The sequence below is a fragment of the Lolium perenne genome, chromosome 6 (genome assembly GCF_019359855.2).
Source record: "Lolium perenne isolate Kyuss_39 chromosome 6, Kyuss_2.0, whole genome shotgun sequence".
Taxonomy (NCBI): Eukaryota; Viridiplantae; Streptophyta; class Magnoliopsida; order Poales; family Poaceae; genus Lolium; species Lolium perenne.
In genome coordinates this window covers 149,968,772-150,112,950 of record NC_067249.2, presented here as the reverse complement: position 1 = coordinate 150,112,950, position 144,179 = coordinate 149,968,772, and the positions used below count along the sequence as shown (strand labels likewise).

The 144,179-nt window shown below is 44.8% G+C and overlaps 2 protein-coding genes and 4 long non-coding RNA genes across 20 annotated transcripts; 3 read left to right on the top strand and 3 right to left on the bottom strand.

The window, feature by feature from the left end:
* Positions 1-53,399: 53,399 nt before the first annotated feature.
* LOC127310305 (protein FAR1-RELATED SEQUENCE 5-like) lies at positions 53,400-57,252 on the bottom strand. The gene is made up of 3 exons (XM_051340988.2): positions 57,187-57,252; positions 55,153-55,960; positions 53,400-54,718 (listed from the first exon to the last, which is right to left on the bottom strand). Exons 1-3 carry the CDS (start codon positions 57,250-57,252, stop codon positions 53,400-53,402), a joined length of 2,193 nt encoding a protein of 730 aa, XP_051196948.2.
* Positions 57,253-69,569: 12,317 nt separating this feature from the next.
* On the bottom strand, positions 69,570-104,023 carry LOC127307214 (uncharacterized). 15 transcript variants are annotated; one of them, XR_011747333.1, is made up of 18 exons: positions 103,384-104,023; positions 82,316-82,494; positions 82,141-82,217; positions 81,988-82,056; positions 81,708-81,823; positions 80,524-80,621; positions 80,170-80,260; positions 76,474-76,573; positions 76,309-76,398; positions 75,875-76,228; positions 75,712-75,783; positions 75,276-75,625; positions 75,082-75,185; positions 74,552-74,692; positions 72,282-72,407; positions 71,378-71,468; positions 70,613-70,672; positions 69,570-70,040 (listed from the first exon to the last, which is right to left on the bottom strand). XR_011747333.1 is itself a non-coding variant. In XM_071822747.1 (15 exons), exons 8-12 carry the CDS (start codon positions 79,598-79,600, stop codon positions 72,477-72,479), a joined length of 444 nt encoding a protein of 147 aa, XP_071678848.1. In that variant the 5' UTR covers positions 79,601-79,617; positions 80,170-80,260; positions 80,524-80,621; positions 81,708-81,823; positions 81,988-82,056; positions 82,141-82,217; positions 82,316-82,494; positions 103,384-103,958; the 3' UTR covers positions 69,570-70,040; positions 70,613-70,672; positions 71,378-71,468; positions 72,282-72,476. The 15 variants fall into 15 exon arrangements, 1 of the variants encoding a protein (XP_071678848.1); XR_011747324.1 differs by lacking the exon at positions 74,552-74,692 and having other exon boundaries at positions 72,282-72,667; positions 75,158-75,185; positions 75,276-75,428; positions 75,551-75,625; positions 103,384-104,010; XR_011747334.1 differs by lacking the exon at positions 74,552-74,692 and having other exon boundaries at positions 72,282-72,667; positions 75,158-75,185; positions 81,973-82,056.
* LOC139832808 (uncharacterized) lies at positions 83,991-87,634 on the top strand. The gene is made up of 3 exons (XR_011747319.1): positions 83,991-84,593; positions 86,268-86,329; positions 87,423-87,634. It is a non-coding gene; the product is annotated as an uncharacterized lncRNA (long non-coding RNA).
* LOC127307217 (uncharacterized) lies at positions 89,767-91,995 on the bottom strand. The gene is made up of 2 exons (XR_007855292.2): positions 90,991-91,995; positions 89,767-90,866 (listed from the first exon to the last, which is right to left on the bottom strand). It is a non-coding gene; the product is annotated as an uncharacterized lncRNA (long non-coding RNA).
* LOC139832809 (uncharacterized) lies at positions 95,099-98,754 on the top strand. The gene is made up of 3 exons (XR_011747320.1): positions 95,099-95,713; positions 97,388-97,449; positions 98,543-98,754. It is a non-coding gene; the product is annotated as an uncharacterized lncRNA (long non-coding RNA).
* Positions 98,847-100,798, top strand: LOC127307216 (uncharacterized). The gene is made up of 3 exons (XR_007855289.2): positions 98,847-100,055; positions 100,174-100,371; positions 100,501-100,798. It is a non-coding gene; the product is annotated as an uncharacterized lncRNA (long non-coding RNA).
* Positions 104,024-144,179: the final 40,156 nt, after the last annotated feature.

The following is a 144,179-nucleotide window of genomic DNA, read 5'->3' as shown; positions in this document are numbered from 1 at the left end:
TTAGACAGAGCCGGTGATAATATCAGACATAAATCATGGCATGTATATGTGGCTTAAGAAAATATACCCGAACCCTTGGATGGTTACGGCCCGGCTGGTCCTTGGACTTGAGCTTATATAAGCATCCGTGAAGGTGGGGCTGATAAGAACTTGGTGGCAGCCTCTGCAGATGCCTCATCACAGCAGTTTGCAATCCTTTTGACCAATGAAGGGTTAGCGGTTTCAGCCGCATATGAAAATTGAAGAGCAACAGACATCAGCAGTGATATATAAAATGAATCTATGAGACACTGATGCATATAGTGCTGGATGTAAGTGTAAGAATAGGTGTGTGTGTGTTTCTGAACTATTGGTAAGCATTAGACAAAGCCGGCAATAAACAGACAAAAATCAAATCATGTATGAGGATTAAGAAAATATACCGCTTCTTTGAAAAGGGTACCACCCAGCTGGCCCGTGGCCTTGTGCTTGAGGAGGTTTTCAGAAGATGGTGGCGGCACCATCGTCTTCACGGCAGCCTCATCAGGATCATTTTTTATCCATTTGAGTAGAGGCACAGAAGTTTCATCCTGCATATGAATAGCAACAGAACTCATCATTGATATTTAATAAATCTATGAGATAGACTGATGCAAATAGTGCGGGTGTAAGTGGAAGAATAGGGTTGTGCATAGAGAACAGTTGACAACAATGCAAATGATTACAAAAGAAGCCAATGGAAATCAACAGTTTATATACTGGATGAGACAGACTGAAAAGTGAAAAATTAGTGTATGATGATTGTAAGCAAACGCAGTGTTTCGAACTTTGGTAAGCATGAGACAAAGCCGGAAATAAACAGACAAAAATCAAATCATGTATGAGGATTAAGAAAATATACCTGCTTACTGAAAAGGGTACCACCCAGCTGGCCCATGGCCTCGTGCTTGTAGAGGTTTTCGGAAGATGGTGCCGGCACCATCGTCCTCACAGCAGCCTCATTAGCCTCATTTTGCATCCACTTGAGTAAAGGCGCATCAGTTTTAGCCTGCATAAGAATGGGAACAGATCTCAACAGTGATATTGAATGACTCTGAGACAGACTGATGCATATAGTGCTGGATGTAAGTGGAAGGGTATGGCCGTGTATGGACAACAGTTCACAACAATGCAAGGGTGTGTTCGGTTCTGAAACAGCGTGGAATGGAATGGAATGGTTCCATTTCAGAGGAATGGAATGGTTAAATTTTTGTTCGGTTGGGATAAATGGAGAGCAGAAGAGATCGAGGTTAAACTAACCATTTGTCTCAAAATTGTAATTAACAATTGCAAATGACATTTTAATCTCAAAGTCGTAATTAACAGCGCCTAATGGTGCTCTTTTAATCTAAAAATCGTAATTAACATCATTTTTTGTTGGGTTAGGGGAACTGGAGTAGATGAACATTACTGTATGATGATTGTAAGCAAACGAATTTGGTGTTTCTAAACTTTTGGCTTCGAGATCTTATGGGTTTCAACTCTAGCCTACCCCAACTTGTTTGGGACTGAAAGGCTTGGTTGTTGTTGTTGTTGTTGTAAACTTTTGGCAAGCATAGAAAAAACCGACAATAAACAGAGAAAAATCAAGGCATGTTTTGTGGATTAAGAAAATATACCATATTCATTAAAAGATCACCACCCAGCTGGCGCGTGGCCTTGTGCTTGTAGAGGCATTTAGAAGATGGGGGCGGCATCAACATACTGGCAGCCTGATCAGCCGCAGTTTTGATCTTCCTTTTGAGTAAAGGCCCTAAAGTTTCAGTCTGCATATGAATAGCAAAACAAAAGGCAGACCTCAGCAGTGATATTGAATTACTGTATGAGATAGACTGATGCATATAGTGGATGCTCTTAGCCTTTTGCAGCGTGAACACTAGCTATGGACAGACAAAAAACTAGTTAACTCAGCTTTGTCTGGATATGAATGTACTACCACCATCCAAAAGCTTAAGCCTTATTTATTTTTGAGAATCAAAACAAGCAAAGTTTGACCAAAATTTTAGAACATTCTATCAACAAATATAATACTGTGTAGATACCATAGGAAAATATATTTTATTATCTATTTAATGATATTAATTTTGTATTTTGCATGTTACTGATTTTTGGTAAAAGCTTAGTCAAACATGGTATAGTTTGACTTTCTAAAAATAATATAAGCCCAAAGCTTTGGGATGGAGGCAGTAGTATCTAGAGCTAAAACACATCTAGATACATCCGTATCTACAGATAGTTGAGTCAATTAATTTGGATCTGAGGGAGTATCAGATTCAGACTACATCATGGTAAGTTGGTTAAAAAAAATTACCCCTGGGCGGTCCCTGCCCAGCTCGGCAGTGGCATTTCGCTTCTTGTGCTGCAGATCGGGCCATGCTCCTGCAGCAGGTGGGGCGCTATTCTCGTTCCCCATAGCCTCAGCACGGAACCTGGAGGTACCAACCTGATACAGAGAATATAGAGCATGGTGTCACAGAGGCTTTACGCACAAACAGCTGAAGACATGTGCTACTTTAAGCATATTCCAGAACAGGAACAGATTGAGGATGCAGAGAGACACTTAAAAGGTAAAGAGTGGATAAGCAAACGGAGTACCTGCTTCGCGGGGCTGGGGACGCAGCTCAGGCTCAGCCAACTGCCCACATGCGTGGTGGCCTTACGCTCCATTGCCCCCACCGCCGAGGTCTTACCTTTCCTGTACAAGCTGACAAAAGATACAGTGAGGATCAGCAGAAACTACAAAGGTTGCAAATGTCGACAAATAAAGGAAGAACACCCCAATCCAAGCAAAGGTAGCCCCCGCCCCCCACCCCCATCAATCACTCCCAGCTCGAGGGTGACCAGAAAGACGCCCCTTCGCCCAGAATAGAAAAGAGATGCGCAAGATATCGAGGAGAGGAAAAAAGAACCGATCTCGAGAAAGGAAAGAACATTACTAGTCCTACCTAATCCGCTTGGTCTAGATGCAGCTTGCCCCTCCAAGCTGGATGCCTGGACGGTGGAGGCGAAAGGAGGGGATCGAGCTAGCGGCTTGCATCCGTCGGCAATCGGCACTCGATTTGGAGAGAAGGGGTGCTACATAAAGGGGAGGGGTAACATATTTTATTACACAGTGAACTTACTGTTGTGACTAGTCATTACATGTCTCACTGAAACTAGGGCCCATAGCGTGGCACCCCAAATTCACTTGAAGCTGCCCGGCAGGACGCATTGGCGCGTCAAGAATCCCCCGAATTGTAGCGGGGAAATGAAACATTTCACAAAAATTCGAAATTCAAGCACACCGCCACGCGCCAAGCACGCGGCTGTTCCTTCCTCTTCCTCGGTTCCTCCTCCCCTATCCGAAAAAACCCCAAATCCCAAGCTCAAACCAAAAAAAAAAAAATCCCCTGGCCGCCATGCATGTCCTCGTTAACCCGCTGGAGATCGTTCCCGGACGATGCGGACCCCCCGCCCTGAGATCCAGAATTCCGTCCACCTCGAGGCACTGCGTGCTGTCTCGCAGCAGCGGCTTGAGGGCGCTGAAGAGGAAGTTCCGCCGGAAAGTGCTCATGGCAACCGTGCAAGCTCACCGGCGTGCTGCATCCCGAGAGGAACTGGTCAAAGCTTTGCTATTCGCCACACACAAAAAATTGCGGGCCAAGATCTGGTCAAAGCTTCGTCGATGGCTTGCCGCGAGAGGCTTGGAGTCCAGAGTCAATAAACTAGCTGCTCGAGGACTGGGCGGTTTACACGGATTCATATTAACTGACTCAAGTTTGTTAGTCTAGTTAACAAATGCATCTAGATACGTCCATATCTAGACAGAATTGAGTCAATTAATATGAATCAGAGGGGAGTACCTGAAAGTGTTTCATGCTACCAACTAATGCGCTGGCAGGAATCGCTGTAGAAGTAATTATGCTACTACTCATACGATGAACTGATTGTGTGGGTGTCGAATTTTGCAACACGATCATCCACTGAATGCTTAATCTAGCGCCAAAGGCGTACAAATCATAACGTACTACAGCACCAGAACATAAGAGTACGAATCATAAAGTAGCTCAACATTTTGCATCAGGGCTGGGTGGTCCTGAGACTACCGGGACGCCCCTGATGATCTCCGGGTGTGCATCCTCTTCAACGCAAAGCTGTGTACTCGGTCCACGGCCTCCTTCTGTAGGCTGGATAATCTCAGGTGCAGGACCTTCGTCTATGAGAGGCTCGTCATCAGTACCATCCACAGGTGCATCAGGGCTGGCTGGTCTTGAGACTACCCGGACGCACCTGATGATCTCCGGGCGTGCATCCACTTCAACGCAAAGCTGTGTACTCGGTCCACGGCCTCCTTCTGTAGGCTGGATAATCTCAGGTGCAGGACCTTCGTCTATGAAAGGCTCGTCATCAGTACCATCCACAGGTGCATCAAACTGAGATTCATCTTCAAATCTCCCATCAAACTGAGAGACCTCTTCAACTCTATGCTTCTGCAATTAGTACATCAACCGATTAGACAAACATCTAAGGGATGCAACCTGAACAAATGCCGTTTTACATATTTACCTTCTCATCTGGCACAGCACATGTCCCAGAGCTGAAACCCGTTCCTGAAGCAAGCGCTTTTTCTCTCCTTCCCGTCCATCCATCTGCAACAAGTTAAATTTGAGTACAGAACCTTGCACAGCAATGCAAACTATTGATTGAAACAGCGGCAGCATCAATATAAATAATTAACTACATATGCCAGCACACATACAGTGTGAGCAAGATCTGCTTCTCCTGCTAAAGGATCATTATATGGTTCACCATGCTAAACCCGCCTAACATATGTGCGGTCCATCCCAAAAATGTGTAAATGATCTGCCACTACAGGGTGAGGCCTCTTCTCACCATTCATACATGTGCAGCGCGGGCAATACACGTCCAGGTTGTGACCTTCATGAGCTCTAATAAACCCCATAAAGGGTTGAACACCATTTATATATGAAGGGGAACATAAGTGTCCATGCAGTATCCAAGTTCTGTCCATCTGTTTAATTATGAGATACAGTGGTTGGTGATTAATTTAAGGCGAAGTAGGAAATGTATATCAATCGAGTACAAAACTATACTACATGATTATGCATTTCAGCAATCATGTCTAGGACAAAACAAAAAATGCCCATCGACATTTTAGCAAACAGATCGTGTACAAAACTACGCCATGGCATTTCAGCAAATTAACGGATCGAAAAGTGCAGAATCCCACTCTATATGCCCACGCAAATGAACAAATTGATCGATGACAAATCGAGCGGAAAACTATAAAGTGCCAATTAGTTCGAGCATACTGACGAATTTTTTAGCAGCATCAAGAAAATATAAATCGTTAGGCCGTCTTGCCCGATACATGATTGAGCTAGAGATAGCAGCCCTACCGTGGATCAACTTGACCGCTGGTGCGTCTCGAGAAGAACGACGGGGAGGGGAAGCTTCTTCTTCGCACGGACGGGACGGGGAGGGGAAGCTCTTCGCACGGACGGGGATAAGTTGTGTAGGGGTGGGTGGGGGGTCATGCGGCCGGGCCGCCGGGGTGATAATTAAATGGCGTTTAATGGAGTTGCGTGTGTAATTTGCCGTGCACAAGGTTGAGGAATAGGCGGTTCCCTTTGCCGCGCGCACAATTCAAACTATCCCGCCCATGTAGTTGAAATTCGCCATATTTTCGTTAAATCGACATAAAGTCATGTGAGTGGGGGAAAATTAGCAAAGTTGCTTGAAAAATAGTAAAACTCTGGAATTATCCTTTAAATATGTTCTACTTCGTGTGGAAATCGGGGTGTGGAAGCATGTTGAGCTGTTTTATTTGTACTTTCTTCATTAAAACTCCCATTTTATGCACTTTGGATGGAAAGAAATCATTTGTACATAAATTTTGACAACGCCATTTGCAAACACTAATTGTTTTACATGCCAAGATGCACCCATCCACCAAATATATATGGGGCAAAAGTTTATCACAATCTAGCAGATATATATGCACAATTAGTGAGGGACGTACCCCTTTTGATTTTGTGCAATTTCCACTAATTAGGTAGAGAGAAGGGGTTAATTAATTAGGCCATGTTAGGGGTTATGTGTTTTAGATTAGGTTGTGTGGATTCAAATACAACTTCTTTATTTGTGTGCTATGATTAATCAAAACTAGATTGATCGACTGCGCGCACATTATTAGAGGCGCATGCCTTTGCGCACAAAGTGCATGTGTGTGTTGTTGGCCACCAATTAACGAGAGAGAGAGAGAGAGAGAGAGAGAGAGAGACAGAGAGAGAGAGAGGTAGAGAGAGATCTACATACGAGAGAGCGATTGAAATCGATATAGGCCATGTCGTATATATTAATTGGTGTTAATCTACCGTTTAATTTGCTAGCTAGCTGCTATATATATAGATCGAGCATATGTTTTTATTAGATCGGGTTATAGCTAGCTAGTATAGTTTAGGGTTATGTGTTTTAATGAACTAGGGTTTGATTAGCTAGGGGTTAGTTATATATATGGTTTAGGGTTAATGCATGGCACATTTAATTTAACTAGAGGACCACGAGCTAGGCACCCCTGGCCTGCTTGATGCACAATTAAGTGTCGTTGGCCTATATATAGGGTTTAATTAGGGTTTAGGGTTAGCTAGGGTTTAGGGTTTAGTGTTTAGGGTGTTTAGCTAGCTAGGGTCTAGGGTTTAGTTTAGGGTGTTTAGGGTCTAGGGTTTAGGGTTTAATTAATTAGTGTTTAGCTAGGGTGTTTAGGGTTTAGGGTTTAGGGTTTAGTGTTTACGGTGTTTAGGGTCTAGCTAGGATTTAGGGTTTAGTGTTTAGGGTGTTTAGGGTCTAGGGTTTAGTGTTTAAGGGTGTTTAGGGTTTAGGGGAGTTTTAGGGTTGTTTAAGGTTATTTAGGGATCATCGATCGAGTGCGCACACACATTATTAGAGGCACCCCGCGCCTTTGCGCATAAAGTGCATGCGTATATATGTATGTGTGTGTTTTTTGCCACCAACAACGATATATAGATGATCGAGAGAGAGAGAGAGAGATTGAAATCCCCTAGAATATGTTCAAATATATATTAAAATTGATATAGGCCATGTATATTTTAATTGGTGTTAATCTACGGTTTGCTAGCTAGCTAGAGCTGCTATATATAGAGCATGTTTTTATTAGATCGGGTTATAGCTAGCTAGTACAGTTTAGGGTTATGTGTTTTAATTAAGTAGGGTTGATTATCTAGGGTTAGTTACATATATATGGTTTAGGGTTAATGCGCGCATGCATGGCACAGTTAATTTAACTAGAGGACCGCGAGGCACCCCCCTGGCCTGCTCGATGCACAATTAAGTGTCGTTGGCCTATACATAGGGTTTAATTAGGGTTTTAGGGTTAGCTAGGGTTTAGGGTTAGGGTTAGGGTTTAGGCTGGGTCTAGGGTTTAGGGTTTAGGGTTAGCTAGGGTTTAGGGTTAGGGTTAGGGTTAGGGTTAGGGTAAGGGCTAGGGTTTAGGGTTTAGGGTTTAGTGTGTTTAGAGTGTTTAGGGTTTAGGGATTATGGATTAGGGATTATTAGGGATTAGGGATTTAAGGTTTTAGGGGTTGTTTAAGGTTTAGGGATCATCGATCGAGTGCGCACACACATTATTAGAGGCACCGCAACGCCTTTAATTACGCATAAAGTGCATGCGTATATATGTGTGTTTTTTGGGCCACCAATAACGATATATAGATGATCGAGAGAGAGAGATCGAGATTGAAATCCCCAAGAGAATATATATGTTCAAATATACATTTAAATATATGCACGAATGCATTGTAGGCCATGCATGCACACTAATTATATATATATAATTATGAGGCAACTTAATCAAATGTGTTTTCATTCGAGAGAACTGCTTGTCAAAATTCAAGTTAATTAATTTATCACGATAATTATATAATTAATTAATGAATCTCAGGGATATGTTATACGTACAACATGATCGATATAGGCCATGTATATTTTAATTGGTGTTAATCTACGGTTTGCTAGCTAGCTGCTACATATAGAGCATGTGTTTTTATTAGATCGGGTTATAGCTAGCTAGTATAGTTTAGGGTTATGTGTTTTAATTAAGTAGGGTTGATTAGCTAGCTAGGGTTAGTTACATATATATGGTTTAGGGTTAATGCATGGCACATTTAATTTAATTAGAGGACCGCGAGGCACCCCCTGGCCTGCTCGATGCACAATTAAGTGTCGTTGGCCTATACATAGGGTTTAATTAGGGTTTTAGGGTTAGCTAGGGTTTAGGGTTAGGGTTAGGGTTAGGGTTTAGGGTCTAGGGTTTAGGGTTTAGGGTTAGCTAAGGTTTAGGGTTAGGGTTAGGGTTAGGGTTAGGGGTTAGGGTTGGGGTTAGGGTTAGGGTTAGGGTTAGGGTTAGGGTTTAGGGTTTAGTGTTTAGGGTGTTTAGGGTTTAGGGATTAGGGATTTAAGGTTTTAGGGGTTGTTTAAGGTTTAGGGATCATCGATCGAGTGCGCACACACATTATTAGAGGCACCCGCGCGCGCCTTTACGCATAAAGTGCATGCGTATATATGTGTGTTTTTTGGGCCACCAACGATATATATATAGATGATCGAGAGAGAGAGATCGAGATTGAAATCCCCAAGAATATATATGTTCATATATACATTAAAATATATGCACGAATGCATTGTAGGCCATGCATGCACACTAATTATATATATATTATGAGGCAACTTAATCGATCAAATGTGTTTTCATTCGAGAGAACTTGTCAAAATTCAAGTTAAATAATTTATCACGATAATTATATAATTAATTAATGAATCTCAGGGATATGTTATACAACATGATCGATATAGGCCATGTATATTTTAATTGGTGTTAATCTACGGTTTGCTAGCTATCTTTTATATATAGAGCATGTTTTTATTAGATCGGGTTATATCTAGTATAGTTTAGGGTTATGTGTTTTAATTAAGTAGGGTTGATTAGCTAGGGTTAATTAGTTACACATATATGGTTTAGGGTTAATGCATGGCGCATTTAATTAATTTAATTAGAGGACCGCGAGGCACCCCTGGGCTGCTCGATGCACAATTAAGTGTCGTTGGCCTATACATAGGGTTTAATTAGGGTTTAGGGTTAGCTAGGGCAGAGGGTTAGGGTTAGGGTTAGGGTTTAGGGTATAGGGTATAGGGTATAGGGTTTAGTGTTTAGGGTGTTTAGGGTTTAGGGTTTAGGGATTAGGGATTTAGGGTTTTAGGGTTGTTTAAGGTTTTAGGGATCATCGATCGAGTGCGCACACACATTATTAGATCGAGGCACCCGCGCCTTTACGCATAAAGTGCATGCGTATATATGTGTGTTTTTTGGGCCACCAACGATATATAGATGATCGAGAGAGAGATTGAAATCCCCAAGAATATGTTCAAATATACAATAAAATATATGCACGAATGCATTGTAGGCCATGCATGCACACTAATTATATATATATTATGAGGCAACTTAATCAAATGTGTTTTCATTCGAGAGAACTTGTCAAAATTCAAGTTAATTAATTTATCACGATAATTATATAATTAATTAATGAATCTCAGGGATATGTTATACAACATGATCGATATAGGCCATGTATATTTTAATTGGTGTTAATCTACGGTTTGCTAGCTAGCTGCAATATATAGAGCATGTTTTTATTAGATCGGGTTATAGCTAGCTAGTATAGTTTAGGGTTATGTGTTTTAATTAAGTAGGGTTGATTAGCTAGCTAGGGTTAGTTACATATATATGGTTTAGGGTTAATGCATGGCACATTTAATTTAATTAGAGGACCGCGAGGCACCCCCTGGCCTGCTCGATGCACAATTAAGTGTCGTTGGCCTATACATAGGGTTTAATTAGGGTTTTAGGGTTAGCTATAGGGTTTAGGGTTAGGGTTAGGGTTAGGGTTTAGGGTCTAGGGTTTAGGGTCTAGGGTTTAGGGTTAGCTAGGGTTTAGGGTTAGGGTTAGGGGTAGGGTTAGGGTTAGGGTTAGGCCGGGTTAGGGTTAGGGTTGGGGTTTTAGGGTTAGGGTTAGGGGTTTAGGGTTTAGGGTTTAGCATTTAGGGTGTTTAGGGTTTAGGGATTAGGGATTAGGGACTATTAGGGATTAGGGATTTAAGGTTTAAGTTAGGGGTTGTTTAAGGTTAATTTAGGGATCATCGATCGAGTGCGCACACACATTATTAGAGGCACTCGCGCGCGCCTTTACGCATAAATTAAGTGCATGCGTATATATATATGTGTGTTTTTTGGGCCACCAACGATATATAGATGATCGAGAGAGAGAGATCGAGATTGAAATCCCCAAGAATATATATGTTCATATATACATTAAAATATATGCACGAATGCATTGTAGGCCATGCATGCACACTAATTATATATATTATGAGGCAACTTAATCAAATGTGTTTTCATTCGAGAGAACTTGTCAAAATTCAAGTTAAATAATTTATCACGATAATTATATAATTAATTAATGAATCTCAGGGATATGTTATACAACATGATCGATATAGGCCATGTATATTTTAATTGGTGTTAATCTACGGTTTGCTAGCTAGCTGTTATATATAGAGCATGTTTTTATTAGATCGGGTTATATCTAGTATAGTTTAGGGTTATGTGTTTTAATTAAGTAGGGTTGATTAGCTAGGGTTAGTTACATATATATATATGGTTTAGGGTTAATGCATGGCGCATTTAATTAATTTAATTAGAGGACCGCGAGGCACCCCTGGGCTGCTCGGTGCACAATTAAGTGTCGTTGGCCTATACATAGGGTTTAATTAGGGTTTAGGGTTAGCTAGGGCAGAGGGTTAGGGTTAGGGTTAGGGTTTAGGGTCTAGGGTATAGGGTTTAGTGTTTAGGGTGTTTAGGGTTTAGGGTTTAGGGATTAGGGATTTAGGGTTTTAGGGTTGTTTAAGGTTTTAGGGATCATCGATCGAGTGCGCACACACATTATTAGATCGAGGCACCCGCGCCTTTACGCATAAAGTGCATGCGTATATATGTGTGTTTTTTGGGCCACCAACGATATATAGATGATCGAGAGAGAGATTGAAATCCCCAAGAATATGTTCAAATATACAATAAAATATATGCACGAATGCATTGTAGGCCATGCATGCACACTAATTATATATATATATTATGAGGCAACTTAATCAAATGTGTTTTCATTCGAGAGAACTTGTCAAAATTCAAGTTAATTAATTTATCACGATAATTATATAATTAATTAATGAATCTCAGGGATATGTTATACAACATGATCGATATAGGCCATGTATATTTTAATTGGTGTTAATCTACGGTTTGCTAGCTAGCTGCAATATATAGAGCATGTTTTTATTAGATCGGGTTATAGCTAGCTAGTATAGTTTAGGGTTATGTGTTTTAATTAAGTAGGGTTGATTAGCTAGCTAGGGTTAGTTACATATATATGGTTTAGGGTTAATGCATGGCACATTTAATTTAATTAGAGGACCGCGAGGCACCCCCTGGCCTGCTCGATGCACAATTAAGTGTCGTTGGCCTATACATAGGGTTTAATTAGGGTTTTAGGGTTAGCTATAGGGTTTAGGGTTAGGGTTAGGGTTAGGGTTTAGGGTCTAGGGTTTAGGGTCTAGGGTTTAGGGTTAGCTAGGGTTTAGGGTTAGGGTTAGGGGTAGGGTTAGGGTTAGGCCAGGTTAGGGTTAGGGTTGGGGTTTTAGGGTTAGGGTTAGGGGTTTAGGGTTTAGGGTTTAGCATTTAGGGTGTTTAGGGTTTAGGGATTAGGGATTAGGGACTATTAGGGATTAGGGATTTAAGGTTTAAGTTAGGGGTTGTTTAAGGTTAATTTAGGGATCATCGATCGAGTGCGCACACACATTATTAGAGGCACTCGCGCGCGCCTTTACGCATAAATTAAGTGCATGCGTATATATATATGTGTGTTTTTTGGGCCACCAATGATATATAGATGATCGAGAGAGAGAGATCGAGATTGAAATCCCCAAGAATATATATGTTCATATATACATTAAAATATATGCACGAATGCATTGTAGGCCATGCATGCACACTAATTATATATATATATTATGAGGCAACTTAATCAAATGTGTTTTCATTCGAGAGAACTTGTCAAAATTAGAGTTAATTAATTTATCACGATAATTATATAATTAATTAATGAATCTCAGGGATATGTTATACAACATGATCGATATAGGCCATGTATATATTAATTGGTGTTAATCTAAGGTTTGCTAGCTAGCTGCTATATATAGAGCATGTTTTTATTAGATCGGGTTATAGCTAGTATACTTTAGGGTTATGTGTTTTCATTAAGTAGGGTTGATTAGCTATGGTTAGTTACATATATATGGTTTAGGGTTAATGCATGGCACATTTAATTTAATTAGAGGACCGCGAGGCACCCCTGGCCTGCTTGATGCACAATTAAGTGTCGTTGGCCTATATATAGGGTTTAATTAGGGTTTAGGGTTAGGGTTAGGGTTTAGGGTATAGGGTTTAGTGTTTAGGGTGTTTAGGGTTTAGGGATTAGGGATTAGGGTTTCAGGGTTGTATAAGGTTTAGGGATCATCGATCGAGTGCGCACACACATTATTAGAGGCACCCGCGCCTTTGCGCATAAAGTGCATGCGTATAGTTTAGGGTTATTTGTTTTAATTAAGTAGGGTTTGATCAGCTAGGGTTAGTTACATATATATGGTTTAGGGTTAATGCATGGCACATTACATATAGTTTAAATCTCAAGAATGTTTATACATGATAGGCCATACGTGCAAAGGATTTTTTTTCCCTGTGAACTTGTCAAAATTCAAGTTTATCAGTGCCAATGGAAACTAGTCCAAAAAATTACATAGAGGACCAAAAGTACTAGACAATAACTAATAGAACCTGCAACTTTACAAAAAGGACCCCAAAACATATAGAAGAAAATCAATCGAGTCCTTCTCGACCGCACATCAGATCTCTGCTCCGCATCCTTTCCAGCAACTCCGTCGAGGGACGCACCACTTGGGATGGTGTCGCCGGTAGTCGCCAGACGAAGGAGAAGAAGGGCCTCAAAGAACGGCATATTGGCTCTGAGAAGGGCCGCTGAAAGGCCAAGATGTGCACGGGCAAGACGGATGACGCCGTCGTATGCCCCGAGCTTGTGAACTTTAGCAGCTTGACTTCCCCATTGGCCAGATCTGAAGCACTGACCAAAGCAAGCCTCACCGTTAGCGCCATCACATTGATGGCACCAGATCGGGGTTTGGCCGGCAAGATCCGCCAGATTCACCACAGGCCAGATCTGAAGCCGATGACGAGATCCCCGACTCCATTGCGCCATTCTGCTCATGGGAAACACTGGATCTAAGCTTACAACAACACTAACTCCCTCGGATCCAAATTAGCTGACTCAACTTTGCTTATCTAAATATGGATGTATCCACACATGTTTTTACTCTAGATACATAGACGTCTAAGGAAAGTTGAATCAATTAATTTAGTTCGGAGGGTGTACAATATACAGAGAGAAGTCGGCCTCGTCTCCCGCTGCGGCGAGGCCGCCGGAGAGAAGGGGGAGAGGAGCCGGGGGAGTGGGAAAGACTCGAGGGAGAAAGAGAAGAGGAAGAAATGAGAGCTCCCTGGGGAAGAACATTATTTTTGTCGTTCTGCTCGTAGCTTGAAACTGAAAATTTCGGCCGCGCGCCAAATCATCCCGCCGCATCCATTCGAAAATCCCGTGACCAGTTTTACCCTTTTAACCCTGGTCCTAAGCTACAACCCACCGACCATGGAGGGCTCATTCGGTAACAATGAAATATCTTGCCTAGATCCCGAACCCTCCCCACAGGCCCACACCCACCCACCAACCATTCGCCCCATTAGCTCAAAAATACTCTCACACGCCAAAGCTCTGACTCTCTACAGTACTAGATCTGCTTCGCCGCCGGCATACTCCTCCACAGCGTAGCCTTGATCGTGTTGGCTGTCCACCCACCTGATCCGCTCCCCCGCCGCCCTCGTCACCGACGGATCTGCTTCACCGCCGACCTCGCCACCGACGGATCTGCTTCACCGCCGACTTCGCCACCGACGGATCTACTTCACCGCCGACCTCGCCACCGACTACCTCGGCGCAGCAGCTATATCAACTTCACCGAATCCCTTGCCAGCCAACCAGATCCAGCTTCACTAACGCCCGCTTCTATCGAAACAGGGTCGATTCATCGTCTCCCGCGTTCGCCGCCGGAATGCAAGTTGCCGCCCCCGTCCACCCCGCCGCAGCTTGGTTAGTACGCTGGCCCGTTAGATCGCGGTGTTTCTTTAGCCATGTTTTGTGTAGTTATTTGCAGATCTCATATGCCGTTAACTTTCTTGATGTGTTGCTTCGCATGAAGTTTGTTTAAATATTGTACAGTACAAAAGCATTATCCGGTCGCTACCATCCTGTTCATTCTATCGACACTGTGTGCATCCACATATTTATAGCCTTATACCCATTCATTTGTTGCCAACTGTTTTTGTACTGCATGCTATTGTCGCAGTGCTTTTATAGTCATGCTATGGGCATTTCCAATCTGCTTGTTCTTATACCACGTCATTAGCTCACCGCTAGCCGCTAGCTATTTTCTCGTGTCTGCTATTCTCACACTGCTTTTATAATCATGCTATGTGCATTTCCAATCTGCATTCTATTATACCTCGTCTTTAGCTTATATAGTTATTCTTTGCGTGCATGTCTGGTCTTTGTATTATCATAGACTGACTTGTCAATGTTATTTTTCCTAGGGATTGATCATGCGAACCACTTATTAGAACATCCAACATTAACAGCGGGGACGCTAGGGAAGGTTGGAATCTGAGTTCTTGGTTGGTAATTTTGGCAGTTTACTTCTGGTATTATCTATAACCTATATGCATTGTTCCTTATGCAAGAGATTAACACTTGGAACCCTGCCGTAGCAATGCCATTCATGCTTTACTATGTTTCTGCCTATTTGATATGCTTGTCTTGGAGAAATTGCGAAGGTGATTTGAACCTGACATTTGGTCATTCTTAATGCCAGTTTACTTTATGTGGAAAACCTTGGCATTACCCTACTCTAAATCTGAATGTCTGAAATTCGTATCTCATGCAAAGCAACATCTAGTTGGTTTTAATCTGATATCTGGTAAATATTGGCTTATTCATTTGGCAGCTCAAGTTTTTTGTTATTTGAAACCAGCTGACTTGGTCTTAAATGTGATATCTAAACACAGATTAAGGACAATGGAGCAGGAGGATTAGCATTTCACTTGATGGCTGAACCTAAAATGACAGGCATGTTGACAACGACTAGTGCACGCAAGAGAAGGACCTGCAGCGAGCCAGTATGTGCTTAGTACATGCATCTTATCTTATCTTGTGCTTATTTCTGCTACATGTCGTTATCTGATCTCTACATTGCGTAATACATGTTTGAATAGTTAATTGTTGTAACTATGTTTGCAATGTTACGAATGCGATTTTAATGAAGCGAGTCATCATTAGAAGATAGTCGCCAAAAAGGATCTGTAGCGACCTGTGCAACATTATGATGTAAGTTTGTGCTTAGTACAAGTTCCATACATTGTCTTATTTATGCAACTTGTTATTATCTTATATCTACATTGCATAATAAATGTTTGCATAGTTCATCGTTTAACTCTTTTTGCATTATTATCAGAATGCAGTTTTGATGAAGCAATCTTCATTAGAAGTGAGGCCCACAAAAACTTCTGATATTTCTTCTGATGCATCTTCTCATAGCCGTCAACCTAAACCATTGCTTTCATCAAACAGTAAATATCTCAAGGCTGTACTTTATAAAAGACATGGTATTGCTGCTTTAAGATCTCAGAGTCGATATGTTGACAAAGAGTACACAAGATTCAATCAAGGCGATTGCCAAATGTCAACGTGTTATTGATGATGCTAATAGAAGTCCTCAATGATTCTATGTAATTTTTTTATTTGGGCACATGAATTGCCTTGTAATTTTCCTACTTTTTTTATTTGTGTATGTAATTGTGTGTATCATTGATATCAGATTTTAGGCTCATGAAATTTAATGCATGTTGACTAGTCAAACAAGTAGGGCACTACAACAGATTGGGCCGGCCCACTTACAGTAGTGTGGGACCCACTTTCATTTTGGGCCGGCCCACTTCTTTAGTAGGCCGGCCCGGTTACACGATAGTGGGATCCACATGCTTATTGGGCCGGCCCACTATCTTGTTGGGCCAGCCCATTTGGTATATGGTGGTCCCACATGGTAAATGGGCCGGCCCTTTAACAGGAAGGTGGGACCCACATGTGCTTTTGGCCCGGCCCACTATCTTGTTGGGCCGGCCCACTTGCTATATGGTGGACCCCACATACTAAATGGGCCGGCCCTTTAACATGAAGGTGGGACCCACATGGGTTTTTGGCCCGGCCCACTATCTTGTTGGGCCGGCCCACTTGCTATATGGTGGACCCCACATACTAAATGGGTCGGCCTTTTAACAGGAAGGTGGGACCCACCTGTGCTTTTGGCCCGGCCCACTATCTTGTTGGGCCGGCCCACTTGCTATATGGTGGACCCCACACACCAAATGGGCCGGCCCTTTAACAGGAAAGTGGGACCCACCTGTGTTTTTGGCCCGGCCCACTATCTTGTTGGGCCGGCCCACTTGCTATATGGTGGACCCCACATACTAAATGGGCCGACCCTTTAACTGGAAAGTGGGACCCACCTGTGTTTTTGGGCCGGCCCACTTGCTACACGGTGGACCCCACACACAAAATGGGCCGGCCCTTTAACAGGAAAGTGGGACCCACCTGTGTTTCGGCCCGGCCCACTTGCTTCTTGGGCCGGCCCAGTAGCTGTAAGGTGGACCCCACATGTTAAATGGGCCGGCCCATTTAAGTTTTGACCAGTCAACCTTAGAGGTTAGGCCCGGCCCACGTAACTAATGGGCCAGCCCAGCTATATAGTTGACCGGTCAAACTATGTCAGCTGGCCCGGCCCGCTTAAGACGTGGCAGGCCTCGTGTGGGCCTACCATCTACCACGGGGTTTCAGCCGGTTAACGCCGTTAACTGCCAGTTAACGGCGTCTGCCACGTGTCAGTTTGCATGACGTCAGCAGTCAACGGGCTCCCGGAAACACTTGCGCAACGGTCCGATTTTCCGTGGCGGAAGGGCGCCCAAGCGCGACGGACCGAAAAAATCGTCGTAGGACTTTGCCTGACGCAGTTTCCACAACAGAACCCATATCGTCGGGTTAGGCCCATGGGCGACGAAAAATACCCCTTAGCGGACGATTTTGAGACGTTGTCTATCAGAACTTTTCTTGTAGTGATTGCCATACTCGAAATTTTACTTTTTGTCGAAGTAGCCCCCGAGCATTTGGGCAAAAACTTGTATTTGATCAAAGGCTCCCGAAGTATTCAAATAACTCCTCCTGTCGCCAATCTTCTTTTATTTTTTTGTCGGCATGCTTCCCTTAATCAAATTTACTTCATCTCTGTTTAATAGTCGTGATTTTTCTGCCCTGTGGGTCCATTGCTTCTACCACGTTGACACGTCGTGCAAGTGGGGGACACACGTCCTCCGCTTTTCCTGGCGCACGTACGGTAACGCTTATCTCAGTAAAAATACCTTTTTACCCTTGTATCTAGAAGATCTTTTTTTCACCACACGATTTCTTCATCCAACGGTGCACTGCTTCACCCGATTCTTATATAAACCTTTCTTCAACCTCCGTTCACTTCCTCGCTTGCGCCGCTCATCTGTTCCTCTTCGCAAAAGCTTCCCCTGCGCCCAACTCTCTCTGATCTTCCGCACTCACGAACATTGCTTTGCCCATTGCCGTTGATGCCACCGCGCACGCGACTCACTCGCCACAGCACTCCAGAATCCAAGATGGCCGCCGAAGATCTTGAGTGGGAGAGATCTAAAATCTCCAACCAGGACGTCAACACGCTGAAGAGGCTTGGCCTCATGAAGAAGGAGGACGCCATCCGCTTTCCCAGCGAAGAAAGCTACCCCAACCCTCCAATGGAGTACCGGGTTAGTTTCGTTGATCACCTCATCCGCGGCCTTTCGGCCCCAATTCACGATTTCCTCCGCGGCCTCCTTTTTGTTTACGGGATTCAACTGCACCAGTTGACCCCCAATTCCATCCTTCACATTTCCATTTTTATCACACTTTGCGAATGCTTCCTTGGAATCCCTCCTAATTGGGCTCTGTGGAAACGCATTTTCTGCCTCCGCCGCAATGGCTCCCACAACGCCACCTATAACATAGGCGGTGTTGTTATCTGTGTCCGAACCGACGTTGATTATTTCGACGTCAAGTTTCCTGATTCTGTCCAAGGATGGCGCAAAAGATGGCTCTACATTCACGAAGAAAGTGCCAACTCTGTAGAACACAACATAACCCCTTTCGACGGGAGTGCCAAAATTCAGCGCCGCCGTTCCTGGGACGCTGAAGCTTCCGAAGAAGAGAAAAAGGCGACAGAGGCACTCATGTCTCGTATTCATCAGCTTCAAAACACTCGAGGCAAAGAGCTGTCTGGTGTTCAAATCACTGCCTACTTCCTTAGGATTAGAGTGCAGCCTCTTCAGGCTCGCAAAAATCCCCTTTGGACGTATTCTGGTGAAAACGACGCCAATAGAATCTCCAGTGATCTTTCTGCAAAGGACTTGGAGAAGTTGATTCGAAGAGTTTCCCGCTTGGCGAAGAAGGATCGTATTCCCTCCTCTTGTCGCGTGGAACCATACAGCTCCGCCAATCCTCTCCCCGAGGTATTTTGTCTTCTCGAGTTTCTGTCTTGTTCCGAACTTTCTCTGCATCTCATTGTATTGGTATCTCTTTAATTTTTCTTTTGTCGCTATTTTCTTGCAGAACCATCCTACTATGACTTCCCTTCCTCCTCTTCCTGAGGATGGAGAAGTCGAAGAACTGGCTATCGTTGCCGAAGATACCCAAGGTTCTTCTATTCCTGAAAGTGAAGTCGCGGGTTCTCACAAATCTGCGGCTTCCCATGAAAAGGAAATTGAATCTGAAGCCAGTGAGTCGACGCAATCCCTTCCTCCCGCTGTTTCCCCAAGGAACAAAAGGAAAAGGAATGATGCCGAGGATTCTGGCACTTCTAAGGCTGAAGAAGTTGTTCCTTCTCATCCGAAGGCAGCTTATGATCCTTATATTGAATCCCTCGTCAGCTCGTAAGTTATCTTTATTTCTCCCTATTTTTGTACTCGAAATGTTTGTCTTGTCTTGCTTTTTATCTTGCCGATTTTTTGATCACCAGTGATGACGAGGAAGAAATACCAACTGTTGACGTGGCTCCTCGGACAAGCACGTCACATACTGTACTTGCCTCAGACACACCAGTTGAAGGAGAAGAATCTTCGCCTCCTCAACAAAATGTCGTCACCACTACTCCACCATCAAGCCCCCTTGCTCCTTCACCAAAAAGGACAAGGATTGACACAAGTCTTGAACCTGCCCCTCAATTGGGCAGCTCGTCGACTCTGCTCTTAGATGATGTAAGTTTGTCGATATCTATATTTCCTTGATTTTGCTTCTTCACGCCTTCACTCTCTTTTTCATGCCGATGTTTCTCTTACTGTGTTCTTCTTTAACAGCCCATGATCAAAGAGCTTCTCCGCATCGGATCCCTTTCTCTTCTTTTTTTGTATATCTCGACAGAGAAACTTGCAGAGGCCAACAAACGTGTCGACACACTTGCTCAAAAACTTGAGCAAAATGAGGCGGCTCGTAAGAAAGCCGAACTTGTTGCTAGCGAAGCCAAAGCCGAAGCTGATGAAGCCAAAGCAAAAGCTGCTAGTGTCGAGGAAGTGCAGAAAAGACTTGAAGACTCTGAATCTGCTTTAAACGAGCATAAAGCTGCACAAGCTGCTCGTGAACAAGTGATCCTCAAGCGCTTGAAATCACAGAGTCGACGCACTTTCAGTAATACCCTTGATCCCTTTTATTTTTATGAAAACCACTGTTTTATTTTTGTTGACCAACATTTTGTTTCCTGTGGCAGACCAGACAAACCAAGAATTTGATCTGGCGAATCCCGTCGACGACCCTCTCCTTGACGCACTTTCTTATCTGGAGCTTCATGGGTCCGAGATTCGTGAAGGCGTGGCAAATGCAAATGCAGGATTGTCGGCGTTGTTCCCCTACTTCTTCCCGAAGAAAGAGGAGCCCTCCACTTTCCTTAACCTTGCCAAGATGTTCAGTTCACCAGAAGACCTTGGACTGAAGATGCGCCAAGAAAATATGAAGATTACCGTCGAAAGCACTGTCGCTTTGGTTGCTGACAGTCAACAGGCTGTTGATTGGGCGAAAGTTGGCGACACCGAGCAGATAGAGCAATCAAGATGGAGGTCGCTGATTAAGGCAGCCAAGCCCAATACGAAGAAGATCTTGGCCTATCTCGGGATCAAACCAGCGTCGACTCCTAGCTCATCAAGGCCGGAGGTCTAGTTGCATGCCTCTTTATTTTTCTTTCTATGTTTCTTTTGTTCTTGTCGCCAAAGTAGTCATTTGGCGACACGTACTTCCTTAGCTCCACTGTAATGCCCTTGTAATTATTCCGAGAGATTAACGAAAACTCCATCTTTGCTTGTTGTTTGATGTTGTCTTGCTTAAATTTCAGTTGATATTTGATAACTATACTCCATCTTCCGCTCCTTCCAATATTTCGCCTTCTTCTTCTCGCTCGAGGAGAGCTTTTGCTGATACTGCACCTGTCGAAGATACCTTGTCGCAAGAGCTGGATGAACTTCGACAGCAACTTCAGTATGCGAAGAAGCAGACACTTGTGATGATGGAAAAGTCTCGTAAATCATCTGAAGCCGAAAAAATTGCACTTCAACAAGCTCGCGAGGCCGTGGCTGCTAAGGAAGTTGCTGCTTCCGAAGCTGAGAAAGCGACTACCCGAGAAAATTTCATGCTCGAGATAATGACTGAAGCCAGTGCGGATATGTCGGGTATGCTTGTTTCATCCTCCGATATCTTCCATCTTCATACTGCGTCTCTTAAAGTTTTCTGCTCTGTTGTTTTTAATAGGTTCCTTTACTGACGCTGTTGCCGAAGAAGAGAGGGTAAATACTAGGACAAACCTCCTTGTTAACCTTTCCCTTGATCATGGTTCTCTGTTTTGGGCTACCCCAGAGAGGACTCGCCAGATTGTCAGATTTCAGGATCGCGCCATTCAAACTCGCGACTTCCTTGACTTTTGTACCAAGACCCTGTCCATGGTTTATAACTCCATGTTTCCTCGGAACGTTCAACCCAAAACTCTTCCCGAGTTGATGGAGAAATTTAAAGATGCCCACAGGATCCATGACTTTGTCAGAGCTCAACTAGTAGCTGGCGCCAGATTTGCCCTTATCATGCTTCAGATCTGCCATTCAAAGCTTGACCTGACCCAAGTTGTTGCAAGAGTGCACGAGAAGGTACGGCGCCGAAGAGTTGGTATCGATCGTATTAACACGAAGGTTTCGCCTATAGCCGAAGAAATGATTGAAGACCTTCTTCGGATGGATGCCGACTTTTTTGCAGATGGTCATTATGCTGATTTTCTTGGCGCTGCTCCTGAAGAAAACAGAGTTACCCTTGATGACATATTGAATCAAGGCTAGTTATTTTCCTTTTGTAGATAATTCTTCTTTGTGACCCATGACTATGATTATATTGTGAAGCAATCATTATATTTCTACGTTTGTCTAGCCCCCGAGTGTTTCGGTGACTCTTTACTGTATTTGTATATTGCGAGGTTTTTGAACCAAGGCATTTATGTATTTATGGCGAATATGAGCCCCCGAGCTTCTTTATTGAGTACTATTTTGTATTTTTATTGACTCACGAGGTATTTTAATACCAAGGCAAGGCTTTTCTTTGTCGATGAACTATATTGAATTTCGTCGGAGCAGAAACTTTGAGCATGTCGATAAAGAAAAAGCTATATTGACACTATCTTTATTATATTGCAGCACCGCGAGCCCGCCTCATTAAAAACCTTTCCCGGCCCCACTCGGTGCCCCGAAAAAGGAAAAGAGTGCGTCTGAAAACTCGCGGGCGTTTCAGTACATTGAAGTTTTACAAGGACTATATTTCAACTCTAGGCGTAGAACCGCCTGAGTTGCGCCACGTTCCAGGGGTTTGGCTCCTCCACCCCTGTCTTCTTGTCCTTTATCCTGTATGCTCCTCCTCCAATTACTTCCGTAACAATGTAAGGGCCAAGCCATGGTGACTCGAGTTTTTCATGACTTTTTTGCGTGAGCCGAAGAACTAGGTCTCCTACCTGAAAAGATCTTGGCCGCAAACGTCGACTGTGGTAATTCTTCAAGTCCTGTTGGTATTTGGTTACCCGAGACAGTACTTCATCTCGAGCTTCATCAAGTGCGTCGACGTCATCTTCTAGCGCTTTTCTCGACATTTCTTCGTCATATTCGACGACGCGTGGAGAGTTGTGCTCTATCTCGATTGGTAATACTGCTTCTGCTCCATGAACCAAGAAAAACAGAGTTTCCTGTGTTGCTGTGTTTGGCGTTGTTCGGATGCTCCACAACACACTTGGTAGTTCTTCTGGCCAGGTATGTCGAGCTTTTTCCAGTGGTCCTAACAAGCGTTTCTTGATGCCGTTGCAGATGATGCCATTGGCTTTCTCGACTTGCCCATTGGTTTGAGGATGTGCAACTGACGCAAAGTGCAACTTGATACCCACCTCTTCGCAATAATCTTTGAATTCGTGGGATGTGAAGTTACTGCCGTTGTCTGTGACGATGCTGTGGGGCACTCCAAATCTGAAGACGAGGCCTTTTATGAATTTTACTGCGGATGCCCCGTCTGGTGAATTTATCGGCTTCGCTTCTATCCACTTTGTAAATTTGTCGACGGCTACTAGCATGTACTCCTTTCCTCCTGGCCAGGATTTGTGTAACTTGCCCACCATATCAAGTCCCCATTGGGCAAAGGGCCATGACAATGGTATTGGTGCTAGCTCGCTCTTTGGAGAGTGAGGTTTTGCGGCAAACCTTTGACACGCGTCGCAAGTTCTTACTATGTCCTTGGCGTCCTCGATTGCTGTTAACCAGTAGAATCCTGCCCGAAAAACCTTGGCTGCAATAGCTCGACTACTTGCGTGGTGGCCACATATTCCTTCGTGTACATCCTTTAGAATTATTCTTCCTTCTTCGGGTGTGACACATCTTTGCAGTACGCCTGAAATACTCCGTTTGTACAATTCCCCTTTGACCACCGTGAAAGCTTTGGAGCGTCGAATTACTCGCCTTGCCTCAACTGGATCATCGGGTATTTCTTTCCTGAGGATGTACGATATGTACGTCTGCATCCATGGTATCTGTATCACCATGACCAGGTCCTGATCTTCTTCTTCTTCCTTTTCCTTGTTAGCCCCCGAGGGTTTCTTCTCCTTCTTTTTTGATTTTGTCGATTTGGTGGATCTCTCTGTTATCTCTTCCCAGAATACACCTGGCGGGACTGCAAGGCATTGCGACCCGATGTTTGCAAGGACGTCGGCTTCGTCGTTGCTCAATCTACTGATATGATTTACTTCGCATCCATCGAACAACTTCTCGAGCTCATTGTACACCTCCTTGTATGCCATCATGCTATCATTGACTGCGTCACATTGGTTCATAACTTGCTGAGCCACCAATTGTGAGTCGCCAAAGATTTTTAGTCGAGTTGCACCGCAGGCTTTCGCCATCTTCATCCCGTGTATCAGAGCCTCATATTCTGCTTCATTGTTAGATGCATTAGGGAACGTCATCCGAAGGATGTACTTCAACTTGTCGCCTTCAGGTGATATGAGTACTACTCCTGCGCCAGCCCCTTCTAGTCTTTTGGACCCGTCAAAGTTCATGGTCCAGGTTCTCGACAAGTCTGGAGGTCCTGTGTTTTGCAACTCCATCCACTCTGCGATGAAGTCCGGCAGAACTTGCGACTTGATTGCTTTTCTTTTTTCATACGTGATGTCCCGAGGGGAAAGTTCTATTCCCCAAAGGGAGACACGACCCGTAGCTTCTGGGTTGTTTAGTATATTTGACAAGGGAGCTTCATTGACCACTATGATCGGGTGTGCCGAAAAATAGTGGCGCAATTTTCGTGCCGTTGTGAACACTCCGTATGCTAGCTTTTGGTACTGAGGGTACCTTTGTTTTGAGGGCGACAAAACTTCGCTCACGAAGTATACTGGTCGCTGCACTCCATGGATTTTCCCTTCTTCTTCTCTTTCGACAACTAACACCGTGCTAACCACTTGGGGTGTTGCTGCAATATACAGCAGGAGAGGTTCCTTTTCCTTTGGTGCCACCAAAATTGGTGGTGTCGAAATTGTGCGCTTCAGATCCTCGAAAGCTCTGTCGGCTTCTTCGTTCCATTGGAATTTATCTCCTTGCTTTATCAGAGCGTAAAATGGTAACGCTTTTTCTCCCAGTCTGGCGACGAACCTGCTCAAAGCTGCGACTCGCCCAGTTAGCTGCTGTATCTCTTTCAACTTTGTTGGCTTTCTCATTGTTACCATGGCTTGTATTTTGTCGGGATTTGCTTCAATCCCTCTTGCTGAAACTAGAAACCCCAGAAGTTCTCCTGCTGGGACGCCGAAAGAACACTTCGTCGGGTTCAGCTTGAGGCAGAATTTGTCGAGGTTGTCAAAAGTTTCTTTGAGATCCTCGATCAGCGTTGCCCCCTTTTTTGACGTTATGACGACATCATCGATGTATACTTGCACGTTTTTCCCGATCTGTGTTGCTAAACACTTCTGCATCATCCTCTGATATGTTGCTCCCGCATTTTTTAGACCAAAGGGCATTGTCTTGTAGCAGAACACGCCGTAAGGTGTAATAAACGCTGTTTTGGCTTCATCATCTTCTTTTAATCTGATCTGGTTATAACCAGAGTATGCATCCAAAAAGGAAAGACGTTCACAACCTGCCGTGGAGTCGATGATTTGATCGATCCTTGGGAGGGGAAAGTGATCCTTAGGACAATGTTTATTGAGACACGTAAAGTCGACGCACATGCGAAGGACTGTCGTGTGTTTCTTCGGCACCATCACTGGGTTAGCTACCCATGTGGCTTCTGTAGATATCTCTCTGATAAAACCAGCCTCCTCAAGTCGATTTATTTCTGATAGCATGGCTTTGCGGTTTGGTTCCGAAAAACGCCGCAAAGGTTGTTTGATTGGTCTCGCTACTGGATCCAAGTTTAGGTGGTGCTCGGCAAGTTCCCTGGGTACTCCTGGCATGTCAGCTGGACACCATGCGAAGATTTTCCAGTTCTCACGGAGGAACTTGACGAGCGCGCTTTCCTATGCGATATCCATGTCGTTTGCAATAGATGTCGTCTTTTTTGGGTCTGTCGGGTGAATCTGCACCTCTTTTGAATTTTTCTCGGTATTGAAAGTTGATTCTTTGTTTGGCCTTCCAACGTCTGGCAGTATGTCGTAATCAGTCATGCTTTTTGACGCCAAGTACTCAGCTTGCATCCCGAAAGTTTCTGACAGCCGGTGAAAATCCTTGTCGCACTTATCGGCTAAGGCAAAGCTTCCTTTGACTGTGATTGGTCCCTTTGGTCCAGGCAACCTCCACAACAGGTATGTATAGTGTGGCACCGCCATAAATCTAGCATATGCTGGTCGTCCCAACAGAGCGTGGTATTGCGACGGAAAATCCACGACTTCAAATTCGAGCTTCTCGATTCTATAATTTTCTCGGGTCCCAAACTGAACGTCGAGGTTGATCTTCCCCAATGGATAACTTGGTTTCTCCGGTGTGATGCCGTGGAACCTTGTGTCTGTTGGTTTCAAGTTTGCTAAAGATATGTTCATCTTCCTTAATGTATCAGCATACATAAGGTTTAAGCTGCTGCCGCCATCTATGAACACTCGAGAGACATCAAATCCCGCGATAACTGCTGGCAGAATAAGTGCTGACTGCCCTGGTCGAGGAACTTGCTGCGGATGATCTGCTATTGTGAAGCCAATATCTTGTCCTGACCAATTAAGGTACTCAACTGTTGGTGGAGGCATTTTCTCTGCCATAAACACCTGTCGTGAGATTACTTTCTGAGCTCTATTGGACGGCCTTCCCTTCTGAATCATCAACACTGCTCCGTTGGAGTTAGGATCAACATAAGGTGGAGGTGGAGGTGTTGCCGCTATTCTGAGCTGATGCCGATTGTCCTCTGTAATCGCGGGAGGGGGCGGCAAGTGAATCTCGCTTCTGGGTTCTCGAGGATTTCTCTGTGTTGCCCGCGCGTTAGCGTTCTCTGCATATCGCAACATTGCCTGAAAATTTCGACAGTCTTTCTGCAAGTGCCCTGACTGTCTTTTACCGTTGCTATCGAGGAAAAAATGCATCTGGCATGGTCTGTTCATCATTTCTTCGGGGGACACGAAAGGCCTTGGGAACCTAGGCCCGCTATTTTGCCTGTTGCGTGAATCATCCCTGTTATCACCTCGCTGCTCACTGCTTCTCTGATAATCATCTCTGTTGTTTCCTCCTGTATTTGTCCGAAAACCTACCGAAATTTGTCCTGGAGCGTCATAGTTCTGGTACTGCCGAGGAAATCTTCGCCTCGGTTGATAGTTTCGAACACGGTCCTCCTCTGGCGACCTGTGCCGTTTGTTGTGGACAGCGTCTTCTCCATCTGCCCATTTATTTGCTATCTCCATTAACGCGGATACTGTCTTTGGATTGGTCCTTCCCAAGTCCTCGACAAAATCTCCACGCCTTACTCCTGCGACAAACGCATCTATTGCTCTCTCGTCAGATATATTTTCTGCCGAGTTTTTGATGATATTCCACCTTTGGATGTACTTTCTCATTGGCTCGTCTGGCTTTTGTCGACATGCTCTCAACTCCTCTAACGACGCAGGTTTTTTGCACGTGGATCTGAAGTTCTTGACGAACACATCCTCGAAACTTTCCCAGCTATCGATGGATCCTGGAGTGAGTTTCTTTATCCAAGATCGTGCGGCTCCACTCAAATGCACCTGGATGCTTTGCATAGCTGTTGCCCTGGTTCCTCCTGTGAGCTTCACCGTCTCCAGATAGTCGACTAGCCAATCCTCTGGATCTTGAAGGCCGTCGAACTTCTTGAAATTATCGGGTAACTTGAATCCTGAGGGGACTCGAGTTTTTCGGACTCTCCTCGTGAAGCATGGTAAGCCGCACATATCTTCGTCATTAAGCTCCGGAGATTGCCGATGACCCCTTCTGCTTTGCCGCGCTCTGTCGACCCTTGCTTGTGCTGCTGTGTCTCTTGCTCCACTTGGTCCTTCAGGTGCTGCCGCTGTTGCTGCTGCAGGTCGTGGACTATTTTGCCTTGCCGTTCCTTCGGGAGGCGTTGATACAAACGCTGTCCCCATAGCTCCAACTCCTGCTACCGCCATATTGTACAGTGTTTCCCTTGGGTCACCCGGAGGTGGTTTAGATGCAAGGATAAAAGCATGTGTTGCCATATACCCAGCTTCTGGTGTCTTAGGGATGATGTTTCCTCTTGTATCTATCGACATGAAGGACATGTCGAGGTTTTGGACCAAGTGTTCTCTTTCTGCTTCGGGTATGTGTTGCAGCCTTGATCTTGCTCTGTTCCGCGCCTCCCTGTGGCTATCACCCGAAGTTCTAGATTGTCGACTTAGATCTGCCCTCCTCCTGCTAGATGCAGAAGCTGCCTCCTTTCTCCTGTTCAACTCAGCTGTCTGTTTTTCCAATTCTCTGGCAGCTCGTGCGAGCCTATATTGATATGCTTGTAATTCCTCTGGTGTGGCCGTGGTAGCCATTGGTTCTGTACCGTTCATAGCTCTCGCGGCTCTGTCCCACGCTGCCTGTGAAAGTTGAACTCTATCTCGTGGCTCTGGCCCGATGTATTTGTTGCCCAGGCCTTGTCGCAGATTGGAGGGATCGACGTATGGATTTCCCAGATCGTCGAAAGCCTCAGATGTTTCCTCTTGATCTTCAATGGCATAAATCTGATGATACTTTGTACTCAGATCTATATTGGGTTTGGTGACATCATCGTTGAGATTGATGAAGACCTTGCCCACTGTGATAGATTTGTCGATGAAGTCATAACTGTCGACATCGCTTGAGCCATCGCTTATATATGAGTCCGCAGATGACTCAAACGACATGTCGTTGAAGATCTTGGCGAGTTTCTCTCTTGCTCTGCTGCTGACGTAGCGTGTCGCCGAAGTTTCTTCTTCTCCTGACTCGGTTGACGATGTATAGCTTGAAAAATCGGAATCGACCGCCGACGATCCCGACGAAATCGGAATTTCGACACGATATGATCCTTCTTTCTCGACGCGAAAGTGAAACCTTCCGAACGTCATCTCCATGGGCTCCGCCAGATACGCATATGCATCCAAACGGGAGGGTGGGTGAGGAACACAATCGACAAGACCAGCAGCGATCTGTTTACCTCGATCCATTGTGTTGCTTGCGGTTGACGATGTCGAAGATCTTGAGCGTGCCATCGAGATCAGATCCTTACGCCTCTAATCCCCACAGACGGCGCCAATTGACAAGGTATCGACTTGTCAATGCCTATGGATTGTAGGCTAGGGTTTAGTTAGAAGTAGAGGGCAAGTAGATCTCGAAGGTTTCAGCCGAAAAGTACTCGACGATTATGAAAACTAGGGTTTGCAGACAATGATTCGATTGATTCTTCGTCCCTCGACTCCCCCTTTATATAGGAGGTGGAGCCGAGGGATTCGTGCTATACAAGTTACAGAGTCCGGGACGGTTTCTAGCTCATCCCGCCAGATTACAAACAACACTTCCTATTACAACTCTTAACTTTCCTTGATATATCTTGGGCTCCCGAATCTTCTTATTCTTCGGGTAGTGGGCCTTCAGTAAACCCCGGGTACTATCTTCGGCAGGCCCATTTGGGATGCCTATGTCACATGGATCAGCTGCACTTTCTGCTCGTACTGTTCGGCCGTTGGCTCGGCGGAAGTAGCGGTAGGTTGCTCAGGCGGAGGAGCAGATGAGGAGGCACCCTTGCCGGAATCGCCTTGCGTAGTCTCGACGGCCGGATCTTCAGGGATGTCATCAACGTTGATGATGTCCTTAGGATCCGGCTTGGCGGTTGAAGCAGCCTTGGGTGGAACTCCGACTTCTGGTGTGACTGGGATGGAAGCCGGAGATGGCTTAGTCTTCTTCTTGGGGGCTTTAGGGGCCTTGGGGGGCTGGTTTTCGGAACTTCTGTTGCGAAAATAAAAGAGCATTACGATTAAGTATGTGCTGATTCACGATAGCGGAAGAATTTTCCTTCGAAGACTTTGCACTTACCCGGAAGGTCTGAAGAACTGCTGGATGTCCGTTTGGGATCGGTTGCTGGTATCGATGAGCTTGAGGCGCTTTTTCTCCGCCTCCGCCTTGCGAGTTGTCACGATGCTGAGCACGTCGCGGGCACGTTTGGCCGAAGGGCTGGAGGGGGCAGCCCTTTTCCTCTTAGAAGGGCGCGGAGCCTCGTGAGCTTCCGCCTCTGATGCAGCTTCCGGATCTGTGTTGCCGGTGGAAGGAACCCGGAGAAGAGTTCCGAGTTCACTTTCTTCAAGCGCCTCGAGCTAATGCATAGAGTTAAACACTTAGACAAAAAGTTTTGATGCGAAGAAACACAATGGGCTAAAGTCAAGGCGACGTACCGCGGTTCCGGAGCCATTCATGTAAATGTCTTTGTTACACACGTGAACGTGAAGTTCACGCGGAATCTTGATGAGGACCCGGATCCTCTTGTCGATGGCGTCGGCGGAAAGATTGTCTTTTGTGGCGCGCATTGGGTCGTCACGCCCTGTGTACTGGAACATCAGTTGGTCCCTGTGTTGGAGCGGCTGGATCCGCTTGGTGAACCAGGAAAGGGTCAAGTCCTTCCCTGTCAGCCCCTCTTCCGTCAGCTTGCAGATCCGCCTGACGGCGCGTGTGAGCTGGGGCGAGTCGTAGAGGTGGGGGCAGTGTGACCATGCCGGAAGCTCGGTGGCGGGGTAGTTCTTGAACGGCGACAACTTCTTTGCGCTCGCCGGGTCGGAGATGTCCTTCAAGTAGAAGAAGCCCCCTGACCAGTACCGCGCGGCTTCGTGGCGGTCGGTGTGGGGGTAGATGCGGCCTGGGCGGATCATGAAGGTGATGGATCCGCATGTTGCTAGCTCGGTGGACTGCCGGATCCTCTCCTTCTTGACAGTGAAGTAATATTGGAACAGGGAGAGCTCGGGAGTTACCCGGAGATGGCCTTCGCAGAGGGTGACATGATTGCTGATTGCAAGCACGCTGTTCGGGGAGATGTTGTGGGGCTGGAGCCCATAAACCTTCAGGATCTCTAGGAAGAAGTCCGAAGGCGGAAATGAGAAGCCCCGCTCCACTAGTGCTTTCGTCAACACCATCTCGTTGTCTTGGGGGGCTGGAGCTATGGCATTTGGCACTGTCCTCCAGCTTCCGGGTTGCAGGAAGCCTTCCCCCTCCAAGATCTTCAGCTCAGTCTCTGTGGTGGTGCAAGGCCACCATTTCCCTTTGGATTCCGAATCCCGCTGGCGGGCTTTGGATTTCTTGGCAGCGATCTCTTCTGTTTTCTTCTCCGTTTGATCCGCCTCGGAGGTTTTCTCCGGGATAGCTGAGGTGCCCTCGGTGTCTTTGCCGAAATCCTTAGTAGGATCTAGCTGGACTGGGATGAAGGGAGGCGGAGTAGAGGAGATGGGCGTTGCCATGATCGGCTCAGCAGTTGGAGGCGGAGTCACGGAAGACATCTGAAGACAGAAAAGATTGCGGAGAGGTAAAATTTAGTCGGATCCACGTCTTCGTCCTAAAGATCATCCCTACCAGCTACGGCGAAGAATCGAAGTTCGGAGAACTTACCGTAATGGGTTCCGCGGTGGTCGGAGTCGCCGGCGACGAGGTTTTCGTACGGTGGCTCGCCGGAGTTAAGAACACGATGAACACCACGGTGGAGAAATCGCTCCGGTGATGCTCCGGCGAGTTTTCCGGCGAGTTCCGGCACGGCGGAGGAGGAGCTCGCGAGCGGCGCTGCGTAGAGAGGTGAGAAGGGGGGGGGGGGGTGAATGAGAAATCAGGGTTGACGGTGGATATTTATAGGCCGGGGGGACGAGATTCGTGCTCCGCATCCTGTGGTCGGAACGCAAGCGTCGCGCCGTTGGATGCGAGACACGTGTCCCAAACCCTAACAGTAAAAATGGCTAGAGATAAGTTACCGCACAAATCGCGCGAAAATGGCACCAGAATTGGCGGAACCGTCTGAGTCTTTTAAGATTTCGGGTAATTGCGTGAAGATAAGTTGGTTCTCATTCGCAAGCAGGGAAGTAACCCGGAAACGTATTTCGAATCGTCGATGGATGAAGTTCCGCAGAATGGGAGCATTTTCCGACTGAAAGTTGGGAAAAGAAGAAAATGTGAAGTTGGAGTTCTTCAAGCTTCTCCGCGTTACCCATATTGTCGGAGACCATGGTGGACTAGCGAGGCGGAAACAGCAGGTGAAACTCGGAGAACTCTGGGGGCTACTGTTGTGGGTATACTTCATGGGTGTACCATCGACAGTGCCTAGATCCAGCAAGCCCGGGTGGCCCACAGATGGTGATGAGGCATGTGGCCCATCGGGCGGCCCAGTTGCTGTTGATCCTGACGGAAGATGTCCGGCCCAGGAGCAGGGAGCCGGATCCGACCGACCTTGTGGAGGAACCCGGATCTATGAAGGCCCAGTAAGGATCCGGATCCGGGTTACATAGATGGAAGGGTGGATCCTTGACGTACACGGCAAGACATTGTACCGTAGTTAGGCAAACCTGTAATCCGGCTAGGACTCTCCATGTAAACCCTAGATCCGTGCGTCTTTATAAGCCGGATCCTGGGAGCCCTAGAGGCACGATCACAACTCATTGTAACAACGTGAAAGCGCCCAGATAATTCCAGACAAGCAGCAGTAGGCCCTGTCCTCGTGCAGGTGTTCCGAAGCTGGGTAAATCGCGTACCACCGTCCCGAGAGCACTCCGCCCTATGGCCCCTACTTCTTCTCCCCCTCGTGAGGATCCCTCCTCCGAGGTACCGTCGAATAGGCAACGACAGGCAGAACCGGAGAGAAAGAAGGATGAACAAGTTCAGGGAGGTAACTTACTTGGAATTGGGAAAATTCTGTAGTTCCAGGTAGGATACTGAACTTTCTATAATCTGTACCATGAAGGGTGTCAGATCAAGGTATTAGCAGATACAAACTAGTGTAGCCAGATGTAATGATATCTTTACATGACGATAAACAATCCTATAGAACATCATCATCAAATCCACCCTCCTTCTGGAAACAAATAAATTGTTCCATCCAATTCTAAAACTTAACCTCCATCATAGCAAGTGTAGTACTCATTTTCCATTTTATTTCTCTGATGCATTGACAAAATGAAGAAACACTGAGTGAGAAAAATGGTGGTAGAAAAATGTTCTAAAAGACAACTACATAGTAAAAGATAAAATCAAAAAGTGGCCCCTCCTCCTTTTCCCAGGCTTGAAACCGATTATCAAACTTAAGCATAGCTTAAGTGTATCATGGGCGGAGTTACCCATCCCGACCCCCCCAAAAAATATTGCAGAGACTAAAGTCACAAAGAAAAATAAAAGAGAAAAAAAGTTCAAAGATGACAAGCTGAAAACAGAGAAAATGAATGGATATCTGAATAAATGAAGAAACATAAAAAGAGGAAATGATGAAAGTAAATTCTTGAATATGGTTAAGATTTAATGGAAGGCTAACATACTAAGCAAATAAGATGGACTAAGAGAATGCAAGACTGAGAAAATGAAGATTGACTGAAAAGATTACAAGACTGAACTAATAAGATAGACTAAGAGATTGCATGACTCAGGTAAGTAAGATGGACTGAACGAATAATTGACTGAGCTGGTAAGATAGACTGAGAGAAGCCTGATCAAATAAATATTTAATGAACTAATTAAGATGGACCGAAATACTAAAAATTGAGCACCGATGGAATGAAAGATTGCAATACTGTAATACTGAAGAAATGACAAACTAACTAACGAAAGAAAGAGGGACTAATAGCTGAAAAATAGAGGCTAACTAAGAAACTAAGGCACTGCAAAAGTTAAAGACCGAGGGACTGAACTAACAAATGAAAGAATGAACATAACGGACAGGAAAATAGAGAAAATGAAAAAGATAACATCAATGAGCAGACTAGCAGGCAACTAAGAGAACTGATAAAACTGAAAAACAAAACCTGAAGAATTCAGATACTAAATAAATTAACTGAGAAACAAGATAAGGAAGGACTGAAGAAATAATCTGAAAGGCCGGAGATGGAATGATAAAATGAAAAAGCTAAACTATTGAAATGAACACCGATAAATACAAAGTGACAGTGAAAAAATAAAGAATGGGATAATGAGAAAAACTGTTTGGACTGAGCAAAACAAACTGATGGGGACTGAGCAGAACTCAAAAGTAACTTAAATACTTAAATGGTGATGCATATAAGAGAATATAATAAGCAAAAAATGAAGTAAGGAAAGCAAGTAATCAATATATGAAAGACTAAAGTAATGAATGCAATCAAGCAAGATACAAATGAGAATACCTTATACACTAAAATACTGAGAAAAGAAGAAGCAAATAATGAAGTAATGAAAGAAGATGATCAAGATCTGAAAGCACTAAAGTAATGAAGCAAAAGACAAACATAATATGCCGCCAACAGAATATCATTCGGATTAGTGAAGTCCATGTCATCACAAAATATCACAAGATTCCAATAGGCAGTACCAACATCTGAATGAGACCTTGACGTAATACCGAAGTAAAAAACAACAGCGACATGCATGCTGCACTAGAAAGAACCTTCAAACAGACCACTCAAAGGCATGTCTCTACAACCTTAAGTATTTTCCAAACCAAACTACTACTCCTAGAAGGCAAACAGAACAAATGTTTTTTTCGATTTTCTTAGTTTAAATCTCAAAGTCAAACTGGTCAAAAGAATAGCTATCATGAGCATGTCCATATGTTTCAACAACAAAAATCCAAGCTACACCCTCATCACCTCTTCGTAACATGGCCCACAATAGAGTGAATTCCACTTTTTACCCTCTATTTATGCATTTGTGACACTAATTACCCCATTGAGTACAAAATTGTCTAGATTGCGCATTTTAGAATATTTGGATCCTCATTTTCCAGTGTGTATGCATTGGGCAAGGTGTGGGGTGATAACCGGCACTCAAAAATATTGGTACTAGGACGAAGAGTGTAACAATTGGAAAAGAGAAGTCTAGATATAATTGTCGACGACGCCGTCCGATCTTTACAAATTCTAGCGCACCACATCGATGAAACACACCTATCCTATCTATCAAAAACAAGGAAAATGCTAAACTCGGGTAAAACCATATTTAGAGTGTCCTAGATGAGCTATTTTTGTAAAAGTTCCACGAAATGGGGTAATTAGTGTCACAAATGCATAAGTAGAGGGTAAAAAGCGGAATTCACTCCCCACAATATTAGCACAACCAACTTCACATAATCTCACATATATAGCTTGTTGGGTGAAAGCAAATGATTCCAGATAAAAGTAGCAAAAATTTCCCAACTATTTATAATTCTGATTGTGCCTGACTAAGTCACAAAGGAACAGGGTCGTACCCAAAAGGCAGAATCACCATTGTCCAGTTATCGAGATAGTTGTTTTGTCAACACAACTAGCATTTGTAAGCAGAACATTAGTGAATCGACAACTTTGAATGGAACATACCAACCCAAAACACAACCTTAAATTTATCATTCCGATCATGTCAAATATCTCCATGGAATCAACTACCGACCTTGCCAATCTAACATAACGAACAAAAATGTAGAGACAAGTGAGATGTAGAACAAGAAAACAAGTTCATGTTCTTATCTAGAACATGACACTCAGACACACAAACCAGCAGAAGCCAAAACTATCGCCTACCCATGAAGCGAATCCCCACGCGAACTATGAAATCTGTTCCAACAGTTAGAACATCATAACCTGAAATCAACTAAACCCTACTATAATCAAGCATCTTTACGCACCAAATTGAAACTAAAGCATAGAGGAAGCTCACAGAACAGGATCAGAACTAAAAAAAATACAACCAGTGAGCACACAAACATGAAATATATGGTCTGATGGTTAGAATAACATACCCTGAAATCAATATAATCCTAATATAATTAAACAATCTTGCACACAAAAACTTAGAGGAAAGTCACACAACAAACATAATGAAGACTAAACCAAAATAAGAACAAAAACCCCTAAATCGAACATTAGAGCTCCCAATTCCCAAACAACAACCACTGCGCTCCCTTGAACAAAGAGGTATTCCACCGTGGAAAACAAGGCCCTGATTTCTAGCAACGACAGCGCCGCCGGGCACCGGCGATACCGTCCAAATCAACCCCCAGTCCCTCATGCAGATCAGCTAAATGGTAAATGAAATCAGAGCACACAGGAACCGAGGGAGAAGGCAGAGGAGTACCAGTCTAGCAAGAGGTGGACCCTCCACGCTCGCGAATGGCTATTCTCTCCACCGCAGGTCGAGCAAGCTCGCGATGCACGACGCTCATCGACGCCGGCCGCGCCGGCAGCGGGGTCACCACTCTCTTTGTCGACGGTGGTGCCGGCCCGCCAAGCACTGCTCCATCTGTCGCCGGTTGCGCCGGCTGCGAGGTCGGTGGCGACCAATCCGCCATGGCAGCCTCTGCTAGCTCCCCCCTGCTCTCCCGATGCAGAGTGAAAACGACAGAGCGGCTTCAGAGATTAAAAAAAAAGACCCAAAAATGCTGCGTTGACGCAGTCCTACGAGCACAAAAGTAAAATCCTAAAATCTTGTTGGCGTGCGGCCGCCGAAACGACGCGCCGAGCGGGCGGTGTCGTGGCCACCTGATCCTTTTTCAGGTGTCGTATTGTCCGGTGGGTGCAACCGTTGCTCTCGTCATGGGTCCCACATGTCGGTGACTGGGTTGGTGGTTTCGTCGTGAGAAAAATAACTACACCGCTGTTTCGAATTTGGGGGATCGTGCCCACTTCTCCATTCCGCATCCCGCAGTTCCCCTATCTCCTCTCTCGGCAGCGGCGGACCTCGCCGGCGATTGCGCGGCGATTTGGTGGTTGCCGGAGGCTGTAGGGGTCGGCGGGGTGGCGCTCCGCAACGGGGGCGACTGGATCGGAGACGCCGACCTCGGGAGCTACTGCCGCGGCGAGGAGGCGGGTCGCGCTCCGCAACGGGGGCGACTGGATCTCAGCGGCGAGTCAATCAGCGCCGAGGACGTGTTCCGCCGCCGCGCCGTCGTGCTTTTCCGTGTCGCGGTAATCACCTCCTTCTCCCCTGCAGCACTCTAACCGCATTTTTGGTAGTAGTTGGTGTCTACCCGCGGCGAGGTGGCGCGGAACTCTAGATTGAGGTCGACCGCGCCGAGGTGAGGTCGACCGCTGCGAGGTGGCGCGGCGAGGTGGCGCGGAGAGGGTGGGGGTGCTCGCCTCCCCGTTGATTTTTGAGATGACGGTGGGCGTGATGGCGATGACGGGCCTGGGCGGGCCGTTCCCGCGGGGGCTGCTGCTGCGCTGCGCGGTCTGGACGGCGGCGAGGATGTGGTGGGCCTTGAGAAGCTCGCTGGGGTCGGGGTGGGGCCACTTGCGGACGCCGATGGTGTGGTGGCCGACGAAGACGGGGCCGTGGTGGACCTGGTGGTGCGCGAAGGCTTTTGGTCTAGGCGACTGTGGTGGTGGTGGTGACGGTGGTGGATGTGGTGGTGGTGATGGTGGTGGTGGCGTTGGAGCTGGCGAGCGTGAGCGGCGGGGTGACGAGCGAGACGAGGTGTGCGGCGGGGTTGAGTGGCGGGGTGGGGAGGAAGAGGAGGAAGACGACGAGGCGGGAGAAGCGGAAGCCCACGGTCATGGATGTGGCGGGGTTGAGTTGCTTTTTTGTACTCCTGTTATTGCTAATCCAGGTGTGTTTGTTGCCTGTAGTGGTAGGAAACTTGCTTATGCACTGGTAGAAAACATGCTTATGCAGTTATGCAGTTTTGCAGTGGTAGAAAATTTGCTTATGTACTTGTTTTTTGTTCCATTTTTTGTTTTGTTGCTAATCCAGATCTGTTTGTTGGCTGTAGTGGTAGAAAACTTGCTACAATAGTTTGAGATAGTTATCTACAGGTTCATATTGTTGTTTTTGGTTGACTATGTTGATACAATAGTTGCTTGTCACACCTACGCAGGTTCATAGTTTGAGATGATTAGGTGGATTTAACTTTTTTGAGCCAGCATTTTGATTTTCATACTTATCTTTATTTTCTGTTGCTCTGGGTTGAAGACCACCATCTAGGTTGTTTATGCATATTGAAAACATGAGGCTATGTCTTCTTCAGGTCACCATCTAGTGCTATGTTTTGTTGCCTCTTGTGCTATTAAAGTTGATATGCAGAATGAATCTTTTTTGTTTTGCATAGTTTGCTTTTAGTTGGGTTGTTATTGCTCAACTTTGCTATGTTTGTTGTCTGTAGTGCTAGTAAAGTTGCTATGTAGATTCAGTTCTTCCTCCTGTAATTTTCATGTTGATAAGGTTACCTACTTATCATTTGTTTTTCAGCAAATAGGTGTGCTAAAATGGTAGGAACTGATCCGTCTGAAGTAGCTGGGTCTTCTTCAGGTCACCAGCAAGTTCAGGTTAGTTTTCCTTTTAATCTCTTGTTTTTTTGCTTTTCTGCATTTGTATTCACTTAAATGGTTGGGTCCTTTTTTCTCCTACAAACTTTTATATGTGTTTATATGTGTGTTGACTCCCCAATGCAGCCTACCAGTCATATTGCAATGAAACAGAAGGCTGCAGCCTGTCGAGGGCATCCTCCAAAAAGGAAGAAGAACAAGGAGGTACCACAAAAGACTGGGGATGCTGGAGTTCAGAAGAAGACAGCATCGAAACAGAAAGAAAAGGAAGTTAAGAAAAAAAAGGATAGCGCAGATGTAAGTTTACTGTACTCACGATGCATCATTTCTTACACAGAGCATTTTTGTATAATTGTCTGTTCTGGGTAGGTTCTTTTTGTAACATGCAGTAAATTTAAGAGTTGATTGGACTTTTAGGAGTAACTTTTTTTCTTTTTCTATTTTTTGTGCAACTTGGCTATGCAGGAAATAAGAAACTGTTGACTGCCAAAACCCACCGGCGGGCAGCGACTGTCAACACGGTAGAGCCGGGAAGAGCCTAGAGCTGCGGCTGGCTGAGACCCCTCCGAGCGACGGCCCGCAAAGCTCTTCTGGTCACACGTCCGATGCGAAGTGCAAGGGCGTGCCACCTGACCTATACCTGGTCAGGAAGGTGATGGAGATGCCTCGCTTAGTTTCCTGCATGGCATACACGTAAACATTAAATACGAGCCTCGATCGGCTCTTAGGTTATCCTGTGAATCGGCTCAAGGAGCCGATCCACCCATGATTCGTACTAGGTGCACGAATATATGGTGGTCCTGCTTGATCAAGATAAAGCTAATGAGATCTACGACGATTTAGGGTTTTCACCGCATAATCGGATCATCCTACTCCAGGTTGGGCCTCGCGGCCACGCACGGTGACCGTAAGCCGATCCTAAACAAGGCCTAAAAACCAACACGAAGTTGATCCTCGGAACATCCTGTTTAGGACTTGCGAACGACACCCTACGTGCCGCTGGATCCTCCCCCCCTTTGTAAGGCCTAACTATTGCAGATATTAAACTAATCCTTGTAGAACAAGGAGCAATCGTAACGGATCAGATCTACTAAATAATGATCAAGCGGGGTGCCGCCCCCACACCTGAGATAGGTGTGAGGGCGGCTAGACATGCAAGGGTTGCACTACGTTAGCATGTCTAAACGAAGAACAATGCTAACCCTAACACATCTATGATAACTACGTTGCTCGCCATCAAAAACGCTTCAGTACGAGCAACGCATGAACAACGTGGAGCTTGTGCTGCCTAGATCGCAAGATGCGATCTAGGCAGCATGTCGCTTACCGGATAGAAACCCTCGAGACGAAGGAGTTGGCGATGCGCCGAGATTGGTTTGTTTGGTTGAACGTGAGTTGTTGTTTATTCCATAAACCCTAGATACATATTTATAGTCCAGCGGACTTTCTAATTCAGACGTGCACCTAACCGTGCACGAGTAAAACTCTAACTTTTAATCTAAGATGCGATCTACTATATTACAGATACATGGGCAATTTAGCCCAACTTCGCATATAAGGCCGATTCTTGTTCTTCCTTCCATATATATATCTTCAAGTCCATCGTAATCGTGGCCCACCTCTGACTCGGTCAAATTCTGGTGACAACACATGCCCCCCTGGTTTTGGAATTGGTAATTCCAAAATCACTCTGTTTTCCTTCGTCGGGTCATGTCGTGGCAGAACCGTTGCAGTATCCTTCATCATGATGCCTTGCCTCCTCAACTTCTCCGCGTGACCTGGCAGCTTTTTTTTTCTTTAGGCACCACTTCCTCGGAAACTGCTGTGGCATTGAATTTCCACTATATCCCCTTTTATTTAACCACTATGAACAGTTCTCCTCTACATCTCCTTCGCATTAGCACTCCAAAAGCCCTCCTGCGCCACCATGTCTTCTTCCTCCTCTGCTCCATCGGATCCTTCCAGCCAGTCCTCCACGTCCCGTGAGCCGACGCCGGAGTACAACCCGGCGGAGGTCCACGCGGCCAACACCCGCCGCGCCATTGCGGCCGGGGAGGAGCCAGACCATGACTTCTCCATCTGGTCCGAGGACGACAAGTCCTCGACGGACGGGGAGAGCGACCTCCGCTTCCTCGCCGACGGGGAATCGGAGGAGGAGAGCGATGACGATCGCTTCTCCTGGGATGACTTCACCTCCTCCGAGGGGGTGGAGGAGGAGGAAGAGGAGGAGGAGGACGACGACGACAGCCCCTCCGACGAGCCGCCGGCCAAGCGGTTCTGCCCTTGGCCGAGCAACCTTAGCGACTTCGACAGCGACGAGGACGACGCTGACGAAGAAGACGAGGACAACGAGGGCCCGGTCGGCGGCCATTGGAGCGATGACGAGCCCGCCGGGAGCAGCGCCGACAGCGGCGACGACGGCGACGACGAGGGCAGTGATGGCCCGTAGATAGGACCTCTAGTATAGGGCCAATAGTAGTAGATGGGGCAATGTATCCCCTAGTATTTCCTTTTGAGAGCAATCAGCTCTTCGATGTAAGAAATCCCGCCTATCAATGAAGAACTTTTCCCCAATTCGATTTTGCCGATTTCCTTTGAGCTTAATTTAGCCGATTCCCTCTCATACTGACCCTGCCGATTCGCCCCCTTTGCCAATGCGTAATGAGCCGATAGCAATGCATCGGTCCTTCGAAATTCACCCTTTCCTTCTTCAACTGATGATTTTTTAAATCTGGTGGATAATGTAAAATCTTCAGGAAAACCTTTGAATTCTTCCAACCAAAACCAATGGTCCTCATCATTTGTGAAGAAGGTTGCAATGAAAGATCAGCCGATGGTATCTCAATCGGCTCCTTAAACTGCACAACAGAGTATCCACCAGGCCTGTTGCCCCCCGAGCCTTACTCGAGGCGAGAATGTCAGAGAGAATGCGCCAAAGCCGATCCCCTTTCTTCCTTAGACAGCCGATAACCCCTTCTGTTTCAGCTGAACTAGCACCAAAGATTGGAAATCCTCGACAAAAAGGTTCAGGAACCCGGATCGGCTCGAAGCAGCTGAAGAAATTTCCATTGTTTTACTCCCTCGAAGAAACAGAAGGCACCACCGCTGGCCTGGATTTGGTGGAGATTCGATAAACCTCTCATAATTCCACTAGAGTCGATGGCTGCGCATCGGCTGCTTCTCAATTCTAAAGTCGATGCCCTTGCATCGGCTGTCTAAATTTTTTTTTTGTTTTACTGGCCGATTTTCTCCTATCGGCCCCCAATATTTCATTGCACACATGTCCCCCTGCATCTGTTCCCATGTTTAGGTGCCCCCCGAGCCGAATCTGTTAAGGAATGGCAGATATCGGCTCTGTAATTCGCACGTCGGCTCCTGACAGGGTCAAGGGCGAACACAAGCAGAACATGTGGTGAGGATAATTTTGGCCGATTGCTGGGATCGGCCTCCACAATGATTGAAGCGCTGACTGAAGGTTCTGTAACGTCCCTTCGTAGACCTTTGGGGCCGATCACAAGGATCAGCCTCGCCAAGTTGCACATCGCTTTGCTTCAACTACACGGTCAGGCCAGTGGATAAAACCAGCTTAACCCTTCCCTTTGTCACGTCGATGCGCTCGCAGTCGTCCAAATTGATACCTGAGAGGGGTTCTTGGCCTGCTGCTTCCCATGCGTTCATGCCAGCCGTTGAAATTTCAGCTGAGTCATCAGCCTGGACGACCTCTACCTCATCTCCATCCCACTGTATTATGCATTGGTGCATCGTGGAGGGAATGCAGCAGTTGGCGTGGATCCAATCTCTTCCCAGCAGAACAGCATAAGTGCTCGTGCTATCGACGATGAAGAACGTTGTAGGGATAGTTTTCCTTCCTACGGTCAGATCCACGTTCAGGATACCCTGTGCCTCAGATGCTTGGCCGTTGAAATCGCTCAATGTCACGTTGGTCTTGATTAGATCTGAGCTAGAGCGTCCCAGCCGACGTAGCATAGAGTACGGCATGATGTTAACTGCCGCTCCGGTGTCCACCAGCATCTTATTTACAGGCCTCCCATCGATATAACCTCGCAAGTACAGGGCCTTCAGATGTCTGTAGCTCTTTTCTCGCGGCTTTTCAAAGATAACCGGCCGTGGGCCGCAGTCAAGTTGTGCCACGGGTACCTCGTCAAATCCTGGAGCACTGAACTCCGAAGGGAGGATGAACACCATATTTGTGCCAGCCGATGTTTCATCATCGGCTTTCCTTTGTTTGGGGCGCCACTCCATTTTCCGTGGACGACCCTCTTCATCCAGGGTTCGCTGAACTTTCGCAGCCAGATCAGGTCGTGCCTTCCTTAGCGTATGCAAGTATAACCTTTCAGCTTCCTCCAGGCCGCGCAATCGCTGAACCCTGCGCTTTTGGGAACGGCTGAGTCCGTCAGGGCACCACCTTGGCCGGTGGCACCTGTCTTCTTCTTCTTCTTGTCCCTCGTCTTCAGAATCCTCGAGATCTGCCCAACGAGGTGACTCAGCGCGTTTGCTTTGTGGCGGGAGAGGCCCTAGGCGCCTGAACACAGACACGTTGGCTGCCTCCTTCTTCTTCTGGTTGCATTCTGGGCAATTGCCGATTGTGGGCAATCGGCTCATTCCTGAATCCCAGCAGTGTCTGAAGAAGGGGCAGTCCCAATGCCTGGCGTTGTCATCTTGCTCCCTTGATTCTTCCGTGGCACGGCGCTCGTGCTCCTCCTCATCGCGATCATGCCGACGATGTCTTCTGGCTTCTCTAGCCAGACGATCTTTCTCATCATCATAGCTGGACTGTCGGCGTTGGTCATACTGCCTTACATACTTGTTGAGGAGGTGATCAGAGAGAGGTCGCTGATATCTTATGTTCTTCACCTCTCCCTCTGTGACGTAGCGCTTGCCATCATGATGGAGCCGATCGCGTGGAGCGGCCTCCTCTGTGTCCTTGCTATGAGAGCAGCTGCCCTCATCTCCATCTTTGCCAGGGTGATTCCCAGGTCCTACCATGTTGATGCTGAACGAGGATCCTGGCTGGCAACCTTTAGGGTAGGTGAACTCTACCATGTTAACGGCGGGGAAGGGCTGGGTATCGACCTTCATGGCGTACTGGTTGAAAATTAGACGCCCTTTCTCTATCGCCGCTTGGATGTGCTGACGCCACACCCTGCAGTCGTTGGTAGCATGGGAGAGCGAGTTGTGCCATTTGCAGTATGGCTTTCCATTCAGCTCTTTCGCCGTGGGGAATTTGAGACCTTCAGGTATCTTCAACTGCTTTTCCTTGAGTAGGAGGTCGAAGATTTGTTCAGTCTTGGTCACGTCAAAATCAAATCCCCTAGGCGGGCCTGGTGGCTTTACCCATTTGCAAGACACGGGGGTTCCTCCCCGAGTCCATTCAGCCGCTGCTACTTCTTGGTCTCCCGCAGGAACTTCGTCTTCCTCTGCATCGACCAGGACTACTGCACGCTTGAACTTGTCTTGGTACAGGTCCGGGTGGCGCTGTTCATATGTCGATAGCTTACGAACCATGTGCGCCAGCGAGGGATAATCTGCTTGGGAGGCCATGTCCTTGAGCCGTGTTGCAAGGCCTGCTACTGCCAACTCGACTGCTTCTTTTTCAGTTATACAAACCGAATAACATCGGTTCCTAAGATTCCTGAAGCGCTGGATGTATTCTGTCACAGTTTCTCCGCGCTTCTGACGTAGTTGTGCTAGATCGGCAATGCCAGACTCGGAAGCTTCTGAATGGTATTGCATATGGAACTGCTCTTCCAACTGCTTCCAAGTCCGGATGGAGTCTGCTGGCAAAGAGGTGTACCAACAAAAAGCCGATCCCGTGAGGGACTGTGAGAAGAGCCTCACGCGTAGCTGATCCGACACTGAAGCCGGTCCTAGTTGTGCCAAATATCGGCCGACGTGCTCGATGGAGCTGGAGCCATCTGATCCACTGAATTTAGAGAAATCAGGGAGCCGATATTTAGGTGGCAGCGGGATCATCTCGTACTCGTCGGGGTACGGCTTGGAATAGCCGATTGCCCTCCTTTTCGGCACCATGCCGAACTGGTCTCTCAGTATGGTACTGATCTGATCCACTGTGCTGGCTGCAGGAGTTGCACTCTGAAGATTCGCCGGTGTGGCGTACTTAGCCAGCCACGTTTGCTTTTCCAGCTCTGAGCCAACTGCAGGAGCTGAGCTCTGGAGGTTCGTCGGGGTGGCGTACTTAGCTAGCCACGTCTGCTTCTCAAGCTCTGTCGCTGACGTTCCTCCTTTTTTCCCAGAAGTCCCTGATGTTGTGGCCTGGTTTGTGAGTGCCCAGTTGCCACAATCTGGCACATACGTGCACGCGTATCCGTGAGGGATCTCCTTAGGCGCCTCGGGCAAGAACTGGTAGTCACTAGGGTCACCACCAATCTTGTAGACGACGTATGCCGGTGTAGCCGGCACTTCCGGTGCTGCCAACGCATATGGCAGCGGTGGACGGGACTGGAGTGGCAACTCTCCTTGATGCGTCCCGAGAGCCGGTCCTGACGGCGAGTACTGGTGCCTCATGATCTCCTGGATCACGCGAAGAGCGACACGCTCCAACGTGTTGACCAGGTTCTCGGAGTGGCGGTGTAGCGAATGAGCCACCAAGTAGTTGATCTCCTGCCGCAGGGACCTGGTGCGTTCCTCCGATGGGGCAGAGAGGTCTATCCCATCGAGTGCACCTTCCGGTGAGAACCCCTTCCATCTGATGCCATGGGAACGGGTTCTCTGAAAAGAGCCGATGAGGTCGGCTTCGAGGGTGACTTTGATCTCGTCATACCTCTTCTTGAGCTCGTCGGGCAGCTCCTCGTAGGTGACTGGCGTGCCGTCCGCCATCTCAGATGTAGATGGCGATGTGGTTGATGTAGACGATCGTCCCACCGGGCGTGCCAGAATGTGTTGACTGCCAAAACCCACCGGCGGGCAGCGACTGTCAACACGGTAGAGCCGGGAAGAGCCTAGAGCTGCGGCTGGCTGAGACCCCTCCGAGCGACGGCCCGCAAAGCTCTTCTGGTCACACGTCCGATGCGAAGTGCAAGGGCGTGCCACCTGACCTATACCTGGTCAGGAAGGTGATGGAGATGCCTCGCTTAGTTTCCTGCATGGCATACACGTAAACATTAAATACGAGCCTCGATCGGCTCTCAGGTTATCCTGTGAATCGGCTCAAGGAGCCGATCCACCCATGATTCGTACTAGGTGCACGAATATATGGTGGTCCTGCTTGATCAAGATAAAGCTAATGAGATCTACGACGATTTAGGGTTTTCACCGCATAATCGGATCATCCTACTCCAGGTTGGGCCTCGCGGCCACGCACGGTGACCGTAGTTTCCATCCTAAACAAGGCCTAAAAACCAACACGAAGTTGATCCTCGGAACATCCTGTTTAGGACTTGCGAACGACACCCTACGTGCCGCTGGATCCTCCCCCCCTTTGTAAGGCCTAACTATTGCAGATATTAAACTAATCCTTGTAGAACAAGGAGCAATCGTAACGGATCAGATCTACTAAATAATGATCAAGCGGGGTGCCGCCCCCACACCTGAGATAGGTGTGAGGGCGGCTAGACATGCAAGGGTTGCACTACGTTAGCATGTCTAAACGAAGAACAATGCTAACCCTAACACATCTATGATAACTACGTTGCTCGCCATCAAAAACGCTTCAGTACGAGCAACGCATGAACAACGTGGAGCTTGTGCTGCCTAGATCGCAAGATGCGATCTAGGCAGCATGTCGCTTACCGGATAGAAACCCTCGAGACGAAGGAGTTGGCGATGCGCCGAGATTGGTTTGTTTGGTTGAACGTGAGTTGTTGTTTATTCCATAAACCCTAGATACATATTTATAGTCCAGCGGACTTTCTAATTCAGACGTGCACCTAACCGTGCACGAGTAAAACTCTAACTTTTAATCTAAGATGCGATCTACTATATTACAGATACATGGGCAATTTAGCCCAACTTCGCATATAAGGCCGATTCTTGTTCTTCCTTCCATATATATATCTTCAAGTCCATCGTAATCGTGGCCCACCTCTGACTCGGTCAAATTCTGGTGACAGCAGAAATAGGGCATCACCATCCCGTTTCTTTGCTCTAAATGGTGATCTTAATGCTGATCAAAGGATTGCCATACTAAAGATGGACTTAGGTGGTCTTCTCAACATCGGTGCATGCACTATGCCTATTGATCTCAGCCAATGGGTTATGAAGTGTTACAATCATAAGAATTCAGAGTTAGTGATACCCAACAGGGGGAAGATGCCAGTTGACGCTGAAAGTGTTTCAAGAGTTTGGGGGCTACCAAATTCTGGGCTGAAAGTTTGTTACGAGATGAAGACGGACATCATCAAAGCAATCAATGACAACTACGGTTTTCCTGGAACGAATGCTCCTGAAAAGACTGCATGGTGTAAGATGATAAGAGATATGAAAGGTGCTGCTGACGACCGATTTCTCCGAGCTTGGGCTATTGTTGCTTTTGATTGCTTCCTTGCGCCTACTACCGGCCTTAAAGTTAGCCCACGCTGCTACCCTGCTGTATATGATACCAAGCTTCTTCCTCAGACAAATATATGCCAGTTTGTTGCTGATCAGATTAGGGTTGCTTTCAGCGCCTTGGGAAATAAGAAGTCTGTCTGTTGCTGCGTATTTCATTTGGTGGTACGTGTATTTTTTTCCTATGATGAACACAATACAGAGAATAGCATATGTGAGGGAAATTATTGTTTACATTCAAACATTTTTAGTTGCTAGTTTTTGAGATATGACCAGCCTGTGTGTTAATTCATGGTTCCACTGTATTTAATCTCTGCAGTTGCTTTTTGGTACATACTTTTTGCACATGTACTGCTGTTAGTTGCCTTGTTCAAGTCATAAATTGCCTCCCAACTATGTATTGCATAATCCACCAAGAGCTCTTTTTCTGGTTTTTTATCAATGAATTTGTTGCCTTCAATCCATATTTAGTTGCTTAGAAATACAGTTTTTTAAGTTGCCTCACATGAAGTTTTTTGATTTTTCTATTTTATGATGTTTTTGTGAGCCAACAAGATTTTTCGACAGATTTCATATATGTTTTTGTTGCCTATATTAGTTGTGAAGTTGCATGAATAGGAGCTGTAGTTGCCTATATTGGTTACAAAGTTGCTATTCATTTCAGATATCGATTATGAATTTTGCATGAAAATAGTTACTGTATTTGCCTTGAATTTTGCAGTCACTTTATAACCTCATGAAAATAGCTACTGTTTTCTTGTTTCTCCAATGCTTCCTTTGCCCCCTCACACATCCCTTTTTTTTGATGAGCAGATGCTGTACCTTGATTCACTAGAAGTTGATGAGGTTATAAGTGACTGCAATCCTCGTGTTGATGCCTGGGACAGCTCATTAATCAGCAAGGTGAAGAAGAAGGATAGGATTAGCCCTGGAGTTTTCGGCAAATTACAAGTATGCAATAGACCATAAACTTCTTTTTAATTTTGCTAAGATAACTTTTTCATTTCTTAGAAAGTTCATAGTCTTCTTTTTTATTGCCCTTACACTGATACATTTTTTCCAATTTTCTTTTATGAATTTAAAAACCAGCTGAAGGAGAAATACGGGGACACTCAACAGGGTGGTCTTTTTGGAGGATTGCTAAAGGCTGAACAGTTTACTGCGTCTAATCTTCCACGAGACTACGACCAAAGTGTGAGCACCTAAAACAATACTTATTTCTTAGTTATAGCATAGTTTTTATATCATTCTTTTTCCACAGCTTATAATTGTTAAGAATTTTGTTTCCTGATTTCAATTGTTACAGAAGAAAAGGAAAATTTCTGCGTTGCTTTATGGTCTGTGCTCTGAATTTGAAGAGTCGATGGCAAAGTTTGTCCAGGGGATTGGCAATCTTGAGCAACGTACTGCTGCTGGAAGCACTACCCGTGCCAATGTAGTACCGAAGGAAAAACCACAGAGGCCAAGGAAGAGGCAGCGTATGAGTCACGAAGAAGAGGCAGCACTTCAAGATGATACTGATGACTCCGCAAATTCTGATGACGATGAAGCTGACAACCTGGTATTGAATGATGATGATAGCGACGATGACAGAAGGCAAGTAATTATCAAAACTCAAATGCAAAACATGAAACATTATAACAGGCAACTTCATGATCATTTAGATGCAATTTTAATTACTATTACAGGCAACTAAAAGTATAAAGCAGGCAACTTCATTACCATTTGTAGCAATTAATTTACCAGTACATGCAACTAGAACTGCATTTATCTGCAACTTTCCCAAATTTATTTTCCACTGCAATTATATTGTCTGCAAGTAAACTAATAAACACAGGCAACTTCATGACCATTTTCCAGCTATTTTTTTAATAGCCATTACATGCAACTACAACTGTTCAAACTGCAACTTTACCAAAATAAATAATCTATGCATAGTTTTTTGATTCCCCTTTTTCGTGTTAACAGGGAAGAAGATACCGAGGATGACAGTGAGAATGATAACAACGATGACAACCGAGCTGACGCTGAGGATGATGGGGAACAACGTGATGACGCTGATGAGGAGGAGGTTGAAGGGAATGGGGACGATGACGAAGAGGAAGAGGAAGATGAAGAGGAAGAGGAAGAGGAACAGGGAGATGATGATGAATTTGATGGTAAAGGAGGTGATGACGGAGATGATGACAGTGATGGTGATGGAGGCAACAATGCTGCAACTGGCGGTCAGGGGGGACAAAACGACGATATGTATGATGATGAAGCTAGTGACGATTCTTTGACCACTGCGCAGTACTATCTTAATACCAGGAGTAAAAGGGGCAGTACAGGTACGGGTGACAAGAGGAAAAAGAAGGATGATGCCGATGTTTTGCCAACAGCAACAATGGAGGATGCATTAGTGCCTGACTTGTGCAGATTTGAGAAAAAGAGTAAGCTTGCAGACATCCCTCCAACTGAAAAACATGTTGTTCTTGAGGAAAGGTCACATAATATCAAAGAAAATGTGTCCAAAGAACATTCAACCCCCAATGCTGCACATGAGGATGGATTGGCTTTCATCAATGATATGCAAGGTAGCCCGGGGGCATACATGGAGTTTCTTGGTCGAACTCCTAGTCACATGACAGAAGATGTGCAACATGATGAGCCCACATTGGGTAAACATGCAAGTGCCATGAAAAACATCAACAAACAGTCAGCTACTGAAGCTGTTCATGCAGGTTTGCAGGGAACACATTCAAATGCCGGACTGAAGGCAACATCAGTCACAGTTGTTGCAACTTCCAGTAGTATACAGGCAACTAATGCTGGAACTGAGGCAACTACAGCTAGCCCAGAGACAACTGCAAATCCAAGAGCCTTTCAAAGATGTTCGTCAGTCCAGCTGGATCATCCACCACAGCAGGCAACTCATACCACCATGCAGGGGAATACACTGAGATGCCGCGCAACTCATGCTGCCAGGGAGGCAACAACACCTGGACCTGTTTGTACCTCACCAACTGATCATGCAACAAGTGTTGCAAACAAGGCAACTACCAGTTCACTTGCAGCAACAAGCCCTTTGGAACATGCAACTCCAGCCCTACAGGTGCCAGTTGTGCCCAGCAATAGGGTGCAGTTTAGTCCTCCTACACGTCAAACATGCCCACCGCCATCTCCACACACAGCTCCTCGAGGGTCTTTGTCGCAGGATGAGGTATACAGTTTGATCAACAAGAGCTTCGCGTCACCGGACATGCCCCAGCATATGCAGCGCAGCAAATCTGCTGATACAAAGTGGAAGGAACAAGGCAATTATAAGATGAAACTCCCGAGGTCCAGGTCTGGAAGTGAGCTTCTGGAAGGGTATTGCAACGCGCCAACATTCAATCTTGGCCCGGAATTCGATTTGACTGAAAATCAAAAGGCTGCAACATGTGCATCCGCAGATGAAGAGTATGATGCTTTGGAAGGAATTGATCCTGCAGAGATTGAGAGGGTTTGTATTGCTGCCGAGCAAGCACGCAGACCTGTGCACGAGGAACAAAGAACTGAACAGAATTCAATATCTCCAAACAGCTTTCGAACACCTATGAAAGAAGCAGAGAATGTTGCAACTGAATCAATATCGGGTGGTACAGGAAGCTCAACAGTTCCTCATCAATTCCAGAGGAGGATAATCAAGCTTCCACCGTGCAAAAAATCTCCATTTGTCAATGTTGATAGCACCAAACAGTTCCAGTGCTCAGCTGAAGTGAACAAACTGTATGCTATGGTAATCCAGTATGCAGTAAGAAGCACTAGGCAACAGAATTCAGATGACAAAAGGTTTCTACTACCTACAACATGCACTAGTTTTCTTCCATGAACCAATGATGCATGCTTAGATGCAAACACTTTTTTATTGCAACTTATCTAATTTGGGGTTGTCTTTCTCCCTTCAATTTCTTACAACCCTCATATCGTGGACTTTGGTGGATACCATATTACGGCCAAGGAACTCGCAAACTCAATGAAGCCAGGTGGTTGGCTACATAGTGCAGTTATGGAAGTGGGAATTCAGGCAATCACAAAGAACATGACACCATCATCTAACAAAGTCATCATGCCACTGAGGATAGGAGTAAGTACAAGTCATGTACAGTATGAGAAACTTTCTTTTGTGTTGGACATGAAAATGCTGATTACTATTTTTGTTTTTTTTGTTTCGTTTGCAAAGACTTGGTTGCAGAACCTCGACTTTAACCGCCATGAAATGAAGGAGCTGTTCAGTTATGAAAGACGTTTAGATAAGAAAGACATGGTATAACTTCCTTTCTTTTTCTCTGTTTTTTTTTTAAAAATCTATTGTTTGCATTTTTTCATGGTTGCTGCTAACCATGCAATTCATGCTAAAAACATGCCATTCTGTACTTCAGAAGCAACTTTCTTTACATACAAAGTAATTTCAATCCCATTCCAGGCAACACTCTACTGTTTAAGAAGCAACTACTTTTAGTGACTCCAGTATTATTTATCACCAACAAAAACATTTACAGGCAACATTCTTTCTTTTGTATAGCAAATACTTCCAAACAATAAGTAATTTCAAACCATACCCATCCAACATCCTTATTACTACTATGTGTAATTTAGAACCAATTCAAGGCAAATACAGTAGCTATTTTCCATGCAAACTCATAATCAATATGTGCAACTAATAATTTTTTTTAAAACATGTTTGTACTTCTGGTGTTAAGATAGAATGAATAGAACTTTGTACTAAATTTCATGCAACTTCAAGGCAAATACAGGCAACTACAGCTCCTATTCATAGCAACTTCACAACTAATACAGGCAACAAAGCACATGTCTTCTCATGAATAACCTTTTTTTTTACTAAATTTTTGCTCTGTTTTATTTTAAGCTCTGACCAAACAGTAATTATATATGTCAAACTACCAGGTCATGATACCTGTCTGCAAACCACTAAACAAGAAGACAAAAAATGAACCTCTCGTTAACCACTATTGGTTGTTAACTGTGAACATGAGGGACAAGAGGTATCAAGTGCTCGATTCATGGAGGTCATTCAATGACAAAGCTCTAAGGGAAACTTACAAGAAGATCCGCACTACTCTGTCCATTCTATGGGAGGAGAACTACAACAAGTCTAAAATCAAAATAGATGATTTCATCTTGCAAGAAATAGCAGTGCCAAAGCAAACCAATAAGTAAGCAATACCACTTGTTTTATAAACTATGTTTTTATGCTTTCTTTTCCACTTTGTGTTTAACATTCCATGGTCTTTTACTCACTGCCTTTTTATTTACTTGTTCTTTCTTTTGGTGGTAAGTGTATTTTTTTTCCTATGATGAACACAATACAGAGAATAGCATATATGAGGGAAATTATTGTTTACATTCAAACATTTTTAGTTGCTAGTTTTTGAGATTTGACCAGCCTGTGTGTTAATTCATGGTTCCACTGTATTTAATCTATGCAGTTGCTTTTTGGTACATACTTTTTGCACATGTACTGCTGTTAGTTGCCTTGTTCAAGTCATAAATTGCCTCCCAACTATGTATTGCATAATCCACCAAGAGCTCTTTTTCTGGTTTTTTATCAATGAATTTGTTGCCTTCAATCCATATTTAGTTGCTTAGAAATACAGTTTTTTAAGTTGCCTCACATGAAGTTTTTTGCTTTTTCTATTTTATGATGTTTTTGTGAGCCAATAAGATTTTTCAGGTAATTCAATTCTGTTTTGTGAGCCAACAAGATTTTTTCAGATTTCATATATGTTTTTGTTGCCTATATTAGTTGTGAAGTTGCATGAATAGGAGCTGTAGTTGCCTATATTGGTTACAAAGTTGCTATTCATTTCATATATCGATTATGAATTTTGCATGAAAATAGCTACTGTATTTGCCTTGAATTTTGCCTTGAAATAGCAGTGCCAAAGCAAACCAATAAGTAAGCAATACCACTTGTTTTATAAACTATGTTTTTATGCTTTTTTTTCCACTTTGTGTTTAACATTCCATGGTCTTTTACTCACTGCCTTTTTATTTACTTGTTCTTTCTTTTCTGTCGCGTCTTATGGTGTTGCAGCCATGATTGTGGGGTTTGCACGCTCATGAATGCGGACGGCTGGGGAGGGAGATTGCCACCAGAATATAAAGCCGAGGATATCCCAAAGATAAGAAAGTTGCTGACGCACAGTTGGGTTACTTCAGAAGATAACAAAGGAAACTGGAGGCAAATTCTAAACATTTGAAGAACAAGTATGCAGACATCAATTCCTTTTTTTTGGTTTCTACTTTTTAATAAATGTTATCAGTGCATCATTTTTTCTACTTACATGTTATAATTCATCTCCTAATTCAGTTTTTCATACTCGCCAGTACATGTCTGATATCAATGTTCTCATAGTTGCTTCATTGTCATCACAATTTGCTTGCACTAGTACTGCATTTTGCATCGTTTTAACCTAAAAGTTGCCACAACACATAACAGCAAGGAAATTTTGTCATATTTTTAGAGTTGCACACTAGACTACAATAAGGGAGGCAAAGACTTTTCTTTGATTTTTCAATAAGTCACAACTAATGTAGACAACTAAAAGAGAAAAAAAAATAAAGCTCGCGGAGAACTACAAAGGACTTGTGTTTCTGCAAAGACTACGTAAAACCTAAGCTTGCAAGTTGCAGAATTGTGCTCGAACGAACCACAAGTGTGACACTGAACTTTTTTCTTTGGATGCAACTCAAGAGCTGAAACTGTACGGTGCTCCTTAGTCCTCCCTTTAGTCGTTGTTTTTGCCGGGTCCCTAGGTTTCGTAGGCTGATCAGGTGCACTAGTGGACGGGACTGCTGAGACAGGCTTCTTCTTCTTGAGCGACTTGTTCAAGTGAGATATCTCTGTTGCTGCAGCTCTCAAATGTTTGTTAACAATGGCAGTAGCTGCGTCTGTTCTACTAGCAATACGGGCAAGTTTTGTGAATCCCATATTAAGGTTCGCGTGCCGCAATTGCACTTGTGATTCTGGAGGCATAACATCTGGCTGTTCAAAGAATCGCTGCTGGCACATAACCACTCAAAGCACCTTGAGTCCACCTTTTTAGGATATACCTATCTGGTATCTCATCAACACCAAGGTGGGTGAAGATCTTTAAGATGTGGCAACAAAGTATACCATCCCTGTCCATCTTGGAGCACTCACAGTAATACGTCCCTTCTTCCTTATTAGCGGTTACCAGGTAGGTCCTAGTACCATATTTTGCGCACCATCCCCTGTTTGGCTCAAGCTTGTAAAAGTTGCAACCAAATGGTAACACATTGTACCTCCCAATCAGCTCAAACTCGTTCCGGAACCTCAAATATATGTCTCTGCAGTAAACTTTGAAAGCATGTTCCTCAACAGGGAATGGTGACCATGGACGAAGTTCCAAACAATCCGTCCTGTAATCATTACCCCCTTCTTTCACAAGTACATGAGTCTGCAACTTCTCATACTGTTGTACAAAGTGTAGTATAGACTTTTTTGGGTTCGTATAGCGTTTGAGAATGGCATTAAAGCCCTCACTTCGTTGCGTGGACTGCAGGAATGGGAAGAATCTGTGCTTGAAGTAGCATGGTACCCACTTAGCACGATTAGCATAGAGAGTCGTAAAGTAAGAATTTGCACCACCAACAACTGGCCACTTGCCTACAAACAGAGCCCATTTTGCCTCAAACTCCTCTGGTGAAAAGCTGAAATCGATGCAATCATTGAAATCTTCAGCTAAACCAGGGTTCCTGCCCAGTGTAGGGCCACATTTCAACTGTGCGTTCTGCATTATGTGCCAGCGACAATTACGGTGAACAGAAGATGGGAACAATCTGCCAATCGACACCGCCATAGCACCATCTTGGTCTGTGATAATATTGTCCGGGGCAAGACCATTCATGGCAATAAGGAAACTCTCAAACAACCAATCATAGCTTGTTGCCAATTCTTGCTTAACAAATCCACAACCCAGCATGATGGACTGCCCATGTTTATTTATCCCAATGAATGGTGCAAAAGGCATACTGTACTTATTTGTCAAGTAAGTTGCATCAAAGGAGACACAGTCATGGTAAGCCTCTGCATATGCCTTCCGGGCAGCTCCATCAACCCAGAAAATGTTTTCTACCCTGTCTTCGTCGTCCAATTTTAACCGGAAATAAAAGTCTGGATCCTTTTCTTCTTTAAGCTCTACAAAGTAGCTCACAACTTTAGCCAGATCCCCATCTTTTGTTTCTTCTCTAGTCAGAGTTGCACAGTAGTTGGTGATTGTTTTGGTTGTGTATGGCACAAGCAACTCTGAACCATAAAATTCTGACATGATTTCCATCATTTTACCTGTTATTGAAAAAAAGTAGGAAATGGTTAGTTGGTTGTATTATAGTCCACAACTATTTGCCTCACATTTTCGAGCATTACTTTCCAAACTATTTTCTACACGCATTTTCTCCAATGACAACTTGCACAACATATCCTGGAATTTGACAAATAAACCAGGCAACTACCTAAACAATCCATGAAATCATAAAACCTATCTATGCTAGTACCAAATCAACTGTCTGCAAGTAAATTAATAAAACAGGCAACTTCATGGCCATTCGCAGCAACTTATTAACCATTACAAGCAACTAGTTATCATTTTCATGCAACTTTTACAAAATGCTACTGTATCATTCTTTTTTTTTACTTTTTCCAAATGATTCTTACCAGCTGAATTTATCTTTACACATGCAACATACAAATATTAGCAGTATCAAAACTGAAAAACTTACCAGCTGTCAAATTTGTATTGTGAAGATTCTTCACAAATTCCTTTTCCTCCTTTGGCATGCCTTGGTGTGACCTGAGATATTTTGTGAGAGATGGTTTGTGGATAAGCGGATGGTTATGCTCAGGCACAAAGTGGATAACCTCCCATCTTCCATCAATTAACTTCACAACCATCTGGGCCTTGCAAAATGTGTGCACAATATTTTCTCTTTTACGCTTCTTGGGCGCCTTTTCTTTTCGCCCTTGAGCAGCAAGATCAGCCACAACGGAAGCAAGCTCTGCATTTTCAATATCAGCCTCATCTTCAGACACAGAATCAGGAATTGGCCCAACATCAACTTGCAACTCAGCCCCACCATCATCTTTCCTTGGTCTCCTGAATTTGTTGCAAGTGAACTGCTGTTTCTGTTTCTCTCCGGTGATTGTAGACCTCCTGCTACTATTTACTTTCACAGAGAAACCTTTCCTTGCAGCATGTGCATTGTAGTGCTCCTTAGCACCCTCCAACGTATCATAGCGCATGCCAACATGAGGGTCATTTGGCTGGGACGAAGCCTCATCCTCATTTCCATCTTGTGCTATTGTAGTAGTGTCTGTAGTAGCAACAAGAGGACCTGTGTATGTATTTGTTGCAGCAGGTTCTACATTAACAACCGGGGCATGAGTGTTCACAGGTGGCTGTGGTGACTCGTCAATTGCCTCATCCAACAGTTGTGTAAAATAATTGGGAGGTAAGATACCAGGTTCCTCATTGATATCAAAAGGAACCTCATTTAGATCAAGGAAATCCACTCCATGAGTACCAGGGACCTAGAACAAATGACCATTAGCAAATACAACAAACACAAAATCTTAGGCAAATAGTCATCGAAAACATGCAACTAACATGGGCATGGAAGCAACTAACATACACAAACAAAGCAACTAACAACCACAAACAAAGCAACTAACATGCACAAACATGTAGCAAAAAACAGGTGGGATTTGTAGGGAAGATGATGATGATGACAGTGAGTACTTTTTTGTTGCTATCAACATAATACTAATTTTTATGTTCATGCCTTACTACTTATGTATTACATCTGCAATATTTACTTCTTATAACTACATTTTTGACTTGGAACTAACACCTTGTTCTATAAACACATAGGCATCGTTGACAAAGAAGATATAAAGTGCAACAGGAATTGCAAAGAACAACATCATGACTTCCTCAACATCGATTGCTACTTTACATAGAACATAGTACACTTTTCTTGGCTAGGTGCACGCTCTAGTTTGCAGATATGTAGATTTGTACATAGCATGGAGTTCTTATAGATGTCAAGACCACTGTTGAATATGTGTTCCATTTTCTGGGTTGATGGATCCTTACTTCTACTTTCTACTATGTGACGTAGTGCAGACCTGCAAATTACTTGTTGCCTGGAAACATTTACTTGTTGCTTCTATTAAGCATTGAATTTGCCTGCATGTTTTTACAAAGTTACCTGCTTCTACTTTGTGTCATTCTACATTACTTTGTTGCTTGGGGAACATTTTTTTGTTGCTTCTCTAATGCATGAAAGTTGCATGCATAGGCTAAAAAGTTACTTACTCTAATATTTTCATCTTATTTTTACAAGTTGCCAGTGAAACATTACTTGTTGCTTGTAATAGGCAAGGAATTTGCATGCATGGGTAACAAAAGTTGCTTCCTTTTGCTTGTTCATCCTAGAATTATTACCAGCTTCCTCATAGTACTTGCTTCAAATTGGTACCAGTTGCATATTTTGCCCAGGTTTTTTGCCTATTGCTACATGGGCACATAGTATGCAGGGCTAACAAGAACAAAAGTTGCCTGGTTGTTTTCCAATCTACATGGGAAACTTCAATCTAGATGCAGGAGCAAATCCTACTCATGTATAGGCAACAAAGTTCACAGACACTAGCAGGTATGTCCCATAGCTTCTCTTTGATGAAAAAATTAGGCTATCAGGAGAGGAATAGGAGGATCTATAGGCAATTTCTGAAGGTTTCTGTTCAGTTTGTGTTACCTGATCTGAAGATCCCACTGGAAATCTTCCTGTTCTGGAGATGCCTGGTTCTTGGTTCGTAGACATGGAGAGCTGGGAGGTTGACGAAGGGATTTGGGGGAGCTTGACTAAGGGAGCTTGGAAGGATACGAAGGGAGATGGGGAGCTGGAGGCAGACGAACGGCCTGAACGGAGCTGGGAGCTCCAGGTTGACGAAGAGCTGGTAGGTTTTTCGTTCTGTTTTTACGACAGATCTGGGCGTTGGGCGTGGATCTGGGATCTGGGGGAGCTAGGTTTGGGCGGGGATTGGAGGGAGGATCTCCCGCCCTGTTTTTTCGGGATCTGGTGCGTGCCAGAAAGAGCCAACCGGCACGCAGGTGGTGGACCAGGTGGCTTTCCTTTTTCAGCCAACCAGACAGGTACTTTCCTTTTTGGGCCGGCCGCTCGGTTTGACAATTGGTCATGCGGCCGCCCGCTAGTCGCGTCCAAGTAAAATAAGGGAAGCTGAGAAGTGCGGAGATTCGCGACACCGAAAAGACATCCGACGGTCTGAAAAGTGACTGTACATCAATTGTAAAACAGCTAGCTGTAATGTAGGAATTCCGAAGAAAAATTATGAGAGAGAATGAAAGTGGGCTCTTATACAGCCAGCTCTAGCACGTGCTTCTAGGCACTATGTGAGACCAAAAAGTGGATCATGTATCATAAAAATACTACACTTTTATAGCTTACTATTGTACTACCTCCGTCCCAAAGAATAAGGTGTATTCTAAAATGAACTTTGACCATAAAAATTGAGCAACACATTCTTGATTATATTATATGTAGTTATTATTGTTGAATTCGTATTGAAAAGCACTTTCTAATGATGCTAATTTCATACCAACAATCTTTATATATTTGAAGTAATTCTTGGTGAAACAAAAAACACGTAACACGATGACGCCTTATTCCTTGAATCGGAGGTAGTACATGCTAGCTGTAAATTGACTATTGATGTTGTTGTGGGTATACTTCATGGGTGTACCATCGACAGTACCTAGATCCGGCAAGCCCGGGTGGCACATAGATGGTGATGTGGCATGTGGCCCATCGGGCGGCCCAGTTGCTGTTGATCCAGAAGGATGAAGTCCAGCCCAGGAGAGGGAAGCCGGATCCCAACCGACCTTCGGAGGAAGTTGGATCCGTGGAGGCCCATCAGGAACCCGGATCCAGTACGACGTAGATGGAAGGCGGATCCTTGACGTACACGGCAAGATATTGAACTGTAGTTAGGCAACCTGTAATCCGGCTAGGACTCTCCATGTAAACCCTAGATCCGTGCGCCTATATAAGCCGGATCCCGGGAGCCCTAGAGGCACAATCACAACTCATTGTAACAACGCGAAAGCGTCCAGATAATTCCAGACAAGCAGCAGTAGGCCTTGCCATCGTGCAGGTGGTCCGAAGCTGGGTAAATCGCTTACCGCCGTCCCGAGGACTCTCCGCCCTATGGCCCCTACTTCTTCTCCCCTCCATGAGGATCCCTCCTCTGGAGTACCGTCGAATAGGCAACGACAGTTGGCGCCCACCGTGGGGCCTGCGGCGTCTGGAGGCCGGAACCGGGAGGGCTCTACCTTCGGAGGCATCGGCGACACCATCGCCGTGGGGTGCGTCAAGTACGCCGGAAACTTCCCGATCGTCCTTGAGGATGAGTGCTGTGTTCCGGCTAAGACAAACCCCGTCAAGCTCTCCATCATCCCGATTGGCGGGATACACATCTTCATCGGCGAGACCGTCGATTCCGACGGGAACGCACTGGTAAGTAACGCTGACGCGACCGCCGCTGAGCAGGACGCAGTCGCGAAGATCCGATCTGAGTCGCAGGAATTACCTAAGGAAGATTCCGCCTTGGATCTGGAAAAATCAAGACCCACCCAATCCGCCCCTGAGCAGGAAATAAAGGTGGAAGACCAATGCAGATCCGCCTGGGTCTCCCAGGTGTTAGAGAAGCAAAGGTGTCATTTCGTGCACTTCATAGCCCGTACCGCCGGAACCGCCCCTCAGTTAGGCGGAGCTGACCCCGTGCAGGTTGAGGAACCGGAAAATAACGTTGCTCCGGATCAGCAAGAAGCTGTCGGAGAAAGCAACGATCCGGGTGAAGAATCGATCCTGGGCAACCTCAGCCCAGTTTCCGGGGATACCCCCTCCATGGATACTGACGAGTTCGATCGCAAGGTGAAGGAATTCGGATACGGTGAACAGCCTGAAGTCGAATCCGCCCAGCCTATGCAGGTCCTCGCAACCGTGGCACCGCTGGATCAGCAGGAACGCGAAGATGAAAACACCACCTCCGACCTAGGACCGTCCAATGCAGGATCTCCGTTAGATCGGGAACGTCCGCAGGAGGATTTCCTGTCCCCAGAGGAGATAGTCGCGCAAGCACGCATGGATTTAGTGGCGAAGTCTGACGTCCTCAACAAACCGATAACCCCTGGCGACGCCGCAGATCCGGAGGCTTTAGAGGCCACGAGAAAGGAGATGCTGGCCACAGCCAAGAAGTTCGCCAATACTGCAGCTGCAATATTGGATGAGAGGGCAGAAGCTGCAAACTTGATGGATCGCTTTGAAAGATAGGATCGCGAAGTCACTAAAACACTCGAGCACGTCAAGCAGATGAGGAAAGAGTGGGAGGTGAAAATGACCTACGCACAGGCGGAGGCTGATAGAATCGTCAGAGAAGCGATCCCTCCCCGCAGGATCAACTTTGCAACCCCTGTGGAGCAGCAGCCGCTCGCAACTCCAAAGGATAACATGAAGAAGGCTGCGGAACTCCTGAAAAAGAAGGACGAGGAGATTGACATCGACTATGTTCGTACGCTCGTTGCCTCAGCAATGAAGCAGCAAAGCAAGGCAGATACTTCGCGCAGGTTGGAATCCAATCCGGATCACTGTGTCTCTACCACGCAGAAGGACGCCCACGTCAATCGCCATCCCGACGATGAATCGCGCACCGGATCCACGGAGCGCAGAAGAAAAGCAAGGGAACACCCAAATCCGATCCCCGTACCATCAAAAACGCCTCCGTCAGATCCGAAGTAGGGACAAGTACCGGAACCCCTCACCTCCACCTAACGGATACTCGCGTCCTCCACCTCCTCGCTGCCGTAGTCCAGCCGGAAACACCAGGCCTCATGGTCCAGGTGGAATCAACATCCGCGACAACGTGCCGCCTCCAAGGAACAGAGAGCGTACGCCGGAACCCCGCCGAAGCCGGAACAATGATCGAGAACCCGAGCCCAGGAGGAGTCGGAATGAGGACTGTGAGCTGGAGCCGCGCCGAAGCCGGAACGGCGAGGGCAGCCAGCACCATGGTGAAGGCAGCCACCGAAGCCGGAGTCAGCACCGCGAAGGGCGAGGAGAGTCGGATGGCGGAAGCAAGAGGTCACATCGGCCCCCTCGCAGATCTCCCTCACCACCACCTAGCGGTGGAGGCGAAGGTGGAGGCGGAGGCCGGGGATCTCGCTCTCGCTCAAAATCCCCCCGCCACGGCTCGCGTGACGCACAGGAACGTCTCAATGAATACAGAACTGACTACATAGGCCCAAAGTGCTTTGGCAGGATGATTTGAGAGGAACCAACGCCAAGGATGAATCTCAAGCTACCCGGAAACCTGAAGACATATGATGGCACGGAAAGGCCGGATACCTGGATTGAGGATTACTATAATGCAGTAACCTTTGCCGGAGGAACCCCTAATATTCCCTGCCGCATGCTTCAGCTGTACCTTGTAGGTCCAGCCCGAATCTGGCTCAGTGACCTCGAGAAGAACTCCATCTTTTGCTGGTTTGACCTGAAGAACGCCTTCGAGAAACACTTCAGGGGCACCTACAAGAGACCTACCACGACAAGCGACCTACAGGCATGTATCCAGAAGAAGGGTGAAACGTCAAGGAACTTCCTCACCCGATGGCTAGCAACAAGGAACGAATGTGAAAATGTCGATCACACCACGGCTATGCACGCCTTTATAGGAGGACTGCAGAGGGGAGGATTGCTGCGGCACAAGCTCACTTGCTTGGCTAACGCAAACAAACTGACTTTGGATGACATGATCTCCATTGTCAGCGATCATACTGCCGCCGATGATGACGCAGGCGGAGATCTCGCAGCCACAGCAATTCCCCTGCATCAGCAAAAGAAGAACCGTGATAACGGTAACACCAGCGGCACTAAGCGGAAGAATCCACCTGATGACCAGAAGAGTGGCGGATCCGAGATGGTCGCCATGGCTTTCCAGCGCGGAGGTCAGGGTGGCGGAAGAGGCCGCGGCCGCGGAGGCGGAGCCGGCAGGGGCCAGCAACGTGGTGACGAGGTCACCGCTGCCGGAACCCGCGCCCCCCAAACATACGAGGAGTACAAAGACATGCCCTGCCTGGCCCACCTGGATCCGGCTACGGGGAAGTCCACTCACACTAAACGCAATTGCAAGTGGGTCAACGATCTTAAAGCTGACCCAGAAGTAGGATACAAGCGAGCCCGGAAGCACCGCCCACGCGGCAAAGGAGGCAAGAGCAAGAACAAGGACAAAGAGGAAGACAGTTCCAAGGCGATGGACGAGGATGATGCTTCGCCGGATCCCAAAGCCGGATCCGCAGCTAAACCCAACCCCTTCGATAAAAAGAGTGCGGGCGCGTACCACACCTTCCTTGGAACTCCAACTCCGTGCAAGCAAATCAGCTCTCCGGATCCTGAACGCCACAGTTCCCGCTGTGCCGCAGTATGTCAGGTGGTCGGAAACTCCGTGTACGTTTGATAGGAAGGATCATCCTAATGTCATTCCGAAAGAGTGCTATGCCTTGGTTGTAAGTCCCCGCATCGACGGGTATGATTTCTCCAAGTGCCTTATGGACGGCGGAGCCAGCTTGAACATCATGTACCTGGAAACTTTGGAGCGGGTGAACCTTACCAAGGAACAGCTAAAGCACAGCACCACTGAATTCCATGGTGTGGTTCCGGGTAAAAAGGCAAATTCCTTGGGCAGCATCAGACTTCCCGTGGCCTTCGGTGACGCAAATAACTTTCGCCAAGAGATGATCACGTTTGAGGTCGTGCCCTTCAAGAGTTCCTACCATGTCATTTTCGGCAGGCCCACCTACCACAAGTTTCACGCAAGAGCGTGCTACATCTACAACAAGCTCAAGATTCCGGGTCCCAATGGTATGATTACCGTATCCGGAGACTACAAAAAGGCTCATGAATGCGAGTTGGGCGAAGCCGCCTGCGCAGAGTCTGTGATATCTGGAGAGGAGCTGAAAGGCTACAGAGCTGCGGTGGATCCGACTGAAATGCACACCACCAAGAAACAGATCTCCGAATAGAAAAAACTCCTTCAAGGCCGCGATAGAGACCAAGAAAGTCAACTTCAAGGAAGGGGACGAAACCAAGCAGGTCTCGGTCGGAGCCAACATGGACTCCAAATAGAAAGACGCGCTCGTCGAGTTCCTCCGCGCTAACATGGATATCTTCGCATGGCAGCCTTCTGACATGTCCGGAGTACCAAGGGAACTCGCCGAGCACTACCTCAACATAAACCCGGGGGCTAAACCGGTGAAGCAAGCTATGCGACGCTTTGGAGATAAGAAGCGCCGCGCCATAAGAATGGAATTAGAAAAGTTACTAGAGGCAGGTTTTGTAATAGACGTTATCCATACTGATTGGGTCGCAAATCCCGTCCTTGTACCTAAAAAGAACACTGAAATACTAAGAATGTGCATCGATTACTCCGGCTTGAACAAGCATTGTCCGAAGGATCCGTTCCCCTTGCCGTGCATTGACCAAGTCATTGATTCGACGGCAGGGGCGGAACTTCTGTGTTTTCTTGACGCATATTCCGGGTATCATCAGATCCAGATGAAGAAGTCCGACCAAAAGGCGACCTCGTTCATCACCCCCTTTGGCACTTACTGCTATGTCACCATGCCCTTTGGCTTGAAAAACGCAGGTGCCACCTACCAACGTACGATGCAGCGGTGCCTAAAGGACCAAATTGGCCGGAACGTACACGCCTACGTCAACGACATCGCGGTCATGACCCGGAAAGGATCTGACTTGATCAGCGATCTCACAGAAAACTTTGAGAATCTCCGACGTACAAGATGATGTTGAATCCGCTGAAGTGCGTCTTTGGCGTTCCAGCCGGAAAACTCCTTGGCTTCATCGTCTCTAATAGGGGCATTGAAGTTAACCCGGAGAAAATCAAGGCAATCATGTGCATCAAAAGGCCAGCTTGTCTCAAAGATGTGTGATACGTCCAAAACGTATCTACTTTTCCGAACACCTTTGCTATTGTTTTGCCTCTAATTTGTGTATTTTAGATACAACTAACACGGACTAACGCTGTTTTCAGCAAAATTGCTCTAGTGTCTCGTTTTTGTGCAGAAATTCAACTTTCAGGAAAATCCTCGGAATTTATGCAAAATGTCTTATTTTCTCAGAAGAACTACGGAGCTAGAAGGGCAAGCCAGGTGGAGGCCTGATACGTCTCCAACGTATCGATAATTTCTTATGTTCCATGCCACATTATTGATGATATCTACATGTTTTATACACATTATATGTCGTATTTATGCATTTTCCGGCACTAACCTACTAACAAGATGCCGAAGAGCCAATTGCTGTTTTCTGCTGTTTTTGGTTTCAGAAATCCTAGTAAGGAAATATTCTCGGAATTGGACGAAATCAACGCCCAGGGGCCTATTTTTACACGAAGCTTCCAGAAGACCGAAGAGGAAACGAAGTGGGGCCACGAGGCGCCGACACAATAGGGCGGCGCGGCCCAAGCCCTGGCTGCGCCGGCCTAGCGTGTGGGGCCCTCGTGTGGCCCCCCGCGTTGCCCTTCCGCCTACTTAAAGCCTCCGTCGCGAAACCCCCAGTACCGAGAGCCACGATACGGAAAACCTTCCAGAGACGCCGCCGCCACCAATCCCATCTCGGGGGATTCATGAGATCGCCTCCGGCACCCTGCCGGAGAGGGGAATCATCTCCCGGAGGACTCTTCATCGCCATGATCGCCTCCGGAGCGATGAGTGAGTAGTTCACCCCTGGACTATGGGTCCATAGCAGTAGCTAGATGGTTGTCTTCTCCTTATGTGCTTCATTGTCGGATCTTGTGAGCTGCCTAACATGATCAAGATCATCTATCTGTAATTCTATATGTTGTGTTTGTCGGGATCCGATGGATAGAGAATACTATGTTATGGTGATTATCAATCTATTACCTATGTGTTGTTTATGATCTTGCATGCTCTCCGTTATTAGTAGAGGCTCTGGCCAAGTTTTTGCTCTTAACTCCAAGAGGGAGTATTTATGCTCGATAGTGGGTTCATGCCTCCATTAAATCTGGGACAGTGACAGAAAGTTCTAAGGTTGTGGATGTGCTGTTGCCACTAGGGATAAAACATTGATGCTATGTCCAAGGATGTAGTTATTGATTACATTACGCACCATACTTAATGCAATTGTCTGTTGTTTGCAACTTAATACTGGAAGGGGTTCGGATGATAACCTGAAGGTGGACTTTTTAGGCATAGATGCATGCTGGATAGCGGTCTATGTACTTTGTCGTAATGCCCAATTAAATCTCACAATACTTATCATATTATGTATGTGCATTGTCATGCCCTCTCTATTTGTCAATTGCCCGACTGTAATTTGTTCACCCAACATGCTATTTATCTTATGGGAGAGACACCTCTAGTGAACTGTGGACCCCGGTCCTATTCTTTACATTAAATACAATCTAATGCAATTGTTCTTTACTGTTTTCTGCAAACAATCATCTTCCACACAATACGGTTAATCCTTTGTTACAGCAAGCCGGTGAGATTGACAACCTCACTGTTTCGTTGGGGCAAAGTACTTTGGTTGTGTTGTGCAGGTTCCACGTTGGCACCGGAATCCCTGGTGTTGCGCCGCACTACATCCCGCCGCCATCAACCTTCAACGTGCTTCTTGGCTCCTCCTGGTTCGATAAACCTTGGTTTCTTTCTGAGGGAAAACTTGCTACTGTGCGCATCATACCTTCCTCTTGGGGTTCCCAACGGACGTGTGTTGTACACGCCATCAAGCATTTTTTCTGGCGCCGTTGCCGGGGAGATCAAGACACGCTGCAAGGGGAGTCTCCACAATCCAATCTCTTTACTTTGTTTTTGTCTTGCTTTATTTTATTTACTACTTTGTTTGCTGCATCATATCAAAACACAAAAAAATTAGTTGCTAGCTTTACTTTATTTAGTGTCTTGCACTCTATATCGAAAACACAAAAAAATTAGTTACTTACATATACTTTATCTAGTTTGCTTTATTTACTACTGCTAAAATGAATACTCCTGAAAACACTAAGTTGTGTGACTTCACAAACACAAATAATAATGATTTCCTATGCACACCTATTGCTCCACCTGCTACTACAGCAAAATTCTTTGAAATTAAACCTGCTTTACTGAATCTTGTTATGAGAGAGCAATTTTCTGGTGTTAGTTCTGATGATGCTGCTGCCCATCTTAATAATTTTGTCGAACTTTGTGAAATGCAAAAGTATAAGGATGTAGATGGTGATATTATAAAATTGAAATTGTTTCCTTTCTCATTAAGAGGAAGAGCTAAAGATTGGTTGCTATCTTTGCCTAAGAATAGTATTGATTCATGGACTAAATGTAAGGATGCTTTTATTAGTAGATATTATCCTCCCGCTAAAATTATATCTTTGAGAAGTAGCATAATGAATTTTAAACAATTAGATAATGAACATGTTGCTCAAGCATGGGAGAGAATGAAATCTTTGGTAAAGAATTGCCCAACCCATGGCTGACTACTTGGATGATCATCCAAACCTTCTATGCAGGACTAATTTTTTCTTTGCGGAACCTATTGGATTCAACTGCTGGAGGTACCTTTATGTCCATCACTTTGGGGGCGGCTACAAAGCTTCTTGATGATATGATGATCAATTACTCTGAATGGCACACGGAAAGAGCTCCACAAGGTAAGAAGGTAAATTTTGTTGAAGAAACCTCCTCCTTGAGTGATAAGATTGATGTGATTATGTCTATGCTTGTGAATGGTAGATCTAATGTTGATCCAAATAATGTTCCGTTAGCTTCATTGGTTGCTCAAAAAGAACATGTTGATGTGAATTTCATTAAAAATAACAATTACAATAATTCTAGGCCATATCCTGCTAACGGTAACTCTTATGGTAGATATGTTTCACTTAATGAGGAAAAGATGTTAGAAATTGAAAGATCCACCAAGAGCTTTATGCAATCACAATATGAGCAAAATAAATTGTTTACTAAAACTATGAATGAACAATCTACCTTGTTGAAGAATATAGGAAATCAACTTGAAAATCTGAATATGGAGATTTCTGGGTTGCAAACTAAATTTGCAAATGCTGAAAACCGAATCTCATACATGTCTGCGTCACAATCTTCTTTAATTAATAAAATGGCTGCTAAACCTGAGGATATTGATAATAAGATTACTACTACAGCAAATGCCATCCAAGTTAGGATTAATGAGAATATAAGATTAATGGCTGAATTGTGTGCTAGGTGGGATAGAGAAGAAAATGAAAAACTAGCTAAAGAGAATAATGTAGCTAAAGTTTGGACTATTACCACCACTAGTAATGTTAATGCTCCACATGTTGCTGCACCTCCTACTAATAATGGTGAAAGAATTGGTGTTGGCAATGTTTCTACTCCTAGTGCAAAGCGTACAAAACTGCCTGAAATTGCTAAAACTGAAATTTGGCTTTTGTGATAAAACTGCTGAAATTTTTTCCAACATTGGGGATGATGATCCCATTGATGTAGCTCATAATGATTTAGATTTTGATGATTGCCACATCTCTGAAGTTATAAACTTCTTACAAAAACTTGCTAAGAGTCCCAACGCTAGTGCTATAAATTTGGCCTTTACAAAACATATTACAAATGCTCTCATAAAAGCTAGAGAAGAGAAACTAAAACTTGAAACCTCTATTCCTAGAAAGTTAGAAGATGGTTGGGAGCCCATCATTAAGATGAAGGTCAATGATTTTGATTGTAATGCTTTATGTGATCTTGGTGCAAGTATTTCTGTTATGTCTAAGAAAGTCTATGATATGCTTGACTTGCCACCATTGAAAAATTGTTATTTGGATGTTAATCTCGCTGATAATGCTAAAAAGAAACCTTTGGGGAGAGTTGATAATGTTCGTATTATGGTTAACAATAACCTTGTCCCCGTTGATTTTGTTGTCTTGGATATTGAATGCAATGCATCTTGTCCCATTATATTGGGAAGACCTTTTCTTCGAACTGTTGGTGCTACTATTGATATGAAGGAAGGTAATATTAAATATCAATTTCCTCTCAAGAAAGGTATGGAACACTTCCCTAGAAAGAGAATGAAGGTACCTTTTGATTCTATTATTAGAACAAATTATGATGTCGATGCTTCATCTCTTGATAACACTTGATATACACTTTCTGCGCCTAGCTGAAAGGCGTTAAAGAAAAGCGCTTATGGGAGACAACCCATGTTTTTACTACAGTACTTTGTTTTATATTTGAGTCTTGGAAGTTGTTTACTACTGTAGCAACCTCTCCTTATCATGTTTTTGTGCCAAGTAAAGTCTCTATGGTAAAGTTGATGCTAGATTTGGATTGCTGCACAGAAACAGCATTGCTGTCTGTCACGAATTCGCGCAGAAGTCTCTGTAAAAAAATCAAAAAAATCTGAAAATTTACGTGCGTGATCCTCAGATATGTACGCAACTTTCATTAGTTTTGAGTTTTTTCGTTTGAGCAAGTTAAGTGCCCCTTCCAAATTCGTCTTTACGAACTGTTCTGTTTTTGACAGATTCTGCCTTTTATTTCGCATTGCCTCTTTTGCTATGTTGGATGAATTTCTTTGATCCATTAATTTCCAGTAGCTTTGTGCAATGTCCAGAAGTGTTAAGAATGATTGTGTCACATCTGAACATGTGAATTTTTGATTGTGCACTAACCCTCTAATGAGTTTGCTTGAAGTTTGGTGTGAAGGAAGTTTTCAAGGGTCAAGAGAGGAGTATGATATACTATGATCAAGAGGAGTGAAAGCTCTAAGCTTGGGGATGCCCCGGTGGTTCACCCCTGCATATTTTAAGAAGACTCAAGCATCTAAGCTTGGGGATGCCCAAGGCATCCCCTTCTTCATCGACAACATCATCAGGTTCCTCCCCTGAAACTATATTTTTATTCAGTCACATCTTATGTGCTTTGCTTGGAGCGTCGGTTTGTTTTTTTGTTTTTGTTTGAATAAAATGGATCCTAGCATTCATTGTGTGAGAGAGAGACACGCTCCGCTGTTGCATATGGACAAATATGTCCTTAGGATTTACTCATAGTATTCACGGCGAAGGTTGAATCTTCTTCGTTAAATTGTTATATGGTTGGAATCGGGAAATGCTACATGTAGTAGCTCTAAAATGTCTTGGATAATTTGATACTTGGCAATTGTTGTGCTCATGTTTAAGCTTTTGCATCATATACTTTGCACCTATTAATGAAGAAATACATAGAGCTTGCTAAAATTTGGTTTGCATATTTGGTCTCTCTAAAGTCTAGATAATTTCTAGTATTGAGTTTTGAACAACAAGGAAGACGGTGTAGAGTCTTATAATGTTTACAATATGTCTTTTATGTGAGTTTTGCTGCACCGGTTCATCCTTGTGTTTGTTTCAAATAAACCTTGCTAGCCTAAACCTTGTATCGAGAGGGAATACTTCTCATGCATCCAAAATCCTTGAGCCAACCACTATGCCATTTGTGTCCACCATACCTACCTACTACATGGTATTTCTCCGCCATTCCAAAGTAAATTGCTTGAGTGCTACCTTTAAAATTCCATCATTCGCCTTGCAATATATAGCTCATGGGACAAAATAGCCTTAAAAACTATTGTGGTATTGAATATGTGCTTATGCACTTTATCTCTTACTAGATGACCCGTTGCGCTATCGCGCAAATGGCATTATCGAGTAAGAATTTAAACCATAAGGATCGGTTTATTATAGGATTGGAGCGGCCCCTCTCGCCGCCGCTGCCACCGCTATGGTAAGCGGAGGGCTGGCTGAGCTCCATTAGAATCCGACGGCAATGGAGAAAATGTCGTTGACAGCCCCTTTGCGCTCCTTTGGCTACTCCCTCTAACCCATTCAATGGTTCCTTCCACTTCTTCTATGTCTTCCTCTTCCTCTTCCGACCCATTGGACCCACCCAACATCCTTGTTGTTACGGGTCTGGATTGAACATATATTAAGCAAACTAAAGAACATTTATTTGATAGAGGCAAAAGAAATATTAAATAGAATAGAAAACATTTATCAAGCAAAGTAACAGAACAGATGTCAATTTTATACATATACATTCAACCATTTTTCTTACTCAGTGAATAGTAGTGGCAGCAGGTACAAACTAATTTATACATAAATAAAGTAGGCCAGCAATAGCATAGGTACAAAAACATTACTTAAGGATAGTACTACCATAGGTACATTATAGAACTGTAGTGATGGTACTTATGTGTGCATTCTCTGAAAATGTTCTCAAATTTATAATGGAAAATTTGAAACCCTTCTGGAACGATTCTGCCGGAATTTGCTAATCATCCGCTTCTAGATCAACACCTATGTTATAGCATTACATCACTGTGAATGGCCCAAACTCTTGTGCCTCTGGATCGACCGGTTAACAAAAGGCTGGAGCAACATACAATAATAGTTGAAGGAACATATCTTTTTTGGTGAGTCCAAATAACACTTCTATACTCCTTGACGTTTGCCGATGATCCTGGATGGTAACCATCTGTATCAAACATACTGAAAGGGCTAAGCAAATCTTCAAGCAGGCAAACAAACAACTATATCCATCAACTTAAGGAGATGGTTTGTGAAGGTGTCCCTTTAGCCCAGCATAAAACTGACAGTAACATGTGTATCTAAACCAAAAGCCCTGTTCTAACCACTATAATATGTAATTCTATAGACAAAGGAATATGCTAAAACAATGCAAATAGTCAACATGACCACATTTTTCACTTCTCAAATAGTCCCAAAATGATATATTTAGCATCTCCAAGTGGACTCTGGTTTGTTAAAGGATAAGAGACCTGAGCTCTAGCTATTTTTAGACACTGCTAACATCCGAAATAGTGGTGTCCATTACCGGTCCACCTGACCCCATGAAGCCCATACTCTATTTTTATTATACTTATCTTCAGCATTATGAGGAGCTATTGAAGCAAAGGCACAACATGAACAACAACCAGAGCTTCTTCTTTACTTTGAACCTCAAAGCTAGCATGGAAAAAAAATCTAATAGAAAATAAGGGACTGCCAAAACGAACAAATTACAAGAAATTAAAACAAAGATCTTACCAACATGCTTGCGCACCTGGCATTGACCATGTCTCCCAAGCTCAGCGGACTCAGAAGCACCTGAAATCATCTCACGTTTTATTAAAACTGAATAATCTTGTGGAGCTGAACTTATGCTAAAGTACATTCCTCTCATAACACGTCATTAAAATACAGATATTCTTCAGTATATATGTCAAATACAAATAGGAGTAATTTAATAATTTCCAATGAATCTTGATTGCTTGTGAAACATGGTGCTCTGTCTCTACTTTGAAATGCATGCATATTTACATAGATTCATGCTTTGGTGGCACTGTGTCTCCTTTGATTTATCTAATGCATCAAAATTTGCAGGAACCTCACCAAAATCCTTTAGAACTTGCGAGTACATCGAAGAAAGGACCACCTAAGAGAATTATCTTGCATTACTGATTATGAAGAAACAAAGATAGTTGGTCCCTCGTAACGTGAAGTGTATTATTAAGTTATAAAGTCCAATCTCTCTACTGAGAACTGAGAAATAGGTCAAAGATTAATTTCTCATATGAAGAGCCTAACAGCTTAGATACATTATCTTTCATCTCTCCAAAGATTCAAAATAACAAAAAATACAGTAGTTCTAATTTCTTGGCAACATGGCCAATTACATTACTTACATGGATATTGTGCTACTATATTTGGATGAAGACAAAAAAATCATGACATTCGATAACTCACAGTACCATATGTAACAGAAAAAGACCAGTTTGAATGGATTTAGACAAAGGACGATTCAAATCCTACCGAAAAAGGAGCAAGACCAGGACATGAGCGATGCCTTGTCTTATCACATGGTTCAGCAGACACCAGTCACCGACAACAGAACTCCATGGCACTGGATCAAATTGATATTTAGTTAGTGCACTGGATCATGAGAAAGGAATCACAAAGATCCAGTGAGTATAGCTAATGAAATGAAATTTAGTTAAAACAGACGGAACTATTATATAGAACGATCAGATTTTTCCTAGTAGGTAGGTACAAATAGAATCCATCATTATTATTTAGTTATTATACCAATCTTACGTGTTGTTCTGAGGTACAGTCTTGAAGGAGATATCAACAAGTTGTCACCTAATTACGTGGAACGTATACATATTCAGAACTTCTGTGACAGTTTTCTCAAAGCGAGTAGTAGCAACATAACACGACAAAGAATAAAACTGCCATGAACATTTACAGTATGAGACCTAAACGCTACATTCTCATAAAGCGGAAACTTACAGTTGAGACAAAGCAATTATCAAGAGATAGCTCATTGACGGGTCTGTATGTCATACATATCATAAAACAGTTCACTGACTGGTCTGTATGTCATACATATCATAAAACAGCTCATCTCCTGGATTATCAGCCTTTGCTTAGCCGGACACAAATGCAATGAACTTCCCTTTTGGCGCAATGTTGTGAGTGTACGAGCAACATAAGACATACCCAAGAAACATATACCACTATGCATGTCAGAATGAAGCAATGGCAAACTGAATTTAGATATCCGTTCAGTGAAAAATATTTGAGAATCAAGACAGAAAGGAGGTCCAAACATGTATGACTTGCGTCCAAGTTCATTTTGTGGCAATTAATCTAAACCAACTAGGTTGTAAAAGAAATCAACAATGGTCTGATTTGAAGAAAAGTAGGGAAATACCTTGTAAGTCGATTCCTCACAGGCCAAGCTAGAAATCAGATATGCTCACCGAGAACTAAGCCAGCCGAGGGGACAAAATAGTTCACTCGGGAGTTGTAAATCCAGTAGCAACATGAAATTAGAGCTCTGGAACATGAACAAAGGTCAGGTTGAGTAACTTCATGTACTGGGCTGTCCTTTTTAATCATTTATCCATTAACCATGAAGCAACTTCAGTAGCTTCAATCAAACATACATGAACAAAAGATAATAATTAATGTCCTTGCATCAGTATAATCATATCAAATGAACACAATATTTGGCAGCTTAAATGCTCTGCAAATAAAATAAATCACAATCCCATGGATATGTATACTCGCGTGAAGAACATGAGAGAGACTTGTGCACTGCCAAAAGAACATGGTAACCTTCAGTCAGTACGGATCTCAACGAGAGAAATAGAAAAAAGAAAACGAAGGGCTCCATAACAAATGAGATTGGAAATAAAAAGAGCACCCCACTCTCAATCTGTAAGCCGTCCAGAAAAAAGGCCGGTTTGTACCTTTCCTTTTCTTCTCCCAGCTCACAGTACCCCATTATATTTGTGCACATTTTTTGAAACTTCCACAAACAAATCATACTGAAAAAGACACTTCTTCAAAGCCAGTGCAGATCTCAGCCAACGAATTACCAACAAAAAGGAAAGAAAAAGGTAGATCAAAACTTACACAAACAAATCAGACCGAAAAACACCTCTAAGAGATTGAAGTGATTTATACATGATAAACGGTATCCGCGGATGAAGCGATGACCTACTATGAACACTTAATACTATTCAGCTAACAATCATATATCACTTCAACAGATAATAGAAAGCATAGTCTATCAGTAAACCTATATTCTATCCATCTATAAGCACTGAAACTTCTGTAACCAATTATAATTATAAAGAACTCTCTTGAGAAATAGAAATTATACATAAGAAAATCAAAGCAAGTTAACTGAAACTTGGAATATATGTGTTCTTATCAGTAACCAGTGCTTTAAAATATTGCCATTAAAGGAAAGAAAAAGGTACATCAAAACTTACACAAACAAATCAGACCGAAAAACACCTCTAAGAGATTGAAGTGATTTATACATGATAAACGGTATCCGCGGATGAAGCGATGACCTTCTATGAACACTTAATACTATTCAGCTAACAATCATATATCACTTCAACAAATAATAGAAAGCATAGTCTATCAGTAAACCTATATTCTATCCATCTATAAGCACTGAAACTTCTGTAACCAATTATAATTATAAAGAACTCTCTTGAGAAATAGAAATTATACATAAGAAAATCAAAGCAAGTTAACTGAAACTTGGAATATATGTGTTCTTATCAGTAACCAGTGCTTTAAAATATTGCCATTATCTTCTTGCCACAAAGATATCACCAGTCCAGAATTTAGCAATAGGAGTAAATATGCACTATCAATTATTAATAGCAAGAAAAAGGTTGACACCAATGATTGTTATACCAAAACATGTGCATCATATGTCCACAATGGCTGGAATGAATTGATCTACCATTCTATGTCGACTCGGAGAAAACAAGCTTGCATCATATAAAGAGAAACGAATCAACAAGCAACAAATAGAAGCTTGCATCATATAAAGATAAACAAAAGCAAGCTTGCATCATAATTTAATGTCCACAGTGGCTGGAACGCTAAAAAGCAAGCTTGCATCATATAAAGAGAAATGAATCAGCAAGCAACAAATAGAAGCTTGCATCATATAAAGATAAACAAAAGCAAGCTTGCATCATATTTTAATGTCCAGAGTGGCTAGAACGCCAAGCAATTGACATCAGTACACAAGCACCACATACAAATTCCAGCAATTGCGGCACACTACCATCTACTGCTTATTCTTCAACCAGAAACAAATGTAAATTACATGTATAAATAACAGAAGCCCACAGATCCCATCATTGCAACATAATAATTCCTATTTAGGGAAGAATATCCAAAAACAATTTGAAACTATGAAATGGAGTGCATCGAATATGATCCAGCTCATTGGAGAAAAATATAACTGTGCACGCACGAACCGGAAGTAAATGCAGTTGTTATGAACCTATTATGATACGATCCATTCACATAATCCAGGATGCACTTTTTTTAAGGCAACAATGACCAAATTGAAAGAAACGATGAACCTTCCCTGGTCAGAAAATTGTGCATCTTCTTCAAATCATGCATGGGAAAATTCATCTGCAAGAACAACTATATACTCACCACTCATTAGATGGCTCGGTGGCTCGGTGAGCACCTCGACGGAAGAATAGTTAAACCCTTACATACTAATATCATGTTTTGGTGGAGGAACATTTGGCAGGCATATGTCATCAACATATATGCAAGAAACTCTGTGTTTTGCTGAGACCATTATATACACACAAACAATAATAAAAGGGTAAGGAAAGAAAGGAAAAAAATTACAAAACAGGAGAGGAGATAGTAAGTGCACATATAATACTTTATTTTCCTAACCATATTGTATGGATTTCGATACCTAGAGACAGATAATAATTTATGGGCCAGTGAAAGACATGACAAAATTTGAGACATTAAAAAAATATAGGCTACCATAACTAACCAGAATACACGAAGCCAACAGCCAGATAAATAATAGCGCAATAAGTTGCAGAAAGAATCGAGGACCACAAATGATGGATAAGTAAATACAAAGTGGCATGCTGAAGTCACATAATGAAATGAATAATAAATCTTGCAGGAAACAAGTTAATTTCAAAAAAGGAGCCTACCAACACTTCCTTATAATTCATAAGAGTTGTTGGTCCGTAGTAACATGGAATTTCTTGTCTGAAGAAAATGCCTTACATGATTATCTGTGGGTCGATCATGCTTGCTGCACAAGGAAAAAAGGAGCTTGTCATCCCAAGGAATAACATATTTTGATAAGCAAAGACAAACCTAAAGAAAGATTTATATGATTTACCTTATCATGCAACTAATATCAGCTGGAAGCCCGCCTTCTCGCCATCAGGCACTCGTATAGTAGACTTTTATGCATTGAAGCAGTTTCATAGGTGGAGGAAGTTCGCGTGAAGCACATCACAGGGCCATAGCCTCGGATTGTACATAAATTTAACTGCAAACAGAGCCAGATGAGCTGCAGATGACTCAAGATGACAACTACTATCCAAGCTGTAAAATGACTACAGATAGAATTCAGTGATTCAGTAATTAAATAAGTGATAGAGAAAGCATAACTTAGCTCCACGCCTTTTTTTAGCAGTGGTAGATAAAAGTTCCATGGCTAATTATGCCAATCATCATAATCTCGATCTGCAAGAATCACATAGAGTTGCACAAGTGAAAGAACTATATAACTGGTCAATCCCCATTCACAAGAATAGGAATGAGGAGCTCACAGAGGTGAGCCTGGAGACATATTTCCTGCAGCTGCCTCTCCCTAGACGGTGAATCTGCTGTGCGACCAAACCCTAGCAGCAAAATAAATCAGGGAAGAAGAGGAATCGGAAAGATGAGCAGAAAGAGGAACCCGTTTGCAAGGAATAAATGAAAAAAACTCACCCTCTGCAGCCGTCACGCAGCGCACCTCCATCCACGAGATGTCCAGCCGTGTCAGACAATTATAGTAGGAAAGAAGATTAAGATCCAGTTATTAGTGAATATTGACAACTACATGTTTTAGCAAGCAGCATGACAGGTCCTCTGATTAACACATGTCAATTTAGAATGTGTAGGCTTAGATATTTCTGCACTTGCTCTTTCCTCCTATCCCATGCTAACGCAGACCTCTAATAAATAAGATTATGCCATGTAAAGCAAGAGGGACTATCCCAGGCGGTTACTCTCGTCTCAACACCTCGGTGCAGTGGTGTGCCTTGTGCTCTTCCTTTCAAGAGCCGCAGGTGAGGAGATGGTCTGGGGATAGACAAGGGAAAACTACCATTAGAAACGGTTGTACATACACATGGGCTGAATTTAAAAAGGGGAACATTGACCTGATATATGAAGGGGGCAGAGCTAGAACCGTGATGTTAGTGCATCGTCTAGACCATGGACCAGACAACCAAAGCACACCAGTTATCTCCCTGCAAATTAATTCAAGAAACGTGTCAATGATGGACTCACATATGCATGAAAATCAGAGGAAAATGCATAAACACCTGCAAGAACCCGAAGCCTGGCAGAGAAGCCGAGCCACTACTTGGAAAGAAAGAGACACGAAGCCCGTCGTAGCCGGGTAGAACAGCAGGAAGTTGGCATCTAAAACAGAAAACCAATATCACCATCTCCATTAGAGAACAACAACATTGACGATTCAGCTGGAGGCTTAACAAACCTCATATAATTTAGCTTCTGCAGATCATATTCCAAATATTTATTCTACAAATTTAACCTGGGTGTATACCTTATTTCTTCAAAAAACATCATATTCTAAATATTTATCCTACAAATTTCTAAAAAATTACAAACTATGACGTGCATGCGAGCCTATGAGCTGACTACTTTTACTTGAGGAAAAATGAAAACCCTCTTAACTTCTTTAAACACAATTGGTACACTTCTGCAGCGAAGAGCCCACATGACAAAAGAGCATGCAGAGACATACCATATCAGCACCAAAGATATCTGAAGTAACATAATTGTCTAAAAATGGCAATTGAACCAAAATACAAAAACTAACATTTTGATGCCCTTTAGATCAGTGAACCGAGACTACAGAAGGAAAGCACATATTCAAAAAATTACCAAGCATGGGACATTTGACCATTACATCATTACCTTACGGATCAGATAGATCATGTCCATTTCCATAGCTGCAGGAATATCCATCATATGCTCTCCATAAACAGTGCCTAATTGGACTGGTGACGAACATAATTGGGAGACACGTGGTTTTTTCCCAATGAAGCTCCTGCAGATCTTCATGAACTAGGATTGAACTTAGCAACGGAAAGCTAGTAGTGGTACTAATCAACAAAAATAGCTAGCTAAAATATGTGCCATTGTATTAAGTACAGTATACATAACAGAGCAAAGAAAATTTATACATGAAGACACCGGAACAAGGAATATAACATAGCACCTCAGTCCCAATCCTATTTTGCAATGTGGTGATTGCATTCTTCAAATAAAAAATCCTAGGCATGAAAGGTGCCAGTTGTGTTGCTGCAATGCAACATTTGGTTATCCATGATATGCTCTGCTTGAGGAGAGAGGACAGATCATATCGTGTACCTGGAGCATGGAGATGGGCGCATGGCTTCTTTCCAGCGCCGAGGACGACCATCTGACATAACAAAGAAGGACAATCGAGGATGGCATCTATATTGCGCAGGGAAGAAGCAGTGGCAGCCTGGCCACTGCTCATGTTGCTTGTCTTGAGCATCGAGGAAGACAGAGAGACAGAGAGCAGCAGCAGCACAAGTAGCAGAGCATAAATGGCCGGCCACCACCTGCACCAATCCATATCGGCTCAGTCCCAATCCGGAAGACATTATTGGAGAAAAACTCTACAAAAAGAACTGGAAAAGGGGCAAAGGATACATCATAACCAGCTAGTACCAAGCAAGCAAGGGAGGACAGCAGAAACCATGTACTGCAACCTAAGAAGTTGATTCCACATGGCACAGTTAAAATACTACAACAGACCCGTTAGTCAAGAATAACACACCAACTAAGCATAAATCACGAATTCCATAGGAAAATCAAAAGATAGACCGGAGGGAGATGGTATACCAAGGGACAAGCTGTGGGGGCGCGAAACAACTTCGAGCGCTCCAGCAATATTTGGAGTGCGTCCTCAAGCGGCTTCAAACATGCTATCACAATTCTTTTGTAAGTTTCACCAGATTCCTCGAAGAAGGCACCCTGACGTCAAGGTTCTATGTTATATTCAGGTACTGCACACTAATCTTGGAAGGCAAGATACTGCATCGACAAGTGTTCTGAGGTGGAGTAAAACTGCACCTTCTTGTATGCACACGCTGAAATTTATTGGAAGCAGTTGTATTAAAGATTTAAAGTCAAGCTGAATCCAGACAGTGAAAGAACTGTACATATAATAGGATGTTGTTTGATTTGAATATCAGAGAACGAACCTGAACAAATGATGGCTTATTTCCCAACAGAAGGAAACGACTGTGGTCACCATAAAAATACTGATTTGGGTGATAATTTGGCTTCCAATGGATCCTCCAATTCTGAATTGCCGAGGAAGAATAAAAATCAGGACAAATGAACGGCAGAAGGCCTGTAGAGACACATTTAGAGCCCTTCTCATAGATGGTAGAAGCCCCATCTTCAATCCATAGAACAGAGGTCGCTGGATAATTCAACAAAGTCAGAAGTACGAAACTGGCAACATACTCAAGTAATTGCTAGGAAGAATTGAAGAAACTTCGGAAAATAAAGAGAACATTACAGGAAACGAATCTCTACCAATAACAGTGAAGACAAAAACAAAGTGTCTGAATGGAATTTGACCATAACGATGTTCTCAGAAAAGAACAGACATTGCTCGTATTAGTCTTCTCAATTATCTCATTCGAATTTCAAACTTAAAGTATCTGTGTCCAATAAATATTGATCGAAATAATGCAACAATGCTACCAGCCATCCCCTTCTCTGGTCAAACACCAAAGTAAAATACCAACATATAACAAAACATATTCCTTCCTATGACTCAATAACAGAAGTCATCAGCACAACCACTTATTCCCATGCAGTTAATCCTAATCCTAGTAATATGAATTCTAAGCTTGACAACTCAAACCCAAACTGTGATTTTGGAAGAATCAAAGAGTACATCTAGAAACCCAAACTGCGATTTAGGAACGACGATAACTGGAGCAACCACCTCCCACGTCCAAAGTCGTGATCGTCGGACATCGCGCCCAGCACAGCGCCGCGGAATTCCAGCCCAGCGACGACAGCCCATCCGGCATCCTCGGGGACCAGAGATCTTATGCCAAACTAACAGATAGAATCTTATGCCAATATATGCAATTTATCCTTCTGATGCTGGAACAATCTTATGCCAAACTAACAGATAGAATAGAGAGACAATATGAGATTCTAAAAGCTGGGCATGGACACACACACTGCACATAACCGGTCGTAGGTGTTACCATTTAACTTCGCTTCTTTAGCATGTCCTAGTCCCATTCAGAGAACATAGTATTATTGAAGCAGAGCCCAAGGTACCTTCAGTCTGAGCTTGAGCTTCTCGTAAACGACATCGGACATAATGTGGTAGCCCGCTATGTAAGCCATCAGCGCCTTCAGCATCCTCTACTTATTGGCGCCTGAAAACATGGAGAAAATAGATGGTTTCAAATCAAGCAACAGTTGGTGATTTAGTTTGGCCTGGTAATGTTGCGTAAGTAGCCTAGCGGCTACAAAATATCCAATTAATGTTGTATAAGTAGCTAGCACATGACTGTCATTGCATTCCAGAATGGTGTTATATCTTTTGGAGGAAGTATGAACAGAGGTCTAAGATCATCGTTTCTGAACCACCAATATGTTCCAAACACATGGATAATTAAGATTACAGTGATCCCAACAAACATATCAACTTTTCTCTCACTATTATCCTCACTGGCCATCAGACTCAGTTTACATGATTGAATAGCCATACTATTTTTTGCTTGCAGTAATAATATATAGGAAACTGGACACAATTAGTCGAGAACAAACCTAAATGTTCAGGCCACTCAATCAAAGCTAGCTAAAAAAATCCATCAATAGATCGCATTCACCGACTTGCAGGCATTGTGTAACAGTAATGCAACTAAGAGGAAAAACAAGAAAACAATAAAATAGATAAATCACGTAGCCAATTCCAAATAACTAACCTGCTCAAAGGTGGCCATTTCTAACATTTCTTCTTGCGGACATTGCCCTAATCATAATTAATGTCCTAGCCACCAAGTCCTCATAATTAATCTGCAAAAATCACCGAAAGCTGTTTTTATTAGTATGCATACACCAAGAAATCAAATTAAAGCAATATATGTAAACTTTCCTAATCCCCAAATATACATCTCTCATTTAGCATTAATAACAACCACCAAAACAATGGTAATACATTTTTTGTTGGAAGACATCCAACAATCCAAATGAGTAAACAATGCATCAGATCGAAACAGGATCATTTGACACCAGAAGATGTCGGGCCCATCAAAGGTAACATTCATATTGATCATTACCTCAATAATAACATCAGAATCAGATACACTATTCTTTACGCCAACGATGATATTCAACACAAGGGTTTCCACCTTTACCTAATAGCATTCCCAAGACCCTAAAAATAGAACTGACATCAGCCACAAATCGCAAGTTGTAGAAAGAGAAAAAAACCAACTAAACAAGCTATATTCAGTTTGGTGGTACAAAGAACTTTGCAAATCATAGGGAACTTCAGGTAAAATAGTAAGGCCCCCCAAAAGCAAGTTTTTGCCTTTCCGTTTAACACTCCATTGTCATAATTTCGTTTCAAGTACTCCCAGTGCTTTCAAGGATAAATGGATACATCATCATAGCATAAGTGCTAGATAGTATACTGAGCTCTCGAATTGTTGAAGCATGAGCTGCAAGTAAATACACCTTAAAAAATCAAAGTTTTTTTTAACCTAAAATCGAAGAAAGTGATTAGTAGTCATGAAGCTTAAGCAGAAGCTCTGATATCCACGGTGACACAACACAAATCATGAGGTCTCCAAATATACATGCATTTGTATGCATGATTTGATATAAGTGGAAGTGACAGGTCACGAAATTAGTGCAGAGTGAGTGGTCTATCATTTAAACCCTATTAAAAGGTTGAGCATTGAACTTTGAATAATCAAAGAAACCTATATTGTACCCTGCACAAAAGATTACCTAGAAGTTGCATATTGTCCATTTAACAAACATGATAGTTAGTACTGTAGTAAGGTAAGTAAAAGGCTATGTAAAGTTTTTTTTATAGAGATTATTACTCTGCTGAAAGTGCAAACTCAACTAATTAGCATGAATTTTCTTCTGATTGAATGATTATCAAGTGCGTGGACCACCTAACAATATCATCACTGCTCTATTTTTCTCCACAACATTCAGAACTGAAGAAGATATCCATATGTTGAACTTTACAGTTCATGTTTTTATGTTTAACAAAATATATATTAGCAAAAGATAGCAGTTTCACGTTGCTTTAAGAGGAGCACATGATTCGAGATATGAATCATGGTATAAGATGCAGAAATAGAACTATACACAAGGAAGAACTACTCTAGCACTAAAACCTTCATAGAAGTAACACCCAAGGCAGATACCAATCTGGACAACAGGAGGGGTTGGCTTTCACATTAGAGAGAGATGAAGAGGAAGGGGTGGAGGGGGAGAAACAAACCTGACAAGGAGGTCAAGGAATCGGTCCTACTTTCCCTATCTGCTCAAGCAGGCAAGGTAATCCCACTCCGGCCGCTCTCCGCCCAGGACGACAGCCAAACTCCCCATGGCCACGACCTGCAGCAAAATAAATATACACATAAATGATAGGCTAAAATGAATAGGACGTTGACAACATCACAACCCAAAGGGAACACAGATCGGAACCACACATATGATCTTCTCCAAAAGTCAGTCATTCAATTAGACCTAGTATTCAACCGTACCATTGGTAAACTTACATGTCATTACCCATCGCAACTTCATTGCCTCAATGATTCCATCCTATCTCTTGCTTACACTATGCTCTCCTGTGATATTCAGCACATCAAGTTAGTTCAAAATTGAAGCAGTCATAGGACTGATCTTTCATACCTATGTCTATAATCACTCACCATGGTAATTTGTTGATCTGATAGAGTGGCATCTCCCAAGCTAGCTTCATACCAAAGAGATCCATCATGAATCTAGTCTCCTCTCAGGAATTATTACAGACCGCAGTACAACATGTGAGGAGAGATAACTTGAGACGTGCAGGACAGCAGGAAGTAGGAGAGAAGGGATGAATACCAGTACCAACAGGCAGCTCCACGGAGGGAGATGGCAGGGGAGCACCACTGTCCGGCTAGGCCCGCTCTGCTCCAACACCTCCAGGAATAGGAGTACAACAAAATAAAAATCTCCTTATCAAACCCTAGAAACGAAATAAAATTGATCAAAGGAGTAATCTCCTTGACATCAAACCATAACTACTATATTAAACCTTAATCACTTCAATTTTTCTCAGATTTTTGATTTTCTTTTGGACTAACTTCATGGTAAACACGTGTGATGTTTGATGTCTTGATTTTTGCAGCCTCTTTCCTGTGTACGTTTTGGGGTTCTGCAGCAATTTGAAAGTGTTAATGGATCCTCAGTGGTGATTTTTCTTGGTATTTCCCTGGTGTGGCTGTAGCTACGATGTAGTTGAGATGGTGGTGGGTCATTGTTCCCTGATGAGTCTTCAGTCGAGGATGGTCAAAGCGGCTCGGCCACGACCCTACACGTATCTCTCTCCCGAAACTTCTCCTCTCTTCCCAATAATTTCAATCGCCACCTCCCCAGTCGCGATGCTGTTCTGGAAGGCCGGAACCCTAGCGCCGCCTCTCCTGCCGGCGTTCCTCGACCGCTGGCCCGCCTCCGTCCGCTCCTGCTCGCCGGCGGTATGGTTCGTCAAGACTCGGCTCTCCCAGCTCTGAAAACCATTGTTTCGGCACGGCATCGTGCGGCTACTGCACCTCATGGCGTGATGCCGCCGGGACATGGAGGAGGCCGCCCCGGTGCTCTCTCCCGATGGAACAAGGAGGAGGTCGCCGGAGCAAGCCGAGATCCCAGTGGCGTCCGCGCACAGGCTTGCAGGAGACACCGAGGAGTACGTATGAGGCCTGGTTTGCTCCCTCCTCCCCTAACCCCGAGCGCCCAATCTTTGTTCCTTCTATTCGCAGGCAAGAGGTTCGAGGCAGAGACGCCATCGGCTGCAGTGACGCACATCGCCTGTAACATCCCAAAATTTTGGAATGTTTAATTATTAAATAAGTTGATTGAATTGCTTGTCTTTGTTGAAATTTTTGAAGGAATTAAAAACTTTTTAAGTTTATTTATAAGCCTTTCCCAAAATAAGTTTTCACAAAGATTTGTTTTCAAAATATTTCCAAACCAAACCTATTTCTATTTTATGATTTTGAAATCATATAAGATTTATTATGAGACAAAAGGCACACACCTTATTTTGAAATGTCAATGCCCAAGTAGCCATATAAAGCATTATATGCATAATAACATCATTGTAATTTGGTTGTGACAAAAAATAGTTTTATAGTTATTTGAGTTATTTTCAAAATAAAATCTGCGGAAAGTTTCAGTTTCGGAAAATATTTTAATTGCTTGATTTCATGAAATCTATATTAGATTTCGAGATTTGGTAATAGTCTATTAAGCTAAATGCACAAAATATATATACCCATGTGCTTGTTTGAACTGAAACAGTATTCCATATTATCCACATATTGTACATTAGTTTTACGGAACCTCTGTATTTCATTTCTCTAAAATTAAATGCCCAAAACTAAAACTACAAAATAGAAAATAGGAAAAAAATAAAGAAAGAAAAAGAACGGCCGGCCCAGCCGAGTTGGAGCGTGCCATACGCGCAAAGACACGCAAGTGCAGCCCTCCGTCCTTTATCTCTTCCCTTTCTTTCTTGTTTTCCTTTTATTTCTGCTGATAGCTGGGCCCCGCAAATCATCTCCAACCTCCAGCTTGCTGATTCATATCAGGAACGAACTCTGTACCGAAAGGAAGCCACGAAAATCTCCCGATTCCGTTCGATTCCGTGCCTCCCTTGCCACGAAAAATCCATCTATAAATACCCCACAATCCCCTCTGTTTTTGTCGCCAAAAACTTTGAATTTGTGCGCCGCCAGGCTGACAATTTTTGTCGCCGGAGTTCATCAGTACAGTCGCAGTTCGAGGAAGATTCCGGTGAGCAAGGACCGTCCCGATCCCTCCCTCCTGTCCCTTTCTCTTCCTTTTTATGTTGCATCTTCCTCAATTGTTCTTACCTTTTATTTCACACGGAAACGAGCACCTCGACAACCACATGAAGCTCGCTGTCGCTTCACCAAGTCCGGCCGCGCGTAGCCAACGACTGAGGACGAAATCGAGGATGCCGAGCACTCCAACATCTTCGCCGCAACATCCCCTTCGCCATCTGCCACATCCTCATCGGCAGAGACCTCCAGGACACCGGCCACCACCACGTCCGAGCCGTCGTCGCCATACCGGAGTTCGTCAGGCTGAACTGCTGCTGGTACGAGTTGAACGCTCTGGACAGTTTGATCCTTTTAGCAGTTCATTCATAATCTGTTAGATCCAAATCCAATGGTCCGTGTTTGTCCCAAATAACTGAACATACGTCCTCCTGTACTCAATTGATGCACGCTGATTGTGCTAGCTCATCCACATAAGAAAACTTGTATATTTCATATTTCTCAATTTAGAGATCGGTTCTCAATGATTCTTCTTGCATTGAGTTTATAATTAAATTCTCTACGACTTTCCTGTAGAGATATTTTCCATCCGATAAACTTTTCCGGACAATTTTTCGTACAACATCAAAATTTAACCGCGACATGTTTAATCTTGTAAAATTCATAACTAATGTTTGGAAACTCGGATTCTAACAAATAATATGTCGTTGAACTCACAAAAATGAGGAGAACACAGTGGTGCAATAAAATTTTACTTTTGAACTGTTCTCGAATATTCAAATTTAAATATGTAAGTTTGAGTATTTTCTGCATGGTTCAAATTCTACAAATTTAAAACAAATGATTCCTCTTGCAAATGAAACTTACTGATGTCCCCTGTCCATTAACATCAGTGCCTAAAACTTATAAAACAATTTGCAAGTGTTCAAGTCTAATTATGAGAACTTGAGTAGTTTCGACATAACTTAAATTCTATAAATCCCTTATTCCATTTGCAAATGAATTATATTTGAACTCTCCATCCAGTAGCACACTTGTTTAGTTTAGTTGATCATATTCACTTCACATGGTTTTAGATTTGAATTAATATCCTTCTATGTGTCATACGGCACAATCCATAAAACCTACTTGATCATATCTTTTCTTTTGAATATGTGTTACTCGTCAATATCCATCGAAACCATTATCATAATTAATTTTTGTAAACATTGGTTTGAAGCTTAAACTCATAATTCATTTTTGCCAAAGTGAATCATATGACCATACCCATATATCAAAATCATTTAGATATTTTCATTATGTCCAAGATCATATCTATCCTAATTATATTTTCCTAGTTCACAATATTCAAACTACACATGAGTTATTGTGACAAATCATATTTATTGATTTTCTCTGTGCAAATGTTGTGGAGACACTCTACACATGGATTCAAACCTTGACATCCTTTAGAATCTTTGATCCACATCTTAAATACCATTCATGTCTATCCAATCTCATACCATTCGATCATATTTATTAAGCTTGGGCTATTCAAATTACAAATGAGTCATTTGAGTAATTAAATATAACATTAGTTCATACCCAAGTCTATGTGTGAATTTGTGCTACTTTGATCAGTGTTTTCGCACTATGTGAAGTTGCATTTTGAGTTGTACTTGCGATGCTTGTGAGAGTTTCTAAAACACAAGCATCATTATAATTATCCATCTTTGAGTAGCAAACAACCATTGGCCATAGGTTCTTATCAATCATTTTCCTTCTGAGAACTTGACTTACCTAATCATTTCCTTTCCAAGCATTTGACTTATCCATTCAATATCTCAAGTTCATATCTTGCAAGCCATACCCCGCCATACCTTCAATTTCCCAATTAATCATAAATTTAATGAAAACTAAAATACAATGAATAACAAATCTTTCTAAATTGTTGTCTTCCTTGTTTTTGTTGTTGTTTGAATGTGTGTTTATGTTCTGTTACTTTTATATTATAGTTGTACGGAGAGATACGACTTTTGATTGAGAGAAGTGCAGAAATTCTTCAGATACCAAAAAGGCAAGTGTCACACACTGTTCTATCCTATTATTTTTTGTATGCACATTGTAGTTATTTTCAGTAGCTATGTATGTGTAGGAGTTTTTCAAATTATATATTGCTATGCCAATAAACCTATTTAGGATAGCCATATGATTTCATGCCTTGTTTTTTTCGCCACCGTACTGTAGTATGCTTAGCATTGCAATTGTAGATGCGTGGTTGGGATTTCATGATGTGATATGTGGTATGGTGAAAGTATGGTTTTATGTAATAAAACAACCTAAAATAATGAACCCCTGGGTGGTAAGTGGTAATGCTTGGTTTATGTTGAGTGGTTGCACCGGGGTCATTTCTATGGCAGCACCGTGTGCATCACACTTGAGGTTGGCCACCCAGGAACAAAGAGATTAGCCCGGTTTTCTTGTTTCAGTAGCTTCCAGTACAACCACATGCTATATGGGCTCTGGCTAGATTGAGTAGGTTGCGAGAACTCGACCCAATGTACAGAGGGTGGTAGGTGTTGGTAGGACGGAGCGCGTCCATTGTGGTTGAGGTATTGCTTCTGAAAGGTCTTGTCCTAGTCGACATCTGTCCATTTGAGCAAAATGCGCATCATGGAAGAAGAACAGACTAGGTCATGTGGGGAATGTGTACAACCTCTCGAGAGTGTCAAACTAAGTACTTAGCCGTGTCCCCGGTTATGGACATTATGAGCAACTAGAGTCTGGAACTGTTTGGAGGATCTCATCATTCCAATTTCATAATAAAACTTGATGGGATAAACAATGGGTTTAGGAGCATGCAAAGCTAGGTTGTCTTGTGTTTACATGGGCCTATGCTAGCATGTCCGTAGATGTTTAGGAGCATATGAAGCTAACCGTCTTGCGACGGCATGGGTTATGCTAATATGTTCCTAGACGTTGTTTCTGAAAAATAAAAATTGTTTATAAAAGATAGGGAAACTATTGCTTTTCGCAAAAGATGCTAAACTCCACCTGCCAAATGAGCACGTAGTTGTTAGGCGCCATTTATATATCCACCAAATAGTGACATTTGCCAATACAATTCCAAATGTATTGACCCTGCGTGGCTGCAACGTTTTATGTTGCAGATATTCCGATGAACGAGTGAGGTTCGATGGTTAGGGTTACGAGTCTATACTCGACATGCTCGCCTGTGGCACATGAAGACGAAGGACTCCATGCTGATATGTTTCGTTGTAAACTCTGATATAATGCTAGCTTCGGGCTATGCAATTTGTAATGTTTACTTTGTAATTACTGGATCATGCGATGTAATAAAGACCTTTGTTTCTTGGTATTACATCTTAAACTGTGTGTGCTAGCGATTGATCCAGGGACTAGCACTATTATGCACAGAGATTCAACCCGTACCGGGTCGGATCGCTACAGATGGTATCAGAGCATTGTGTTGACTATAGGTTCGTGACCCTAGGTTTTGAATAGTTATCTGAAGACCTTAGGATGAAAAAATTATCTAGTCAATTTTTTATTAAAAAGATCTTGCATTTGAACTTCTTGTATTCTCATGTACTTCAACTTCGAAAGAATTTCCTCTTACCTTAGATGGCCTAACTCCTGAAATCCATCAAGGAAGGACTGATGATGACTATGTCTGATGGCCATGTCCCTTAAGTGTGAAGACCGATGCTTCATATGTTATTATTATTATTCGACTCAGCATGATGCAGCTTCAAGGAAGGCTAACGAAGAACTTGGAGAAGACTTCAATGCATATTTGACAACCCCATAGATACATCATAACAGCAGACGAAGTTGAAGCATTGGAGGCAGAAATAGAATAGACCACCAATAATTTTAGCTTATAAGACCAATGATATCTCAATAACGTTATGATCATACTAACATGTGGTATGACCATACTAGATTTTGTTTTTTGTTTGAAATAGTTTGCTTGATGTGATGAATGCTTGGTAGATTTTGTTTGTAAGATGAATTGCCTTGATCTGTCGTTTTAAGGGTAGGAATCTTCTTTAGATCCTTCTATCCATTCTCATCTATACCTCAACCTAGCAAGTGTCTTCTCTAAAATTTGTAATGAAGACAACCTTAGCCAAACCAAACTTGATATCCCTATCAAGATGAAGAACTGAAGAGTGTGAGATATGCAAAACTCTAGTTAAGGATCGATAGAAATATTTTCAAAACAATTCACTAATGGGAACTGAAACATTGATTCAATTCTCCATGATTTTTTTTATCAAACTTGTGAGGTTGACCAAGTGTTAGAGTACGAGATTCAGTAAATCAAATACGAAGTAATGATCTGGGTGCAGGATGGATTGATCACCATTCCTACTACTCTTATTATTCGCTTTCGTAATGTTGACTTTGCGAATCTAGAGAGATATACCTATAAAAGGGATGTCGATGATAAGCCTAAGCCCTAGGGTGAATAATATTATACCCTTATAGCAGACAAGTGCTGTCAAGCGTAGGACTACAATGAGAATGAACATCCAACTACAAGATGAAGATAATGGAAGACCGTCGATGACACTAACAAGTAAGAGGATGAAGGACGTCGTGAAGTCCTCTCATTTTTGGTCTCCTGATTGACCCGAAGAGTGACCCCTAAGTGTCAAAAGTAGTTAAACCACCATCCCATAAGTATTAGAAACCCAACAAAGAGGAAAAACCTACTCAAGTTACCTTGAAGAGATATGATGTTCACTACATGTGAATAAACAACCACCTATTGAATATTAACTCGGAAGCCATATAGATTTTCAAAAGATGACCTGGTGTCAAGTCATATCCTAGGATGTGCCAAGTTACACCCAAGATAGTCTTAACCTAAACCCTATACCTAAGACTACCTATAAAACTTTCTTTTAAGGGTGGTAGCCCACCTTAACATACCCCAAACCATATCTTTCTTTCTAGCCTTTCTCGAATCTCGAGGACGAGATTCCTTTTAAGGGTGGTAGTCTGTAACATCCCAAAATTTTGGAATGTTTAATTATTAAATAAGTTGATTGAATTGCTTGTCTTTGTTGAAATTTTTGAAGGAATTAAAAACTTTTTAAGTTTATTTATAAGCCTTTCCCAAAATAAGTTTTCACAAAGATTTGTTTTCAAAATATTTCCAAACCAAACCTATTTCTATTTTATGATTTTGAAATCATATAAGATTTATTATGAGACAAAAGGCACACACCTTATTTTGAAATGTCAATGCCCAAGTAGCCATATAAAGCATTATATGCATAATAACATCATTGTAATTTGGTTGTGACAAAAATAGTTTTATAGTTATTTGAGTTATTTTCAAAATAAAATCTGCGGAAAGTTTCAGTTTCGGAAAATATTTTAATTGCTTGATTTCATGAAATCTATATTAGATTTCGAGATTTGGTAATAGTCTATTAAGCTAAATGCACAAAATATATATACCCATGTGCTTGTTTGAACTGAAACAGTATTCCATATTATCCACATATTGTACATTAGTTTTACGGAACCTCTGTATTTCATTTCTCTAAAATTAAATGCCCAAAACTAAAACTACAAAATAGAAAATAGGAAAAAAATAAAGAAAGAAAAAGAACGGCCGGCCCAGCCGAGTTGGAGCGTGCCATACGCGCAAAGACACGCAAGTGCAGCCCGGGAGGTGCTTTACACCGACCTGGTCGGTGGCGAGACACGAGCCGCACACCCCCGGCTGTTGTTGGGCCCGGCACACGATTCCCACCGGCTGTTTTTCTGTTCGCTGCTTCTGAATATACGAAACAGTCTCGAGTTCGATTCTCCCCGCCAGCAATTTTTCAGTTCGGAGCACTTTTATGAAAAAATATACGCAGTCACGAGTTCGATTCTCCCGCTGGCAATTTTTAAGTTCGTAGCACTTTCCTGAAAATATAAGAAACATTTACAGAAACAGAAACTCTTTCGTCAATTGGTATTATTTTGGTATTGAATAGATTCTTTCTCTGAAATCGTTCATTGGAACCAGGGAACAAAGCACATAGAAAAAGCTCCAAACTTAGAGAACAAAACAGGTCTATAATGCATGTCCTTTGCGTGTACAATTTAGAGAACAAACTTTCAGCTAAGCTCACCTCACTGGAACCAGGGAATCGAAGAAGAACATCTGAAGTACAGAGAGCCACTATTACATATTTCAGTTAAACCAGAAGGACACATTGTTACACTGTTACATATTCAGGCAAATATCAGTATGTTGTGACAGATACAAAGACTTGTGTTTAGTACACTAAAAACATCTTTGATCAACTGGTGTGTCCTCTGAAAAAAAAAATGGCAATGCTCTGCTTTTTCATGCCAATTTCTCTGCTTCTCCTTTCCATGTTGGTGTGGTCTCTGAAAATAAGTTGGTGTGTTCTCTGAAAAGAACAGAACAGTCAAAATCCTGTAAAATTGACTGCAAGAAGGAGATATTTATTTCTATTTATCCTGTTGAAGTAAGATACTTACTTTTTTTTGCAGTGCATCATAGTTTCAACTTGAGAAAAAAAGTGTTGAGATCTTATTCAATGCAGAAGGTGGTTTGCCTATGAATAAGAATAAAAATGAGTATTGAACAATCATAATAGGAAAAAAAGACTTGTGCATTATAAAGCTATGAAAAAGAATTATATGGTTGACTGCACAGGTGCATATGATGTAGGCACTTACATGTTTGGCAATGAATTGTCTTGCTACTGGTACCTGTTGCTCATTATATTTGTTAATCACAAGTTGACATGCAACTTTTTCGCGGATTGCTTGCACGTCAACCTTTTATTTTAAACATATGTATGGATTAGAAAATCAAAAACATATCATATGTTAGAAACAGGGGTGTAAGCTACGCACAGAAAATGTATATCAAATGATTGAAGTATTACTAGAAGAGAGAATCTAACATTTGAGAATGGCTTTACTTCAATTCCATTGTACCATCTGATGAATTGAGTCGTATCTCGAGTCATGGAAGCACGAGTAAGCACAGATAATATTTTAATTTTTTTATAAAATTCTGAGAACTATATAAGGTAGGTACGAGAATAAACTGAAATTGTGTTTAGGCAAATGAACATACTTTACACTGAAAATCACGTATGTTGAACTCGAAACAACCAGGGCAATTTTTCACAAACAGTTGCTTGAAATTGAATATTACAGTGTTAACAACAGGAGAGAACTTTTCGGTTGAGTATTCAGGATTTAGTACATCGAAAGATTTATTAATGAAGTTAGCTACAATAAGTATCCTCTATTTGCCAATGGGGCAAGGAATGCATACCTATAAACAAAAATAGATTTCAGAAAACTATATTGATTTTCTTCCAGAAGTTATATCATACTTTGTTTTGGGATCGTATAGCTGGTGAACAAAATAAAAAACGAAGAATAATTATTGAAACTATACCGGTCTAGCATTTTCCAATTGAAGCCGACATTATCCATGGATAAAACCCTTTTATATTCTGGATCAGAGCAATTCATATTGGGGTCCATAAGCAAACTCTACATGAAGGTACACAGAAAGAATGCACAAATCATTTATAGAAAGATGTAAAAGCTGATAACTACCTTGAACCGTATATAAGGTAGGTACGAGAATGCAAACCCTTTTATAACAGTTTCCTACCTTGAACATAAAATATAAGTATGAATGATTTCCTACATTGAACATAAATTCAATCATGAACGGATTTATGGCATGAACGCTTTCATACATTGAACATAAATTCAAGCATGAAGGGATTCTTGGTGTGAACGGTTTCTTACCTTGAACTTAAAAATAAAGCATGAACAAATTCTTGGCATGAACGGTTTCCTACCTTGAACTTAAAAGTAAAGCATGAACAAATTCTTTGCATGAACGATTTCTTGCCTTGGACATTAATGAAAACATGAACGAATTCTTTGCATGAACCGTTTCCTACCCTGTACATAAACTAAAACATGAGTGGTTTCTCAGCGTGAACCATTTTGTACATGAAACATAAATAAAAGGATGAAATGATTACTCGCATTAACGGTTTTCTTCATTAAAACATAAATCAAAAACATGAACGGATTCTTAGCATGAACGATTTCCTGCCTTGAACATAAATTCAAGCATGAACGGATTCTTTGCATGACCGGTTTCCTACCTTGAACATAAAATAAAAGTATGAACGATTTCCTACATTGAACATAAATTCAAGCATGAACGGATTATTGGCATGAACGATTTCCTACATTAAACATAAATTCTAGCATGAACAGATTATTGGCATGAATGGTTTTCTTCCTTGAACATAAATTAAAGCATGAACGGATTCATGACATGAACAATTTCTTACCTTGAACATAACTAAAAATATGAACAAATTCTTGGCATGAACGATTTTTCACATTGAACATAATGAAAAACATGAATAGTTTCATGGCATGAGCGGTTCCCTACCTTGAACTTAAAAGTAAAGCATGAACGAATTCTTGACATGAACAAATTCCTACATTGAACATAAATTCAATCATGAACCTATTGGCACGAATTGTTTCCTACCTTTAACATAAATTCAATCATGAACGGATTCTTGGCATGAACGGTTTCCTACTTAGAACATGAAATAAAGCACGAAAAAGATTCTTGGCATGAATGGGTTTCCAAAAAATTGAACATAAAAAAAGCATGACCGTAAAAAATGTTCAACCTCGAAAAGTTGTTAAGCATGAAACACATCACCAGATAGACATATTCTGAATGATTCCACAATTACAAAAATGGACATATAAAATGGTAACTAGTGTGAACATAATGTTCCTCCATTTGTAACTGAATAGTAAAAATCCGATGGACTAAAAATCTGCCATAAACTGCAAGTTAAAAACGCTAAAAATGATAGCTTGACTCTTTTCAAAGCAACATGGAGGCCATAATTGCAAGATGAAAAAGAAGTGAACATGGTGGCATGATTAGATATAGAAGACATGCATGCCAGATACTACTAGCAGCACATGATTAAAGAAGGATAGGCATGTTAAACCAAAAACGACCCCACTATTTCAGATATCTTTACTAGAAAACACAAGATGTTGTGGTCAAGACAATTTTGTAGCAGCAAAAAAAAAAGAAAGAAACAGAAACATACATCATCACTGGCCTGCCACAAATGTGTCTTTTGAGAATCTGCTAAGATAATAGAGCTGAATTATGGTACATCTAAAAAATGACAAATAATATGAAGTTCAAAGGGAAGTACTAAAAATGGTATTTTAAAAACTAAAATTCATTTATAGCTGACTTGGTCATAGCAGTGTAAGAAATAGACTTACAGACTTACGAAGGATTTGCTTCCTTGAATCTGTTCCTCCTATGATGATTATCATGGAAAGCTAGAATTTAGGAATCTATAATGATATCTGACATGATTCGCTCAGAGTTTCTTTCGCGAGGTGCTTTTCTCTGACAACCTTTTTGTAACAAATCCTTTAGCTACCTCTTCTACTGAATAGCTATCTGAATGCTCAGCGTAAGAGATACCTTGTTGAGTAGTACACACCAAACCCGTTAATTCCTTCCACGGTCCTTGCTGTGAGCACATTAAAAAGAATCAGGATATAAAAAGCATATCTTCAAAAGCCATATCACTGGGGAGAGAAAATTGTAGTGTGAAGTCATATACAGAAAACAGCTCTTAAAATCAAAGTGGAGGTCAGTACCATCGTTTAGAATTCAAATACATGCTTGTAGTAACACGAAAAAAGTTTTTCACTTCAAGAAATTAAAAAATGTGAGAATAGATCTGACAAACTTGGTAATACGATGTTGTAACTCTTAAACTAATACTAGTTTGAAAAGCTAACATGAACATTTGAAACTATACTACCTAGGGGAATAGTACCAAGGTAGCTGAATCTATTAAGTGGAAAAGACCCTCGTGGCAGCTATATCCGCGAGGATTCCAAATGTTCTAATTCAGCTCGTTACAGAAAGATCTCCCACATCAAACATGCAACTGCTTGTCGCATACTCCTGCTACTTCGACCTACGCTTCTCACATCGCATCATTGGTCCTTACACGACCTAGTGCTGGTGTACATGAGAGACAAACATTGCATATGAACAAACCCAAAATTATGCAGCGACCAAAATAACATTTGTGAAAATGTTCCACCAAAAAATCTTGGCATAACATTCCTGTTGATTTTGCTAGCCTACTGTCTCCCCCATTTCTCTAATCAAAAACATGAGTTGCGAGCTACAACAAAGGAGCAGCACTAAAACCATCAGATGCGTGTCGTACGTTGAATACAGCTACCATAGGCGAGAGATGTTGCGCATCACCGGCTGTCCACGGAACAAAGTCTAGGGGAATCTCTTAGACGGTAAGAATCCTAACTAACACGCCGAAATAACCCACAAAATCAAATGGAGAAACCCTAACGAGAGCGAATCTAGTAGTTCCCGTATGGGGAGAAGAAGCACCGATACTGACCATCCGCGCGCCACCCTCGATGGAGAGGAACGGATCCAGTAGTTCGTGTACGGGGATCCCAAAAGAAACAGAACTCGAGCGAAGAAGGGGCGGAGGCGGAGGACCAGATTCGGGGGACGAATCGGAGAAGAAGCTCTCTCAGCGGCGAAAATCCCAAAGAAGAAGCAGGAACGGGGAAAATCTAGATGAAGCAGTCGATCGAATATGGGCCGGCCCATAAGGTACGAGGGGGTGTGCGGCGCTCCGTATACACCGACCTGGTCGGTGTATAGGATTTGCCGTGCAGCCCTCCGTCCTTTATCTCTTCCCTTTCTTTCTTGTTTTCCTTTTATTTCTGCTGATAGCTGGGCCCCGCAAATCATCTCCAACCTCCAGCTTGCTGATTCATATCAGGAACGAACTCTGTACCGAAAGGAAGCCACGAAAATCTCCCGATTCCGTTCGATTCCGTGCCTCCCTTGCCACGAAAAATCCATCTATAAATACCCCACAATCCCCTCTGTTTTTGTCGCCAAAAACTTTGAATTTGTGCGCCGCCAGGCTGACAATTTTTGTCGCCGGAGTTCATCAGTACAGTCGCAGTTCGAGGAAGATTCCGGTGAGCAAGGACCGTCCCGATCCCTCCCTCCTGTCCCTTTCTCTTCCTTTTTATGTTGCATCTTCCTCAATTGTTCTTACCTTTTATTTCACACGGAAACGAGCACCTCGACAACCACATGAAGCTCGCTGTCGCTTCACCAAGTCCGGCCGCGCGTAGCCAACGACTGAGGACGAAATCGAGGATGCCGAGCACTCCAACATCTTCGCCGCAACATCCCCTTCGCCATCTGCCACATCCTCATCGGCAGAGACCTCCAGGACACCGGCCACCACCACGTCCGAGCCGTCGTCGCCATACCGGAGTTCGTCAGGCTGAACTGCTGCTGGTACGAGTTGAACGCTCTGGACAGTTTGATCCTTTTAGCAGTTCATTCATAATCTGTTAGATCCAAATCCAATGGTCCGTGTTTGTCCCAAATAACTGAACATACGTCCTCCTGTACTCAATTGATGCACGCTGATTGTGCTAGCTCATCCACATAAGAAAACTTGTATATTTCATATTTCTCAATTTAGAGATCGGTTCTCAATGATTCTTCTTGCATTGAGTTTATAATTAAATTCTCTACGACTTTCCTGTAGAGATATTTTCCATCCGATAAACTTTTCCGGACAATTTTTCGTACAACATCAAAATTTAACCGCGACATGTTTAATCTTGTAAAATTCATAACTAATGTTTGGAAACTCGGATTCTAACAAATAATATGTCGTTGAACTCACAAAAATGAGGAGAACACAGTGGTGCAATAAAATTTTACTTTTGAACTGTTCTCGAATATTCAAATTTAAATATGTAAGTTTGAGTATTTTCTGCATGGTTCAAATTCTACAAATTTAAAACAAATGATTCCTCTTGCAAATGAAACTTACTGATGTCCCCTGTCCATTAACATCAGTGCCTAAAACTTATAAAACAATTTGCAAGTGTTCAAGTCTAATTATGAGAACTTGAGTAGTTTCGACATAACTTAAATTCTATAAATCCCTTATTCCATTTGCAAATGAATTATATTTGAACTCTCCATCCAGTAGCACACTTGTTTAGTTTAGTTGATCATATTCACTTCACATGGTTTTAGATTTGAATTAATATCCTTCTATGTGTCATACGGCACAATCCATAAAACCTACTTGATCATATCTTTTCTTTTGAATATGTGTTACTCGTCAATATCCATCGAAACCATTATCATAATTAATTTTTGTAAACATTGGTTTGAAGCTTAAACTCATAATTCATTTTTGCCAAAGTGAATCATATGACCATACCCATATATCAAAATCATTTAGATATTTTCATTATGTCCAAGATCATATCTATCCTAATTATATTTTCCTAGTTCACAATATTCAAACTACACATGAGTTATTGTGACAAATCATATTTATTGATTTTCTCTGTGCAAATGTTGTGGAGACACTCTACACATGGATTCAAACCTTGACATCCTTTAGAATCTTTGATCCACATCTTAAATACCATTCATGTCTATCCAATCTCATACCATTCGATCATATTTATTAAGCTTGGGCTATTCAAATTACAAATGAGTCATTTGAGTAATTAAATATAACATTAGTTCATACCCAAGTCTATGTGTGAATTTGTGCTACTTTGATCAGTGTTTTCGCACTATGTGAAGTTGCATTTTGAGTTGTACTTGCGATGCTTGTGAGAGTTTCTAAAACACAAGCATCATTATAATTATCCATCTTTGAGTAGCAAACAACCATTGGCCATAGGTTCTTATCAATCATTTTCCTTCTGAGAACTTGACTTACCTAATCATTTCCTTTCCAAGCATTTGACTTATCCATTCAATATCTCAAGTTCATATCTTGCAAGCCATACCCCGCCATACCTTCAATTTCCCAATTAATCATAAATTTAATGAAAACTAAAATACAATGAATAACAAATCTTTCTAAATTGTTGTCTTCCTTGTTTTTGTTGTTGTTTGAATGTGTGTTTATGTTCTGTTACTTTTATATTATAGTTGTACGGAGAGATACGACTTTTGATTGAGAGAAGTGCAGAAATTCTTCAGATACCAAAAAGGCAAGTGTCACACACTGTTCTATCCTATTATTTTTTGTATGCACATTGTAGTTATTTTCAGTAGCTATGTATGTGTAGGAGTTTTTCAAATTATATATTGCTATGCCAATAAACCTATTTAGGATAGCCATATGATTTCATGCCTTGTTTTTTTCGCCACCGTACTGTAGTATGCTTAGCATTGCAATTGTAGATGCGTGGTTGGGATTTCATGATGTGATATGTGGTATGGTGAAAGTATGGTTTTATGTAATAAAACAACCTAAAATAATGAACCCCTGGGTGGTAAGTGGTAATGCTTGGTTTATGTTGAGTGGTTGCACCGGGGTCATTTCTATGGTAGCACCGTGTGCATCACACTTGAGGTTGGCCACCCAGGAACAAAGAGATTAGCCCGGTTTTCTTGTTTCAGTAGCTTCCAGTACAACCACATGCTATATGGGCTCTGGCTAGATTGAGTAGGTTGCGAGAACTCGACCCAATGTACAGAGGGTGGTAGGTGTTGGTAGGATGGAGCGCGTCCATTGTGGTTGAGGTATTGCTTCTGAAAGGTCTTGTCCTAGTCGACATCTGTCCATTTGAGCAAAATGCGCATCATGGAAGAAGAACAGACTAGGTCATGTGGGGAATGTGTACAACCTCTCGAGAGTGTCAAACTAAGTACTTAGCCGTGTCCCCGGTTATGGACATTATGAGCAACTAGAGTCTGGAACTGTTTGGAGGATCTCATCATTCCAATTTCATAATAAAACTTGATGGGATGAACAATGGGTTTAGGAGCATGCAAAGCTAGGTTGTCTTGTGTTTACATGGGCCTATGCTAGCATGTCCGTAGATGTTTAGGAGCATATGAAGCTAACCGTCTTGCGACGGCATGGGTTATGCTAATATGTTCCTAGACGTTGTTTCTGAAAAATAAAAATTATTTATAAAAGATAGGGAAACTATTGCTTTTCGCAAAAGATGCTAAACTCCACCTGCCAAATGAGCACGTAGTTGTTAGGCGCCATTTATATATCCACCAAATAGTGACATTTGCCGATACAATTCCAAATGTATTGACCCTGCGTGGCTGCAACGTTTTATGTTGCAGATATTCCGATGAACGAGTGAGGTTCGATGGTTAGGGTTACGAGTCTATACTCGACATGCTCGCCTGTGGCACATGAAGACGAAGGACTCCATGCTGATATGTTTCGTTGTAAACTCTGATATAATGCTAGCTTCGGGCTATGCAATTTGTAATGTTTACTTTGTAATTACTGGATCATGCGATGTAATAAAGATCTTTGTTTCTTGGTATTACATCTTAAACTGTGTGTGCTAGCGATTGATCCAGGGACTAGCACTATTATGCACAGAGATTCAACCCGTACCGGGTCGGATCGCTACATCGCCGGCCGGAATCTAGCCGCCGTCGACCACAATCTTGCCACCGCTGCCCGGAATCCAGCCGCTGCCGCCCGAAATCGGGCCACCTTGGCCTGGATTCGCCCTTCTCCATCGTCTAGAGCCGCCTCCGCCGTCGCCCGTCGCGAGCAACAAGGTAATTTTGATCCGGTCCTGCTTTCTCCTGTCTTACTTCCTATCCTCCTACCTAGCTGTGCTGCCGCTGCGTGCTTTTCTACAGTTGCTTGCTTTGCTGCCGCCTGGCATCGTCTGCCTTTTCCTGATACGCTGTCCAGGGAGTGAGACGCAAACAACATCATTGTTGTTGATAATATAGAGGCTGAGGCTGGTGGTATCAATGCAAAATATCCATGGGCTCATGCTTCAAAAATAGCATCACACGCAACAGCATCACACGCAACAGGCGAAGGAGGCAACTTCTTTGTTGTTTCCAGATTTTGCACGGTTATGCCTTGCTCTCTCTCTTATGTACTAAATTCTTGTGTATTGCTGATAACCTTTCTTACAAATTAATGAACAAAGCCTCCTTCCTTGTGACAAGCTCTGGAAACCAGCAACAATGATACTGCATTTTTTTAATAAGTTCATATTGTGTAGTAAAATCCGGAGTAAGTGTCTGTTTGTTGCAGTCCCTGACCATATATGGCACAAACACATGTTTACAACGACCTGAACATTGACTACCTGAAGATGTTCCAGCCGTTGCTATAGGACTGTGAGTCCATCCACATTTTCTTTTTTGTTACTACTTGAAGATAGTTTGCTGCTTTGCCACTGATATTGGTCACGGCACAGTTGGTAACATAGGCCATCATCAAGGACGTTTTAATCGTGATGGTATTTTAGTTTTATTTACCTCATGTATCAGAATTTAATGTATATCTTCAGGTCGAGGGTAAACTGATGAGCTTTCTTATCATCTAGGGTCCGTGTCCAAATTGCAAGTACTGAAAACATTCCCTTTTTCGGGACGATACTGTCTATCGCTAGCAGCAGTGCAACAAACACTGTCAAGGGAGCCAAGTGTGTCCCTTTAATTACCATGGTTGACATATTTGCAACTGTACCTGATTGGCATGGATGAAATTGCCGAGTGTAGAAAATGTAGATGTATATGAGTGTTGCAGCATACAGAAGCAGATGTGCTCCTTCCCTACAGCAAATGCATTGCTTCTCACTCCTCTCTCTCACACACGGTTGGTGTTGCTGATCCACACTCTCTCTCTCTCTGATGTAGAGAAATCTGCGCACATAAAGTCGTTTGATCATATAACTATGAAGCCTAGAAAATATTATTTGGGGGTTCTATTGTAGGCTATCAATGGTGATTTGATCCTCTCGAAAGGGGGACATGAAGACAGTATTCGGAGGACAAGTGGATGCAGCCAAACATCAGGGGAATCCAAGTCCGAGCATAACCTCACCAGTTTCCTGCCCAACACCGGCAACAAGCTCATCATCGTCGACTTCTGTTGTCCCTTACGGCGTCGCGGACAGGCTGTCCACCCCAAGGTATAGAGTGATTCTTACATAAAGTGCTCCTTCCGTATTTGTGATTAGCACATATATGTCTGACAAGATAGGCAAATGGCATGGTACAATAAGCTAATATACATTATTTTCCACCTTCCCTTTCTGCAGAAAATAATATTTGTGAGCTGAGATGTGATATCAAAGCATTCACGATACTGCATTTTGGCTGAACTATGTTGTTTAACTATCTGCAGTGTTAGATTCAGTTTAACTATTTTTACCCTGTTAGAAGCTCAGTATTGTGACTGGCAACGGGACCAACTTTATGTTCCTAAACCAGTTGATTTTTTTATTAGACATAGTCTTTCAAGCTAAGGTGTCATGTTATAGTCGTTCAATTGGCTCAGTAGCTCGGTATTGTAACTATCAATCTGGCGAACTTTGTTTATATACCAGTGATTTTTTTCTGTTAGACATACAATTTCAGGCTAAGGCGTCAAGATACAGTCGCTTATTTGGCTTCGTTAATTATATGACGATGGAAGATTAAGAACTTGATTTTGAATTGTTCAATGGGATCTCGGATGCCCAACTCTTATTTCATGTCTGTACCTCCTCTGTTCTTCTTGTGCTTCTTCTGCTGTTGCGGACTAGCTTTCGGTTTTTCGTTTATGCTCTCTGTGAAGACAATTGTAATCATCTCAATCTTGTATTCTGTTTACTGCTCTTGATGAAATTAGAAAACAGTATTGCGGTATTTCATCAAACAAAGTGTCTTTATGGTTTATCTATCATGTTAAATAGTTGAGGCCAGAGTTTCAGACATTGAAGATTGGTAAAAGGATAATGAACTACTTAATCTATGAGTTTGTATTAGTGTTCCCATGGGCCAAATAGTGCAAATAAAGAATGTTATCTGTATTTCTTTTCCCCTTGAAATTATTATCTTCCGCCAAGAAGATCACCAATCCTTGAACTTATTTATTTTACAAAATGCAAAGGACAGAATACATAAACATCAATATGTGATAAAGCAATACACAATCAGATTTTTTTCACATGGTGCTCCCAATCTTATTGTTATTACTCCAAATCCGTGGAAGATGTGCATTGTCATGTGTATTGTTTGACCACATATTGATAAAAAAGTTTCCAAGGTGTATTACCAACTGTCGTGTATTGTGTGTATCTGCAGTGAACCAATGTGTAAAAAGTTTCTCTATTTGCTGTTTTAAGGATACTTTCCATTTTTAGTAAGAGTGTCACACCAAAACTGCAGTGCTCTAGATACTATGAAAGCAAGATACTCATGTGGATCTAAATCTCTAGGATCTTTTCAGTGCCGTCGTAGACATTTGAGGAGAATCTAAAAGGATACATGTTAGCACCACAATTCTTATTTGTGTTTATGTCTACAAAAATGTTACATCTCACTCTAATATATCCTTCTGATTACTTCTGACTTGTGTCACTTAAAATGTTATATGTGAATGAAAATAGAGTGCATACATCATCTTACTTAGTGTTTCTGACTATACATTTTTTGTAGGGACAGAGAATATAGTTTAAGTTTATTTCATCAATAGTCATGTTTCGCATTGATCTAATTTGATCTCGAGCACTTCTCCAGTTTAAAAACTAAAGGGAGGTTGGTTCAACAGTCGTAAGCTTATTTTTTCACTGGACAGTTCATCATTATGTTTACGTGTACATCTTCAAAGTTAGTCTCCCTGCCAGCTGTTGGCACTACCAATTATTTGGCGACAGAATTGGTTGTTCTGGACTTGCCTACGAATTGGGTAAAAAATACACTTTAACTAAGGGAGAGCTGGGTCAGTCAAAACTGCGGCGTTCAACCAAAAGAATAATTAGATTTCATGGCCGTGCCAAAAAATGTGTATGGCCAGCTTTGGTTCAAATTCAAATAGACCCATACTTTGCAAGTTGTCTAGAAGCTCTTTGTGCCTGTTAAATATTAAATGTTCAGTAAATATTAAATGTTGAGGACGTGCCTTTTTGTCCCACCTGTACATTGGACGCCAACGACATATCACTCCTCGACCCACTTCTCGCTTGCCAGCGTCGCCTAGATCAAGCTCTAGAAGAGCTTCATTGGCAAGTCCATGCCGCCAACAAATCACTCCTCGACATGGTTCTTGCCCGAGACAAGCCTGCGAGGACCACGAACATCGCATCTTCCTCGGCTATGGCGTGGACAACAAAGAAAACCTATTTTCTTTACAAATGCAACCCCAAGATTTTAGATATATTATCAGACGGAGAAAACGGGAGTGGCTAAAAGCATGGAGTTAGAACATTATGTACCGTGCATTGTCAAAACTAGCAAGTCTACTGTTGTACTGTCCGTGTTCACCGTTCTTCTCTATGCCCTCCCGCTATCAGTGTATCCCATTACTTGATCTTCAAGGTTCACGTTTTATGCACATAATTTTAGTGTATGATGTATCATATTTCATTACCAACCATCTTAAAACACACTATTTAAAAAATAAAATATTTATCAATTCAAATGTGGTCTTAAAATTATTAGTACCATCATATTACATAGTCGGCGCGGCGTGCCGCCGCGCCCTTCCATGCTAGTGTCCATTACAATTGTGCACTCTGGTAATACATGATAAAATAAATACATTGTAGATGGGCAAGATGATGGATAAACGGAAAAAGATGATTAGGGGAGCCGCTGTTTTTGTTGTTTGCACTGCAATTGTTGTAGCAGTTCGGGCTATAAAAAGGAAGAGAAGACCACGTATAAGCTATGGGCCAATGCATGAACGGGATCGGCAGCGAATTGAATATCTCAATAGTAAAATTTGGCAATGTGATGGGCCAATTGTTGTAGCAGTTCAAGGTTCATGTTTTATGCACATAATTTTAGTGTATGATGTATCATATTTCATTACCAACCATCTTAAAACACACTATTTAAAAAATAAAATATTTATCAATTCAAATGTGGTCTTAAAATTATTAGTACCATCATATTACATAGTCGGCGCGGCGTGCCGCCGCGCCCTTCCATGCTAGTACAAATAATATAGAATCAAAATGAGGAGCTCACACGGGTGTGAGTGAGGACGTCTTTCCTGCCGCCGCTCCTCCTCTTCCTCGCGTCCACTCTCCTTCTTTACTGGCAGGGGTTAGAAATAGGATGTGGAGGTGCTGATGGTGGCGAGGACAGGACGCAGCGCAGGGAGTGGTCGGCCATGGCATGGAGGAGAACCCGCGACGGCGGCGTCGACCCGAGGCGGCGGCTGACGCAGCCCACGCCCGCCTACTCTTCGCACGGCCACGCCCTCCCGATGCGAGGTACGAAGCGGCAGCGGCGGCGCCCGCGCTCCCTCCTGCCTCTTCTCATCCCTTTTGCAGCGTCCCTTCTTCGGCGCCTTCGGGAGGAGGAGAGGAGCCGGTGCGGATCGCGGGAGGAGGAAGAAGGCGGCGCGGATCGGGGGAGGAGGAAGGATGCGGCTGGTTGGACTCCATTGGAGAAGAGGAGAAGCGGGGATTGGGGAGGAGAGGAGACGCGGGGATTGGGTGCCCCGTGATCTAGGTTTTTACTGCTCTCGCGGGTAGGAGAAAGAAGGTAACGCGGACGAACACCTGCGGCTGTCTCCGACAGGCGACCCCCATACGCAGCTGGTCCCATGAGTCATTGGCTCGTTTAAAGACAAAAGGTGCAGAAAAAATGACTGCATCTAACGGCCACGGTGAAAAGCGGGTTGGACGTGGGTGAAACGGACGAACATGATTGTTTTGCCCCTCTCAGGTGCCTTGGATGGCCGGGTAGTATTAGAACATTTATAGGAGAAATTAAGTTGCTTGTTGTGCGATAACCATGTTCCTGGGGACGCCATCAACTACTCTTTGTTGAATATCATGTGAGTTGCTATGCATGTTCGTCTTGTCTGAAGTAAGGGCGGTTTTCACAATCAAATGGTTTGAGTATGCATACTGTTAGAGAAGAACATTGGGCCGCTAACTAAAGCCATGAATCATGGTGGAAGTTTCAGTTTGGACATAAAACCTCAATCTCTTATGAGAATATTAACTGTTGTTGAATGCTTAAGCATTAAAAGAGGAGTCCATTATCTGTTGTCTATGTTGTCCCGGTATGGGTGTCTAAGTTGAAGAATGATCAAAAGCGAGAAATCCAATGCGAACTTTATCCTTAGACCCTTGTACAGGCGGCATAGAGGTACCACATTGTGACACTTGGTTGAAACATATGTTATGTAATGATGATCAGTGTTAACCCAAGCTAATTAGGACAAGGTGCGGGCACTATTAGTACACTATGCATGAGGCTTGCAACTTGTAAGATATAATTTACATGATACATATGCTTTATTACTACCGTTGACAAAAGTGTTTCATGTTTTCAAAATAAAAGCTCTAGCACAAATATAGCAATCGATGCTTTCCTCTTTGAAGGACCTTTCTTTTACTTTTATGTTGAGTCAGTTCACCTATTTCTCTCCACCTCAAGAAGCAAACACTTGTGTGAACTGTGCATTGATTCCTACATACTTGCATATTGCACTTGTTATATTACTTTACATTGACAATATCCATGAGATATACATGTTATAAGTTGAAAGCAACTGCTGAAACTTAATCTTCCTTTGTGTTGCTTCAATACCTTTACTTTGATTTATTGCTTTATGAGTTAACTCTTATGCAAGACTTATTGATGCTTGTCTTGAAGTACTATTCATGAAAAGTCTTTGCTTTATGATTCATTTGTTTACTCATGTCATTACCATTGTTTTGATCGCTGCATTTATTACATATGCTTACAATAGTATGATCAAGGTTATGATGGCATGTCACTCCATAAATTATCTTTGTTATCGTTTACCTGCTCGGCACGAGCAGGAACTAAGCTTGGGGATGCTGATACGTCTCCGACGTACGTATCGATAATTTTTTATGTTCCATGCCACATTATTGATGATATCTACATGTTTTATACACATTATATGTCGTATTTATGCATTTTTCGGCACTAACCTATTAACAAGATGCCGAAGAGCCAGTTGCTGTTTTCTGCTGTTTTTGGTTTCAGAAATCCTAGTAAGGAAATATTCTCGGAATTGGACGAAATCAACGCCCAGGGGCCTATTTTTACACGAAGCTTCCAGAAGACCGAAGAGGAAACGAAGTGGGGCCACGAGGCACCGACACAATAGGGCGGCGCGGCCCAAGCCCTGGCCGCGCCGGCCTAGCATGTGGGGCCCTCGTGTGGCCCCCCGCGTTGCCCTTCCGCCTACTTAAAGCTTCCGTCGCGAAACCCCCAGTACCGAGAGCCACGATACAGAAAACCTTCCAGAGACGCCGCCGCCGCCAATCCCATCTCGGGGGATTCAGGAGATCGCCTCCGGCACCCTGCCGGAGAGGGGAATCATCTCCCGGAGGACTCTTCATCGCCATGATCGCCTCCGGAGCGATGAGTGAGTAGTTCACCCCTGGACTATGGGTCCATAGCAGTAGCTAGATGGTTGTCTTCTCCTTATGTGCTTCATTGTCGGATCTTGTGAGCTGCCTAACATGATCAAGATCATATATCTGTAATTCTATATGTTGAGTTTGTCGGGATCCGATGGATAGAGAATACTATGTTATGGTGATTATCAATCTATTACCTATGTGTTGTTTATGATCTTGCATGCTCTCCGTTATTAGTAGAGGCTCTGGCCAAGTTTTTGCTCTTAACTCCAAGAGGGAGTATTTATGCTCGATAGTGGGTTCATGCCTCCATTAAATCTGGGACAGTGACAGAAAGTTCTAAGGTTGTGGATGTGCTGTTGCCACTAGGGGTAAAACATTGATGCTATGTCCAAGGATGTAGTTATTGATTACATTACGCACCATACTTAATGCAATTGTCTGTTGTTTGCAACTTAATACTGGAAGGGGTTCGGATGATAACCTGAAGGTGGACTTTTTAGGCATAGATGCATGCTGGATAGCGGTCTATGTACTTTGTCATAATGCCCAATTAAATCTCACAATACTTATCATATCATGTATGTGCATTGTCATGCCCTCTCTATTTGTCAATTGCCCGACTGTAATTTGTTCACCCAACATGCTATTTATCTTATGGGAGAGACACCTCTAGTGAACTGTGGACCCCGGTCCTATTCTTTACATCAAATACAATCTACTGCAATTGTTCTTTACTGTTTTCTGCAAACAATCATCTTCCACACAATACGGTTAATCCTTTGTTACAGCAAGCCGGTGAGATTGACAACCTCACTGTTTCGTTGGGGCAAAGTACTTTGGTTGTGTTGTGCAGGTTCCACGTTGGCGCCGGAATCCCTGGTGTTGCGTCGCACTACATCCCGCCGCCATCAACCTTCAACGTGCTTCTTGGCTCCTCCTGGTTCGATAAACCTTGGTTTCTTTCTGAGGGAAAACTTGCTACTATGCGCATCATACCTTCCTCTTGGGGTTCCCAACGGACGTGTGCTGTACACGCCATCAAGGCCCGAGGCCCCCACACACTAGGTCGGCGCGGCCCAGGAGGGGGGCGCGCGGCCCTAGCGTGTGGCCCCCTCGGCTGGCCTCTGACGCCCTCCTCTGGACTACTTAAGGGTTTCGATCTAAAAACGCGAGACGAGAAGTCGAAGTCGCCAGAAACCATCCAGTACGCCGCCACCATCGCGAAACTCCGTCTCGGGACCAGAAACTCCGTTCTGGCACCTCGCCGGGATGGGGAATTGGAGGAGATCATCGCCATCATCACCACCGACGCCTCTCCATCGACCAGCCATGTTTCCCCCATCCATGTGTGAGTAATTCCCCCGCTGTAGGCTGAAGGGGATGGTAGGGATTGGATGAGATTGGTCATGTAATAGCATAAGATTGTTAGGGCATAGTGCCTAGTGTCCGTAATTGGTACTTTTATGATATTGTTGCAACTTGTTATGCTTAATGCTTGTCACTAGGGCCCGAGTGCCATGATTTCAGATCTGAACATGTTATTGTTTCATAATGATATGCATTGTTTTATGATCTTACCTGCAAGTTGTATACACGTATTGTTGTCCGGAACCCGAGGCCCCAAAGTGACAGAAATTGGGACAACCGAAGGGGAAGGCGGTGATATGAGGATCACATGTGTTCACGGAGTGTTAATGCTTTGCTCCGGTGCTCTATTGAAAGGAGTATCTTAATTTCCAGTAGATTCCCTAGAGGCCCGGCTGCCACCGGCTGGTAGGACAAAAGATGTTGTGCAAGTTTCTCATTGCGAGCACGTACGACTATATATGGAACACATGCCTATTGATTGATTAGTACTTGGATACCGTTTTATTATTATCTGCAAATGCCAAATCTTGATTGTTACATGAGTTTCTCTCATCCATGCAACGCCCGTCATCCATCCCTGTGCCTACAGTATTTTAATCCTGCTGTTTACTATAATCACTACTGCTGTCTTTGTTACTCTGCTGCTGTTATTTCACTCATCGCTACTGCTATAAAACTGTTACTCTCGATAAACTCTTGCGAGCAAGTCTGTTTCCAGGTGCAGCTGAATTGACAACTCCGCTGTTAAGGCTTTCAAGTATTCTTTGTCTCCCCTTGTGTCGAATCAATAAATTGGGTTTTACTTCCCGCGAAGACTGTTGCGATTCCCTATACTTGTGGGTTATCAAGACTATTTTCTAGCGCCGTTGCCGGGGAGCATAGCTTTATTTGGAAGTTCACTTGGATTGATATTGTTCACTGCAAATTCTCCATCATGGGTAAACCTCGCGATACTAAAGTCGCCATATTACCATCCACTACAAGAAAAGGTACAACTCTGAGTACCTCTGCTGCTCTTGATTCACCATCTGTGATAGATAAACTTGTTTCACCACCACAAGCTTCACATGCTGGTACTTCTGCTAGATCTGAAAGTTCCTCTCATAATTTTGATGATGCTTCTGCTGTGCTTGATAATGATGGTTCGTTAGGATATTTTCTAGATGCTACAATTGCTAGGTCTAGACAAATTGAAAATACTGAAACTCTTAATGAAAATGCTGCTACACCTGTTAATTCACCTGAGTCTGTTGAATACTCTAGTGATGATCCTGATGAAGATTATGTGGAACTTGATGATGATTTTATTGATAAATGCAATGCTACTACTGATGCAAGAAAAATTAAAAAGTTGCTTGCACAGCATACTGTTAGATATAAACTGTCTCCTGATCCTAAATTTGCAACATCTCCTATAAACATTAAGGATAAGGATTATGATTTTTCTCTTGATTTATCTCATATATCTATTGTTGAGAAAACACCTTTTTGTGGTACTGAAAAAGAAAGTGCTGTAGAACACATGATTGAGCTGTCTACTCTGAGTAGCTTGTTTTCTGATGATGTTAAGAAGCGTACTTATTTCGTTGCTAAATTTTTTCCTTTCTCATTAAAGGATGATGCTCAAACTTGGTATAATAGTTTGCCACCTGATTCTATCAATAGTCCAAAAGAATTGCTTGATGTTTTCTTCCGGAAATACTTTCCTGCTAGTGCTCAACATATTGCTTTGCAGAGAGTTTACAATTTTGATCAGGAAGATGGAGAGAAATTGCCTGAGGCTTGGGCGAGATTTTGTTCTCTTATTAGAGCTTGGCCTGAACATGCTTTGGAAAAGCATGATTTACTTGATATATTTTATAGTGGACTAACCATTGAGTCTAGGGCATACCTGGATAGTTGTGCTGGTTGTGTTTTTAGGAAAAGAACTCCAGACGACGCTGAAGAATTATTGGCTAGAATAGGCCGGCATCATGATGATTGGTCTACACCTGAACCAACCCCGACACCAATATTGAAGAAGAGGGTTATGATTAAATTAAATGATGAAGATATGAGGGAAGCCAAGAAGTCTCTTAAAGAGAAGGGTATTAAATCCGAAGATGTGAAGAATTTCTTCCTATAGAAGATTTATGTAAGATCACTCCCCCTTCATCCATGATTGAGGTACACTCTCTTGAACGCTTTACTAGGGAAGATATTCCGTATTCAAAACCTCCTGCTCAATGCTTAGATGAGTTTGATAATTATATTGTTAAGCAAGAAAATTTTAATATGAGAGTAGAGAATCATTTAATGGAAAATTCTCGAGCTATTAGTGAATTGCATGGTATTGTGGAGAGAACCTCCAGTGATGTTAAGATGCTTCTTAAATTTTTTCATATGGTTCAAACTCAAATTGATCAACTCACGAAAGTGCAAAATGACTTGTTAAAAAATAATTCTAAAGAAAAACACGCTTATGAAGTAACAACTAGAGGCGGTGTTTCTACTCAGGATCCTCTATATCCTGAGGGGCATCCCAAAAGAGTTGAACAAGATTCTCAACGAACTGAAACTAGTGCTCCATCTAAGAAAAAGAAAAAGAAACATAAAACTGTTGTAGAATCCTCTGAACCTGTTAATGATCCTAATAGTATTTCTATTTCTGATGCTGAAACTGAAAGTGGTAATGAACATGATAAAGATAATGATAAGAATGATGCTTCTGATAAAGAAGAGGTTGAAGAAGAACCTGAAAAGCATGCTAAAAATAAAAAGTATACTAAAGAAGATTTTATTGCTAAGAAACATGGTAATGAAAGGGAACCTTGGGTTCAAAAGCAAATACCTTTTCCTGCTAAGAAACTAAAATCAAAGGAAGAGGAACACTATAATAAATTTTGTGATTGGATGAAACCCTTGTTTTTGCAAATCCCTTTGACTGATGCTATTAAATTGCCTCCTTATTCAAAGTATATGAAAGATATTGTCACTAACAAAAGGAAAATTCCTAATGAGGAGATTTCCACTATGCTTGCTAATTACTCTTTCAATGGCAAGGTTCCAAAGAAGCTTGGCGACCCAGGTATACCGACTATTCCTTGTTCTATTAAGAATAATTATGTTAGAACTGCTCTATGTGATTTGGGAGCGGGTGTTAGTGTTATGCCTTTTTCTCTTTATAAGAGACTTTATTTAGATAAGTTGATACCGACTGGTATATATTTGCAAATGGCTGATAAATCTACTGCTATTCCTGTTGGTATATGTGAGGATGTTCCTGTTCAAGTTACTAATAACTGCTTGATATTAACTGATTTTGTTGTGTTGGAAATGCCTGAAGATGATAATATGTCTATTATTCTTGGGAGACCTTTTCTTAACACCGCAGGGGCTGTTATTGATTGCAATAAAGGAAAAGTTACTTTCAATGTCGATGACAAGGAGCATACTGTTTATTTTCCCAAGAAGATCGATAAAATATGTGGAGTTAATACAATTTCTAATTTGAGATCTATCAAAGTGGGAGATATTGATTGTCCAATATATGAGCCAAAAGAAGAATATCAAACTCTTGTGATTGGATCCATATCAATACAATATAAGGTAACATGATTGATTTGAGGTTTATTTCTTCCTATGACATGTAAGATTTATTTGGTGGCAAGACTTGATCACCCTTGTTAACAAGTATATTTTATATGCATAGAAGAGCTAAACAACATTTCTTTCTTCCTCCACTTGTTTTACTTGCTGTAGCACTACTTATTTTGCAAGATGCTTTAGTTGTTTAGAGGTTTGCAAATCTTTTTCTGCCCAGTAATAATAAATTTAATACCCAGAAATGTGCGTTTTTCAAAGTTTTCAAAAATTCACAAAAATTATACCGTTGGTCTTATTTTTCGAAGAGGCACCTGGGAGCACCTGGGGATGACCAGTGGGGCACCCCAGGGTGGCACCCCACAGGCCGGCGCGGCCAGCAAGGGGGGCGCGCCACCCTGGTGTGTGGGCCCCTCCTTGCCCCACTTCATCATCTCTTTCACTCATTGCACTCTCTCTCCCGAAAAAACTCGTACTCATTTTCTCTCACTCGCGTTTCTGCTCAAGAGCTCAAGATTTCTCGATCTCTTTGCTCAGCCCAGATTTCTGTCTGAAATTTGGCACATTTGATCACCGGTATGTGACTCCTTCGATTATCCAAATAGAATTTTGTTTGGTTGAGTATATCTTGAATATTTTGCTGCTGTAGGTAACATTTTTAGTGATCTTGCATGCTTGTTCTAAGTGGTAAAAATTAATTTTGATGCATGTTTAGTACTCTAGCAAGTTCCTATAGTAGTTTCCCTCAATTATATGACACCAAATCAAATTTTATAATGTTTGTTGAAAGTTTCAGAAAATGGAGTGGAGTAGTCATCAACTAAACCAACAAGAATTGGAGGTACAACAAGTTATGAGAGTTAACCGCGAAGAGGGAGTATACCCCTCCTACTACCCGTGCATTGATTTTATGAGGAATGCAGGAATCCTGCAAGATGTTCAAAGACTGATTTCCAATGCAGGGTTGGAAAATTTTGTTGTTGGTGAACCATATCAATATGCAAAACTAACCATGTCTGTGGTTCAGGATTTTGAATTCAATTGGTCTCAATCTAACCCCATGGTTCGATACAAAATTTATAATAAAATTGTCAACTTGCCATTTGATGATTTTTGTGCAGCAATTAGAGTGCCACAATGGGGATCATGCGAGAAGATAAGGGGATCGCCGCAAGAGCTCTTGAATCTCTACAAGATGATTTGTCATGGAAGAAGCTTCTCAGAGGATGGTGGTAAAATCGGTAGTATTGAACTCCCAGCCATTCGTTACTTTACTTATTTCATCACCAAGTGCGTTCTTGCTAGAAAGAATGCAAGTAAGTTATCTATCCAAGATTTAGCTTTTCTAGCTGCTGCATTACAAAGTGATAGAACTTATAATTTGGGTGCTTTGATAGCCTATAGACTTGCTACTAACCGTGAGAAGGGCGGAATTTGTGGAGGTCTCATTGCTTCTCGCTTATTAGCTATGCATGGTGTAGAACCTCACCATCTTGATATTCAGCTCTCCATAGAGAAACTTGACATAGTCTCCATGATTAAGCATGAATTTGTTTCTGATTTGTCTAATTTGAGTAACCTGTCTTACAAGATAACATTTTATAAGAAAACTTGGAGAACAACTAAGAAAACTGAAAAACTAGTAGGATTGCCTGCACCTGTTCTGTTTAACCTTGATTCCAGGAAGGATTGGTCAGTCACGGAAGGTGAACTGAATGCATATATAGAGGGAGATGGCCATCATGCAAGAGACGGCACGGAGGAGGCCGAGGAACACCTTGACTCGTCATCCGATGCAGCAAGTTCTTCGCATCAACATGTTGGGCATGAGGAGCCTTCACCCTTTTCTTCTGCACCGGGACCTTATTATGATTACGCCATGTATGATCCACCGGCGTGGAATCCTGACCCTCGCTGGGGTTGATCTCCACTTAGGCCAAAAGCCTAAGCTTGGAGGGAGATATACCGGCATCACTCATTCTTTGCATATTATGATTGCTGGATACTTGTACATACTTGTTTAGCTTCTTAAAATGGTTTTCTAATAAGAGGGAGATGATATTTGGGGAAGTGCTGCCTGAAAACAGATTCTGGACTGATACCGAAAAAATTCTCAAAAACAGCCAGAACGTTATTTTGCGAAGACAATTTTTGTGCATGTTACCCAGGTTGTTATCTAACTTTCATTAGTTGAACACTTTTCGAGCTGGGCAGCGGAAGAATTTCTTAAAAATCGATTACTGTACTGCTGTCAAGTTTGGCAGATTTCTGCTGCTTTGTGTTTATGTGACTCTTCTAGTTTTCATTTTCTAGTTTTTGTTTTGTTCCTTTCCTAAAACACAAAAAGACCAAAAATATTTCTGTTGTTTCTCTTTACCATTTGTTTATTTTGGTTTCTTGCTTTTCTTTTGCTTTATTTGCTATCGTTGGTTTGCTATAAGAAAATCCAAAAAGATTTTGTTTTGTTTGCTTGTTTCCTTTTGTTCTTGTTTCCAATTCGAAAACACCAAAAATATTTGCTGTTCTTCTTTTGTTTTGTAAAGTTCATTATGGAGTTCAATGGTCTTCGGTGGCTGGAGCGTGGTTTTCATTTCATATTGTTCAAGCTACACAAGTGAAAAGGCGATAATGACGATCTACGACAATCCGACTGTGGTGAGAGGCTGGTATGAACTCTATTTGTTTTCATTTTTGTACATATACTCATCCATGTGAGCATGCTTAGTTGGTTCATGTGAGGTATATGTCTTTTAAGAAAGTCTAGTAGTTCATGATCCCTCATGATTAGCTCCAATTTATTAATATGAGTAGCATGTCATAAATATTTGCTGGCATTGCTTTATTCATAGATAGATATGACATTGTGGTATCCTCCTCTGAATTATCCACTTGAATCAACTTGGCACATGCTCACGCATGCATATGACTGAACAAAAGTCAATTAAGCCTCGATGATTTACTTTACCTCAGAGTTCTTGTATCACTTTTATGCCCCCGTTAATTTATTTTGCCGCAAGCATGATTATGACAGTTACTGCTCTCTTGATTGTCGCTTCCCAGTCTATTGCTAGCCTTCACTTGTACCGAGTGGGAACGCTGCTCGTGCTTCCAAACCCCTGAAAACCAAGTTATTCCAAAGTGTCCACCATAAATACCTATGCATGGCATTTCAAACCATTCCAAGTAAATTCTCATGTGCTACCTTTAAAACCTTCAAAATGCTTCTCAATTTGTGTTTATGTTTCATAGCTCATGAGTAAGTATGTGGTGTTTATCTTTCAATCTTGTCATTTACTCCGGACGGACATTCACAATGGACTAGTGGCACATCCGCTTATCTAATAATTTTGCAAAAAGAGCTGGCAACGGGGTTCCCAACCCCAATTAATTAACTTTCATAAATTTACAAATAGACACTCCTCCATGGTATGTGATGTTGGTCGGCACCCGAGGATTCGGTTAGCCTTGGCTTGAGAAAGCAAAGGTGGGGAGGAGTGTCATCTAAATAAAACTAAAATAAAAAGGCACTCCTTCATGGTATGAGATTGTTGGTAGGCACCCGAGGATTCGGTTAGCCATGGTTTGTGAAAGCAAGGTTGGAAGGAGTGCCACCCAAAAATAAAATTTCATGGGAGCCGCTCTTGAAAGTCTGGTTGACGAGGTAGTTAGAGTATCCATTACCCTTCGTTGACAACAACAAACACCTCTCAAAACCATTTTACTTCTGTCTTTAGAAAAATGAAAGCTCTAGCACATGTTAATCCCTGCTTTCCTCTGTGAAGGGTCAATCTTTTACTTTTACATTGAGTCTCCATCCTTTCTTTGAGCACTTTCTTGAGAGCACAACTGTCATTCTTAGTATAATATGCTTGTCCCAAAATGTGATTAACTGTGGTATAACTTTGATGCTTTTATCTTTGATAATCTCTACTTCCAGTCTTCCCACAAACTTCAAAGGTGCTCGAGCATTTATGTTTTGCTGTACAAATACGGGCAAGCGAGATACCACTTTATCATATCCTTTTATGAACATTGCAATCCTGCTGATAGACATGATTCATGATGCTTATTGTTAATTTGTTGGTACCTTTTCCATGATTGACATAACTGTTAGATGATTTTATTTGCATGTATCTTATTATGAATTGCTTAAGTATTTGCCATATCATGAGAATATTTACATCATATGAACAAATGTGTTCGTGAAAGTTCTTTTATCGCACTCAGTTGTTAACTGAATTGCTTGAGGACAAGCAATAAGCTAAGCTTGGGGGGAGTTGATACGTCCAAAACGTATCTACTTTCCCGAATACTTTTGCTATTGTTTTGCCTCTAATTTGTGTATTTTGGATACAACTAACACGGACTAACGTTGTTTTCAGCAGAATTGCTCTGGTGTCTCGTTTTTGTGCAGAAATTCAACTTTCAGGAAAATCCTCGGAATTTATGCAAAAGGTCTTATTTTCTCAGAAGAACTACGGAGCCAGAAGGGCAAGCCAGGTGGAGGCCCGAGGCCCCCACACACTAGGCCGGCGCGGCCAAGGAGGGGGGCGCGTGGCCCTAGCGTGTGGCCCCCTCGGCTGGCCTCTGACGCCCTCCTCTGGACTACTTAAGGGTTTCGATCTAAAAACGTGAGACGAGAAGTCGAAGTCGCCAGAAACCATCCAGTATGCCGCCACCATCGCGAAACTCCGTCTCGGGACCAGAAACTCCGTTCTGGCACCTCGCCGGGACGGGGAATTGGAGGAGATCATCGCCATCATCACCACCGACGCCTCTCCATCGACCAGCCATGTTTCCCCCATCCATGTGTGAGTAATTCCCCCGCTGTAGGCTGAAGGGGATGGTAGGGATTGGATGAGATTGGTCATGTAATAGCATAAGATTGTTAGGGCATAGTGCTAGTGTCCGTAATTGGTACTTTTATGATATTGTTGCAACTTGTTATGCTTAATGCTTGTCACTAGGGCCCGAGTGCCATGATTTCAGATCTGAACATGTTATTGTTTCATGATGATATGCATTGTTTTATGATCTTACCTGCAAGTTGTATACACGTATTGTTGTCCGGAACCCGAGGCCCCAAAGTGACAGAAATTGGGACAACCGAAGGGGAAGGCGGTGATATGAGGATCACATGTGTTCACGGAGTGTTAATGCTTTGCTCCGGTGCTCTATTAAAAGTAGTACCTTAATTTCCAGTAGATTCCCTAGAGGCTCGGCTGCCACCGGCTGGTAGGACAAAAGATGTTGTGCAAGTTTCTCATTGCGAGCACGTACGACTATATATGGAACACATGCCTATTGATTGATTAGTACTTGGATACCGTTTTATTATTATCTGCAAATGCCAAATCTTGATTGTTACATGAGTTTCTCTCATCCATGCAACACCCGTCATCCATCCCTGTGCCTACAGTATTTTAATCCTGCTGTTTACTATAATCACTACTGCTGTCTTTGTTACTCTGCTGCTGTTATTTCACTACTGCTACTGCTATAAAACTGTTACTACTGATAAACTCTTGCGAGCAAGTCTGTTTCCAGGTGCAGCTGAATTGACAACTCCGCTGTTAAGGCTTTCAAGTATTCTTTGTCTCCCCTTGTGTCGAATCAATAAATTGGGTTTTACTTCCCGCGAAGACTGTTGCGATCCCCTATACTTGTGGGTTATCAATGTGAAGCGACTAACTGGTTGTGTTGCAGCAATCAGCAGGTTTGTTAGCCGTCTTGGTGAGAAGGCGCTACCCCTGTACAAGCTATTGAAGAAGACAGACAAATTTGTCTGGGACGAGGCGACAGATGCGGCACTTCAAGGGTTGAAGGAAATACTCACCTCCCCACCTATCCTAGCAGCACCAGGGGAGTCAGAGCCTATGCTCCTTTACCTGGCAGCTACCAACAGAGTCATCAGCCTCGACATCGTGGTGGAGCGACAGGAAGAAGGTCACGAGTATGGAGTCCAAAGGCCAGTCTACTACATTAGCGAAGTGCTTACGGAATCCAAACAAAGATACCCTCACTTTCAAAAGCTAGCCTATGGAGTATTCCTGGGTAGCAGGAAGCTGAGACACTACTTCCAGGAGCATCCAGTAACAGTCATGAGCAAAGCTCCGCTATCAACGATTCTCAACAACGCTGACGCAACTGGACGCACATCAAAATGGGGCATTGAATTATCCACCTTCGACATCGCTTACAAAGCCAGGACTGCGGTTAAATCCCAAGTCTTGGCAGATTTCGTCGCAGATTGGACAGAGGCTCCGGATGCAAATCTGGAGCCGGAACCAGAAACATGGGTCATGCACTTCGATGGATCCAAGCAGCATCAAGGCTCAGGAGCCAGAGTCACCCTGAAGTCCCCTACCGGAGAAGAACTGCAGTACGTTTTGCAGATTCACTTCAAAGCTACAAACAACATGGCGGAATACGAGGCTCTACTACACGGTCTGCGCATCGCTAAGGAAATTGGGATCAAGCACATAATTTGCTGCGGAGATTCCGACCTGGTGGCACAACAAGTAGCCGGAACCTGGAATGCCAGAAACTCTGTCATGGCGGCTTACAGAGACGAAGTTGACGAGATCGCCAAATGCTTCCTCGGATACGAAGTCAAGTACGTCAGGAGAGACGATAACACAGCGGCAGACATGCTATCCAAGCTCGGATCCGGGAGGAAGCCAATTCCGCCTGGTATTTTCCTGGAGCATCTACGGATACCCTCGGTGAATGGCGCTAACCTGGAAAACCAAGATGTGGCAGTATCTCCGGCTAGAGAAGTGATGGCTATCATTCCAGCCTGGACGCAGCCTTTCCTGGACTACCTCATCGATCAAAAGTTGCCTGAGGACGAGGTCCTCGCACGATAGATCATCAGACGAGCAAGATCCTACACAATCATTGACGGACAGCTCTACAAACGAAGCGCAACAGGGGTATTTCTCAGATGTGTCTCTAACCAAGATGGTATTGAGATACTCAGAGAGATCCATGCAGGGGACTGCGGGCATCATGCCGCTCCCAGGTCACTCATTGCAAAAGCTTTTCGGCTTGGGTTTTACTGGCTCACAGCTAAAGAAGATGCTGACAAACTGGTAAAGACCTGCCGAGGTTGCCAGTACTACGCTAATTAACCAAACGCTCCAGCCCAAGAGCTGAAGACCATCCCTATCACCTGGCCATTTGCGGTCTGGGGGCTCGATATGGTTGGTAAACTAAGGAAGTCATCTCCTGGCGGTTTTGAGTACCTCTTGGTCGCTGTTGACAAGTTCAGTAAGTGGATCGAGGAAAAGCCAGTGAGAAAAGCCGATGGTGCTACGGCACTAAAATTTGTCTGCAGCCTCGTAATGAGATTCGGCATCCCGCACAGCATAATCACAGATAATGGCACAAACTTCGCACAAGGATAATGGAAGGATTATTGTGAAGTAGGGATACGGCTGGACCTTGCCTCTGTGGCCCATCCACAGTCCAATGGTCAAGTCGAAAGGGCTAACGGCCTCATATTATCAGGAATTAAGCCACGCCTTGAAGAACCGCTGCGACGCGCAGCTGGAGCCTGGGCCGATGAGTTAGACTCTGTTCTGTGGAGTTTGCGAACTACCCCTAACAGATCAACCGGATTTACCCCGTTCTTCCTGGTATACGGATCCGAAGCCGTGCTCCCCTCCGACATCATCCACGATTCACCGCGAGTCTCCGCCTATAATGAAGAGACTTCTGACGAGGCCAGACAGCTATCTGTGGACCTAGTAGAAGAAGCTCGGAACCTAGCTGACCAACGCTCCACCATATACCAGCAGAAACTCCGACACTATCACAGCCGTCGAGTTCGGAACCGCTCGTTCATGGCCAGAGACTTGGTCCTCCGCCTTCGTCAGGTGAAAGACCATAAGCTGCAATCCCCATGGGAAGGACCCTTTGTCGTTAGCAAAGTACTTCACAACGGATCGTACTACCTTGTCGATTTCCGGGAGTTAAAGGATAGACCTGCTAACTGGTACCGGAAACGCAAGCGAGAGGATCCGGATGACATCTACGATGAAACAGATCGCCCTTGGAACATTGCACAGCTATGTCCTTTCCACACTTAGCACAATTTTCCGAGTTATATACTCTGTAATAATTATACATGATCAATGAAATAAAGCTTTTGGTTCACTCTTTGAGTCTTTTACCTCCTTTACTTGTTCATTTTTAGATCGTGTATGTTTTCCGACTAAAACCACAGAGCTGGATATTTCCGCCTAGGAGTGTATGAAAGTTGTGATTTTTTTAAAATCGTCCTTTGGGACGTGAGCTTAAAGTTTTCTGGTAAAAACGTTTTCTGTTGCGAACTCATGGATTCCTAGTAGCGATTTCCGGCACCTTAGTTGGGGGCTCGTTTCCGCGGTTATTGACGGATTGCCATTGGGCTTCGTCACCGCTGGCGAGCGTTTCCGGCTAAAGGTCTTCTGGCTCGCGGAAGGTCAAATGAGCAAGCCGGAGAACATTGAAATCAGCACTTGCTTTCCGACAAAACGAAACATGCAAATAATATTAAAGGATAGCAGGATAAGTCGTTTCCGCCCATGCATAACTATTTCGTCCCTAGCTACTTAAGAATTTAAGTTATCTTACAAACCCACTCTGGGGCCAAAATAATACAACAGTTTGATTGTTTCACAGGATTTCTATTCGGAAGACTGATCCTCATCAGACGCTACGTAGGCGGAGCCATCGCTAGAGTCGTCGCCGGAGTTGTCTTCGTCATGATCCGCGCTTGATCCGGAGCCCTCTTCCACAAAATCTTCGGGGCAGTCATCTTCATCGTCATCCTCCGCGTCAGAGAATCCCCCGGGAAGATTGTGCTTATTGTACCAGAACGAGTGGTTCACTCGTCCGACAAATAGCCGGTCATACCCTTGGGTCTCCGCGAGAAGGATCCTCATGTTGGTGCCCTTGGGGGCTCCGCGTGCAACATCAGCAAAGCTCATGGTTGAGAAGTGTGCCTTGCACGTCGCCAACACGAGAGAAGCGACTCCGCGGGCGGAAGACTCCTGCTAATCCTTGATGAGTTCCGGCACCTGCTTGATCAGCTTGGTCATGGTGTCAATCACCGTGGTTCCGGCTCTCTTCAGGGACAGCGATTTGCCGACCCCACGACATGCCTTGAAAAGGTTATCAATGGAGCTCTGCGCCTCTTCATACGCTTCAGTCCTTTTGAGAGTTGCATCTTTTGTCCACTCAAAACCAAGGCTCGCTGCGAAAAAACGTGATTAGTTTTTTCCATGAACACAGAAGCAAAAATCTGAGGAAGTCGGAGTCAAAAAGAAACACAAAGAGGTCCTTACGGAAGATCATCTTGTCAATAGCCTCCGCCTCCGCCTCGTAATTCTTGTTCTTTGCTGCCAAGGTCTGGATCCTTTGCTGACTTTTCTTGAGTTTTTCAGCAAGATCCGATAGTTCCTGGGTATGCTTCTCCAAGAGCTCTTTCTTCTTCTTGGTTTCCTCCTCGGAGGATTCCTTCAGGAACTTCTTGAGGGATTCATTTTCCGCCTCAAGAACTTCGACCTTGGCGGCAAGGGTGTCGATGGTGGGGCGCTTGGCAATTTCTTCTGCGACTTGGAAATACAACAACATAGTTAGTTCAGATAATATAGTTACATTGACGATCCTGCGGGCTCACTCGGAGTTATTACCTTCATAACCCTTGAGGCGGGTTTCCAGCTGCGCGATGGCCTTCTGACTATCCGCGTCCCTGGTTTGAAGCAGTTCAATCTCCTTCTTCTGCTCCAGCACATGGGTGCGCAAGTCATCATGCAGCTTCCGCGTGTTCTGTGAAAGCAGTTTAAGGATTAGACGGAAATTCAAACTTTTGGGGGCTGGACGGAAGTTAAAATCTTTAGCATGTGAAAATTTTGATTTTCCGCTACAATCAACAGTTCAAGACATTGGCTCATACATGTTACTCGGAAAAAATGCATTAACCAATGCCTCGGGGCTGGTGTTACCTGACGCACATTCTTGTGCTTGGCGAAAAAAGCTTTGATGCCGCTCTCAAGCTCGGTTAGTTCTTGCTCTTCCGTGTTCGCAGGCCCCCACACCTGATCCATCAGGGCGGAGATCTCCGCGTGGCGCTGTGAAAGGGGGACCTTTTGCAGAATCGGAAAGAAGTGAGGATGAGTTTGGGGCGTGCCAGTGGCGCCGCTCAAGGTTAGCTTTCTCTCAACTTTGTCAGCCGGAGCATCAGTTGAGGTAACAATGGGCTGCTCAGGCGGAGGTGCAGGTGAGGATGCGCCTTTGCCAGAATCGCCTTTGCCGGACTTGGCACTTGGATCCTCCGGAAGATCATCAAGATTGATGACATCCTTGGGATCCGGCTTGGCGGTTGAGGAGGCCTTGGGCGGAACCTCCACTTCCGGTGTGACGGGCACAGAAGCCGGAGAGGGCTTCACCCTCTTCTTGGTGATCATGGGGGCCTGGCTTCCGGAGCTTTTGTTGCAATATAAGAAAAAGAGGCATAACAAGTTAGTGTATGTTGATTCACAGCAGCAACAAGATCTTTTGACGGAAACCAGACGCTTACCCAGTTGGTATAAAAAATTGCTGGATATTGGGTTGAGCACGGTTGCTTGTGTCGATAAGCTTGAGGCGTTTCTTCTCCGCCTCCGCCTTACGGGTAGCCGCGGTGCTAGGCACCTCGTGGGCACGTTTGGCTGCAGGGCTGGAGGGAGCAGCTCTCTTCCTCTTGGAGGGGCGCGGAGCTTCGGGGGCCTCCGCCTCAGATGCGGCTTCCGGGTCAATGTTGCCCGCTTGAGGGACCCGGAGGAGAGTTCCGAGTTCGCCCTCCTCGAGGGCTTCGAGCTTTGTTACCAAGCCAATACTTAGACAAAATTCAGAGTATAAAGGAATCGACAGGTGGGTAAGGTAACGTACCGCGGTCCCGGAGCTGTTGGTGTGGATGTCCTTGTTACACACGTGAATATGAAGATCACGCGGAATCTTTATGAGGAGTCGGATCCGTTTGTCGATGGCGTCGGCGGAGAGGTTGTCCTTAGAAGCGTGCATAGGATCGTCGCGCCCCGTGTATTGGAACATCAGGCGGTCCCGATGTTGAAGTGGTTGGATCCGCTTGGTGAACCAGGACATGGTGAGGTCCTTCCCCGACAGACCTTCTTCCGTCAGCTTGCAGATCCGCCTAACTGCACGAGTCAGCTGAGGCGACTCGGAAAGGTGAGGACATTGCGTCCAGGCCGGATTCTCGCTGGCGGGGCTATTTTTGAAGGGCGGCAGCACCCTCTCGCTGGGTCGGAAACGTCCTTCAAATAGAAGAAACCTCCCGACCAATATCATGCGGATTCGTGGCGGTTGGTTGGAGGGTAGACGTGGCCAGGGCGGAGCATAAAGGTGATTGACCCGCAGGTGGCCAACTCGGAAGCTTTAGGAATTTTCTCCTTCTTGACGGAGAAATAGTACTAAAATAGAGGAAGTTTTGGAGGTACCCGGAGATGGCCCTCGCAAAGGGTAACATGATTGCTGATCGCCAAGACACTGTTTGGGGATATGTTGTGGGGCTGGAGCCCATACTCCTTCAAGATTTCCGAGAAGAAATCACTCGGAGGAAATGAGAAGCCGCGCTCCACAAGTGCCTTGGTCACCACCATCTCTCCGGCCTCGCGAGCTGGAGCCAGAGAACCCGGAACTGTCCGCCAGGATCCGGGCTTTAGGAATCCCTCCGCTTCGAGGTTGTTGAGCTCTGTTACGGTGGTGGTGCAGGGCCACCATTTCCCCTTGGCTTCGCTGTCTCGCTGGCGAGTCTTGGATTTTTTGGCGGCCGCTTCTTCCGCCTTCTGCTCTGTTTGGTCTGCTCCGGAGGCTTTCTCCGGGTTAGTGGATGTTCCCTCGACGTTCTTGCCGGAATCCTTGGAAGGTTCCAGCTGAACTGGGACAAAGGGGGGAGGAGAGGGGTGTTGCCATGATTGGCTCGGATGTAGGAGGCGGAGTCGAAGAAGACATCTGAAGAAAAAACAATGGCGGAAAAGCTAGCTTAGTCGGATCCAGAGCTGAAACCCTAGACTCATCCCTACCAACTACGGTGCGAAGACGAAGCTCAAGAGCTTACCGGAATGGTTTCCGCGGTGGTCGGAGTCGCCGGCGACGAGGTTTTGGCGCGGTGGCTCGCTGAAGTTAAGAACAGGAAGAACACCGCACGGTGGCGAAGTGACTCCGGCAAAACTCCTGCGGGATTCCGGCAGACTCCGGTACGGCGGAGGAAGAGCTCGGAGGCGGCGCTGCGCTGAGAAGGGAATGGGGTGCGAATGAGGTAATTAGGGTAGACGGTGGATATTTATAGGCCGAGGGAAGAGATTCATGCTCCGCATCCTGTGGTCGGAACGCAAGCGTCGCACCGTTGGATGAGCGACACGTGTTGAAAACCCTAGGCAGTAAAAACGGCTAAGGCTAGTTTACCGCTCAAATCGCGCGAAAATGGCGCCAAGGTTGGCGGAACCGTTTGAATCTTTTAAGGTTCCGGGTAGCAGCGTGGAGATAAGCAAACTCTTGTCCGCAGGCAAGGGAGTAACCCGGAGACATGTTATATGCTGTCGATGGATGAAGTCCCGCAGGATGAGGGTATTTTCCAACCAAAAGTTGGGAAAGAAGAAAATGTGAAGTTGGAGTTCTTCAAGTTTCTCCGCGTTACCAAAATTGCCGGAATTCATGAAGCGTTAGCAAGGCGGAAAGAGGAGGTGAAACTCGGAGAACTCTGGGGGCTACTGTTGTGGGTATACTTCATGGGTGTACCATCGACAGTGCCTAGATCCGGCAACCCCGAGTGGCCCATAGATGGTGATGTGGCATGTGGCCCATCGGGCGGCCCAGTTGCTGTTGATCCAGAAGGATGAAGTCCAGCCCAGGAGAGGGAAGCCGGATCCCAACCGACCTTCGGAGGAAGTCGGATCCGTGGAGGCCCATCAGGAACCCGGATCCAGTACGACGTAGATGGAAGGCGGATCCTTGACGTACACGGCAAGATATTGAACCGTAGTTAGGCAACCTGTAATCCGGCTAGGACTCTCCATGTATGTCGTGGTATCGTCACGGCATATGCCATAGTGTGGCTAATCGAAGGTGGTTCCTAGATGGTCTCACGGTGGTATCCGGATGCGGGTATGGGGACAAATGGCACGGTCGACGTACCCAGGTTCGAGGCCCTCCTGTGGAGGTAACACCTCTACTCCTGCTATGAGTGTATATGGTGATCACACAGTACAATGGTGCTCCTTGAGCTGTATCCGGCTGCTCGGGGAGGCTAAGGTAGACGAAGGTCTCTCTCTCTGAGTAGCGCTAAGACTAGAATCAAGTGAGAATGATCGATCCCCTGCACGAGAGGGGGTAGCCCAGCTTATATAGGCACTGACACTTTACATAGAAGTCCCTATAGTCTAGTGGCCGGCTTGGCCGGCTCCGGCTTCCGCTCCTTCCCGAGGCGTTGACGTCATGGAGCCGTTGAGGCGTAGTGGCCCGTCCCGTCCGCCTGCGGGAGTCAGCGGCATGGCGAGGAGATGTCCCTATCGCCATCATGCCCTGTAGCCGGTACAGACCGACGTACGCCATGATGGCCTGTCCGCCGCGTGGCACTATTGCTCCACAGTGCCCCGCGCTTTACGGGAGGTGAGGTCAGCGTGGACCTGTGAACCCGGACCACCTACCCAGTTCCTTCCCATGCAAGACTCGCCAGCCTCGAGTCGGTCTAGAGTGTAAACCCCAGTCGGATATGGCTTGTAGAAGCCGGCCCAGCCACAGCGCAGAAGGCCGTAGCCAGGCCGACCAGGACTTAGAGCCAGCCGGCTCCCGGGTCAGCTGGCCACGGCTCCAGCCGGCTGCTCCTCAGCCGGCCTTTGCCGCCAGCCGGCCAACCTCAAGCCGGCTGCTCCGCGTCCATTGCCCTACCCGGGGTCTTCCCCCCGACATTAGCCCCCGAAGCTGGCAAGGTCCTGCATCAAGAGGGACCTAGGCAGGTTTTCCTGGCTCTTAGATATCTCTTGAATGTATCTGGCGGCACTCGGAGGGGCCGACTGAGAATTTTCATTCAGCCGGCTGCGCCCTCATCCGGCTCGCTTTGTCCGGCTACTTCTAGCCGGACGCCATTTTTGCTTCTGCAACTTTTGCTCTTTTACAAGTGTTGGCGACGTCTCTGCCTTGCTGGGAGAGTTTGGGGCCGAATTGAATTTAATGTCCGGCTCCGGCTTGGATGCGCCGGAGTTTCTGCCGCCTCGGGCCCTGCGCCCGATTTGACTGGTCTGACGGCCGGTTGCTGCGGCCGCTTCGTCTGGTCACATCAATGTCGCCTCCGGATCCGGTGCGGTCGTGGGGGACGTGGTGTGGCCGTTTCCAGTAACTGCTGCGGTCGTGGGAGGAGTTAAGGCGCCGTAAATCCAGGGGCGTGGCCCACGCTTGCCACTTGGAGGCCAACCGCCCGCGGTAAAGGGCTATAAATGCCGCGGGGGAGGCATCGAGGCGGCCACTCGCCCCTTTCTTCCTCCTCGCGCTCCTGCTTCGCTTCTCCTCTAAGCTCGAGCTCTCCGTTGCTCCGACGCGGTTTCTCCACCGCTCCCCTGGCGAACTCCGACGGGCAGCCGCTCCGACGTTCCTCCGCCGAGCCGCCGCTGCTACTCCGCCAATCCGGCGCCACGGGGCCGCGCGTGTCCACGGTACGCTCTCCGCCGCCGCCATCGCCGCCGTCTCGTGGTTCTTCCTCGCCGTTTCCTCTTTCTTGGTCTTCTTCGTCTTCCTCCTCGTCGATGGCTCAACCAAGCGGTTCTTGGAGGGGTTCCTACATGCGGGAGGACGACATCGAGTGTCTTGTGCGCCTTCATCGGATTCCGGCGGAGGTGATCACGAGGGTGCCCGGCGAGGAGCTTGAGCCCAGGCCGAACCCCGGCGAGCGTGTGGTCTTCGGAGCGCACTTCAATCGAGGGTTGGGCCTGCCGTTCTTCCGCCGGTTTTTGGACTTCTTCGGCCTGCAGCCTCATCACCTGCCGGCCAACGCCTGCATCCTCCTCAGCTGCTATGTGGCCTTCATTGAAGGCTACGCCGGCTTGTGGCTGGACATCGAATTTTGGAGTCGGCTTTTCTTCATCAAGGCGCAGACGACTGACGGCCACCTGCGGACCTGCGGCGCCGCCTCGATATACTCTCGCACGGGCACGCCATTTCCGAGGATCCCGACGGTGGATTCGGTGAAGAATTGGCAAATGTCCTTTTTTATGTGCGGAACGACAACTCGGCCTTCGACCGGCTCAACTTGCCAGAGTACAACCCGGCGCCGCCAGTCGGCCGGCTCAACTGGGGCCACAACGCCAGGACAACGGACCCGGACGCAGAGGTAAACCTTCAGTGGGATTTCCTGGGGGCCAGTGTCTCAGAGGGCCGGCTGAGCGCCGAGGACCTCCTCTGCACCTACACCGAGCGCCGGGTGCTGCCGCTCATGATGCGTGTCCACAAAATTGGGCACATGTCTGGCCAGTTTGATCCAACCCGGACGTCCAAGGTGGAGCTCACCAAGGCCCAGGTCGCCCGCCGGGTGAACAACGTCACCAAGGCCAACATGCCGGAGAACTGGGACTGGGGGCTAGCACCTCACGACCGGGCGTCGCCGCCTGAGCTGGTAAGTTTTTGTGCTTTGGCCGACTTCCGGCTTGCGGCTGCGTGGCCGACTTGTTATTTACTGCCTTTGTTTTGTTTTCAGCTTTTCGACCGCCAGGGCATCGAGGACGGCGACCTGGAGCAGAAGATCTGGGCGCCGGATCATGCTGATCCGGCTGACCAGGCCGGCGACCAAGCCGGTGACGACGAGTTGCCGGAGGTGCCCGACCAGGGCGGCCAGGGGGAGCACAACCCGCCGCCTTCGCCAGATCAACAGGAGAAGGAGGAGGAGGAGCCGGCGACGTCCGCTACGGGGCCGATCCCTGCGGTGCCCCTGCGCATGAGGCCGCCTGCCGCCTCGGCGACTTCTGCGCCCAAGGGGAAGAAGCGGGCCGGCGGCGGGTCCACGGCCGCGCTGGAGGCTAAGGCCAAGAAGCAGCGCCGGCTGGCGCCCAAGAAGATTCCAGAGGCGGCCGGGTGAGTCCCTTTTCTTCGTTGTTTGATTCCTTTTCTTTCCTTTCTTTATTTTTATATTTATCTTCCCTTGTTTGTCCGACTAGGGCTGCTATAAAATTCGCCCAGGGCGGCGGCTCTCGGCCGGCTTCCCGCATCGTGTCGTCGCTTCCGCGGCAAAGGAGGGAGCAGACACCGCAGCCTTCGACGCGTGCGCGCACGCCGCCCGTCGTCATCGTGCCGCCCGCGGCTACGCCGCCTTCCGCGGGGGCGTCTTCTTCAGCCGCACCTCCTTCTGCAGCGCCTGGCGGCGGCGCCCAGGGTGAGTCGGCACGCCGGCCTACTCTGGACGATCTGTTTCCGCGCCGCGCTCGGCTTTTGGAGCCTGCGGCCGGGGCCGGCAAGGGTGCGCCGCCTGCGACCGGAGCCGGAGTTGGCGGGGCTGCGCCGCCTGCGACTGGAGTCGGCGGTGCTGCACCCAGCATCGTGGTGTTGGAGGATAGCCCGGAGGGAGCGCATCAGGCGCCGGAGACGGCGGCCCCCACCGGACCGACTGCTTCGACTGCGCCGCCTCCGACTTCGGAGCCGTCGAGGGAGGATCCAGCGAGGGATGAGCCGGCGCGCTCGAGGGACGCCGGCTCCCGGGCGCTGGTGAGGATGGAGGGCCCGTCGGAGCCGCCTGAAGGGCTCCACGTGGCCAAGGGCGCCCGGCTGCTGAACGTGGCGTCCGCCTCCGACTCCAGCCTTGGCTCGGCCGGCACCATGGAGAAGGCGTGGCATCAGGCGGATGCCTGCGAGGTGACCAGCCGGGAGGGGCAGCCGGGCGTGGCTCCCATGAAGATGTTCTTCTCCGGCTTCCGCGCCAACCTTAAGGCCAGGGCCGCTGAGACCCTCGCCCACCTGGCAACGTTGGAGGATGCTGACAAGTAGGTGTCTTATCTCGTTTTTTGCAATTTTGTTGTTATCCTGGTAGCCCTCCGAGGCATGGGCCGGCTGCTCGGAGCCGGTCCGGGTTTCACCTAGACATCTGACTGTTTCTCTCAGGTGGTTGCGGAGCGACGCACCGTCTTGTACAACCAGGTCGTGACCCGCTACCACAAGGCCAAGATTGAGCGGGTCGGCTTGGCTCGTGAGCTGGAGGCCGCCAAGGGTAGGGTTTTCTTCCTTTTGACTTGACTTATTTTTCTTCGATTTTACTTGGTTCATGACTTTTCTTGTCGTCTTGCAGCTGAAGCTGCCCGGGTCCCGCAACTGGAGGCGGATCTTTGGGCCGCCCGCACCCAATGCGCCGAAAGCGAGGAAGCGGGCCGGGCTGCTGCCGCCAAGCTAAAGGTGGCCGAGGGGGAGCTGACGCGGCTGCGCCGGCTTGAGGATAACCACCTCAAGGAGCTCGCCGCCCTCAAAAAGGCTGAGGAGGAGAAGGTGGAGGGTCTGAGCAAGCGGCTGGAGGAGGTGGACCGGCAGCGGCTTGCACTTTGCCAAGAGGTGACCGCTAAGTCTGCAGAGCTGTCGGCCACCGCCAAGAGGTGGGTGGAGGAGATTAGCGCGCTCGACCGCGGCTTGGCGGGTGAGTCTTTGTATTTTTCTCTTTCCTTCCCCTTTGCCGGCGGCAGAAACTGATCTTTTCGATATCTCCATCTTCAGGCTGGGGGCAGTCGGTTATTGCCGGCTGCCGCCAGTATTTTCCTTTACTGATATTTCGACAATCTCCATCTTTAGGCTGGGGGCAGTCGGTTCTTGCCAGCTGCCGCCAGTCTTTTAAACTTCGATGATCTCCATCTTCAGGCTGGGGGCAGTCGGTTATTGCCGGCTGCCGCCAGTCTTTTCCTTTACTGAGATTTTGACAATCTCCATCTTCAGGCTGAGGGCAGTCGGTTCTTGCCGGCTGCCGCCAGTCTTTTCCTTTACTGAGATTTCGACAATCTCCATCTTCAGGCTGGGGGCAGTCGGTTCTTGCCGGCTGCCGCCAGTCTTTTAAACTTCGATGATCTCCATCTTCAGGCTGGGGGCAGTCGGTTATTGCCGGCTGCCGCCAGTCTTTTCCTTTACTGAGATTTCGACAATCTCCATCTTCAGGCTGGGGGCAGTCGGTTCTTGCCGGCTGCCGCCAGTCTTTTAGACTTCGACGATCTCCATCTTCAGGCTGGGGGCAGTCGGTTCTTGCCGGCTGCCGCCAGTCTTTTTCTTTACTTCGAAATTTTGCCTTTTTCTGTTCCTTCCCCGGCTTGCGACTGACTCGGTTGGCAGGCGTCTACCGGCTGCTGTCAGCCAGACTTTCAGATTTTTAACCTGCTTTTTAATTTCTTGCAGCCGCTTTCCCGGAGGCGCAGGCGGCGGCATTAGCGGCGGCTGGCAAGGCGCGGGAGGAGCGCCGGCAGGCTACCGGGGAGCAGAGCTCGGACTGCTTCTCCATGGACGACTACCTGGTGTCCATGGCCGCCCGCGTGGAGCCAATCACCAAGCTTGGCTGGGAGCTCCGGAAGGCGGTAGAAGAGCTGATCTGGCTGCTGTGGCCGACGGAGACGTTGCCGCATGATCTCTCCAACCTCATCAAGTGGCTGGAGACGGCGCCTGACCGCTTCCTCGACTGGAAGGAGTCTGCTGCGCGTGCCGGAGCCGATATGGCCCTCTCCTTTGTGCTTTCCTGGTATGACGAGGTCAACCTCGATCAGCTGGAGTGTCGGCGGGCCGACGTGGAGGAAAACCTTCCGGCGGAGAACAAGACCGCCCGGCTTGCCCGCGCCTGCGCCATCGCCGACTTCGTCGACAAGCGCATCTTCATCGAGGATCCGAACCCGCCGTCTGACGACGAGGAGGAGGAGGCGGAAGATGATGCGGAGGACACGCCTGAGGCGGACCCGGCGGCCGGCTCTGCACCCGCTCCTCCGGCTGGTCCTGATCCAGCCGGCGCTTAGTTTACCTGTCTGTTTCGCTTTTGCCAAGAAAATTTGTTAAATCCGCGGGATGCCGGGTGCATATGTAAGACAATATTATTATCCTTTTATTAGGGCACACTTTAATGTGCTTGTTAATCATTTGCGTGTCGGCTTGCTTTCTTTCGACTTGTTCGCTTTTTCCCATGCCCTTGCCGATCGTACGTCCGACTTGCGGTTCGTCGCCGGATCAAGAGCATGCCGCTGGGTGAGGCCGACAGTATTTCAGTCGAACGAGCCGAGTTCGGCAATCCGGCACTTTATGAAGAGTTGTGCAAGAATAAATTCGCTTTCACTCTTTCCCTTAGCCGTCTTTCACGTGCCGGCTCCTTAGGCACTTACTCCCGCCAGCCGGACAGCCGGGTTGCGGTCTGTAGCTGGTCGGAAGCCGGCTGTCGGAAACCGGATCACGTTACTAGGCCGGCCGCGTGAGAGGGTGTTAGCCAATCGGCGAAAACAATAGAGTACGCGAAAAACTTGTCGAAATCGGCGCTCTTGGCGCTTGCTTTTTCATAGCTTACAAAAGGGAGTACAAGGGATACATACATTCCTGCTCTCAGGTGTAAAATGGTCGAAGCAACCTGACATTCCAGGGACGTTTAGTCTCCTCGTCAGTTTTGTTCGCCTTGTTTTTCTTAGCCTCTTGGGCATCTATGAGATAGTAGGAATCATTGCCTACTGCCTTGCTCACGATGAAGGGACCCTCCCATGGGGATGACGTTTATGCTGTCCGGCTGTCCGTTGGATCAGCCGGAGCACTAGGTCTCCTTCTCGGAATGCTAAGGACTGGACCTTCCGGCTGTGATAGCGGCGGAGGCTCTGCTGGTATATGGTGGACCTGGACTCGGCCATCAGCCGGACCTCTTCGACCAGGTCGACTCCATCTTCACGAGCTTCTTTGGCTTCAGCTTCTGTGTATAGCTTGATCCTTGGCGCGTCGTGCTCGATGTCAGTCGGCAGGACGGCTTCGGCCCCGTATACGAGGAAGAAGGGTGTGAAGTCGACTGAGCGGTTTGGCGTTGTGCGCAGGCTCCACAGTACGGTGGGCAGCTCTTCAATCCAGCAGCCGGCTGACCGCTCAAGCGGCTCCTCCAGCCGGGGCCGGATGCCGGCTAGGATTAAGCCGTTTGCCTTCTCCACTTGGTCGTTTGTCTCCGGATGTGCCACGGATGATAGGTCCATTCGGATCCCCATCTCCCCGCAATAGCGTTTGAAGATGCCTTCGGCGAAGTTGTTGCCGTTGTCAGTGATGATGCTATGGGGGTAGCCGTATCTCACAATGATCTCCTTGAGGAATGTGACGGCTGTGGAGCCGTCCAGCTTCTTGATAGGCTTGGCTTCAATCCACTTCGTGAATTTGTCAATCATCACCAAAAGGTGGGTCATGCCGCCTCAGGCTGTTTTGAATGGGCCCACCATATCCAAGCCCCATACGGCAAACGGCCAGGTAATGGGGATGGTTTTCAAGGCGGAAGCCGGCGTATGCTTTTGCTTGGCGAAGCGTTGGCAGCCATTGCACGTTTTCACCAGTTCTTCTGCGTCCCTGAGCGCAGTCGGCCAGTAAAAACCGTGCCGGAAGGCTTTGGCCACTATGGCTCTGGAGGAGGCATGGTGGCCGCACTCTCCCTGATGGATTTCCCGTAGGAGTTCAATCCCTTCAGCCGGCTCGACGCACCACTGGAGCACCCCACTTACACTGCGTTTGTACAGCTCGTGGTTGATGATGGTATAGGCCTTGGCCCTTCTCTCAATCTGCCTGGCTTGGACCTTGTCATTGGGCAGCACACCATTGGTGAGGTAGGAGAGGAATTCTTGTGCCCATGATGGTACGCATTTTATTTCAAACACGCTGACCACCAGGGCCTCCATCTTCGGAGCTTCCGGGTTCGACTGCATGGTCGTCGGGTTCGGCTGTGGAGCCGGCGGGTTCGGCTGAGAAGCCCCCGAGTTTGGCTGAGAAGCCCCCGGGTTGGACTGAGAAGCCCCCGGGTTCGGCTGTGGAGCCGGTGGGTTCGGCTGATAAGCCCCCGACTTGGGCGATGAAGCCCCCAGGTTCGGCTGAGAAGCCCCCGGTCAGCCGGCACGAATATGGAATCCGAGTTCGGTGACGGTATGATGGACGGCTTCCGCAGATGCGCCAAGGCAACCCCCGGCGGAATTGCTTGCCGGGTTGAGCCTATCTTGGACAGCGCATCAGCCGCCTCGTTGTTTGCTCGTGGCACGTGATGAAATTCGCAGCCATCGAAGAAGCCGGCCAGCTGATGGACGTGGAAGCGGTATGAGGCCATGTTGGCGTCCTTCGCGTCCCAATCGCCGGATGCTTGCTGTATGACCAAGTCGGAGTCGCCGAAGCAAAGAATGCGACGCACGCCTATCTCCTTGGCCAGCTTCAGCCCGTGGATGAGCGCCTCGTACTCCGCCACATTGTTGGATGCGGCGAAGTGGATCTGCAGGACGTAGTCCAACCGGTCTCCCTTGGGAGAGGTGACGACGATGCCGGCTCCCAAGCCGTTTCGCATCTTCGATCCGTCGAAGTGCAGCTTCCAGTGTGTGGAGTCAGGCACAGGCGGCAGGTATTGCATCTCGGCCCAGTCGACGAAGAAATCCGCGAGGATCTACGACTTGATGGCCGTGCGTGGCTCGTAGATGATGGTGTGGGCGGCTAGTTCCAGGGCCCACTTGGCAACCCGGCCATTGGCGTCTTTGCTGCCGATGATTTCCGCCAAGGGTGCTGTGGCCACCACCTTGATGGGGTGCTCCTGGAAGTAGTGCTTGAGCTTCTTGGCCGCCATGTATACGCCGTAGGTGACCTTCTGGTAGTGGGGGCAGTTTTGCTTTGACTGGGACAGCACCTCGCTGAGATAGTAGACTGGGCGCTGGACCGACTGCTCCTTGCCGGCTTCCTTGCGCTCCACCACCAGGACGACGCTAACCACACGATTGGTGGCAGCGATGCATAACAGCATCGGCTCCATTGAAGCCGGCGATGCGAGGATGGGCGCGGTCGAGAGCACGCGCTTCAAGTCACAGAAGGCTTCATCCGCCTGCGGTGACCAGACGAATTTGTCCGATTTCTTCAGCAGCTGGTACAGGGGCAGTGCCTTCTCCCCCAGCCGGCTGACGAAGCGGCTCAAGGAGGCCAGGCAGCCGGTGAACTTCTGGACGTCCTTGAGGCACTGCGGCAGCTCCATCTTCTCAATGGCACTGATCTTCTCCGGGTTGGCTTCGATTCCTCGCTGAGAGACGAGGTGGCCCAGGAGTTGGCCGGCTGGCACGCTGAACGTGCACTTGGCCGGGTTGAGCTTCATCCGGAATCTTCGCAGATTGGTGAAGGTTTCTCTCAGGTCATCAAGGAGGGTAGGCATCTCCTTGGTTTTTACAACGACATCATCTACATGTGCGTGAACATTTCTGCCGATTTGATCCTGCAAACACTTTTGCATGCACTTTTGGTAGGTGGCTCCTGCATTTTTCAAGCCGAATGGCATAGTCGTGTAGCAGTAAGCCCCATACGGGGTAATGAACGAAGTTTTTATTTGATCAGCCGGATTCAAAGGAATCTGGTGGTAGCCTGAATAGGCATCTAAAAAAGACAACAATTCACAGCCGGCAGTCGAGTCTATGACTTGATCTATGCGCGGCAGGGGGAAGGGGTCCTTCGGGCATGCCTTGTTGAGGCTGGTGTAGTCGATACACATGCGCCAGGAGCCGTTCTTCTTCAAAACCAGGACCGGGTTCGCCAACCAGTCCGGGTGCAGCACTTCCATGATGAAGCCGGCTGCGAGGAGCCGGGCGATTTCTTCACCGATGGCCTTCCTTCTTTCTTCGGCGAAGCGCCTGAGGGGCTGCTTCACCGGCTTGGCTTCAGGCCTGACGTGGAGGTGGTGCTCAGCCAACTCCCTCGGCACACCCGGCATGTCCCTTGGAGACCATGCAAAGATGTCCTGATTCTCACGGAGGAAGCTGGTGAGCTCGCCTTCCTATTTGCTGCTCAAGCCGGCACCAATGGTGACGTACTTGTCCGGCTGCGCCGGGTCGAGCAGGATCTTCTTGGTGTTGTTGGCCGGCTGGAGGTGAGTCGTCCCAGCCGGGTTGCCTACAGCCGGCATGTCCGACTGCGCGGCCTTGGCCAAGGCGACAGCGTCGTGGATGAGCTGCTTCTCGGTGGCGATGACCAGCGTCTGGGCCATCTTGGAGCTCTGCATGGTGCAGTCCATGGAGCGGCGGTAGTCGCCGGCTACGGTGATGACCCCTTTTGGGCCAGGTAGCTTCATCTTCAGGTACCCGTAGTGGGTGATGTCTACGGGTGCTTCTATTCTTGTAGACAGTGTTGGGCCTCCAAGAGCAGAGGTTTGTAGAACAGCAGCAAGTTTCCCTTAAGTGGATCACCCAAGGTTTATCGAACTCAGGGAGGAAGAGGTCAAAGATATCCCTCTCATGCAACCCTGCAACCACAAAGCAAGAAGTCTCTTGTGTCCCCAACACACCTAATAGGTGCACTAGTTCGGCGAAGAGATAGTGAAATACAAGTGGTATGAATGAATATGAGCAGTAGTACGGCGCCAGAAAAGTGCTTGCTGGCGTGCAGTTGATGGTAGTAATATTGCAGGAAGTAAAGATGCAGTAAAACAGTAAACAAGCAGCGATAGCAGTATTTAGGAACAAGGCCTAGGGATCATACTTTCACTAGTGGACAGTCTCAACATTGATCACATAACAGAATAAATAGATAGATGCTAGACTCTACACCCTCTTGTTGGATGATGAACACCACTAACTGTGTAGGATTACACGAACCCTCAATGCCGGAGTTAACAAGCTCCACAATATTCAATGTTCATATTTAAATAACCTTAGAGTGCATGACAGATCAACATAACCAAACCAAGTACTAAAATAGCATGCACACTGTCACCTTCACACTACGAAAGGAGGAATAGATCACAGCAATACTATCATAGCAATAGTTAACTTCATAATCTACAAGAGATCACAATCATAGCCTACGCCAAGTACTACACGATGCACACACTGTCACCATTACACCGTGCAGGAGGAATAAACTACTTTAATAACATCACTAGAGTAGCACACAGATATATTGTGATACAAAACACATTGCAATCATAAAGAGATATAAATAAGCACTTCACTATGCCATTCATAATAGTGAATAAGTATTCTGTGAAATATAGCCTAAGAGACCCACACGGTGCACACACTGTCACCTTTACACACGTGGGACAAGGAGTCTCCGGAGATCACATAAGTAAAATCCACTTGACTAGCATAATGACATCTAGATTACAAGCATCATCATATGAATCTCAATCATGTAAGGCAGCTCATGAGATTATTGTATTGAAGCACATAGGAGAGAGATGAACCACATAGCTACCGGTACAGCCCCGAGCCTCGATGGAGAACTACTCCCTCCTCATGGGAGACAGCAGCGTTGATGAAGATGGCGGTGGTGTTGATGGAGAAGCCTTCCGGGTGCACTTCCCCGTCCCGTCGGCGTGCCGGAACAGAGACTCCTGTCCCCCAGATCTTGGCTTCACGATGGCGGCGGCTCTGGAAGGTTTTCTCTGGTTTCGTCGAACGTGGTAGGGTTTTCGCGATGGAGACCTTAAATAGGCGAAAGGGCGGCGTCAGAAGGGGTCTGGGGCCACCAGACACTAGGGCAGCGCGCCCCCCTCCTGGGCCGCGCCGCCACCATGTGTGGCCCCCCTGTGGCCCCTCTCTGGCGGCTCTCGTGTGTTCTGGAAGCTCCCGGGGATTCTAAGATGCTGGGCGTTGATTTCGTCCAATTCCGAGAATATTTCCTTACTAGGATTTCTGAAACCAAAAACAGCAGAAAACAGCAACTGGCCCTTCGGCATCTCGTCAATAGGTTAGTTCCGGAAAACGCATAATAATAACATAAAGTATGCATAAAACATGTAGATATCATCAATAATGTGGCACGGAACATAAGAAATTATCGATACGTCGGAGACGTATCAGTGGGGCACCGCCATGAACTTGGTCAGGGCCGGCCTGCCCAGGAGCGCGTGGTAGGGACTGACGAGGTCCACCACCTCGAACTCAATCTTCTCGGTGCGGAAGTGATTCGGCTTCCCGAACATCACCTCCAGCGTGATCCGGCCGATCGGCTGGCAGCAGTGGCCGGGCACGATGCCATGGAAGACGGTGGGGTGGGGCGCAACTCGGCCTCCTGGATGCCCAGCTTGCGGGCGGTGTCACGGTAGAGGATGTTGATGCTGCTGCCCCCATCGATGAGGACGCGCGAGAAGCGCAAGCTGTGCCGGGTTGTGCCGATGGTGGGGTCGAGGACCATGGCGTAGCTGCCCGGCTTCGACAGGACAGCCGGTGTGTCGCGGCGATCAAAAGTGATGGCCTGCTCTGACCAGTTTAGGTACTGGGGGACCGGCGGTATGACCGCGTTGACCTCGAGGGAACGGCTTTGCTGGCTCGTCTTGTCCTCGGGCTCGGAAGTGAAGATGATGTAGGTGGCATCCTCAGGCAGATACCTGCCATGGTGCACGTGGTTAGCCTCGTGGTGCTCGAGGTTAGCGTTTTCTGCGCCGGCTTGGCCACCCGGCCCGCCGGCTGGTGGAGGCGGGGGTGGAGGCGGGAGCGGTTCGCCGCTTGTCAGCCGCTTCATGAAGTGGCAGTCGCGGGTGGTGTGGTTGGAGGGGTTCTTGCCGCTGTGGTACTTGCACGGCGAGTTGAGCATTTACTCGAAGGTGTACTTCGGCTTCCAGGGCCGGTCTTGCTTCTGGCGCCGGCTGCCGCCAGCCGCCGCATGGTCCGACACGGCTGCCACATGGGCGGAACCGTACCGGCGGTCCGGCTGGTCGCTGTGCCGCTTGCCGCGGTAGTTGTCCCGCCGGCTGCCATGCGAGCCGCCCTCGGCCGGCTAGTGCTCGGCCGGCTTGTTGTTGTCCCGCCTAGCTGGGGCCAGCGAGATTTCAGCCGGAGCCTTGCCGGCTTCCTCAGCCAGCGCGTACTTGTCAGCGATGGCCATCAAGGCGGCCATCGACTTGGGGTCGCTGCGGCGAAGCTTGTGCCACAGCATGGTGTTGGGCCGGCAGCCTCCCATGAAGAAGCTGATGGCCTGGATCTCGTGCACGCCCTCGCAGGAGTTGCGCATTTCGCACCAGCGCGTCAGGTACGCGCGATCCGTCTCGTCCGGGCCCTGCTTGCACATCTCTAGTTGCTGGGGGCGACCCGGCCGGCGGTAGGTGCCGGTGAAGTTGCTGATGAAGGCCTCTTCGAAGTCCAGCCAGCCGTTGATGCTGCCGGCTGGCAGGTTGTTGAGCTAGGTGCGGGCGGAGCCGACCAGCATCAGGGGGGAGTAGCGCACCGCCCAGCGCTTGTTGCCTCTGGCGATGCCGACTGCAGTGGAGTAATCCAGCAGCCAGTCCTCCGGCTTGGCAGTGCCGTCGTACTTGGGGGTGTCGCGCGGGAGCTGGAAGCCGTCGATCATCGGCTAGTTGGCGATGCGGGGCCCGAAGCACTTTGGGCCGGCTGGCCCCTCTTCTTCCGCAATGCGGGATTTGACCAGCCGGTCGAGGCGATCTCGGGCGTCGGTTGGCTCGATGCGCGGGCCCAGCCGGGATCGTGCCGGCTGGCGAGCGCCGCTTGCTTCTGGAGCCAGCCGGTGCTGGCGGCGGGGCTCGGAGTCCTGCTCATGGTTCCGGCTTGGTGGAGGCCGGCTGCGGCTGCTGCTGCCGCTCGGCTGGTGGCTCGGCCGGCTCGAGCTTGCGTGTGTGGCCCAGGAGTCACGGTGCCGGCTTGGTGCTGGGGAGGCGGACTCGGCCGTGTCCCTGGCACCTTCCCTGTAGTTGCCTGCAGCGCCACGAGCGTGAGAAGCTCTGGGGGCATTGACGTACCTGGGGTCAGCCGACTGCTTGGTGGCTGCGTTGAGCAGTTCAGTTACCTGCTTGGTCTGGCGGCATAACTCTTCGCCTTCGAGGAGGTTCAGCTCTTCTGCGGCGGCTTGCGCCGCGCGCATGTTCTTGTCGGGGGTGTTCTAGACGGGTTGCTCCGCAGACGGAGCCGGCGAGGGGGCTGATACGTCCAAAACGTATCCACTTTCCCGAACACTTTTGCTATTGTTTTGCCTCTAATTTGTGTATTTTGGATGCAACTAACACAGACTAACGCTGTTTTCAGTAGAACTGTTCTGGTGTCTCGTTTTTGTGCAGAAATCTAACTTTCAGGAAAAACCTCGGGATTTTGACAGAAGGCCCTATTTTCCCAGAAAACTCACGGAGCCAGAAGGGCAAGTCAGGTGGAGGCCCGAGGGCCCCACACCCTAGGGCGGCGTGGCCCAGGAGGGGGGCGCGCGGCCCTAGCGTGTGGCCCCCTCGGCTGGCCCCCGATGCCCTCCTTCAGACTACTTATCGCCCTCGACCTAAAAACGCACGAGGAGAAGTCGAAGTCGCCAGAAACCCTCCAGAACGCCGCCACATCGCGAAACTCCGTCTCGGGAGCCAGAAGTCTCCGTTCTGGCACTCCGTCGGGACGGGGAATTGGAGGAGATCATCGCCGCCATCACCACCGACGCCTCTACATCAACCAGCCATGTTTCCCACATCCATGTGTGAGTAATTCCCCCGCTGTAGGTTGAAGGGGATGGTAGGGATTGGATGAGATTGGTCATGTAATAGTGTAAGATTGTTAGGGCATAGTGCCTAGTGTCCGTAATTGGTACTTTGATGATATTGTTGCAACTTGTTATGCTTAATGCTTGTCACTAGGGCCCGAGTGCCATGATCTCAGATCTGAACATGTTATTGTTTCATCATGATATTCATTGTTTATGGTCTTACCTGCAAGTTGTATACACATGTCGCTGTCCGGAACCAATGGCCCCGAAGTGGCCAATCGGGACAACCGGAGGGGATGGTAGTGATGTGAGGATCACATGTGTTCACGGAGTGTTAATGCTTTGCTCCGGTACTCTATTAAAAGGAGTACCTTAATATCCAGTAGATTCCCTTGAGGCCCGGCTGCCACCGGCTGGTAGGACAAAAGATGTTGTGCAAGTTTCTCATTGCGAGCACGTACGACTATAATTGGAACACATGCCTATTGATTGCTTTGTACTTAGACACCGTTTTATTATTATCTGCAAATGCCCTGCTTGATTGTTACATGAGTTTCTCTCATCCATGCAACGCCCGTTATCCGTCCCCGTGCCTACAGTATTTTAATCCTGCTGTTTACTATATTCACTACTGCTGTCTCTGTTACTCTGCTGCTGTTATTTCACTACTGCTACTGCTATAAAACTGTTACTACTGATAAACTCTTGCGAGCAAGTCTGTTTCCAGGTGCAGCTGAATTGACAACTCCGTTGTTAAGGCTTTCAAGTATTCTTTGTCTCCCCTTGTGTCGAATCAATAAATTGGGTTTTACTACCCGCGAAGACTGCTGCGATCCCCTATACTTGTGGGTTATCAAGACTGTTTTCTGGCGCCGTTGCCGGGGAGCATAGCTTTATTTGGAAGTTCACTTGGATTGATATTGTTCGCTGCAAATTCTCCATCATGGGTAAAACTCGCGATCCTAAAGTCGCCATATTACCATCCACTACAAGAAAAGGTACAACTCTGAGTACCTCTGCTGCTCTTGATTCACCATCTGGGATTGATAAACTTGTTTCACCGCCACATGCTTCACATGCTGGTACTTCTGCTGAATCTGAAAATTCTTATGATATTGATAATGTTTCTGCTGTGCTTGATGATAGTGGTTCATTGGGATCCTTTCTAGATGCTATGATTGCTAGGTCTAGACAAATTGAAAATACTGAAACTCCTAATGCTACTACACCTGTTAATTCACCTGAACTTGATTATTCTAGTGATGATCCTGATGAAGATTATGTGGAGCTTAATGATGATCTTATTAATAGATGCAATGCTACTGCTGATGCAAGTAAAATTTAAAAGTTTCTCACACAATATACTGTTAGACATAAGTTATCTCCTGATCCTAAACTTGCCACATCTCCTATATGCATTAAGGATAAAGATTATGATTTTTCTCTTGATCTATCTCATATAGATATTGTAGAGAAAACACCCTTTTGTGGTACTGAAAAAGAAAGTGCTGTAGAACACATGATTGAACTTTCTTCTATGAGTAGTTTGTTTTCTGATGATATCAAGATGCGTACTTATTTTGTCGCTAATTTTTTTCCTTTCTCATTAAAGGATGATGCTAAAACTTGGTATAATAATTTTCCTCCTGGTTCTATTAAAAGTCCAACTGATTTGCGTGATGTTTTCTTTCGAAAATACTTTCCTGCTAGTGCTCAACATGTTGCTTTACAGAGAATTTATAGATTTGACCAGGGAGATGAAGAGAAATTGCCTGAGGCTTGGGCAAGATTTTGTTCTCTTATCAGAGCTCGACCTGGACATGATTTAGAAAAGAATGATCTACTTGATATATTTTATAGTGGACTAACCATTGAGTCTAGGGCATATTTGGATAGTTGTGCTGGTTGTGTTTTCAGGAAAAGAACTCCAGACGAAGCTGAAGAATTATTGGCTAAAATAGGCCAGAATCATGATGATTGGACTACGCCTGAACCAATTCCAACGCCAATATTGAAGAAGAGGGGTTTAATTAAATTGAATGATGAAGATATGAGGGAAGCCAAGAAGTCTCTCAAGGAGAAAGGTATTAAATCTGAAGATGTGAAGAATCTACCTCCCATAGAAGATATATGTGAGATAATTCCCCCTTCACCCATGATTGAGGTAAACTCCCTTCAGCGCTTTACTAGGGAAGATATTCCGTATTCAAAACCTCCTGCGCAATGCTTAGATGAGTTTGATAATTATATTGTTAAGCAAGAAAATTTTAATATGAGAGTAGAGAATCATCTAATGGAAAATTCTCGAGCTATTGGTGAATTGCATGATATTGTGGAGAGAACCTCCAATGATGTTAAGATGCTTGTTAAACATTTTCAAATGGTTCAAACTCAAATTGATCAAATTACTAAAGTGCAAAATGACTTATTACAAAATAATTCAAAATAGAAACATGCTTATGAAGTAACAACTAGAGGTGGTGTCTCTACCCAGGATCCTTTATATCCTGAAGGGCATCCCAAAATAATTGAACAAGATTCTCAACGCATTGAACCTAGTGCTCCATCTAAGAAAAAGAAGAAGAAACATAAAAATGTTGTAGAATCCTCTGAACCTGTTAATGATCCTAATAGTATTTCTATTTCTGATGCTGAAACTGAAAATGGTAATGAACATGATAGAGATAATGATAAGAATGATACTCCTGATAAAGAAGAGGTTGAAGAAGAACCTGAAAAGCATGCTAAAAATAAAAAGTATACTAAAGAAGATTTTATTGCTAAGAAACATGGTAATGAAAGGGAACCTTGGGTTCAAAAGCAAATGCCTTTTCCTGCTAAGAAACTAAAATCAAAGGAAGAAGAACACTATAATAAATTTTGTGATTGGATGAAACCTTTATTCTTGCAAATCCCTTTGACTGATGCTATTAAATTGCCTCCTTATTCAAAGTATATGAAAGATATTGTCACTAACAAAAGGAAAATTCCTAATGAGGAGATTTCCACTATGCTTGCTAATTACTCTTTCAATGGTAAGGTTCCAAAGAAGCTTGGCGACCCAGGTATTCCAACTATTCCTTGTTCAATTAAGAATAATTATGTTAGAACTGATCTATGTGACTTGGGAGCCGGTGTTAGTGTTATGCCTTTTTCTCTTTACAAGAGACTTTACTTAGATAAGTTGATACCTACTGATATATCTTTGCAAATGGCTGATAAATCTACTGCTATTCCTGTTGGTATATGTGAGGATGTTCCTGTTCAAGTTACTAATAACTGCTTGATATTAACTGATTTTGGTGTGTTGGAAATGCCTGAAGATGATAATATGTCTATTATTCTTGGGAGACCTTTTCTTAACACCGCAGGGGCTGTTATTGATTGCAATAAAGGAAAGGTTACTTTCAATGTTGATGACAGGGAGCATACCGTCTATTTCCCCAAGAGAATTGAAAAAGCATGTGGATTTAATACAATTTCTAATGTGAGAACTATCAAAGTTGGAACTATTGATTGTCCTATATATGAGCCTAAAGAAGAATATCAAACTCTTGTGATTGGATCCATATCAATACAATTCAAGGTAACATGATTGATTTGAGGTTTATTTCTTCTTATGCTATGTAAAATTTATTTGGTGGCAAGACTTGATCAACCTTGTTAACAAATACTTTTTATATGCATAGAGGAGGTAAACAACATCTCTTTCTTCCTCCACTTGCTCTAGTTGTTGTAGCACTTTTATTTTGCAAAGTTCCTTAGTTATTTAGAGATTTCAAAAATTTTCCTGGACAGTAATAATAAACTTAATACCCAGAAATGTGCATTTTTCAAAGTTTTCAAAAATTCACAAAAATTATACCGTTGGTCCTATTTTTCGACAAGGCACCTGGGAGCACCTGGGGATGACCAGTGGGGCACCCCAGGGTGGCACCCCACAGGCTGGCGCGGCCAGCAAGGGGGGCGCGCCACCCTGGTGTGTGGGCCCCCCTTTACCCCACTTTAGCATCTCTTCCTCTCACACTCTTCTCTCTCCCGAAAAAATCGACACCAGCTTCCTCTCACTCATGTTTTTGCTCAAGAACTCCAGATTTCTCGATCTCTTTGCTCAGCCCAGATTTCTGTCTGAAATTTGGCACATTTGCTTTTCGGTATGTGACTCCTTCGATTATCCAAGTAGAATTTTGTTTGGTGGAGTATATCTTGCATATTTTGCTGCTATAGGTAACATGTTTAGTGAGCTTGCATGCTTGTTCTAAGTGGTAGAAACTAGTTTTGATGCATGATTAGTACTCTAGCAAGTTCCTATGGTAGTTTCCCTCAATTATATGTCACCAAATCAAGTTTTATATTGTTTGTTGAAAAATTTCAGAAAAGGGGAATGGACAACTTTAACTTTGGAGAAGTGTTCCAAGGGGAGACAACAAGCACGGGGAGGCCCTCTATGTCATCCACCCGATGTAGGCCATCCTACAATGAGGATCTCATCGCACCAAGCTTCGCACCCGAGGAGGACAATGGAGTCCCCAACGCTGCATCCTTTCCATGCTATGACTTTTTGAGTAATGCAGGGTTGTTAGATGATTTCTTTACCCTCATCGGTAGGGCAAGTTTGACCACCTATGTGGGAGATGAGAGTGAGCAATACTACACACTCACTAAAATCTTTGTGGAGAGCTTCAAGTTCAACAATAAGCACTTTCACCCAACAGTTTCATTCAAGATCTATGGTAAACCTATTACTATGACGTTGGAATTTTTTTGTGCTGCATTGGGTATTGTCCCTGTAGGTACAGCAAGGAAGATCGAGGAGAACCCAAGGGAATTGTTGGAGCTCTATCGAGGGATCACCAATGATGATTGTCGCACCATCCAGCGTGGCAAGATAAGAAACATTCAACTCCCCGCCATTAAGTATTTTGCTTATTACATTGGTACTAGCATTCTTGGTAGGGAGAACACTAGCAACATATCTAGCTATCACCTTGGTTTCTTAATTGCTGCACTCACTGGGGAAACACCTTATCATCTTGGTGCTCTTGTTGCTCGCCGCTTGTCCAACAAGGGGCCTATATTTGGAGGAGTTATTGCTTCGCGTATTTTAGCATATTTAGATCTTCCTCTTGACCCTACTGATGTAAAAATAACCCCTATGAGGCTCGATATTGCTGCTATGAAGAGTCACCAATTTGTTACCGCCGACTCTAGTTTAGATAATATTGTCTATAGAATATTGTTTGCTGACGGGGAAGAAAGGGAAATCCTTTTGCCACAGCCAGATTTGTTTAGTATTGACAGGAAACCATGGTCGCGCTCCAAGGAGGAGGTGGATGAGCAATTGAAGATACAAGGCTTCCACCAGCAGCATGACTCCGAGGACGCCGAGCCCTCCTACGACTACACCATCACGTATCCGGGTGCTTCTTCCAGCACCTACCCGGAATATGATCCATCTTCGTACTACGAAGGTGCTTCTTCATGGGCACCATGGGATTAATCTCCACTTAGGCAAAAGCCTAAGCTTGGGGGAGGTATACCGGCATCACTCATTCTTTGCATATTATGGTTGCTGGATACTTGTACATATTTGTTTAGTTTCTTTGAGTGGTTTTCTAATGAGAGGAAGATGATATTTGGGGAGGTGCTGCCTGAAAACAGATTCTGGACTGTTACTAAAAAAATTCGTGCGCACAGCCAGAATGTTATTTTGAGCTGCCAATTTTTGTGCAGGTTTCCCAGGTTGTTATCTAACTTTCATTAGTTGAACACTTTTCGAGCTGAGCAACGTAAGATTT

Coding starts and splice junctions, on each gene's coding strand:
- LOC127310305 (XM_051340988.2), bottom strand. CDS start 57,252: ATGTCTACGAACCAAGAACCAGGCATCTCCAGAACAGGAAGATTTCCA. Junction 55,961..57,186: donor CAGTGGGATCTTCAGATCAG/GTAACACAAACT, acceptor CATTTGTTCTAG/GTCCCTGGTACTCATGGAGT. Junction 54,719..55,152: donor CAATACAAATTTGACAGCTG/GTAAGTTTTTCA, acceptor TTTCAATAACAG/GTAAAATGATGGAAATCATG.
- LOC127307214 (XM_071822747.1), bottom strand. CDS start 79,600: ATGCTGAAGGCGCTGATGGCTTACATAGCGGGCTACCACATTATGTCC. Junction 78,298..78,411: donor ATAAGCCATCATTTGTTCAG/GTTCGTTCTCTG, acceptor AATAAATTTCAG/CGTGTGCATACAAGAAGGTG. Junction 72,501..75,157: donor ATCGACCCACAGATAATCAT/GTAAGGCATTTT, acceptor GTTTGATTGAAG/CTACTGAAGTTGCTTCATGG.